This window comes from Megalops cyprinoides, chromosome 2 (genome assembly GCF_013368585.1).
Source record: "Megalops cyprinoides isolate fMegCyp1 chromosome 2, fMegCyp1.pri, whole genome shotgun sequence".
In the NCBI taxonomy this organism is placed as follows: Eukaryota; Metazoa; Chordata; class Actinopteri; order Elopiformes; family Megalopidae; genus Megalops; species Megalops cyprinoides.
Window position 1 is genome coordinate 40,086,829 of NC_050584.1, and position 102,738 is coordinate 40,189,566.

Genomic DNA, 102,738 nt, shown 5'->3' on the forward strand with positions numbered 1-102,738 from the left:
GCTTCTGCAATGCCTGCTGTCATGGGAGGTCTACAGCTGGAACTGTAGACTTCATGCTCTGTATATGACACCCAAAGTCCACCTGATGTCAATTGAGCTTCTCAGTCTAAAGAGAATGTCCAGGCACCCATTAGCTTTTGTATGTTTCTTTAAATCGTACCTGTTCTGATCCACAGAGATGTGTTGCTTGCGTTCGCTCAGTGAAGCTCATGAATAGATGGCCAACTCACTCGAGAGCATTAGTCATCCACCCTTAAAAGTTTACCTGACACTGTCCAGGGGTTTTAAGTCATCGATCGATCAGCCTCATTGTAAAGCACAGAGAGAGACAGAGAGAGAGCGAGAGAGAGAGAGAGAGAGAGAGAGAGACAGACGAGTCGAGTCGAGGGCCAGCAAAGAACAGGCGCATTACCACTGCAGGCACGCAGGGGGAGCAAGAGAACCAGGTTTGAGTGTTGCCTTTACTGCTGGGTGAACTCTCCTTGGGGTTGGAGGCGATGCCTTGGCTGCTTTAGCTGTCCCCAGCAGAACGCTGCGCCGCTTTCTTATCTGCCCAAACCTGCTGCTGAAGTCAACCTGCAGTGTATTAAACAGCCAGAGCCCACCACTGCACACCGCCGGCTGGAAATTACTGCTCCCATTCGAATGGAGTGAATAATGAAAAGAGAGAGAGGGAAAGAGAGAGGGTAGGGGGAGAGCAAACTGCTTGTCATGTGGCCAAGCTTTGTGTGACAGTTTCAAAATTGTGTTGCTTTTGTTGTTGTTTCTAAGCCCTCCACATTGTTTGCTTTCATTATAAAACATGCCCCATTTGTTCACTTTGAAATTGTTTTGATTTTTCAGTCACTGCAGAGGAAGGTGGCCTGCAAAAAGTGTCCATTGATAAAACGCAACAAGACCAATTTTTCAAACAAAGCCTTTAATATGCGGTCTGGCCTGAACTGAGGGCATCACAGATCTCATTGCACTGTCTGGGTGAACTAGAAGACTAATTTAATAGGGTATAGCCATATGTGGCACTGCCAGTAAAGGAGACATGGCCTCCTTGTGAGAAAGACAATATCTCATAAGTCCTGTACCTGTGGAGGCTGAGATCTGTCTCTATCGTATGTAAATACAGTGCTCCCAAACGGATGTCTCCTAGCCCAAGCTCTTGTGATCCTCGTGTCCCCTCTTCCAAGGTGGACGAAGCAGGAGGCGATATGGAGGCAGGGCCGCACAGGCATGTGAGGGAGGTTTCGAGGAGGTGACTGTGGATGCTCACGGAAGTTTCTGAAGGGATGGGTTATTGGCCTGCTGGAAACACAACAACACAAGAAAGTAGCTTAGTTTCTAGAAGAACAACAACCAGACAAGTTCAATGAAGGAGCAATCTGAGAACCGACAGTTTAGGGCAAAGATGATCCTCCTGCAATTTAACCTTAGATATTTTACTGTTGAATGGGCACACACATGCACCCAAATTCCAAATGAAGCATTGAATTTAAACCGGTGGAGGAACTGATGAATGAAAACTGATGAAAATGATACCAAAAACAACAACATGTGTGGTCTAATTAGTGTTTGACTGCCCCATTTTTGTATTGCAATGTTAATGTGTGTTGTATGACTCAACGTCTCCATTTCTATCTTGATAATTATCCATTAATCCATTAATAATGTATAATTGTTTGCCTGAGCAATGATAAAATATTCATAATATTCACTATTATTAACATTAGAAATTATTACTAAAAGATGACTTTATATTATGAGGGTATACACACAAGAACAGAAGGTGTACCACAGGTTTATGATAGACTAAACAATGGATTGTGGTACTCTGAGAGCATAAAATAGAAGTGCATATTTTTTGTTTGGATACCACATTACCTTGAAGTCTTACCTGTGGGGAAAGATGTCTCAGTCCTCAATCCCATCAATACTAAACTATTTACTAAGTATGGTTTCACAGATGACACAAAATCTAAGTCATTTATAAAATTGCTCTTCTGCATGCATTTCAATCGGACCCCGTGCAATTATAAAACTCCATGAGAATTACATATTAGGGGTAAAGATAATAGTTTGTAATCATACATTGATGTTCTCATTCAATTTAGTTTGTTAATATTTAGTATATTAAAATAGCTTTTGAATTCCCCTTTGATAAGAAACTGGCTAAATAGAGGAATTAAGAGTAATCTAATTAACACATCACGGGCGCTAAAGTTTATCAAATACATACAAATCCGCACCTACAATAAATGTGCCAGAAGACAAGTCAGTCAAACACATCTCTACACCTCTCATTAAGGTCTGCACATTTAATAGCATTGTGCAGATGGTATTTTTCAAACAGGCAGAATGCAGGGCCAAAGTGTATACATGTATATTACATATGGAAAAAAAATGTCTGCACTACAATTAAGAAAAGGAACCTGAATTCTGAATTCTATGTAGACAATTTTAGTTTTCAAGTTTAATTTTGGTTTAAGGCACCAGCACACTGGCAGTTTCTGGTATAATAAATGGTTTACACAGACCTGTACTAACAAACACTGGGTCCTTCAGAAAATAGGAAAATAAAGACTTCAAAGTTAATATTGAAGATGACATGGATCTAAAGCCAGTGGCTAAATAGCATTTCATGTGCCATTCAAGTATGTATACCGTTTTGTTGCAGCTCACGCCAACATTCCATACATAAAGAATGCTGCAACATTACAGGGGATTTCATTGCACTTTATATTTAAATACAATATAAAGTGCAATGAAAACAAAATAGTGAATATCCATGCACACGACACATCCTTTTCAGACATACAGTATATCATTCACCACGTGGGCTGATGCGTAAGACTATCGTTGCTTTTTAGTAGGTGATGTTCAAACTACAGCACTGGGGGCAAGTTTGTGCCTATCCCGAGCGGTTCTTTCCCGTAGATGTGTGTTAACACCTTGCAAATTAAGTACCTCAAGTATTTAAAAACTATTTAGTTATAATCCCAGATTGCGTTGCTTTCGAGAAAGTTGGCACTGTAATGAATAGACAACATGGGGTCATTTCTCTGTATTGTCAAGACAATGCCACTATCTCGTTAATTTATATAACACTCAGTCTGGCACAGGAAACCTTTCTTGTTAGCAACGCTTTCATAGTCTCACAACAGTGACTGAATTGTGAGGGAGATATTAATTCCTTAATACTGGGTTTGCGTTTAGATTCAGTGGAGTGCCATGTATACAAGGGAAGGCAATAGGTTCTATGTTGTATCACAAGTGACAAGTAAGACAATAACGGTGAACTGTCACAAGTAGAACCCACACACTGTGTCTTGGTTTAAACTTCGACCGACTCTGGAGTTGACTGAAACATGGTGCTAACTTTGGAAACGTTAGCCCGGTGTAGTAGTAGGCTACTGAACGTTTTGATCCAAATTAGGAAAAGTGAGGCTATCATTACCCCTTACCGCAGACATTTATTCGTTCGGTGTGCGGTACAGGGATAGATTGTTACGGATAGTTGCGCGTACATGTTTTCCTTTATACGCGTGTGCCAGTCTGGGCATTGTCTCAGTCATGCCCCGGCCACAGTTCACGTACTGGATGTATACTACAACAGGTCATGCCGACAGCTAACGTAATGCCTACGGAAAACAGACTCAGTGTGATTAGTGTAAAGGTATCCTAAATATCTAATTTAAAATATTGTATGAAATATGTATGAATTCATCACAGTTGCAGTCGTAAATCTGTTCATGTCAGTACTTTTGACAGCTTCTGTCTCCAAAAAAAAAAAAATTCAAAAACGCAGTTAAGTGAAAAGGGCCACATAAGACAGTCCCTATACTGACTATTTAAACCCAAACTGCCCAACACGCTACTCTCCAAACTCAGCGCACAAGCATGAGTTGACGGTTTCAAGTTACCCTCTCAGTGAATTGATTCTACTATGGGCTTGCTCGAATCAGTGTTTGTTGAAGCGGGGTGAATATACGGGTCCATAACATTATCTTGCTATTTACCACAGAGAGACGCCTACGAGAAACTATCAGATGTGTATATATTACGTATTTGTATTACGTCGTATTAAACTGAGAGTGTGTAATCTGTGACTGTAGCCGTACGCAGCGTTCCCTTCATTTTAGGTACCCTGCACTGAAAAATGGAACATTCCACAATTTATTCCAGGGAAAGACTGACAGTTTTTTGGGTCATGAAGCAGCTGTTCAAGTCAGCGTCTCGCCCTCCCTCCGCTAGAATAAGAAATTAGTCCATTTTAAAGTAAATAACTAAAGCCTTTAGCCTATAAGGGGAAAGATTATAAAATTTTATACAGCCTCGATTCTACAGAGGAACGGTACCAACTTTAGAGCCAATGAATTTGATTTCCCCCCCATGCACATTTTTTGAATAAATAGTGAATAGTTGCGTGCAGTCATCCTTAAAGTGCTGCTTTATCCTAAAAGAAGAACAAACAGTAAACTGTTAGGTCAACTATTGTATTCCACATGTCTTCTTTATGCAATATCTAAGATGTAACAGTAGGCGTAACGATTGTTTTCGGTTGCTGTTGCCATTTTACTTTCTCCTTTGTTAATTTTTGTTCTTTGTGACAATGAGAAAAATACGACGAAGATGTAAACTGGGAATGATACATGAACAAAATATTTCAAATTGATCTTTACATAATGTCACGCTACCAATTTCTTCCCTTCCTGTCGTGGTCAATGAGTGTCTTCATGCAGACATCATAGAGTAGAGTATAAGTAATGGCCATACGCTAGTACCGTAAAATCATGTTGGAAGACGGTGTTCACTGGTTTCTTGTCATTGTTTTTGTCTTCATAATTAATTTATTGTAGTAACATCGCCAGCGTGTCAGGTGTTTGCCAGTTGCTGTAGCCCTGGAAGTTTAGAATTTTAATAATGGAAGAAACTTAAACCATGGTTGAATAAATTCCAACAGACGTATGTAGTATATCTGGTGTGTTGAAATTAAAAGGCGATGTTGCCATGTTCATAGAATCAGTAGTTATCCCTCTGGTCTATTGCTAAGTAAATGATCAGTTCAGTCTGCTATAATTATGGTTGCAATAATGTGGATGTGGATACTGTGCAATGTAGGCAACCATTACTGTACTCTATACTGTATTATATGTGTTCAATTTTTAATCTCCGACTCGAAGTTGCTTCACCATGTTGCCCCACTTTCCAGTGTTTGCATTTTTACTCTTAGATAAAGAAGTCTGATTTTAGAGTGAGGTGACCCTAAGTAAGGGGAGCTGTCGGATTAAACCTTAACCTCAACAATAACAGTACTATCCCGGATAAAGGTCCTATTGTCAAATGGTTTGTGTTGTCTGTCCATGGAGACTAACTATTTACCAGTTGTCAACATCAGGAAACATTCCACAAAAGCTGCCCCTAGACAGAGCTGTAGACATTAACTCTGCATTTAACTGGATAAAAGCTATTATAATATAATGCTCATTGTTGATGATGAATAAAACAATTTAATTTTTTTGTCAGTTTATGAACCTGAAGCTGTTGTGAGTCATTTTCTGATATGCTATATTTCAGAAGAAGAGGAGTTACATGCTCAGTGTCCTTTCACCGATTTCCACCATGAAACATTTAACATAAAAGCTCAGGCCAGACTGTCTCAAGTATGTCAAGGCCTGAAAAGTGGATTATTATTATTATTATTATTATTATTATTATTATTATTTACAGATAAATCAGTTTCTGATCTCTTGTACTCTGTGGAACCATGCCATACCGAGGTCTGTTGAAACTTAACTAGTATCACTTGGTTTTCCATTGCAGTACCAGGGCTGTTATGCATTAAAGGAGGAAAAGAAAAATGCACTGTCTGAGACACCTAAGCAGGTGTAAAGATTTTTGTTTCGAAAGCATTTTTGCAGTGTGTTTGCTAGCTAGTATTAAAATTTGCAACTGTTAACTGTTTTTTTTGTCTTAATCCCTGTTAAGAGTAGCAATGCATACAGCTGCCCTTGCTTTCTGTGATACATGTTAAGTTAGCATAGCCATTGATAGCTGTAGCTATCTCACTAGCACCACCTGAGAGGAAAGGAATGCATGTTTGATAAGAACAAACACATATTAAAGGGAAATTTTAATATGCAATATTTCCATTGCTAAATAGTTAGCTGCTCTTCACAGCATGTCAGTCAAAATCATCTTCATAATATCACCTGGCAGTAACCTGCCCCACACACTCCCCCCACACTGTGGGGCTATAGTTTTATAGCTGGTTCTTGCTTAGTTGCCAACAAATAGTACAGTGGAAAGTGGAAAACAGGGTGGAGCCATACCTGGGGCAGTGAGCAGTGCACCACAGTGGAAAAGGGTATTGAACATGTAGTACCCGTCTACCCTGTACTGCAAAGTGAGCCTCCAGAGCAATCAGTATATAAGATGAACTTGCAGAGCCATATGTCCTCCTTTGGAAACAATTTTATTTTATAAGATCTGTTTTAGGCAGTAGTAGGAGTCAGGGTTGTTTGTCTCTTTAAGGGCTGGAGCATTCCTTCTGCTGTAACTACTAATCTGATGGAGGGAGCTCGGGCCTAGAGCTTCTCGAATGGTCTTTATTAACACTTACATCACCCTCTCCGTCCTGCCGCCAAGCGCCACAATTCGGCAACCGGCATGGGTTCCTGCTAGGCCTTAATGGGGATCATATGTTCAGCCAGCACTGAAACTGAATACAAGACCTCCACATCAAATAAAACCTGCTGTCAGCAACGGGGCCTGGCTGCTCAGGGGGAATGAAACCATATCTTTGCTGGGCTGAGGAACAGTCCATAAAATGGGAGTCCAAGACTCATTTCATTGTCTATGATTGCAACCCTGTCCTCAGCTCAAGGTTTCTCACTCCTTATTTGTCATACCTGTGACAGAGGCAGTCCAAGTTAAGGCCGCTCTCTGACTTTTCCACCCTCGCAATTGTAGTTGTTCGTCACTTGGGAAAGACGCCACTGCAGAACACAAATAACGACATGTGTTTCAGAGCTTTGTTAAGTCTCCTGGATCAGATAGGCACCTGCACATATAAAAGAAAGATGGAGGGCTTTGCTTTTTTTTTTTACGTCTCATGTGCTTTTGTTCTGCTCTTCACCATCAGACCCAGTGGATGTTCTCTATGGCCAGAGACAGTGTGTTGGATCTCACTGAGATGACAAGTCATTATGTTGGAAGCTGCAGATTTGATGGTGTTTTTCAGGGCTACCCAGTGAACACATGATAGGCAGCTCTCTGCTACCTGATGTGCTAAGAAAGTGTGGTGGGCTTGACTGATTTGGGAAACTAGCTGGACAAAGCCACATGAGCCAATTCATGGCAAACATAAATAACAAAAGAGTCCAAAGTTTCTATTGAAGCTTAATGGTGGTCAGCTGATCAGGTGAAATCGTATACATGCCCAAAAATAAATATCTGTTACTGCCTGGTCAGCCTGTAGTAACACAGCCTTGGTTTCAGACCAACAGCATTACCATGCTCTTGCTACTATTGCTATTATTTTGGCTTTCTTTGTTGTTTATTGGCTTCTCTGGCCCTTACGTGGGGGTTTGTGTCACATGTTGTGAACCTATTTACACAGCTGTATTTTTCCCGGAAGGGCTCAAAGGCACAGCTGCGTTGTCTCAGTCTGGGTCTGAAGCTGCTACCTTGTTGTAATGGCTGCAGTGCTCGGCTCAGTCCTCGATTGGCGGAGCGGCGCGGAACCTGGGCCCCATGGCTGTGGAGTTGTCGCTCCGGAAAGAGACTGAGCCCTGTTGTTCGTCAAGCCCCTCCGATCCGATGCTATCTTGTGAGGAGGTGTCTGCCTTGAGGCAGCCAGTTTACGTAAGGGATAAACAGTGTCCCGGGGTGTAATCCACTATCTGTAGTGCAGGAGGTGTGTGGATTACAGCCGACTGCTCTCACCTCTCCACTTGTTTTACACCTCAAGATGTTTCTAATTGAACTAAATCTCATTATTTATGCCTGGATATAGAGCTGGCAATCAGCGCAGCCAGTATGCCTTTAAAAAGATCTCCCAGATCTGCTGCTTAGCTCACACAGGTTCTCTAATGAAATGAAAGGGGATTGAGAGGGGAAGTCCCTCTTCAGCCATTGAGAAGATTCACTTTGCCTTGAATGGCACACGTTCTAGCTATGGGTTTTTAGGAATACATTTATGGAAAAACCAATAGCAAACATCCCAGTGTGTCTGTATATGTTTGAGTTTGTGTGGGTGGGCATGTGTGCACACACGTACTGGGTGTGCATATGGATGGGTGATTAGTTGGTCGTGTATGTGTGTGTTAGTGTGCGTGTGCTGGGTGTGTGTGTATATATGTATGCACATGCATGTCTGTTGGGTGTGTGCATCTGTTTGTGTTTGTACACTGTATGAAAGAGGAATGAATGTTTCAAAATAACCTTGGAGTCCTTGAATTGCACTCCTCTCTGTTGCTTCCTTTTTGCCCCTCTTTTGAGGAAATAAATTGAAATGGTGATAAATACAGGAGTCCTTCTATATTGGCGCCAGAGTTTATCTTTCTCTTTTAGGTTTTTACATAGCCAAGATCATAACTAGATATTAAGTTATGAAAATTATGAATGGCCGCAAAAAGCATGGAATGACCCCATTGGGAACTCAGCAGCAGAGACAGGCAGCTTTCATTAACAGCAAATGGGTTATTAAAACTTAAAAAGCGGTCCACATCAGCCTTCACAATCTCACACTTCAAAAACGGACCGCAGAAATTCTATAAAAGATACATGCAGTGAAAAAAGACGGGAAAAGAAAAAGCTTGAAAGATTATAGAGTTGTAAAGAAAGAAGTAATGAAACTTCTTTAGACTTTGTGGATTGTTTGACAGCGAGGGGTTTTGTGTGCAAATGGTGTGTTGTTGTGTACGTGCTTGTGTGCTGCCCATATGTATAGCTGCGTGTGAATGTTCGTGCCTGCATGTCTTAAGTTTCGGGGAAAAATGCTCGGGAAAAAAAAAAGTGATTTGCGTAGCATTGCAGAGCCCCGAGCTTTGGCACACACCTTCCCTGGAACACACCCAGGGCTGCAGCCTGCACAATGGCAGAATCACCAAATGTGATGTGGAGAGACAAAGGGGAGGAGAGGGAGAGAGAGGAGGCATGTGCAAGCGGCATTGCCAAGCGGAAGATGGGATTGGTTGTGGTTTTTCGGAGGCGTCCAGTTCCAGCGACTCGGCTGGAGGGGGGAAATCTGTCCCTGTGGTGTGTTACTGCCTGGGCTCAGCTCTGGGAAGCACATGGATAGCGATCCCAGAGAGAGGGGCATTTATTGGGAGACACAAATGCTTGGAAAGACATTTTACTGTTCATTTTACATCTGAGAAGCAATGTTCCAGAGCCGTCTCTCTCACTTCGCTGGCACCAGGTCCTCAGACAACAGTGAACACTGTTACAAACCACCAGTTTCATATGGGATTTTACTGTGTACTCTTCTACCACATGCCAACATACTTGAAATATGTGCACATGTAAATGAATGTGTGTGTGTCCATAGCTACTTGTGTATCAGAAAAAATAAATGCGTGTAAAGGTACTGCCTCTGTGTATAGTATTGAGTATGAGGGAGTGTATACGCTTCAGGAAGAGTGTCTAATTGTGTGGGAGTTTGTGGCTGTATGTGAGAGAGGTAGTGTGTGTGTGTGTTAAGATGTCTGAAAGTTTGTATGTGAGAGCAGTTGTGTTGGTTGAATGTGGGTGAGATGGTATATTCGTGACAGCAACCTCCTGGCATAGAATGTTCAAGGGTTGATGTATGAATGTGTATGCTACAGCATGTGGGCACCTTACGTGGCACTCCATGTTTGAACATGAGTGTATCCATGTGAGTGTGAGAGTGCAACTGTGTGAGTGTCTCTGTGAAAGCGTACATGTGTCGGGGTGAGTTTCTGCTAGTGTACATGTGTGAGGATGAGTGTGTTTGTGTGAGATTGTTCTTGAGTGTATTCACAGAGGGTAAGTGTGTTCATGTTCAGAGTGTATCTGCATCCAGGGTGAATTTGTCGGGGTGAATGAATTGTACAAGCATGAGGATATGTGTGTTGGTGTTAATTTGTGTGTATGCCTGAAAGTATAACATGTTTGATTGTATGTGTATGCATGTATATACATGAGGGTTAGAGTGTTGGTGTGATTGTACATATGGTAGGATATGCACATTGGTTTAATTGTACATGCATGAGGGCGAGTGTGTTCATGTGAGTGTACATGCCTGAGGGTGAGTTCGTAAGCGTGAGCGCAAATGCTTGAGGGTAAGCATGCTTGTGTTTGTATATGTCTGTGAGGGTGAGGGCATTCATGTGAGCATATATTCGAGAGAATGAGTGCGTCTGTGTGACATTGGGGTGAGGGTGAGTTTGTCTCCATGAGTGAGAATGTACACAATGTGAGGGTAAGTGTGCTGGTGTTAATTTCTTTGTGTGACTGAGAATGTGCATTCGTGATTGCTTTTTTCTCCATGTGTCTGAGAGGGTGTGAGCAGTGGCTCAGCAGTAGTGCAGGGGTGAAACGCTTGAGCGGTGAACATAGCTGGCAGAGGCATTTCTCCTGTAATAATCGGGGGGGGGGGCTGGCCTCTCTACCTCTCGTTGTCTGTGGTTAGTCCACACGCTGCTCCTCCTAAGGGGGAGGGCTACGTGTGTGGGGGGGGGGGGGGGTGGGGGTGGGGTGCTGAGGCCCTGAAAGGGAGCTGGGGACCCTGTGGTTAGTCTGCCTTGTGCAGGACTGTCAACAGGGCGAGATATGAAAAATAATCTTAAATGTCATACTTTCTTTCAAACACGTGATGAAAAGTTTGTGCCCTCATGGAGCAACATCTTGAGAAAAGCACACAAACATGGGCATCTCTCAGTTAGGTGTATGTATCCGCAGTGGTGTTCACAATGGTCATTTCTGAGCAGGATTCACCTGCACTCCAACAATACATTGCTGCATTCTGCAGCTGCTTTACAGTAATACATCTGATTCTGTGTTTTCTGACAATAACAAAAGACAGCTGTTCACAGGGGGACTCCAATCCACTGGCTAGAGTTTTGAGATAGCAGAAAACAGTAAGTAATCTGAAGGTGGTTTTGATACAGTGCACACAGCATCTTTGCCGTTGCCAGTAAGTCATGAAGAAAAACTATTCCAGTCCACCTTGTGTGCATGAGTAAAGCAGCAAAGATTTTAGGACAAAATGTGGAAAGAATTTTATTCACTTGGTTCCGATAACTAAATATTTTCAGAACACTATACCTCATTATCAATAAATACAAATGGCTGTGTATTGAATATGCATTATACTCTATCATTTTCAGCACTAAAGTAAAGCAGAACTTGATTAAGAGAGATGAAAGAGAATGAAGGACGGAGAGACACAAATTACCCTACAGCCAGGGAACTGAGGGAAAGAGGATGGAGACAGATTCGATGGAGAGCAACAGACAGAGAGTGGCACAAAGACAGCTAGCTTGCAAGCAGAGAAGAAGATGGGAAGGGAGGCAGGGAGCGGTCACAGAGCAGTGGAACAGTATTTTGAAGCTCCCTCTCTGGGTGTCCCCAGGGCCTGCTCAGGCGACTCAGATGACAGAATGGGTTTATAATTACCACCGTGCAGCCTGCCTGTATCACCTACCCCCCCCCCCCCTTCCCCAAACCCTCCATCTTGGCACACTAATAAATTGCTATTCCCAAACAACAAGACACAAGATTCAGGTGTTTTGTCAGGGGTCTGGCTGGATCTCTTTCAAACACAAAAAAATCCAAGCGCTCTGAATGCAGAGACCGTATGGGCATGTGACGAATGTGGCAATTTGAACACTGTGACCTCTGGACAATGAATCTTGCATTTTTAGGGTGTTGATGACGTTGAGAGTGACGTCATATTACATGTGTCATGAGGCATTGCGACGCATCAAATGATATGGTACGATAATCTGATTCGCCAAAGCAGGCTGCCATCTCACTCAGAGCACCAGTTGGACAGCATGTCTGTTTCCCTTCCCCATTGATGAAAATGTGCTGAGCCAGCTCTTGCCAGAACCTACCTGGGCCTGACTGGCAAGGCAGACTTGGTTTTCGACTAGGGTACGCATATAATAATATTAATTTAAAGATACAAAGTTCACTACCACAAATTCAAATCAGACCAGAGCAACTTGAATAATAGATACCCATGCACATCTTAACTCACTGAGGAGCAGAGATACCAAACAATCATATTCTGCTCACGGACTGAACACTGCAGTCTGAATGCTCATCTGAAAAAGTTTAGACTAGCACGCATATCCCTGCACCAAGAACCAAGAACATTTAGCACCAAAAGTACCCCTGCACGGAGAGCAGGAACAGGACCTAACAACACTGATCTAGCCATTCACTCTGTGGGGTAGTTGAGGATCTCAACCTTCACACCAAATCTGCACCAGCACTGGCCCTGGTGATCAAATGCACAGCTAATTAAAACCCACAGAAAAATAAGAATAGGAATGCAGTGTGTATGAACTATGGAGGCTGCAGAGAAGGCACACGCTTGTGTGTGTCACTGAGTAAAAGCCATGAGCAGTCAGCGTCTATAACAGCAGGAAATCTAAAAACCATCCCATCATTTCCATTCTAGCCATTTCTGAGCTAAATTGTTAAGATTCACCAAAGTTTTGGTACAACTTCATAAAATGCATAAGAAGTTGGTTTTATGATTTGACAGGAGTATCGGCATAATGGAACACATTGTGGCACACACCCACAGTATATGTACAAATAATAGAGTGTACTCCTTCCAGCCTCTAAATATTTACCACTATTTGACACTTGAATTATCAGGTCTTCTGTGTATTGACAGAACTCTTTCTACTTCACTGTCAGTCCTATATTTTCTAAACAGTACTAAACTAGGCAGTTTTTCATCAGTCTGGTTTCCGTAGACCTTATTCTTTCCATGTATAAATTTTAATTACACCTCCTCTTCGGTTCCTCTAGCCACTGCCAAGTGTAAATGGATAATGCTCGAATCTGTCCACCTGCCTCAGCTTCTCCTGAACTTTAATCCCATGTCCTCCACTCCACTTTACGCCATCGTGACCCCTGTCTTTCGTGCTTTCGCCTTCAAACCTTGTTCACACAACCTATTCTCTATTGCTTCACTGCTTGGACTCCTCCGCTGTTATGACCAGGTCATCTGCAAGAGGCTCAGCTGTTCCTTACGGGTATTTTTCATTCAATACACCAATCACCAGCTTAAATAAAAAAACAAGTCGTTAAGTAAATAGTTTTCCGTATCTACCGAGTCGGCTCTACCCGCCCTTTCAGTTGCCTTGGCCTTTTTCATAGTCCTTCAATGCTATGACCAAATCATGCAGCACACACTTACGTCGCAAACACTTTTATCTCAAAGGATTTTTGTCCCTTGCCTTCTCCTACTGGTAAATACAGCATAATCTTCTCTCTCTGCCATGCACATCTCCTGTGTCTATTACAGTGGCATCCTTTCCCCTTTCCGATTGCATATTGCACTGCTTATTCTGCATATGCACATGCATGATGACATGACTTCTTGTCTCCTGTGTGACTTCAGTTCCTGTAATTCCCTGGAGGAATCCTAATTGTATGTACTCACTAATAGATGTCCACCATCAATATTATATTGATGAATACAACATGAATACTCTAAAAGAGTGGTATTATCTTTGGACAGCGGGACATTTTATAAATCTCACCAGTCTTATTTTGATATCAGTGTGGTCTTCTGGTCTTAACTTTTAAAATGCCTGCAATGAACATTGATCAGTTTTGTAATTGTTCTTGGATTATAGGGTTTTGATTTAAATATTTTATAGCATCTAGAACTATTATGTAAAGGTTAAGACAGCTTCACAACTATCAGTGTACCTCGCAGACAAGTTTCTGCATGCTTCTGCCCGCTTACTTGTGCTAAGTGCTTCCTTTTTTAGAGCGAAGAACTGGTATCTACACAGTGACCTGAACAATAAATCAGTGCTTTCTTGATTCAGCTATGCAGTAACATGTATGAGCTTAGCATGAGACTGATAAACAGTGTCATAGCTTTGTAAAGGTATAATACTGCTGTTGATTGCCACCTAACAGGTGTTTCTGGATGAGGGTTTTGAAGACCCACAGGGTATGATGTTGCATGAATTTTAATGCTGCACTATTGGCAGTAGATTGAGGAGCACTAGGGCAGTGTCTCAGACCACTAACTCCCCCCATCCCCTTCATGGACTGTACTCTTTGCTTGTTATTTTGGTTTCTTTAATCAGTGGAAATTCCAGTTACCAAAGGGACTCAAAAGATGAAGTCTGGAGCAATTTTTGGTTCAGGACACATAGCCTCTGCAGTTGTACTCTTCCCTTGTTCACCTGACTACAGTCTTTCCCTCTGACTATCATTGTAACAGATGTGCCATACTTTGCAAAGAAATGAGTGGAGTGTTATTTCCCTACAATGTGCCACTTCAACAGCGCATGAATACACACACCCCATACTGAGATGTTTTTGTGCTGAAATAATAACTTTGCGTAAAATGTGAGACAAGTGACACCTTGTAATGTTGTGCTGCTACAATCTATGCCAAAACATTGACCATGGATCATTTCAATTTATTCATATGATGATACCAGGAATACCATTAAGGTAAGGTAAGATGATCCTGGATCAGAGGAGCTGAAGTGCAAGATGTGGAGCTCAGTCTTTACCTGGTATTAGTTAAAGTCAGTATAGTATCAAAATTTCATCCTTGCATTTCAAGTAAGTATTCTACATTCAGCCAGCCGAAATTTGTACAATACCAATTTCAAATAACAAATGTGTTTTGCATCGAGATTCTTAGTCAAATGCAAATAGATGTAATGCACTGAAAAGCTAACGTTAGTTAGCAACACCTCATAACATTAACTAGTAACATTAACATTAACATTAGCTACCTTGCTAATCAAGACATTGCTTAATAGGTGACGCATATGTGAACACAAGTTTTGTTTTGTGTTGGTTGCATCTCCAGCCGATATCTTTGTGAGAATTGCTGCAGCTACCTAACATCCCATAGGTATTCTGTTTTCCTGCTAAACTGGCTGCAGTTCTGACAGAAATGTATACTGAGCTGTGCACTGATCTTTACAGTTGTCTAGACCAGTAGATTTTCGTGCCTGGGTAAAAGGCAGTGACATTGTCAGTGATGCTGAAGAGCAGGTGGGTCCCAGCATGTTTTTCTCACTCCTCCCTTGTCTTAGTCTCCCACCAGCCAAGGAAACACCACCAGATAAACATCCCACAACGCACTCACCCTCTAGAAGATGGAGGGAGTGAGGCAGTGTTTGGGGTCACAGCCTCACAGTAATTCACCACCACGGCGGTGATGGTAATAGACTGGAAATGACTAGTGTAGCATTCTAGGTCTTTATATGTCAGAGCCTCTCTTACCATAGGGTGATACCAAGATCAAAAGGAATCTGGAGACTAAACCATCTTTGTCATATGCGCTTAAGCAGTCTATCAGTTATGCTCTTGGCCTGATTGGTCCACTGTGTCAGTATCTTAGCAAATTGCTCATTTTTTCTTTCCCTAGCCCAAAATACAGGAGGAATGCATTAAATATACATGTTTGCAAACTACAGTGAAAATAAAGCGATTTGTTCTGAACTTCCTGATCAAGAAAAAAATGAGGCTTTTGAGAAAGTTAAAAAATGGGAACACGTATCCATCTTTATTTAATAAAAATCATTCAGCATTACAGTTCTGCTGGCATTTGGAAATGAATTTAAGTGTTTCTTTGGAGAACTCACAAGCAGTTTTCTCACTGCTCTCTTCCCAAGCAGTCACTCATTCTAATTTCTGCCTGTGTTTTTCTGTGCTTGAAATAAATTAAGGCTGCAGAGTCATAACAAGGCCAGATTAGGTCAGAGTTAGTTTCATAACCACTGTGTGACCTCTTTACTTTCTCTCTCCCTCTCTCCTCTTTTTCTCTCTTCTCTCTCCTCTTTCCACCCTTTTCACCCTTTCTATAGCCTCCCTCAATATTTCTGCCCTCTAATGTCCCCCTCCCTCTCTCCTCTGTCTCTCCTTTTTTTTTCTCTTCACCAAGCCCATTCTTCCTCATTCTCTCTCTCTGTGGGGAGCACCAGTCCCACTACAGATTACAGGCAGAGTGTCAGAGAGCTGTTTCAGGGTTCTGTGAAATTGCAGTCCCAATTTGATGCTCCAAGTGCCGCAACTCTCCCAGTCGCCTCTGACCCAGAGGAACGAGTTCTAGCCTGGAGCTCCACTATAAGACATGAAAACAGCCCGAAAGCTTCATCCAGCCGAACCGGAGCCACAGAAGATTAGTTGTGTTTGGATCAGAAAATGGAACCCTGGAGCAGAATGCTGTTCCGCCATTACCTGTACACAACCTTCATACTCTGCTCACCCACGAGTTGTTTCCACACCAGCTGCAGCATCACTACTCAACCACCTATAAATATAATTATGATACACTTTATTACGGCTCCGGTCGCGTTCATTCAAAGCTGCTGGAATTAGTGTTGGGGTCAATTCCATTAATACTCAGTCAATTCAGGGTAGGAATTAAAATTTGATTCATTAATTGAAAAATCTTCATAGGAAATGATGAGCAATTTTCAATTTATTAATTGGATGTCGGTTCATTCCCTGAATTTGGTGAATTGAAATGGAATTGACCCCAGGTCTGGCTGGAATAGACCTCTTTATCAGTATGCAAGATGTGTTAAAACACAAAACAACTGAATAACGCATAGACATCCAGACACGAGTCAGAGGTTTATTCAAAAACTAAAATGTTTGGTGCTAAGAAAATGAGAAAGGAGAGAGAAAATTAAGCTGACACGGAGTCATCAGGGTGTGATCTATGTTACCTCCCCCCTCCCCACTATACCTAGGAGGTGTATATTATATTTGGTGTGTGCACGCATGTGTGTGTGCCTCTGTGTATGTGTGCCTGTGTGCTTGTGTTTGTGCATATGAGTGTTTGCATGGTTGTGCTGTGTGACTGTGTGTTCCCCTCTATACAAGCCATGTAAACAGCAGATTACAAACCAGCAGAGTGAAGCGGAGAGGAGAGGGGAGGGGGAGGGGAGAAGCTGGGAAAGGAGAAAGGAGCATTAGCATTTACAGGCTGTAATTATGTGTAATTTTCCAACAGCAGTGAAATTAGAACCCAAACAAAACAAGGGGCAAAATGACTGGCAGGATTTAGCTTTTCATTGGCACATGCGGTGTAAAGGAAGAAAAACCCCCCAGCAACATCACAAATGCAAATATTGACAAACAGAGGCGTCCGGAGCCCGTTTGTGTGGCAGGTGAAGTGCACCTTGGGAGATCTCTGCTGCTGTGCCTGTGAGGCTGTCACGGGGAGGTGCCCATGGTCACAGTCACCAAGAGAGCGCAGCCAAGGGATCTGGGACCAGTTTCTGAGAGCTAGCGTCTACCATGCAGATATGATCTGCCCCAAATACCGAGGCTCTGTCCCATCCTCCCGCAGTGCTCCGGGTTGTCCTTGGCGCCGCATCACAGCAGAGTCCACCTGACCCGGCCGATGTGAGTGAAGAGGGAAAACCGTCGATCGGATTTTCGCTTGAACAATCTAAGGAACTCAGTGGGATGTTTGCTGCTCTGTGCATCCCCGTTCCCAAAGCACTCTCAGCTCCGCAATGGCCAAACCTGCGAACGCGCAGCCCATCCCACTGAGGCTCCATGAGAGTACTCAGAGAGCAGTTCATAGATAAGCAAATTAGCATGCAAATGAGTCCATAAAAAAAAACAGGAAGGAGAAAAAAAAAAATCAAGTGAATTTCCAAAAAAAAGGCACTTTGAAACTGTGAATCCCACCAAATTAAAAGTGCAATGGTGGATAATTAACAGGGGCTTGGTCTGATAGGGGAGCACACTATAGTCCTCAGCCACTCAGATGTAGTTAGAGGTTATGTTTTCAATGACATCTGGGCTGGAGTCATTAAAGCAGCGCAGTGTAAATAATCCCATCAAAGGGGAACAACATATCAACCTCTGTTTAATCCCTAATTACCCTAGCTCCTCCCCTGAAATTCTGCCCCCCCTGAGTTGTGTTAATTAACAGACTGCTAACGAGTCGCCAGCGGTACACAGTCTCCTGTCGCAGTGAGGCTCCATCTGAAAGCGATGCTCCCATGTAGACGTCTACAGGGAGACCTGTCTTCACCTTCTCACCCTCACCACAGAAACCATTACACTTGTGTGCATTTTAAAACGATGATGTATTATATTAATTGTATTTTGTATTTTTGTATAACAAGAATGAAAGATCTTGTGGCTTTTGATGGAACACAATTTTGAGAAATTTCAAGAACATATATTATTCATAAAAATAGCTTTTACTTCTAATTAGAGAAGAAGAATGTTCTGTTAAAGAAATGGGGGTGGCATAATTTTCTTCTTATATTTAAAAAGCTATTGGAAATCAATCTTACATATTCATATTTGAAAGTAATCTTGTGGTTTTGGCTGTGTTGATGTTAACAAACCCCCACACAATGTACCACTGTCACGACTGCATTGTTTAATAATTATTCTGTATGTGCTTTACACATACTATTATCTCCATTCCCTCTCCTTATCCTGTGAACTAACCATCATTAATTCACATCTGATTCACAGACTGTCATACCGCTTTTCCATTGCATCTGTACTGCACTCTCACCATCCTCCGTTTCTTATCCCTCATAAAGTATTTGTGTGAATATTTAATTACACAACAAATTAGTATTATGCATTACCCGAAAAAGGTGATTGATGATGAAATAAATAAGATGATGATGAATAAATAAGAGGTAACTACCCAGGCTAGAAACACGGCAAAGTTATTCATCGTAGATGAACCCTCATCACTAAAATGGTAAGCATTAGGTGCAAGGCAGCAAAAGGTTAACTTTTCTCCAGGCTGGGATTAAACTATAGGCCCAGTAGTAAGGAGTCAGAGAGAAATCATGGGGTGCATTTTGCTGTGGGGCTTTATGTTTGTATAAATTGCCTAGGATGCAATTGTGGATTGTCATCTGTGAGTCTCCACTAATTGCAGGGCCACAGCCTGAGCTAGTGGACTGACTCTCAGCATAGGCCCCTTTGGGCAGATCTCCATGTGATCTGGTGAGCGTCTGCTTTGGTCTCTCATCACAGTCATAACAGGCTGTGAAACCTCAGTAAGATTCCATAACTGTTTACAACACTAAATAATTTCAGTCCGTGGCCCAGTGATAGCTGTAGTATTCACATTTGTTATTTGTTTTTTTTTTTTTGCATGAGAATTTGTTTAACTTCAAATGGCAGTTGATTTGATTTTAATATTCATAGACAGTTGCTTTCTTCATCAAATGATGTAATTCCCATTTCTGCTTTTAGACAAATCGCAACAACAACTATTCAGTAACACAAACACGCTTGTATGGATACGCATGCATTCATAATTTCTGCAGCTCAACTGACCTACAACCAATCAAATACTATCACATCTCACCTCTCCTAATCTCTACATTGGCTACCTGTTACGGCTGAAAAAAAAAAACTCTGGTTCTAGCCTACAGAGCAGTAACAAGAAAGGCACTTCATTACTTACATTATGAAAACCTATTACCATTCAATTATCAAACCCTGCACTCCTGCCAGACTACTACCACACCTTGCAACCTCTGGTGACACAGATGTCCCTTCCTGGAAGGGTCGCTTATGTTGATCACGACCCTTCTCTGCTCTGTTCCCCAAGTGGTAGAATGAGCTTCCCACAGCAGATAGGACAGCGGGGACACTGTCCATTTTCCTGTGGAGACGCAAAACACACCCATTCAAATTACACCCTGGCTCTCTGAAGTGGGAGTCCTCCCCCTCCTAATATTCTTGCGAAAGCTTAGCGGTAAAATCTGATGGTGGTATAAACATTGAAGGCAGAAGCCTGGTTGCAAAATCTCAGTGGTGAACAGTTCTGGCAATATGGGCTTGTGGTGATACGAGCTGGTATTGGTGTAAACCTGATGGCTGAAAACGGGCAGCAGAGTTGTGCAGCTTATGACAGCACTTAATGCCTTTGTGGCAACGTTTCCCACAAAGGCATCATATTTCATGTATGGCACTGATGATTCAGTATTCTATGGCTACTTGCCTAGCACTAGTGAATGCACTTTTGTAAGTCACTCTGGCTAAGAGCATCTACCAAATAAATAAATAGAAATTCATGCACACATACCCCCGCCCTCCTACACACACAATGCATTTCATGCATTTAACCCATGAGGCTTTTAAACTTGTTAAATGTTAAGTTTAAGGTAATAGGACAAATATTGAGATATTGCGATATTGAGATCTGCAAGTAACAAAGAAATGTCGTAAGTATTAGACGCTTTTTGGATACTCAAAATGTATTGTGCACTTTATTTAAGTTTAGATGGTTATTATGTAGTCCGGACATCTAAGGTATCTGTGAACATATTCATGTTTCTTAACAAAAGACAAGAAATTGCTTTCTGTGCCAGAAAGTTCACTTCAGATGGCGGCTGTGGCTAGTTTATTTATAATGATAGGATGGGTATTTCTCCATCAAACTTCCCCCCTGTTTTGCCGTACTTCAGCATCAAGGTCATTTAACATGATGAAGAACACTGAACCAAAGGGACTGAACCAAAATATGAAAGACCTCCAAGATAAAAGATTGGGAAGCTTAATCTGACAAAATTTGTATGTAGCTATGAGTAAAGTTGTATCTATTATTATCTTGTGTTTTGTATTTGCAATTGTATGGATTATCAGATGTGGCAAGATAATGTATGTTGTAAATTAAATTCCACAAGACAAGTGTCAATTGTCAAGACAAGTGACAATTTTCTGTCCTGTTTTATAGTTCATGTTTACACATGTCATCAAGTGCATGGGGTTTTGTCTACAAATGTGTATCATGCTTTTGAAAACTTTGCTTACTTTAGAGTTATCAATCTGCTATATAACTGTGAAACTGAAATGACAAACATTACATCCCCACAGCCCTACTATGTTACATGTACAGCACTTTGTTGATTGTAAAAATGAGCTATAGTAAGTAAAACTTGATTGACTGATTGATTGACCTGCATAATCTCAGTATTGGGTTTAAATGACAGAGGGCCTGACCTGGCCTCACATTCTCTCTGAATCAGGTCAGAAAGCACTCCTTTAGCTGATATATGTTGTCAGTCACCTGTCTTTATTTGCATAACAGTTGTGTTTTCATGCTATGGTGTCAGTTGTTGCTTTTTCTCTAGATGGCTCGTGACAAACCCAGTTGATTTACTGACTACAGTTCATTGACTGCAGTAATTAAAAGCATCATTTGCATTTCCATGCATGTATCCGGTTTGTCAGCAAAAAAAATGTACATCACAACATAATTTATGAGCTCAATCATGAAAGGGTTACCATCAACAGGCTCTACTCCCAGATATCTGCATTTATCACTCCATGGATAAGTCCCCTTAAGATTACTGTTGGTATCTGGAAAAAAGTGCACCCAAAGCAAGGACTAGTTTCACAATTTAAAACTCCCAATTGTTTTTTTTCTAAAGTAATCAGAGCAATGCATGTGTGAATTGTAAGGCCATCCGACTGGCTAGCAGGAGACTTAACTTGCAACTGTATTGAAACCACACCACAGGAAAGAACCCCAAGGGACCTAGAGGTCTCATAGTCGAGCCCGTATGGCTCTGATGATGGATCTGCAGCGGTGTGTGGGTTTGGGCTCTAAATGTGATTTTCCCATGTAAAAAGTGTAACGTTTCAATCTGAAGGGAGATCATTGACTTTATTAAAGACATGCTCAATACCACTCATCATTGCCTTGCTGAACCTGTGAAAGTGACAAGGTAGCAAAAAGGCACATCTAGGACCAACCCCCCCCAACCCCCGCCATCATTTTCATTCATCTCTTCATTTTGGCTTTCATTTTAGCTGTGTCCAAATTTGAGGTCAATGCCTTTACAAACGCTGATACTGTCTGCCACAATCAGGGCAAACTGAATTGTGTTATATATGCTTTACAGTGTCTTTCCACATACTCTACTCATGAAATTTTTGGGATATTTTTGTTTTCCTGAAATGATCAAAAAGGCGTAAAAAAAAAAAGAATCAGAGGGGCTGCATTGCACAATAAGAAATTATAGATAAAAGTGTTACCACCAGTCTGTGTCCACTTCACTGCCTGTTTAGACACAAAACTGAAATGAATGTTAAATTGATAACAATGTAAATAACACAGCAACGCAAGTAGGACAGATGATTTAATGTTTACTGTTGTATGCAGTGACCCATAAAGCTGAGAATCAATGATCAGTGCTGTGTGTTTTTTCTCTTTTGTGGATGACCACTATGAGATGTATAGAAAATATCTGCAATTATTTGAACGTGATTTATTCGCATAGTCATTTTACTGCATCCTGGTTTGATTTGGCCACTCATGCTACAGACCCTTCTATGAACCTTTGATCTAATTATTGACATGAGCCGATATACAAACTGTAACTTGGTTATCTAAATCAGCACAGTGAGTGCTGTGCTCACAGTTACAGTGATGGCCTAATGAAGACGTGAGCAGATAGTGGAGGGGACAGGTTTGGCCTCCCATTGTGAGAGAGGCAGTGCCGGCAGAGAGAGCCCAGGTCTAACAAAGGGAGTGGTGTATGGGCACTGTGCTGGCTGGGGCTGTTTCTCCATCAAGAGTTTAACTGGAGGGGAGACGGGGAGAGAGCGAGAGAGATCCCCCAGGACTGCCGCTCCCATTCACAGCCTCTCACTCCTAATCTACTGTGAGCCACCGGATCCGCGCAGGTCATAATCTCTGCTCCCCTCCTCCCCGGGCGCCCCTCCCCCCGACGCTGCCCCATCCCCCCACTCTCCCTCACTCCGCCTCCTGCCCGGTAATTGGACGCAGCACTGTCAGCACTGGGAGCATGTGTCATTTTTGTCCCGAGCGCTGGGAAACACATTCAATTAAAATGAAGACCGTCTCAGGAGAGGGGTGTCTGCCTCAAACGCAGCCACCTTGACTCTGGCGCTTTCTTTTGTTCCAGCTAATTCTTCATCACTCAGGCCGCCCTCAGCCAGCAAGGCAGTTCAGTGACTGAGGAGCAATTAAATCTCGAAAAGCGCTGGCCATATACAAGTCCAGCCCTTTGAGTGGACTGGAAGGGCCTGAGAGTGTTCGGTAATTACCGATGCGTCTGTACAATTCAGTGATGATTTAGTTTAGGGGCTACCAAAGCCACTTCATAAATGCATATTAAACAGAGCAACTCACACATTTACAAAGCATTTATGTATGCATATGTGTGCGATTATGGCTCTGAGGACAGCGCATTTAATCATTATTGGAAGAAGGGAAGTGCTAGGTTAATGACACTCTGTTCATATTCATGTTAATCTACTGGTCTTTTAAGATACTAAAACCTGCGGAAATGTCATTTACACACCCTGCACCAAAGAGTGACCAGTGTTTCTTTACAGCCTAATCAAAATGACCGTGAAGATGCAATAATGTACCATCATACCACAGTAATAACTATTCCATTTTATCCTGAGTATTGTGTGAAGGTAGATGCTATTTCCCATGAAAGCTGTGTGGAAATAGTGTGTGTGTGTGTGTGTGTGTGTCTTCCTTTAACCACAGCAAGTGATATATATGCATGCCGCATCCACTGTTTGTACTTAGGCAAAAGCGATGGTATTGCTTGTCTGCAGAACATCTATCATTTTAGCCTGTGATTAATAGCTGTCCTGCAGATGACTGTTGCTAACAAAAACTGCTGAAAGAGAAATAAATAAACAGCATACCTGAACTAGGGGGGCAGGCTTCAAAAACACAGAGCCTGGTTCAAACAACAAAGTATACTTCCTGGAGAGATGATGACAACATTAAGGAGACCAATCATTTTGTCAGCAATGTACACTCTTCAGATGCATATGTCCCTCTCCCATTCATTCCTGGCCAAGACTCATTCATGACCTTTAGTCCTCCCATCTCCAGCCTGATTAGAATTCTGGCCCTGCCTCTACCATGAGCTAATCTTAACTCTGAGATCCAGCGTCCTCCTAAAGTATTAGGCAGCTAAAAGAAGGTACTGAATTTGTCCTCACTGGAAACCTGAAATCCTGGAATAAATATTCAGGGGAGTCATTTATTTTAAAAAAATAATTATAGTTATTATTAACAGTGGTTTGGTAGATATAAAGTTTTGATAGTAGGACAAACTATCAGAGGTTTACTTTATGTACATTAGACAGAGAATATGTATATGTATATCACAATGTATTTGCATTTTTATGAATGCGTAAACCAATATAGATAGTCAGTTTCACTTCCATCATTTAAACTGAGGTCGCAGCAATGCATGTTTAAAGTGAGGAAGGATTTTTTTTTTTAAACACATGAAGCAACAGCAGCATTTCCACAGGAAATTTCTTGAGGCTGTGCTGTCAAGCTGACAAAACATAGTCTTACATTTTGTAAATAAAATATAAAAACCCAAACATGATTGTGCATCTGCATCCAGCCAAAAACCCTCCAATGGAAACTCATCTGTCTGAATGATATTTTTTGTCTTGTGGCTCCGACTCTGCAGTTAAGCATGCAGCCCTTCATTTGTCAATCAAATTTGTCACCATCTGAGACGTGTTTGTGTGTGGGCCATCTGGCCTGGAGGTGAGATGGGTAAAGGCAAAGAAAGGTCGTGATGTAAGCGCTCATCCTCTCTCCTCTGCTCCCTCTGTTCTCCTTTCACTCATCTCTCCCCCTTCCCTTCCCTAACTCCTCTCCCCTCTCCTTTCTCCCCTCCCCCCTCCCTCCCAGCTCTCCCTTCCTTTTCTCTCCCCTCTTGTCACTCTTCTTTCCTCTCGCTGTGGCACAAGTCCCTGTTTATTGTCTGGCACAGAATTATGTGTGTATGCTAATGAGCAGCCATGTGGATATGTAGGTCACATCAACCTATTTTCCACACGGCCTTAAACCCCATGCCCCCCCCCCCCCTCCCCCAACAATCACGCACACACATGCACACACACACACACACACACACACACAGTTTCTCTCCTCCTGCCACAGTGCCCCACACACCCACATCACACACACACACACACACACATTTCTTCTCCTCTCTCCCCACACACCCATCTCAACCACAGAGATCCCAGCAGAGAGGATTCCTCTCTGACTCTGGAAATAGGGAAGGAGGGGAAGAAACGCACACACACACTGACCTCAGACCTGTCGAAGCGACTTCCACAGGTACCACCTCAACAAGAATTCTCATATGAGATTAATGGGAATAGTGCCTATTCCTGGATACACTTATGACTCCTCGTTTAATAGCCATATTTTAGAAAGTCTTTTTAACCTGGGTTGTTAGTCACTTCAGTCTTTGTTGTTCAAATTCAAGTGTACATTTCTCAAGTTTTGTCTTAACCACTGGCCTGAGCACTGAGATAAAACTGGAAATAATAAATAAGTCTAATTTTAGCTAGTGAATATTTTGCCATTGGTGTCACAGAAACTGTAAACCTGGGGAACCTCACTTGGTGCCATTTTACTACTACATGCTCTACATAAGATTCAAGCCTAATCTCTGCTTTTACATAAATGGAGTTTAAAAAAAAAAAAAAACACCATCCACAGTGTATACGAGTGTTGCCTAATGTTTAAGATCACATTGCTCAACTGTCATCCCATGGTGTAAATGTTTGAGAAGAACAGGAAAATTATGCTGATGTTTATTTTATAGTACATTAGTCATTTTCAGCACTGAGGGGAGATAATGAAGTTGCTCTTTCCTTAGTCTTTTTGTGCTGTCCCTGTGTTGACCTTAGCTTTGCAGCACACACAGTTACACACGGCAAGCTGATATGAACAGTTGATGTGTGGGACAAAATGGTTGCTGAGATAACTGAGACCACAAGGGCAAGTCTCAGCACTTTCTGTCTTGTTTCAGAAATGGTATCATTCATTTTCCCTAACATGTTTTTTTTTTCTAGTATGATTGATTTCCACCACATTCAGGAGACTGGGAATAGAGTGTTCTGTGCAGCAAACTATGGGTGTAACATCACCAGAGATGTACTTGGGAAAGGGGGTGACAATGGCACAGTGAAATAATACAGAAGCAGAGTTACTGTGCCGACGGTAGTCTCTATCAGACCCCCTAATGTGAAAGCCCCTGTTCCTGCCTGCTAACACCCACCCAGCACCCCCCCCCCAAATACACACACAGTCACACACAACACACACACTCACGCATGCAGGCTTGCTCACACACACACACACACACACACACACACATACACCATGCTCGCTCAGACACACACACACTCACACACACACACACACACACACACACACACACACACACACACATACACCATGCTCGCTCAGACACACACACACACACACACACACACACCCCTCTGGGCACAAGGAGGTCACACGCAGCGCCATGCTGGCAGCCGCATGTTGAGCGCGTGGGAGACACACAGGGGAGACGGCGGCGGCGGGGAATGTATGCGCGCCTGTGTGGGCACGCGTGCTGGCGTGTGTGTTTGAGTGTGTGCGTGAGACAGAGACAGAGAGAGAAAGACTTGGCACCTTCCGAATCTTGTGGGGTCCTCGGTAACATTTGGGTACGGTCTATCTTCACGCCCATGATGCAATTCACCATACCTCTACACTGCGGCACATGTTGTACCACGATCCCTTATCAGGCCCGCTCTCGTGCTTCTGCTGTTCCCTCAGGCTCTGCTGCTTATCCCCTGTGCTCGTCTGTGCCTCAGTACCAGAATGCTGCTGCAAGACGAGTTATTACAGAGACAGACAGCACCAGAAATGACATTCACGCAGGGCAGCGTTTGAAGGCTGCTTTTATGTACAGATGGTAATTTGACTCTGTCTTGAAATAGACGTGCCCATAGATTTGGAGAAGCAGGCAGGGATTCTTGGTCATGGGTTGCATAGTTTTAGAGGGGGGCATGGGGGGCTGTGGAGGGCTAAGAGGCTGCAAGTGTCCCAAACAAACACAAACAATTCTTCCTCCACTCGAATTTTCATTTTGCATGTTGGTAGGGATTCTGTGGATTTTACTGCAGTGTTTTTCTGAGAAGGGATTCTTGACCATTCTTTGAGTGTCTCACTCTCCCTCTCTCTCTCCCTCTCTCTCTCTCTCTCACTAACTCTCACTCACTCTTGTCCACCCCCCCCCCCCATATGAAGCCCATTGGGAGACGCCTGTGGAATAAAGTCATCAACATGGATTTCTTTCCGCTCGCTGGAAGAAAGGCGAATCCTCACAAACACACAGTCAGCTGTGGCGGGGCTGCGCACTTCCCACAGAAAAAAAAACCAGCATGAAAACACTGCCACTGCTGCAGCCGCTGTGCTCCTGCCCCTGCTCTCTCTGCGCCTCTTAAAGCGACAGGCGTGCCTCTTCCGGAGCGGCGGCCGCATACATGCGCAGGGCTCTGTACCGCCGCCCGCCTGACCGCTGCGCTGAGCTGAGCCCTGACCCCACAGCCGCAGTCCGTGACTTCCTGCTGGGGAGGCTGCAGCACGACAGGAGGCGGCGGGGGGGGGGGGGGGGAGGCTCGCAGGGGGTCCACCCCGTTCAGAGTAGGAGGAGGAGGGTTTCCAGTAGTGGTCCTCTGCCTTAAACAGAGCACAATAACCGTGGTGGTCCAATCAAACCAGAACACTAATCCGCTGCCTCTGCTGCCTCTTGGGGCATATGCTCACTCCCTTTACACAGCGGTTTCATTTACTCCAGGGTTTACCATCTGCAGGATCTTATATAAGCCAGCAGCAGGAGTGGGATACTTTGAACTTGTGACCCGACGCTCGTAGACTTGTTTGTGTGGTTGAAATAATGTGAGCAAGATTTACAATCTATGTGGCTCCTTTGCGAGAAGAAGAACTGCAAGAGCGTACGGAGTGTAGTATGTTGGGAGTCTGATCAGTTTCTCAGTGGCCCTGCTGAGCTACTTATTCATCTAAAAAATGAATTTCTTCTACAACAGAGTAACCTCCACAAGTTAAAGCAGGTTAAGGTTTTTCAACTGCATGATTTACCCAGGCACTAAATTCACTATTTACTGTTTTCAGTTCATCAAAACCCCATTGGCCATGGAAAATAACTACAGTCACATGGCCGCATTGGCCAACCCTGCTGTGCCTGCTGTAGGCAACTTAAACAGGCTGTTGGGTGTGTTGGGACTGGTAAGACGCACACTGAACAGTATTCCTACATTCCCACCACTTTGTAAAGCCGGCATGACAGGTCCTCGGTGGCTGCCTCTCAGACATGCTGTGGTTTCGTCACCTAGGCATTAAACGTTGCATTGATGACACAAAGGGCTCCCATTAAATGAATCCTCTCTTCTAGATTGTCCAGTGGCCCGAAATGGAAGTCTGTCTTACCAAAAAAAAAAAAAAAAAACTGGCAGTGGAAGAGAGAAACCTTGGGGGGTGCACATGAGTCAGGGCTGAGTCACCGGAACGTGGGATAGGAGGTGCAGTTCTGTAGGTAACGCAGGTTGTGAGCTCCCTCTCCGCAGTCCCTGCCGGTACTGGCCTCGAACACGTCAAAGCAGCCCATAGGACCTCCCTGACTCAGCTGCTGAAACTGAGCAAACGCAATCAATGACCTCACGTTCAATTATTCAATTGCGGTGAATTATCATTTAGCATGTGCTACTGCAGGGGATATTCCTCAGTGGGGAGACCAACTATTTTTTCCCCATGTAAAGTGAGCAGAAACCGAACTACTTATTTCTGACAAAAAAAACCCCAAATGCACAAACCCAAATGAAAAACATTGAATTATGAAACACAACATAAGGAGACATAAAAACATAATATGTTTGGCTGGATTTGCTTATTTGACAAAGGAATTAAGTTAAAGATCCAGGTGAAATCACAAAGAGGCTGTCACCTATTAAAGTGAGAGTATAACAATGACTTGTGCATGTTTTCCTATCATTTTAATGGAGATAACACCAAATTTGTTAACTGCATGTCTCTCTGGCTATACCATTTAAACCAAAGGCTTGAATCACTGAAGTGCAGAATGAAGCCTCAGGACAGAGAGGGAGTGTGAGTGATGATGGGGTCTCAATGCACACCACAGAATATTAATTGGGCTTTGTATCCGATGTTGTTTAGACTTGTAGTCATTGTTCCCTTACATTTATATCCTCACAAGTGACAATGTGTGCATATTGAAAAAGTCATTGAAACAGGACATTTAAACAATGTGAATCAGACACGCTTTTCACAAAGACTTATGACTGCATTCCCTTGCAAGATTTTGGACACCTGAGCCTAACTGGAATTACAGCTCATTAGTTATTAGAGCCAGTAATACACAATACAGAAATGCATAAATAGGCAATGAAAGGAACATGAATATATAGGTGACTACTCACAAAAATAAGTATCATTGGCTTGCCTGATGTCTACAGTTTCTGCTTGGATAGAAGGAAAGGTTTCTGACACACTTGAGTTTTGAAATATGCTAAATGTATGTATGACAGGACATGACATATATTGTATATTTTATGCTGTTTAGTTAAAACCATTACATTGGAAAGATGAAATGTTGGTAATGTTGTTTCTGACCAACTCCCTCTTCTAAAACCCCTGCTTGCTACATTGGTGTGAAAGGTGGGATACATGCCTGGTGACATGTCGAGATGATGGCGAGGGTAGTGTAGCAACCATGCCTGTCAAGCAGGTACTAGGAATTGCTTGGTAGTGGTATAGCTCAGCCTTACCAAGGTGAGTCTTAGCAACATAGAAATTCTGCTGCACTGCAGAGTGGGAAACTGGGGTTTGGCTCCTGACTCTGCAAAGCATGTTCTTTCAAGTTCTAAAAAATCCCTGCTTGCCTCAAGATGAAATAGTTAAAACCATCAATAGGTGGAGCTGTTGTGGGTTGTTCAGAGTACCTCATCCCAGCCCCTCATAACCAAAGCACTTCATGAAAGTGGTTGTCTGCTGGTAACACTGGCTTGGACACATTATGTTATGCCATGAAATTTTTTTTTTTTTTCCTACTCCTTAAAAATGCTAGATGGTTGCCTATTCCCAAAAAGATCATGCTTACTTCATAGAAAAATCAAGCAAGTTTTACATTTTCTTATCTTACTACAATATTTATACACCCAAGCTGTCACAGCTATTCCTTGGACTAAACTCTTGTCTTGAGTAGATCTTGTTAGGTGAGTTTGTATACTGTGTTTTTGGTAACTTCTCCTCTGCCGTGTGCATCACTGCACAGTGTACATTACAGAGCAATTTACCAGAATGCACAGTACACCAAATCAAAAAATAATAAAAATCTTTTTAAAATGTGAGCAAGGTACCTAAGGCTTTTAGTGTAAGATGAAATAATGGATATTTTAGGAAGCGTTCCCTTAAAGCTTCCAATGTTTTCAATAAAATGGCTTTTTCACATGATGACTGTGTCATACTAAGAAAATGTGAACAGAAGACATATAGTTGTGGTAATAGGTGTTTTAACACTGCTGCTGTATTTTGTAGACACCCAGGTCAGTCAAATGCATCTAGATTTCCATTATTCCAAACAAAAGAGACTGAGAATTTTTGCCACAGATTCCCACAACGGTTGATATGTTCACTTCCATCTTGACATTTTATAAATCTAGAAATTAATATTGTGTGGATTATCTGTTTTAAACACTGGATTTAGAAAACTTGATATACTTTCTCATGGTTCCTACACCCGAAGGTCTGTTAAACTGAAAGGACTCTCATTCCCTGTATGAAAAACCCTGTAAGAGTCAGCCTGTCATCTGAAGGCCAATTTAATATGACAAAATAAAATATTTACTTTGAAAACTAGGACAATGCTGGCTATGCCTTGGAATAAGGTTACATTTCTCTTGTTAACCATGAACTCATCTCGTACCACCTTTTAAGAAAGTTTCACTATAAAAAGTATCTAAATGTAAAACCGACATACGTTTTATGATTTATAACGTGAGCAGCGTTGGATGTTACAAAGATACCGGTTATTCTCTATATTCGAACGACTGCAAACTTTTCCTTTACACTTTCAAAGCTAACAGGCCCAGAGCCCTGCAGCTCCACAACCCTGTTCAGCTTGGTTTTTCTCGATCTCAGAGTGTTTCAGAGGCCAGAAAACATGTACAGTGTGCGTTTTCCTTTAAGAAGCCCCCACCGTCTCCACGGCAGAGGGAGTGAGAACTGATTCCTGGAACAGTGGTTGAAAAAAAAAAAATCCACCAGCGGTCTGTTTCAAGTTCCCCCAATAGAAACTGTGCCTGATTTGTGGCCAATGTTGGAGATGTAAAAAAAAAGGAGGAAAAAAACAGTAAAGGGGTAGCTATGGAGATAGAACGTTTTCCTGGCTGCTTTCTTTGACAGGTGTTGAGTGGGGTAAAAGTCTTAAAACAGAATCCAGCATGTACGCCAAAGGTAAAGGAGCTGTCGTCCCCTCCGATAGCCAAGCGAGAGAAAAGTAAGTGAAATTGCGCACTGTTACAGAGTGCTATCTGGATATTACGGACTCTCACCAATACTTTCGAAACTAAAGCTAGCTACCATTATTTAAATGGGGGTGTGCAATACATGCGTGCCTTTCTTGTGTATAGTTTTCTCCTGCTGTGCCGGGTCGCTATGATAACTTTTTGATGTTGCTAGCTATAACTCTACTGATTTTTTTTTCCTTCAGTTTACGAGATTTTATGGTTATTTCTGTTGAAGAAGAATCTGTTACTACAGCCGTGTCCTGTGCTTCACATACTGCCGCACGAATTATTCCGCAAATAATTGCAAAGTGTAAGCGCGTGCGAAGATTATGCTCAAGTTAGAGAGTTTCTGCTACGAACTGGGCTTTTGTTTTGTGGTGGAGCAGACTGATTGCATGAGAAGTATTGTCTCTGTTGCCGTACCGCAAGTAGCTACCTAGCTAGCTACTTGGGTGGACGGGCTCTGGTTTGCTTATCCTCGGTGTCTCAGCGACACATGGGGGTTTAGGAGATGGCTGTGTTAGCTAGAGTGCAAGTGTGGGTTTTGGATCACACACTGTCTGTTAGCCTCAAAACCGCATCTAGATATTTTTTTAGAGTTATAATTTTCTGATGCAGGGGAACAGGTTTGATTGTTTTTGTCATGGTTTGGAGACAGTTGATTAGATGGCTAGTTTGCAAACTCTTCAGATACTGACCATAATGGCACTAAAAGTGTGCAAAACTGCTTTGCTGCTTAATTTATCACTTGCTAAACAAGTGTTTTAAGCGGTAAACTTTTCTGTGGTTCTGTAAAGTGCATAGGTAGTTAACTTACCTAACTGTGGGAATTAAGTGAACTTTTCATTCACTGAAGAGCATCGGATTCATGTTGGCTATTGAGCTATGTAACTTTGCCAGGCATATTGATACTCGGTTTGCGGTGACAAAACTAAGTACTGAAGCAAATACTTATCCAAATACAATAATGCATTGGTGTTGTCACGGTGTTTTAAATGGGTAGCATTTTATTTTTAGCGCCGAAGCTGGACTGAACGTGCAAACACATTAAAGCCACGTCGCTAGCAAGCTACCTAGAGGTGGAATATTTTAACTAGCGTGGTAGGTACTTTTTAGATTGGTAGCTATCACTCAAGACTGACGAGAGTTCGAAATCTCGAATACTGGTTACTGGTGCTTTTCAGTTGTTAGTTTGTACTACTTCAAATTTTAGCATGTCTTTCGGTTTGGTAGCTGTTTAGCTAACTTGGTTATCCAGTGTCAAAAACGCATGTATTAGGAGTTACATTTGTGTATAACGATCTTTTTCTTTGAATACAAGGGGATTTTCTAGGCTGGTGATTCAGATCTTAAAGTTGGCTAGGCCTATCTAGTTTGATACCGCTTTTGAAATCATTTTGTATACGCAAACACTGAATGAGCGGTATGTAGCCACCAAATACTTGTCGAACGGCACTTTTCGGTAATATTATCAGAAAAGTGATCGAGAAGGTGCGTGTGTTGTAGTTAACAATGGTAAACTGTCTAGCTAACACCAAATAACTACAAAGCAAACAAAACGGCTGTCGTTCGGGTAATTAGATTGCAAGCTGACTGAATTTTAACACAGAGAGTTCTACCTCTGACCGTTGAGTAAATATAATGCTTTAAACAACCTGTAGCGCGACCATAACGCATATTTTCTAGATAGGCTATTCTATAAAAGCAGTAGTAATCAAGCTCAGTGCTAGATGTCCATTGTACATGCTGGCCGCTAGGACCTTTATAACATGATAGTGGCCGACAGATGTACAAAATTCTATGTTGTGTATAACAAATAATAGTAGTATATAAATAATAGTACAAATAATAGTAATAAAAATCAGTGACGAACTTGTAGAAAAAAAATTGAATCTTTTTTTTTCTTTTTCAAATCCATCGATCCAGTATTTCGCACAAGTGATACCATTTTGAAACATATCATGTGTGAATGGGAAAGTTTTACAAGCGGCGTTTGTAACATTTCGGCGGAACAGAAAAAAACTACGCGTGTGCGCAGGCATTAAATGCTGAATGTGTCTCAGAATAAAGAACGACTTGAAATACTACCTCTGTATTAGTATGATGATGGAGATTTGTTATTGTTGTTGTTCACAGTAATGAAGAAACGGGACAGACTAACAGCAATAACAACGGTACATGTAGATAACGATACTCTTGAACTGCAACAATAACAACCAAAATAATAAAACATGCAGTTCTGTAAATTATACGACAGCGCTGTTTTTATTTACATGTGGAGGGCTTGGGACGGTTTGAATGGACTTATATAAAACACAGAGAAAAGGGTAGTATTGTACTCAGAATTTGCTGATATTTTTACAAGCTCATATCTGAGAGACACAGCAGTAATTGTGTGTGCAAAACGTGTGCTTGCTTATTGGAATGGGTTTAGTTCCTTCTTTTTGTGTTGTCATTTTTATATTATGTAGACTTTGTTTTCTGTAGCAGTCACAGAGTTGCGCAGTCACTCATGTCATTATTCAGTACATTATATGTATAAGAAATCTATTTTCTCTCCTTGTTTAAAGTTACCAGTGTTAGTGGTCTCGTAAGACTTTGTGCCATTGGTGGGATAGCAGGATCTAGCCCTGCAGTGTTTTAGGAAGAGGGCTTTGAGTCCTGGTAGAAATCATGCCCTTGTCCCTGTAATATGCAATGTCACAAGCATCATCAAATCTTACATGTTTTAATGGTATGATGATGCACCGGCGCACTGAGGAGTGGTGAAGAAAACTGACACTTTAACTTGGGAGTTCCTGTGCAGTGAAATGCCTTTCTTGTTTTTGTTTGTTTACATACAAAATATCCTTATGCCTGGACATTTTAACTGGATTAAAGTCTATAATACAGTGGAAGTGAAATGTTAATGTTGTGTTTTTTTTTTAAGTTATAGGTAGATAACAGTAAGAGCATGACAGTTTTTCCAGAGACATACTGGAAATGTTTATTGTGCCCAGCAGTTATCCTGTGCCTCCTTCCAAAACAGTTTATAGCATCAGACAGGTGATAACCAGAGGTGGGCAAATGCTGCTCCTGTCTTCATCTGCATTAGCAAAGTCAAACAGGTATTTCTTTACAAATTTATAAACATACATAGTATAAACAATTTCCGCTGACAGCTTCACAGTTTCTTTCACAGGTCTTTTATAATTTCCCCACACTTGAGCTTATAAGAAATTCAAATTGACCAAGGTGCATCGTTTTTATCTAACACCGTAGATCTTGATTTAGGCTGCCTGTCACAGTGGTAGTACAAAAAGACAACAGTTTTAGTTTTCCATGGAATTTTTCAGATGCTGCTCATTGTCTATGGAGAGCAAGCTGATACTGACACTGGAAGCATTTTACTGCATACAGGTGTAAATTTGAACCGTCTGAGAATAAACTGAAATGAGAATGGTGTACATAGGGATGGTATTCTGGCTTATTCAAATGTTTTGTGTTTAGAATTCAAAGTAAAAATTGAATCCAAGAATCTGATGCTTTGGTCTGTTCTGGCTGGTTCCCACTCTTTCAGAACAAGGTAAATGATTCCCCATAAGCTGGTCTGATTGAAGGAAATGCATGTGAGTACTGCTGGCATCTTTTTAATTGGAGCGAGAGGAGGACTGTGGGCATGTGAGTTACCATGACTCTCTGGAAGGAGGTAAAGCATGATGTCTGTTTATCCAAACATGTAGCTCCCACCGAAGGGGGCTAGTTTTATCAGGAATATTTACCAGGGTTCCATGAAACCATTGGCTGAGCAAGCAGACAGCAGATTTATTCAGTAAAGAATAATTGATGGATTAGAATGAGTGATTGGAAAGAAGTCCAAGACTGCCAGTTTACTTACCCCAGCCTCTCCCAGCCTTTCCCTTTTCTTAGGGTGTCGGAGAGGGAAAGGTGCAGCGCTGAAGCTCTGGGACAAAGATTCATCAGCAGCTACCAGAGCACACTGGGGTTCCAGATGCATGTTTGCAACAACAGTGGAAGGAAATGGGGAAGAATGCAGCAGAATTTTAAATTACTTTTGTACGAATGCAGAGACTGTAGACAGGTGGGGTGATCTAAATGTTTGTGTCGTGCAGAAAAGACCTTGGCCTTCGCAGTAGCAGTGGGCAGATGTAATTTTGCCAAGACAGGTGATAAAAGGAGCATTGTTAAAGTAGTATATTCTTTCCGCTCCTCTCAGAAAGGTAGCTTTTGAGGTTAAGATCTTCCTAACTGAACAAAATGACCCCAAACGCAGTATGACCACATTGAGTCTGATGCAAGGAAAGGTAGAACCGTTTTGAAATGGATGCACATGTCCATATGATTGCTTAATTATCACTCCATTGAAATGTCTCATGAGGAATGCTCTATCTGAGGTAAACAGACCAGCTGAATATGCCTGTGAATACCCTAAGGTCACTGTAAATCGCTATGAGTATCAGAAATAACTGGAATTCAAACCTGATATTCTTGTGTGTGAAGGTTAATCAGTTTTACATTCATGTAGTTAATTGTAGCGCTTCATTTCCTTGACTTTTTTTGCTGGAGGTGTACACAAACAGTGTTGCTGCTTTGACAAGCCAATGTGATGATTCTTCCATCCAGAGCTTTAAAAACAGTCACACTAAAACTTGCAGGTTCACAAACACACACCAGTTCCCTTCCTTTAGGTCAGTATTTTGTAGAATGATTAGAATGGCATAGATTATAAAGATCCTGGCCAATGGGATATTTGGTCTTCTAAGTGGCAGTGATTGGTGTGTGGAGGTGAATATATTGCCCTGCAACCAGAAAGCATGATGCTGGCGTCATTAGGCATGGCACTGGTGGTGGTGAGCCACAGTTGCAAATGCAGTTGCTTTCCCTGTCCTCTCCATGTGAGCTCTCAAACACATAAGCGTACTCTGTTAATGTCATGTGTATTGCCTGGTCAGACAAGCCATCTACCTAAAAGAATTGTGGGATAGGCAATTTTCAGGGAAAAAAAAATCCACCTGAGCTTTACGCATAGGGTGATAATTGATTCATTCCTTCACATATTTTTTAGGCTGCTGGCTCCCTCAGTGTTTTCAGCTTGAAATGTTTTTGTTCAGGCCCTGCATATTCATGTGACCCATATCTTTGTGAAATTTTGATTTGCTAGCCGTAGATATTTTTAAATATACGTGTATATTGTTGAATGTGTAGGATCTGGATTTTTCAAGGGGAAGGCCTCACAGGTTGGTGGGCTCTTCTGTTTTCTCATCAACAGAAAGCTGGGATCAGTAGATCCCAACCACCGGACAGGGCTGCTCTGGGAAAACACAAAGTAGTTCAGGCACAGACACCTCATGTGCCCCATGAGGGGAGCTTGCGCTAATATAGTAGGTGAAGAATTTAGCCAAGCAGCTGAGGAAAAGATTATTACCTGTGTTCTCATGTACTTGCGTCTGGAGACTGCTGGGAAGCCATGTCTGTAGATGCCAGTTACAGAATGCTCACTGCTTACATTTAAGTCCGCATCTTCACTTTCCAGTGAGTGCACTTTTTATCATAGTACTATTGCTCGAAGGACACTCTGGCCCAGTTTGGCCGGTGTACAGTGTTGGCGAGGCAGTTCTGCGGGAATGCGGCGTGCTGTGTGAGGGAGATGGGGATTAGGTAGGGTGGGGAAGAACAAAAGCCAACATGTAAAAGAGAATTGGACACTTCCAGGAAGCTCAGCACTCATCTTATTTCTATAGCTGTTCCCCTGCAGACAGTTTGGCAAACTACTGTCATCATGAGTAGCTTTCTGGAAATTTTTGTTTTCTGTCTGAAAAATTACGTAGTCTATCATGGTGACTTGTTGAAACAAAAGAGACATTGAAAACCATAGTACATCTGTGGCAATAGAGGCATTTTGAGACAGTGGCTATACTAAAGTAATTAAATTGGTTATTGTTGTTGCACGGTACTATATCATTTCTCATTCTCAACATCAGCATTTGAGCTGTTCTCTGTATTCATGAACCCTGTCCACGTCTATCTTGACATGGAAGAACTTGGAACTGGGGCCTGACCCAGAGTTTTGTGCAGGTTTTGGGTCTGGGTTAGTGTAGTCTTGGAATGCCATAGACCGCAGGTTTATCAAGGGGTCCTGTTACTGGACATCTTTAAACAGAATGGTTGTGTTGAGACTGGTTTCAAATCACTGCAGGGTATTAGAGGCTCTTGAAAATATGTATAAAACTTAAATCCCCTTCAGTGTGAACTAAAGAGGTTTTGTTCAAAATTTGTGTCATTTTTATGTGCATTACGCCTACTCTGTAATTTCATCACCTTAAGTATGTAATAATAATCTTTGACCCATGGCCTTGCCTACTACCTTTCCCCTCACTTATGATGCCTAGGTTACAGTTAAACCCTGCCCTAGCCCTGCTGCTGAATTATTAAAACAAAGACAGAAAAGTTAATTTGCTAAGTGTCTGTGCTTTAGATAGCTAAACTTGGCTCTGGCACTTTCATGTTTAAAGAGAACAGTGTCTGGGAGCCTCAGGCGAGATGTCAGGTGTGCTCACAGGATAAGGTAGGGGGGGAGCACTCCTTGATGTGCGGACTATGCGCGAAACCGTGACAGCAAAAGAGGGAGATGTTCTTCAGCTGCTTCTCACTGGTGAAAAAAAGAGAGAGAGGGAGAGAGAAGAGAGTGGAGAGGGGAGAAACAGCAGCATTCCAACAGCCATCTCTCCCCCACAGCCACTTGCAGTCTGAAATAAACTCAAGCCCACATCTTCTGATCCCATTGTCTCTCTTGATTTTGAGCGCAGTTCTGCCACTGCTTTGGCGTTTTGAGTCTGTGGAACCGGAGAGGGTTGTGTTGCTGACACACAGCCACCATCATTGCAGCGCTCCACCTGTGATCTCTGACAGCAGGGCAGATAGTGGTGGGGAGTACTGTTGCCTGCCAAGAGACTTCTTGGACTTTCTGAGTGACTGTAACCCCCCCCAAACAAAAACAACTAGTGACAACTCCAGTGATGTATCAGCATTGGGTTAGAGATTTCAAAAAAGTGAAAGTAGTGAAAATGGCAAGGATGTTCTTTTTTTTTGCCTTCACCCATACAGCTCTTTTGTTTTTGATGGACTGTGGTCCGTATACTTTATATACTGTTCACCAGACGTTGTAGCAGACCACTTATTGGGGTGGGTCCTGTTTCCATCACAGATCCAACTCATGGGTCATGCACATGGCTCACAGAGAAGAGACAGATGTATAGATGCAAGAGGTCTGCTCGTGTAATGACATCACAGGGTATGCACAATGATTAAAACCCAGATGCATCCAGCGGCAAATCAAGGAGGGACCTCTAGCGAGATTTGGTTAAAATAACAAGCGTATAAAACTGTTGGCAGCGTTGGCGGGGAGAGGGATGAGAGGGGTAGGGTTGTTGGGGGGTGCCTCCACCCAAGGCGTTCCCCCGAGCAAGCCGAGATGCTCTTTGAATGGGTAGAGAAGAGAGCTGGTCTGACAGGCAGCGAGCAGAGATGAGCGATGATGAGAGTGTATCAGCTTCCTGGGAATCTCATGGCAAGCCTGACGAGACTCCAGGGCTCCAGCTGCAGGTGCCATTTCTCACACCCAGGACGAACAAAATGTTTCATTTTGAGTTCATTTGCACACTGTCTGGTACCACTGAAGTGTGCTCAAAAAGGTTGGTTAATTGATCTACCATGCATTAGATCAGGGTGGAGTAAATTTGTCGGTAAGTATTTTGAATGTATTAGTGGATGATGATTCAGCTTGGAAGTAGGTAGAGGTGTCTTCTGCTTGGGTTGTGTGATGGTTCTGTGAGTGTTGAAGGCAGGGGGATGTTACGGCAATTTTCATTGGTATGGTCATGACCTGTTCCATCTGATGATTGGAATGGCATGCTATTCCAACAGCATGACTGGTATGGCATGTGTCCTCTTTGGCTCAGTATCGGAATTACCTGTAGCCCGTTCTCATGCACCCATACCTCTATGCACAGTGGGGCAGGATTTGGCATCCCTGCCTCTACGGAGTTACACTCAGGGCTTCTGACAGCACGACAAAAGGTGTCCCTTGAAGCTGGGATTGAATGAATGTTTTTAAATAATGCATTACGGCAGGTGCAGGTACCCAGCACCAGGGTGAGCAGCCCCTCAGATCACATCCGCCTCCCGATGAAAATTTCATCAGGCCGCTCCTGGGAATCTGCAGTTCCATCCAGTTCAGCCTGGACCAGCTTATATAAGCCGACACCAGCCGCTGGGTATTACAGACAGCCCAGAGGTCATCCTTTTACATTTTACACTAACTGCCAACCCTCCCTGCCATATAGTAAATGGCATACAAATCACTTAGAGCATGGAAACCATCATTAGTATGCTTTGGTTGAGAGAGACTGCCATCTCCTTTCAAGTGCAGGCTTGAAGAGGAGCCATTGTCGCCCTTTGCAGAAGGTGGTGCGTCGGACCAAAAAACCACCAACCTACATGAAGGCTGCTGTTAGGACAGACATTAATTAAACTTGGCGCTCTACTTTAATTATTCAGAGTATCCATGCTCACTGTTATAACTGCTGTTATTTCTCATTGGGCTGCAAGAGCCTGTTCACCCTGGCTCTTCTGCTGTCACCCTCTGTAGAAAGTAGCTTGTGTGGTCCCTCCTGTGCTTGGGTCAGCCTTCTCTTCTCTGGTCATGTGATTGAAGCTGCACCTTGCCAGGGTCTACCTGGGGTCTCATTCCACCCATCAGACTATCATCTGCTTTTCTGAGAGTCTCCAATGATGGATTGGTCTCAGCCCCACCCCCTCCACATGTCTCCTATCTCTGCATTTCTCATGAACACACCACTGAGACCAGCATACGCTGACAGCACTGGGAGAGACTGAAGGAGAGTGGTGTGGCCCCATTCTACTACATTAGTACAGAAATGGTTTACAGCAGGTGGCAGAACTTGGTTTCCTTCTGTTGGAATTCTCAGAAAGAATTTAGTATCCTGAAAGAACAACAGTAATGCTTGGAAATGACTCACTTTGAGAACTTGTTGATGTAAATGTAAGGCTAATGAAGTCGATTGCATTTTCCTCAGGTGTTTTTCAAATGATGCCACCGTGTCAAAGAATGATGATAGATTTGTTGCTGAGAATATGCGTGTACCACACTTTATTGGAATTTCACTATTTTTAAATCCCTTTCCAGTTGGTAGCAATTTAGTGGTGTTTCAGGTTTCAGTTTGTGTTCGTGAAAGGAGGACATGGTACCCTTAACCATACACTGGAGTGGTGCATGGCACTCCAAGCACTTGGTTGGAGACCCTACACTGTTTGGGTGATAGTGTAAATGATGGCTGGGGAGAATTAGCTACAGGTTTACACAGTTGTGACACAATGAGGCTCTTACTACTGTTTCAAATGTGAGGCAAAGATTAACTCGTATCATAAGATTAGGTGAATTTTCACTATATGTGAAATGTGAATTTGAAGATGTGTGACCCAGAACTTTAAAGTTACCAGTTTCCAGTTGAAATATATTAAGTGTGCTTACAACATTTACTTTGCATCCCGAGCAGTTTGACGAAAAGCAATCTTGCAGAAGCATTAAGCTTTTGAATCTTGACTCCACCATGCCAGTTATACAACCCATAGCAGCTATGTTGTATGATGATGGAATGTTCCCTCTGTTATTTCATTGGCTAGTTGCCTGTACACAAGGCACAGCAGGTTTGAGTAGTATGTGGCACTACATTATAGGAGATACATTGCCTGTAGCAGCCATATTTCATGACATAAGAACTTTGCAATAACTTTAAAGAGTAACAGATTCTTTATTGGTATAAGACAACATGAGGAAGCTTGGCAGGTGTGGGAGCTGGTCAGTTCTCCTCCTGAGTCAGGTGTGGACTGCATAGGTGTGTCCCATTGCCTTGCCTTTATGGAAGAACATTGTTTCTGCAGTAGGGGGCTGAGTGCAGCAGTGGGAGCCCCAATAGGCATGCTGCCAATGTCCCCCTCTGCCCCCTTCACACTGGCCTCAGGGAGGTTTTGGGGGCAAATACTGTTCTCTCACAGTTGTTGAAAGTGGAGGCCATTTTCTCCTGGCTGGCAGAGCGGGGGAAGCTGCAGCTATGCCTGCAGCGTAGGATCATGGGAGTCGGGTAATTGCCGAGGCGCCTAAACAAGCAGATGTAATGGAGACTAAAAATGACAAAAACACAAAAAACATGGTGGTGCCATCAGATCATGTGCGTGATCGTGGTGATGGGTCTGGCCATGCTTGAATGTCTTTATTTTCTGCTTTTTTCTCTCCAGTAAGCCCAGAGAGCATTTTGAAGAGAGAAAGCATTGTGGAGTGGAGCAGTGAGTTGGGTACCTGAGAATCGAACAGCTACGGGTTGTGTAACGCTGTCATATCACCCATATCTTGTGCAGCGACTGTAGACCCCCACAGATAAAGCGATTTAAAAAAAAAAAAACAAAAAAAAAAAAAAACTTTATCATACCAGAGGGGAGAAATTTGACATGCGGCCAGGTCTTGGAAAACAATACACCCACGGACTGGCAAGTTCATAAGACTTTAAAGTAGGTAGGATCCGGATTAAAAGAAGTCCTTTCCTAGTCACAAAAGTTGCAACTGTTTGGTCAACCCACAAAGAAATGTCTGAGCATAGAGTACAATTATTTGTACACCGCCATGCTGGTGAGACCACGTGTTACTGTGCTGCAGATTAACATACACTACAGATTTACCTTTACGTTATTTTCATGTGCACTGGATCGTGTTGATTATTCTAAACCCATTTTTTTCCCTTGCCTGCCACAGCAGTCTGTAATAAGAAATGCAGTGGAGCGTTTTTTCTTGAGTGAGTGGAGTGAGGCAGGGGAGCTGCTCCAGGGACAGTGGAGCTGTTCCTGTGCTTTTCCCAAGCTGTTCCTCAGCTCTGTGGGGAGGAGGGGGTGGAGGAGGGCAGACTCTAACCCTGGCCTTTTCTCTGTTTTTCAGGCTAGCTTTATATGTGTATGAGTACTTGCTGCATGTCGGAGCTCAGAAATCTGCACAGACCTTCCTGTCGGAGGTAAGTCACTTCTCGAGATCTGCTTCCCTGAAATAGACGGATGAATCTGATTGCGTTCCTATTATATGGACTGGAATGGAATTTGCATTATATAAAGGTTGATCTTGGGTCATGTGTCGTTGTGTAATTAGTGAGTGACGTCATCAATCAATTTCACGCTTTAAGATTTTCAATTTGGGTTAGCAACCGACCCCCCAAGGTAAATTTTCCAAAGTCGGTCTTTTGCTCTCAAATAGGTTTTTGTTCAATGACAACAACATTTTAGTTGATTGTAGAGTAAATCCTAATGAGACTTAGCTGCAGGTGCTTTCGTAGGACCTGAAAGACTGCCTGTAGGTTAGGTGAAGGCTGTGAAATATGTGGACTGCTTTCACCTCTGTGGGTGTTGTTCTGCCTCCACACTTAATTATGGAATTTAAGTCACTATTTGGATACATCAACTCAACTGGTGTTCAAGGTATAATAAGGTGCTGATTTAAGGGTGATTGTGAAAGCTGCAGAACTTCAGCCCTCAAGAAAGGGGAATTGCCTTCCCTGCCTGTAAGAAAGCACTTCCTTATCAAGGCCTGGAGTTTGCCAAAGGGCCTGTGCTGTACCCCTCAGCCCAGTATAGATCATGCTGCACAAAGTGCTGCACCTGTTGCCAGCAAAACTGTACCCCTTAGCTCAGTACAGATTACATTGCATGAAGCACTACACCTTTAGGCAGAAATTTGCTGCACCCCTCAGCCCAGCACAGATTATGCTTTGTAAAGAGCTGCACCTTTTGGCAGTAATTCAGTGTACCCCTCAGCTCGCCCTCAGTGATGCTCCCTACCCCTCCCCTGGGACTGCACCGTACACCTTGGGTGAGATGCACTGGATGGGAGTGGTGCTGCTGCTCCAGCTCATTTGTCTTATAAATGCTCATAAACACTGCCACATGTGAGAAGTCAGATTTAATCTCTGCTGCTAGGAAGGGTGAATAGGTGAAATTGGTTAATAATATGTTCTTAACCCCGAGACCTGCTAAAATAATCCCTTTCAACTGCAGTGAAAGAATCTCTGGGGTTTTATCCATTATTTGTTTCAAGTACATTTTCTGGCCTAACTATCCAGCACACAATTATTTTAATGGTATAATAGAGCTAGCTCAGATTCCTGTAATTCTCCCTCTGTACTGCGCTTTATGACGTGATTCATTTTTCCCCACCTGTGTGAAGGTGAATTAACGTGTGCTTCTGTACGCCTATGTGTTCTGGATGTTGGTATAAAACTGATCCAGAACTGTGTTTCCCTTATCCTTTCAAACTGGGGAGAGTGCAGTAAAACTAAGGGGACTGTTTCCCAAAGTCGGCCAATTTTCCACAAGGTAACTCTCAAAACCATAAATAAACTGTGTGTCAATAGAGAAAACACATTTTTAGATTTCCCACACCATAAACTGAGCACTTTGTTGTCTCTAAACATTTAGAGTAGCTATACAATGGACTAGATTCTGCTCTGGTCATTTCGTGGTTAGGCAGATGTGTAGCAGCTCTCTTTTGAAAAGATGAAATATATTTGCTGACATAGCCTGGTGTGTGGTACTTTTCTGCACTTAAAATAATTGTTTTTCTTTCCACTTGAGCTTAGGTGTGGAAGGTTTTGCTAATCAAACAGCATGAACGGTATAGCACACACTCTGTTTAAATGTTGTCACACTAGCAGAATGTGGATTTACAAGTTATCAGCATGGTTCTCCAAAAGACCATACCATATATACCCCCTTTCCACCAACGCGAACTAGGTGCTTGTTCTGGGCTGGTGCTAGTGCTGGTTCGGAATTGGTTCAACTTGCAAACCTTCTAAGAACGGATTTGCTTTTCCACAGGCTAGAGAGCCACCATAGAACCACGTCATTATGTCACTGTATCCATCTGTATACGTCTCCGCCTTCCCGCTAGCACCAAGCACAACATTAACAACAACAGTGGACTACATTATCTCTTTACAGGAGTTGCTCCTGGCTTTGGGAGCCTACATTGACATCCAAAAACACGTCGGCATCGACGTCATCGATGGCAGACAACTCTATAAATAATAATAAAAACAAGAGAACAGTGCTTTAAAAAATAAAGCTACTGTTATCAAGGTTACGGTAGCTGGCTAGCTCGCTGTTGGTCAGCTAATGTTACCCAAGCAAGCATAGCTACTAATTTCTTACATCAATGTTACGAACGTCGTGTGAGAAAATAGTAGCTATGCTTGCTTGGGTGATGTTAGCTGACCAACAGCTCCATCAATGTTACGTTCGTAACATTGATATGAGAAATTAGTAGCTATGCTTGCTTGGGTAATGTTAGCTGACCAACAGCCAGCTAGCTAGCCATCAATGTTACGCTCATAACATTGATGTTGAGAAATTAGTAGCTCTCTAAACAGCTAAGAAATACAGAGCAACAAGGCGAAACATTTGAAAAATAAAACTTACTAAATAAAACAGACTAGACGCTACACTAGCTCTGTGGTTTTTTTTTATTTTTTTTTTATGGCGGTCACAGTTGGTCTTGTTGGTCACAATAATCCCGCCCCCAGCCCCTGATGTAAGCGGTTCTTGGTTCTTGGTTCTAGACCAGCAAAGTGTTGGTGCCGCTCTTGAACCAGTTTTCCTGGCTGAGAGCCGGTTCTTTGGCCGTTGAAACACGAAGAACTGGTTCGAGATTAGGCACCGGCTCCGAACCGGCCCTCGAACTGCCTTGGTGGAAAAGGGGCAACAGATAACTCATGCTGAAGCCCCAGCAAGCCCTGGACACGGGGTACACTGGCTTACAGCCGCAGCAGTGAGGGCGTTTGACGTTTTGCGTTGTTTGTCAACAGGTGTAAAGGGCCCCCTTGGCATCACGTGTATAACCTGTACTTCCCTGCCATCTCCTGCCAGCAGGCTGTGTGCTGCTATTCAATTACTCAGTGTCAGTCTCAGGTGCTGCACACCCTCTTTCCCCCCTTCAGGTTCTTTATGGTTTCAGTCCCCACAGGTACATGCTGCAGGAAAACACACCTGTGCAGCAGCACCTAATGAGACAGCTGTCACCTGGGCTCCCCTGACTCAGCCCCTCAATTAACACCTCTAAGTCCCTTTCCGTGCATCGCTGTCCTCCAGGGACCCCACTCCCTCCCAGTCACTTGGACCATGGTTCCGCTAAATGAGCCTGTCCATTCATACAGCCACTCAACCACAGGACTGTGCTGTAGTGTATGGGCTGTTCTTGTCTTTTTGGGGTACTGGTAAAACTATCATCACTGCATTGTGGTACTGAAGGCATTGCATAATGGCTGTAAATGTGAGATGGACGTTATCTCAGAGCTGAGCAGAGATGAAGCGTAACCGGAATTGGAGAGCTGTTGTTAAGTGCAGCTTAGTGTCCATTCTCTTGCTACTGTCTTTACTTGCCGACGCACTTTGAACAGCAATACAGACTGCTTCTGGGTCTGTATGTTTGTGTGTGGCTGTGGGGTAGGCGTGGATACGGATTCGGGTGGTGATATTTGAGTTTGTGTGCGTTAGTGTCTGAGGTAGTAGCAGAGACTGATTGTGGGTCTTTGTGTTAGCGTGTGGGTGGCTGTGCAGCACGCTCGCTCTGACTCTTCCTGTTGTTCCCTCAGATCCGATGGGAGAAGAACATCACATTGGGGGAGCCCCCGGGATTCCTGCACTCCTGGTGGTGGTACGTATGTCCTGCCTGCTTGTTCTAACTAAACACTGCGCTCCAAAGAGGCGCTCGCAGATGCCAGTGAATCCTGGCCTGACTATTCGTGTCCTGTTGCAAATGACTTAAAGACGTATCATATCTGGATTTTTAAGTAACAGTCACTATAGCTGGGGCTGATCGTTGCTGTAGCAAAGCTGTGCTGTACGCACAAGCAATTCTTTTATTCCTTTTATATGGAATTACGTCAGAAGCATTGTTAAGATAGTATTCACTTTATTTAACATATTCACCGCATCCAGAAAGAGAAGAAATTTTTCAGAATGCTCCCCACAGCACACTCGTATGCGAACAGGAGGGCACATTTCAGTAGAGAAAGACATTTTAAGAGTCTCCACCAGATAGACAATGCACAACACACTAACAAATGCACTGCCATTGTCAAGAAGCAGGTTTTATTCAGTCCATGACGAGTGTTGCGGTATTATATCTGTACCTGTTAGTCCTTATCTTATTGCTGTTGTTCATCTACAATCTGATTATAGTTGTCTTTACTGTTACTTCACCCTGTGGAAGAAGACACTGTGTTGCCCACTTTTTGGCACTGAAGTTATCTGTCGGCCTTTTGAACGACAGAGATGAATTCCCATGAATTTCAGCATATTTGCTGTCTCATTGGAAAGAGCGGCCAAACTGACAGCCTGACTTTTTTTTTTCTCCTGTGTAACTTGATGTGAAGGGAACGCCCAGGCCTGGGTCTCTGTCCAGCAGGCAGGCTTGAGCTCACAGGCAGGCTTTGTTTGTCAGTTCAACACGGCTTGTCTTAAAATTCTCCCTCCTTAGCGCTGGATCGGGAGACTCCAAGGCGTACGGTGTCTGTTTAACAACGACCCCGTATCAAATGTGAGAGTAATGGTTTTTCATCACACCGTGGCTCCCCAGAAAGCATTTTTACCTGAGTTACATGGCTTCAGTAGTGTGGTATGGACAACCAAAATGAGAGGTGACTTTTAGTTTGTCTCAAAACTTAGAGAAGGGCTGAGGTTTTTTTCTAGTGGTCTTTCTTGGAGCAGCCGCCTCTTGTCGAATTAGCAGAGGAGGGCGGGGGAGAGCGGGGCCCCAGTGGGGTGTGTGACCCAGCAGAGGGGTGTCCGTCTGGGGCTGCAGCACGTGGATGGAGAGCCTCACAGGGGGCAGGACCCCCTCCCCCCTACACCCCCAACCCCCCCTTCCCAAAACAAAAGGTCCAGATGGTAAGGGAAAGCCTGCCCCTCCCCCTCTCTCACCCCCTCCCTCAACCTTTGTCTGCAGTCCCGTCCTTTGTTTGCGGAAGAGACCCCAAACGGATTAACTCCTTGCATTCCAGTCTCCTTTGTGTTAAACAACCAAATCCCCCTCCCTTGGTTTTCTGCCCCTCTTCTGTCTCCGGTTGTTTCCTGTTGGGAGGAGGCTGAATGGAAGGGCAGAGCAGAGGGGGGTCTGGGATGGGGGGTGGGGGTGGGGTCACTCATCCATGAGTGTCGAGAGGGGTCGTTGGGGGCAGAGGGGTTGAGGGAGTGGTACAGAGTGGGTGCAGGTGTTGATGGTGTCATTAGCCTTTTTAATTTCCTGCATAAAGAGATGTTTTACTAGTCTTGACTAAATGTCTACACGTATTAAGCCCAAAACCAGCCTTTACATTATGTACATAGAATGGGTATGTACTTAATGACTTAAATGACTTAAGCAGCAACAAAGCAAAGATGGAATTTCGCCTCATCCCTAGCTACTCTGTTCAGAATGTGTCATTTGTTATGTAAAAGCAAGTATGAGACGGGGGTCAGAAGCTTTGGAAATCTGAGTCAGTCTGTGCTGGTGGGTCTGTGGCCTGTCCTCTTGATCATCACATCTCTGCCATTGGAAGATCTAAATGATAGCATGTGAAGGAGAGCCCTGCTTAGATCTAAATATATAAATAACTATGAACGAAATAAATAAATGAAAATACATAATTCTCCTCCTCCTCCTCTCTCATCTTTGAGCAATATGCATACAACTTCAATTTCCTTTATTTTCTTCTTTGCTCCTTGTCAGATGTTGAATTTATTAGTTCAGCCTAAAGGGAGCGTTCCTGTGAAATTATAAAATAGCTGATTTGCTTTGTGCTGTTTAAGAGATTGCAAGTGGCGTTTTTCTCATGTCTTACAATGCAGCATTAATATCAAGAGAATAGGATGCTTACAGAAACTTCAGTGGGGTGATAAATCATTGCACTGTTTTGCTTCTCTGCTTTTATTCTTTGATTGCTGCATTTTGTCCTATTAAGAGCTCAGCTTGATTGTAATGAACAGCAGACACGGCGAACACGGTTTTTCCCCAGTAGTCCCTTATCCCTGGCAGAATAGTCAAGACTTTCAAGGGAGCTGATCCTTGTCACACCACATCTGGCTGAGTTTACGCTGCCTACCGTGTGGCTTCGCATGTGATACCCCAGATATTATGTTTTAACTAATTGCAGTGTTTATCTTGACTATCAGTATTTTGTGAAAGCGGCGGATTCCTAGTCTTGTGTCTGTGGGTGGGGGTGTGCGTGTGTGTACATGCGTGCATGCATATATGCATGGATGCATGCGTGTGGCTGTTGTATTGTCTTTTTTTTTTTTCCAAGCATTCTAATGAGGGAGCACACATGTGCTCTTAGCTTTTCTTCACACCCCAAGACTGCCTGTGCCTTGTCCTTCTCCCCTGTTAACATGTAGCACACCACACGTAAGAGAGAATGTATTCCAAGGATGTACAGGATAACAGCACATGTCAACAGAGCATGTTGTGCTATTCTGAATTCAGCATTATTTCCATTGGCCTTGCTCGGCTTTACCTGAGCTGAGCTGTGTCAGTTCAGTACATTTTTGAACTTCAGTCCAATCCTGCTTCCAGTTTACGTAGGTTAACAATCCTTTGCCCCTGGTCTTTGAATTAGCCTACTGTAAGAGAAGTGTCACTTCTTGATGAAGCATAGAAATGGTTATGTTGTCATGTTCTACATTTTACCAACAATGGTAGTCTAGTGCTGTATGTCATCCACTCCTGTAATTTTGTCTTGCTGAATTCACTGAATCATTTTCTGTAGTAAATGTCTGCATTGTGCACACCATTGTACACCAAAGTTTCAGTCGGTTTGCTAGTCAGCTAAATAAAAAGTAATTGATACGAATTGACAGAATACCAGTCAGCTGTCACAAGGCTGGCATGTTCTTTTTTGCCATAGTCAGGTGTGTCTCAAGTGTAAATGGAGGCAGCCAGGTACAGCTGAAAGTGGTCTCAGGTAGGCGAGTCACCCAGCAGTCGCTTCCTTCTCCCCAGCCTTTTCTCAGTCTGAAGTTAAAATAACAAAAACCTATTTAGCCTACTTCTCTGCCTCAGTATGGAGGCCTGTGTCTGAAAGAAGCTGAATGGATACACCAAGGAGGTCTTATGTCCCACCTCGTATGGAAAGGGACATGATGGTGAGATCACCCTCCTCCCCACCTTGATCCGCGCTCGGTTTGTTGCTTTTCAGTAACAAACTGCAACCTGCGTCTCATTTCATTTTCCAGCGAGCTGATTGGATTTGAGATGGTCCCGCCATCTCCCTCCGGCGCGGCCCCGACAAAGCTGCAATCTCTTTAACGGCAGCTGATAGATATGATAATGCAGCCCGGTTTTATTATACAGCAACTCAGAGGGGCACAGAGCCGACTCGATGTTCCTGTTTCACTCTCCCTCCCTGGTAATCTACCACCCGTTTCTTTTCTCTCTCTCTCTCTTTCTCCTGTCTTCAACACAGCCCCTCTCTCATTTGGCCCCCTTTTCCTTCCTCTGTTTTGCCTCCTCCTGTTCTGTACCTCTGTGGCTCCCTCTGTCTGTCTCTGTCCCCCCTCACATCCCTCAGAGCAGAGGCAGACTCCAGCCCTGTGCTCTGAGGAGCTTAAACCGTTGGAGGAGCCTTCTCCTTGCTGCGTTGAACTGAAAGGTTTTAGTTCTGAATGTGGCTGCTCCAGCCGACACTACAAAACAGATTGTAAGACTCACTGTAAGCTACAGAGATTTCCGTAAATATTCACGCGTCTTCGGCCCATCTTCAATGACAAGACAGGCCAGTGATTTCGGTACTTTTTGTCATCTGTTAAACTGAGTGCTAGCTGTTGGGCTCCTTGTTAGAAGTCACATTTAGTTGCATCAGCAAAAATAAATGTATAAAATTTAAAATGTGACTTTGGTTGGAGACTCACCCCAGTTCTGTCAAGCGTCAGTCAGCAGCTTTTATGGGGTATCCATTAAATCAATATCTGAACACTGGGAACTATTTAATTTGAACCAGTTAAACAGATACTTAATTTCAATGAAGTGATTAAGAGACCATGGAATAGAACCTTTTGCCCCCTACAGCCCTTGAGGACTAGATTTGCCTTAATTGAACAAATCTCTTACTTTGATCAGTAACCTACAGGTCTTGCCAAGTGGAATGGGAGGTGGAATGGAAAGTCACCCTTGATCCCTGCTGGATAAATTATAATTTTTTATTATTTATTGTTTTATTTATTATTATTTTTTGCTTGAATGACATTCTTCAGGGTGACATTTGTGTTATTCAAGTTAATTACCAGATTCCTGGGTGAAGTGGCAGTACCCAGTCTGTGAGTCACACCTGCAGCCTTAGGGTCACAGGGTTATAAGCCCTTTAAACACAAAATCACACTGGCATCTGGGACTGACCCAGCCAATTGGCCTTTATGGTTAGTTTGTAGAAGTACTTGGATTTTGGGGTGCATTTTTTATCATTGGTAATATTTGTCACTCTGTTCCAGCTTGTGTTCTGACATTAGAATGAATGAAAGTATGAGCATATATAAAGTAATGCGTATTTGCTTGTGTAAGTGATTTATTTTTTTATTTATTGATACCATATTGATAACTCTTCTTCTCTTCCTGCTGCAGTGTATTCTGGGATCTGTACTGTGCTGCTCCGGACAGGCGGGAGACATGCGAACATTCCAGCGAGGCCAAGGCTTTCCACGATTACGTGAGTGGCAGTCTTTACCATCAATTGCTGATGTTGGTAAAGCAAGTGAGCAAAGATGAGCCACAACTGTGGTCCAGCTGGAGTCTAAGTTTCACATTTCTCTGTAGGATTAGTGCTCTGCTGACTGCCCATTTCTCCTTTGACTTCATTTTTGAGAATTTTACCCCTATATGTTGCTAAACAAGCAAAATTGTGGTGTATTGTCATTTCTGTCTCAAAGCTCTCAGCTTACCCCCCTGGCTGTAGTGAGGTGGAGGTGTTTGCGTCATTTGCTCCATTAAGACTTCTTGCTGCTGTTTCTGTTTTGGCCTACCTCGGTCCTTTCCCTATGTTTTCCTGGGCGTGAACCAGTCCTTCCATTGTCTCCAGCTTAATGGATCCAACACCAGACAGAGGTCGCTTGGCTGCCGTGTTCACTTCCTCGCCGCAACCTTTGACCCCCGAGCCGTACCTAAACTGCCTGTTAGAGGTGAAATGTCAGAGTGCAGCATGGCGTTTTCATTTGCGCCCTCCTGGCCTCCACAAAAGCCTGCCTTCATAAAGCATCTGGATGAACAGTTGTGGGGGATTAGGAACAGTCCGGGGTTGTTGGGGGGTAGCCAGGGGTCATACCTGATCTTCTCTTCTGCAGAGAAACTGGGTGTCCACTGCTGATGGCATTGATATGCTTGCAGAGCTGCGATCCTTCAGGTGAACGGATGTCTGAATTAATATTCACACAACAGAAAGAGGTTACTTGCCTTTCATATGCACAAGAAGTCAAGAAATCCTCTTCTTTTGGACTTTGGCATATTCACAAACAACTGCCTCAGCATATTTGTTGAACCCATCTGACAGTTTCACTTCTGCCCAAATCTTCTGCTCTGTGGTCATGCAAAAGCTTCTGATTAGAGCTTTTCACATGTTTAAGGTGGTTAGGATATTTTAGCTAGTTTCTTGTTCCATAATGTCAAAATATTAAAATTGAGACTTAAACTTTGTCAAACAAAAGGACTGTGAAGATGTTTTAACGCGTTTTAATAAACAGAAGAATATGAAGCCAGTAAGATAGCAAAATTAAAATATCACATTGTCATCATAACATAAATGTGAGTGAATATTTAAATACAATATTAGTGTACATATAAACAGAGCTTCAAAAAGCTAAATGGTGCATGCTCCTGTTGTGAGGTTAAATTTATTAAGTCTGTCAACAGCCATGTTTTCTGCAACTCAACAGATGTACAGTAGTTTGAACTCAGTTTTTGTTTTGTTAGTTTATCTTATGATTTGTATTATTCTGTTCTATTCTGACAAGGTTCAGTCTGTGTAAAGGTTGCAAATACCAGTATAATCATACCTGAGATCTGAATCTGCAGCTTTGAAGTCTCTAACTTCTCCTCTATCCCATACGCCTGAGTTTCTAACGTCTCCTAACTGCTGGCCCATACACAGCCGCGGTGCTTTCACTCTGACTTCTGCTCAGTGTACAAGCCTTCAGGCCCCTAATGTGCATTCCCACCCACTATGTATTAAAAGGCACTCCCTTCATCTTTGGTGCTCTCTGAAGCTGGGAGATGGGCATGGCGTTTGGATATCCTTCCCCTTTAAGTTCTAGTCCAAGGATTAATGACCTGCTTCCCTTGACCTTTAACCTTGTTGGAGGTTCACAGGGTCATGGTGTACCCGGCGTCACCAGGTCGAGGCATTGATGTGCGCCTGTAGCTGAAAGCCAAAATCATTTGCAATGAATAAACTGTGAAGTGGTCATTTCACCAAGTAGAATCTGAGTAGCTCATCAGGCAGCACATTACTGGGTTGATGGATACTGTGACTGGAATATTTTGCATTTGTTCATGTGTTTCTTTGAGTACTCAAAACGGTAACCACCTGGGATGTTCAGTGGACAGTGTCATGTCTCTGTTTTTGCTGACACCTTAGATCCTCTTAGTTTTTGCTCCAGGAGTGCAAGGAGGCAATGAGTTTACACATTTGTTTTGGGTGGTGTACAGAGGACTCATGTTTGAATGCTCTCAGCTCGGGATGGTTGTGGATCACTGCAGGGGGAGGGTGGTTTGTGGAGTTCCCCTGGGCCGGTCCAGGCCCGTCTCACTCTGATTAACTTCAGCACTGGGATCCCTGTGGACCAGCAGCCTGATCAAGTCGCTGTCTTGGCTCTGCTGATAACAGGCCTATTCCCACGTGTCTCAGTGGCTCAGAAGGAGAAAACAATCAGAGTCCCTTGAGTTAGTGGCTCCTTAAATAGAGTGTAAGAGTTGGGTTTGTCCTCTTGGCTTCCAGCAGGTGGTTGGAGTACTTCCTGATTGTCCTGGTTCAGTATCAGATGGCAGCATTATTTCAGTGTGAGGTGATTATTCAGGGATCTGCAAAAACGGAATGGTCTGGCTCGAAGTGCTGGAATGTGAGTTTGTCTTGAACCCCCACCCCCCCCACCTTGCCCCTGTTGAACTGAGACACTGTAGGACCTCCAGTTTTGGGGAGATAATGGAATATAACGTGTTAATCCTCAAATCTGGGGAATGGTTCAGGGCTAATCCGTGGATTTTGTGGGATTGCAGCCCTGGCAAGACTCCCGGAACTGGAGGACTCCGCACCTCTGGATGTTCAGATGCTCCTCCCTCCTCGCTGTTGTTCCAACAGCAGTTAGTGAGCCGCAAGCACCAACCATCAAGTGCACAATCCACTGTATATCCACTGTATGAAACATTGTGATCAGCACTGTACGACTGACGACAACGCATCTCTTGATGCAGTTTACATTTACAGTTTAATTGTGTTGGCATCGTGTTGCAGCTTTGCCCTTTTTTTCTTGAATCCCTTTACTCTGATATTAATTTAAATAATAACTTTCAATGATTTCTTCATAAATAAGCATCAAAATTTATAACTAAATGGACAAAGGATAAAATTATGTTGTGATGCAGGACTGTTACAGATCTTAAGAAGGATGGGTGGCCATGCATGAATGTACACAGTCTCATATTACATATGCTGAGAACAATGTAATGTAAAGACAGGAAGAGAACAGCAAGCACAAAGGAGGCTGGGCAGCTGGCCATCCCCTGGCATCAGGCCTTTCTGTATAGGCCACAGGGCATGACCCCGTGCAGCTTCAGACCTCGTCACTGTGACATCATTGCCTGCTGTTTAAAGCAGTTAGCATCCTGCACTGGGCAGTGATACAGCTATGGGCTATCATGAAGGGGTCATCCAGGCTTCCAGCTATGCAGAGCTGCTTCTCTGTACAAAAAGTGATGGTGGGCTGTTCACCGCAATAGAAAGAATAACATTTTTTTTTTTTAACACTCATAGTGGAACACGGGAGCAATACAATTCACCACTTCGTTACAAGTCAGTATGGTGTTAGGAGCCTGTTGTCAATCAGATTTTGAAATTGAATCAGAAGATACTTAGACACAAATTACTCTAAGTAATTACTTACTATCTGTCTATCTATCTTGAAGATACTAAGTGTTTTTTAGGCTTTATTAGGCTTTATTAGCCTGTTCATTGGTTTAAGATGCCAGGTATATACTGAAGTTTTTTGAGACTCTGATTGGTAGCTCCATTGCTACCGTGAAGGGCATACGGTGAGGTGGAGAGAGGCCAGGGTCTGTAATGAGGGACAGGGCCACTAGCAGCGCAGTGTGTCCGTAGGAGCTACAGGAGTGTCCAGAGCACTGTGTGCAGGTGGATGAATGGGAGAGGCCATTGTCGTCATTGTTGAGGATGTTGTTCTTGTTCATCTGCAGAACGCCTTAGTTGGCAGGGGAGTATAGGATTTTGTGAAACACGGCCTTGGGCTTGTGGCTCCTCTTTTTGTGTCTCTCTCCATCTGCCATTTTTTTTCCCCCCTCAGACATCATTTACTACTCCTTTAGAGACTGAACCTTCCCTGCTTGGACCCCTCACTCTCCCTCTGTCCCTCTTTTTCTTTCTCTCTCTCTTGCTCTCATTTTCATAAACCCTCCCACTGTGCCTCTGCCTATCCTCTTCTCTCTCCCCCTCTCTTGCACCTGCCCTTTCTCTTCCTCTGTCTATTCTCCCTCCACTTGTGCTCTCTCTCTCTCTCACTCTCTCTCTCTCTCTCTCTTTTTCCCCCCCTCCCCTCCCTGTCTCTCTGTCCTCTTCCTCTCTCTCTCTCTCTCTCTTGCTCTCCCCCTCCCTTTCTCTGGAAGGAGATTGATTGGGTAATCTGGCTCTCTGCCAGTGGTGCCCGCTTGCTCCGGGGAAGGAGAGAAGCGGGGGCGGGATGACGACACGCAGGAATAATAATAATGAAGGGAGGAAAAAAATGGATGGATGGATGGAAGGAAAGAGAAGAGGAGATAGAGACAAGGCATTCTGAAAGCAAAACCTCAGAGCTGACACACACACACACACACGCGCATATGCACACAAACTATAGTTTGATGCTCTCCATTTCTTTCTCCCTCATTCTGTTCTATTCTGTCATTTTTGCACTTGCTGTGAAACAGTTATTTTCAAATGCAGAAAACACCACATAAGCTTCTTTGGTACACTTAATGTCCTTTTGATCCCTCTCCTTGGCAGGCTGATGTTCACATTTGAACAGACGTTCTCCATCTGTGACGGAGGAATGTGGAATCATTTCTGTGGAGGTGTATGTTGCGTGATCTGGAAGTGACAGGGTTAAGTTTCCCGTGTGCTTGTTATTTGCATCCATAGAGGCTTGTTCTGGGCATGCTCAGCAGTGGCAGACTTGGTAATATTTGATCCTGGTTCCTGTGAAGGAGCGCAGGGGTGGTAAGGGTTTCCAGATTGTTGGAGGTCAGAAGGGTGTTTGTAGCAGGCCTTCTGAGGTGTTACCTTGCATGTATGGGAGCTTTTGCCTGTGCCTGCTTGTACATTTGTGTTGGCCAGTTTCCAGTGAGGGCACACAACGTCTCCCCAGAAACACAAATTCCTGAGATTCCTAAAATGAAGTGGCTTTAAAAAATTGTAAAGGTGCATTTCTGAGAGGATCCTGTGACTCTGAGCAGAGCCTGCGTTTCTGGCAGACCGGTGGCAATGAGCGCTCTTTGTGAATGTTGTGAGGAGGACAGATGAGCCCTGACCCTTCTCTTCTTTTTCCCCACGGCTCCAACCTGGTCACATATGTACACATAGACACATAGTTCTCTTGTGGCTCTTAATGAGCTGCCAGCAGAGGAAGTTATTATTTATTAGCTGTTTATTAGGAGCTGTGATAAAAGCTTAAAATGAAACATTCTGTTTTGCTTCATCCTTTTAAACATTGTTTTTGCAGGCTTAGTTTTGACTCCTCTAGTGAGCCCCCTTTCAACAGGAAATCCATGTCAGATTTTATTAAAAAAAAGCACATTGTAACAGATGACAGTGAAAAGTATAATAATGAAGTGAAGCCCGTCACAGTCAGCGTGCAGTGCGAGGGAGAATGGAGGGGACAGGCTTGTCATACTGAGGGGTGTCCTTGTCCTGCAGTCTGTCAGGGGGGTAAGTGTAGCCTGCCCTCCTGTCTGGAGCCCACAATTACAAGCCTTCTCCCGCCAGCACTGTTTGATCTAAATTCGTGCACTACTTTGAAGTCCAGAGCTGGAGATGCTCCAACTACGTACAGAAATCATTGTGGAAAAAAATACCCTGCCTGCAGAAATTGGCATAAATTACTGCCATTACACACATAATGCTGCTGCATCTGCTTTTGGGAAACCTTAAACTTTCTGAATGCTCAGTACCGTCCCGCTACTCATTACAGTGCACTCCTCCCTTGTCTCAAGAACACAGAAATGAATGAAGTGAGTTGGAGGCATGTGGAGACTAGCTGCTGACTGTGATGAGGGTGTCCAGATACTGGGACACGCACACCCTAAAGCCCAGACAGCAGACCGAAGACCCACACCACACACACAAAGTTTTCCATGGACCTTAAAAGGAGAAGGTTTTTTTTTATATAATTGGAAATGAGAATGGAGAACTGTACTTTTTATCTTGCACAAAAAGAGCTGCAGTTGTCTACGCATATATCGTTCTGGAGTACTGAGTACTAAAATAATTTAATTTTGTATTTTGTCAGTCTGTCTAATGTATTAAAAATGATAATGCTAATGCAAAGATTTGCAGGTCCCAGTTGACTTTGGAGGGTTATACATCAAACCCCAAACAGGTGTGCAATGTAGGACTTTACACGTGTGCAGGTGTAGAGTAGAGGTGGTTTTGTGTGTGTGTGTGTGTGTGTGTGTGTGTGTGTGTGTGTGTGTGTGTGTGGAATGCAGAAGAGCATGGTGGCAATCGAGTGGTACGTGATCTAGGTGCTGTAAAGGGGGTTTCTGTTATTTTTATTTCCCTTCTGTCTTTTTGCCTGCATCTCTATCCCTCTCTCCCTCTGTCTTTCTCCTGCTTGCTTGCTCGCTCTCCCCCTCCTACACGGGAGCGGGGGCAGTGGGCCTGGGCACTGCTGGCAGGCAGTCCTGGCAGGCTGTGCTCTTGGCACTGAGCATGTCTGGTGCTGTAGTACTGCCTTGGCTGGGCTCCGTCAGGGAAGGGTTGCCAGTATACCGGTTTCAAGTACCAGCTGGGCACCCAAACCTGCAATGAAAATAAACCAGCTTGTGTGTGTGTGTGTGTGCGTGTGTGCGTGCGTGTGTCCATGCACGTGTGTGTGTGTGTGTTTGTGTGTGTGTGTGTGTGTGTGTGTGTTTTGAACATTCTGCTTATTAAATCTCATTGAATCAAGTGCTGAGACAAACATTGTCTGCAAATGAATGGCTGAGATGTTCTACAGTCCTCAGTTTCACATCACACTGATGTGCTGGCAGTCAGAGTGAAAGACGAGAACTGTTACTGAGTGGTATTTGCAAGTGGAGCGTACTAAAGTAAACTTTATCACTTTTCTAAAAGACAAAAAGTATGCTTGCAAGATTTTGCAAAATAAGTGTTTTTGTTAATCGGATTTGATTTGTGTTATTGATGGGTCATAATAAAAGACTTGATGCTATTTTTACTTACACTTTTTGAATTTCCATAGAAATTCTCTTTGTGTATAATGCTCATGGGAGAAATGATTGCAGTGAGAGCTTAGTTTGTGAATGACCACCAATTCAGGAAATTCAGGTGGATTAGGTTTCTCCCATGGGACCTGTGAGATTGACATGTCCTCATACCTTGTCTTGAATATCAAACCCACCACTGTGGTGGTTTTGCTTTTTGAACTAAAAGGAAAACAAAAACATCTCTGACCTCAGCTTGACCTGGGAATTTTTTTGGATATTGCAAACTACACCCTTGTTACAAGTCAGGAGTAGATTTGAATGCACTGTTCAGACTATTCTGTATCACAATTCCAGTACGGCACATGTACTGATGGATGCTGTCTGAATCAACTCGCATAAAATGGATGTAATCCAATTTAATATTTTCATTATGACTGTAAAAATATGTTATAATTATGATGTTCTACTGTTTCTTGTCATACCTGTTTTTATACTTATAATGAAATATATTTGATAAAAGGTATGTTGAGGAAAAAAAAATATTTCATGAGGTTTTCTACATTGTGGCCTAATCTATAGCATGTAGCTAGCTAATGCTGGCTAGCTACTAATAGTTGGCCAGATTGGTAACTTTAGCTCATTGGTTTTTTGCTAGCTACCTCGCCGTTGCATTAGACATTACGTCAACTACAGAGGCCATAATCGTTTTTGCATTTAGTCAAGCAATTACTTGATATTCTACAGTTCTTTTAAGGATGTTGGAGGAAAGCATGAAAATATGGAACACAAGGGGCTCATTTCTGTGTGCAGAGGCCTTGAATTAAAAGTGGTCATTTAAAACTCATAACTGATTAATATCGTTGAGAAGCTGAATAGTGGTATTTTACTGTTGATCAGATTACTCAGTATGCCAGTCTGGTCATTTAAGCATGAAAATCAGTTGCCCTTCAAAATTCCCATCCCTTTCACGAATGGCCACGAAAGTACCTTGACATGAAATTACACCAAATATCAAAGGTTACTCGTCAGACATTTTCTCAGATATACCCTTGGATTGTGGAGGGTGTTGGGGTAGACATTTTTGTGCATAGGGCTCAATGGCTCTCTGTGATTTATACCTCTATTTTTAAGATCTTACTTTTAAAAGAAAAGTCAAATATGTTTTCCCACTGTTCAGAAGTGCAGCCGGAAGACGTGACCAAAAATAAAGCAAAAGGATATACTTTATCAGTGTCCTCAGTCTTCTGTAAATGTAGCCACTTTTACAGCTACTGCATCTTTTCTGAAATTCCCAGTTTCAGACTGGAATCCTGTTGCGCTTTTATAATGATAAACAATGTCTTTGTGTCAGATAACAAGCCCCAGGCAAGATCGAAACGTCAGCAAAGCCCACAAAGCAGTGATTTCAAAGTTGGTCTTAGTATAGTGTGCAAGCCCTGTCATCTTTCCACGTAAAAGCTTTTGCTCCTACGGAAAAAGGGTCTTGTGGAGCCCTGCTGTATCATGTTATTAAGTAATTTTGAGGGACTAACAATTATATTTTAAAATAGCAGTACCCCCACGAATGCAATTTTGTATCGTCAGTATGGTGGGTACTCAATGAATGTGCGTAAATTGTATGCCACTGTTTGTGTAATCCGGTATTCTTGGTGGGCTTTGAATGTAAGAGCTTCTGTTTTCAATTCCAGTTAAAGTTGTATGTTCCATTTTAAAGCCAACAATCAATTTAAGAATATGACCAAGGAAATGGGAAAGGAGGGGTGGATTCCCCAGCAATACACAAAACGTGTGTGTTCAATACATATATATATATATATATATATATATATATATATAGTCAACGAGCTATAAAATGTGTGAATATGGCTTCTAAGCATAGTGACATACAGACCTCCAAGCTTTTTGTCGATTACTGAGTCCTTTGTAGATCTATATAATTATAAATGATGAATAATGAATAAATATTAATAAATAAAAATAAATATAATGTGATGTTTGGCCCTCCTTTGTATCTCAGCCAGCTAGGTTACATGTTCTATGCAGGAGACCTACCTGAGTCCTACCGCTCTGACCTAGCATTGTGTCTGAACTGTTTCCTCTCTTACAATGACCAGGAGCCAGTAGCAGCAGAGCACAGTTTGCTCTGTTCTGCTAAGATAGGGTAGCTTTTGGTAGGCTAGGTCTCCCTTTTTGTTCTCAACACTCTGCAACTCCTTCAAGTGCCTGTGAGTCGCTCAGATGACACCAGGGAGATGTGCCTGTCCTCTGTTGGGCACTTGCTCGTCTGGTGCACTGTGGGATTTGTAGTGTTAACGATAGTTATGTATATGGTAATGCGCAGTACCCGATTCTAAAAGTTAGTGAAGTGGGAGGTGGTGTCCATATTATGCATTTTAACATGGCTCACAATTTCAAATATATGATTTCAATAGTTGGTATTGATGGCACGGACATTTATGTCATTTTTAAGTTCAAGTCTATGCTGTGTCTTACCTTTAGGAGTTGAAGACAAATGTTGAGACTGCACTGTATCTAATTTTGAAAATATCCAAGGTTACATGTGTTGAGATAATTGAGGTCAGAAAAAGCATCTAATTGGTCCGCTATCTGTTCCAAACAGAAGGTGGTGTAGGGGGCTACAAGTGAGTCACCTTTGACCACCTGTATATTCCGAGTGGCTGGTCATTGAGCTCCAAAATGATTTACTAAAACCATTTGTCCCGTAGTCAGTAATTTGTGCGAATGTGCTATAAAATTGTTAGGGCAGAGATTGCCATGTTTTTTGATGGACCCCATATAGAATGATTGGGGGAAAAAAAGGTTTCTTTTTGTGGATCAAGTTTCTTTTTACTTTGTCAAAATGTTCAAAATATTTCCATTATACAATCTAGAATGATAGCAGAATGAAAATAAAAGAACTTGCAATCACAGAGGCTTTTTCTCCTTTCTGAACCCCCATTCACTTACACAAACACACACACACACACACACACACATGCGCGCGCGCGCATGCACGCAGAGGCAGTCTAGTTCACACACGGAGTCTGTCTGAGTGATGAGAGAAGCAGTGGTGATGAGATCCCTGCTCCGGTTCGCATGCGTCACTTTACTGCTATCTGGGGCATATTTACAGACAGTGAATTTAATGCACAGTAATTATTATTTTTATACCATATACTTCCACAGGCTTTCTTTTTCAAGTGAAATGGCTCCCCTCTGACCAAGTGATTACCTCTGTGGCTCTGCATGCACCTGGCTCCCTCAGTACCTTGGCAACCCTGTGCTCAGCTGCTGGAGAAGGGCATTGACTGTGCTGAGACTGCACTGAGGGCCTGCATTTCTGTTTCAAAGCTGACTGTGCCGGAGACTCTGCATGTTCTCAAGGCAAGGATAGCGGACATGATAGGCGTCTGAATGTGAATGCAGTGGTAACAGGCCTGCTCAGTTTCCCAGCAGAGAGAGGATTCTGTAGGGTCAGTTCTGCCTTGGAGAGAGAATAGAAAATGGAATCTGTACTTAATTGATGTCACAAAAGGAAAACTATGAGGTGTGAGGAAGTGGTTTTTTTTTTTTTTTTTTTTGTCCGGACAATGATCAGCTTCATTTTTTATGTATTATATGCTCCAAAAATGAAATGAAAACAACAAGTGTGCTATTATTAGTGTTCACGCCTCAATAAAAATTGGAAAACATTTTTCTCTCTGCACCCACCAGGTGACCCAACGAATCAGAAAAATGGGGAAAAATGTTTAGTCTTGTAATCTTAGGTAAAATACAGTAGTATGCAGTGGTTAACTCTAGCTGATTAAAAGGGAACACCCAGTAAAAGAGCAGTATTGTTCAACAAGTTTAGTTGGATAACAAGTGGGAATAGTCTTTTTAAGAGTTGTGAAATGGCATTCAGATGTCAACAAAGAAAAAGTCAAGGACTTGTTTTTACATGCGTAATTCATTAAACTGATTTCAAAGGTGTGTGTAACCACCATCCCAATAGTAAAAAAGGCAGTCTTATATCAGCGTTCTGAATCTTAAAATTTGTTTTCAGTTCATAACTCGCTGCCATCCAGTCTTTAATTCTTTTCAAAAATGCACATAACCATCACTTAAGATTTTTTGCTGTATATTTAGTGTGAGGGTGGGATGACTGTGTAATGTAATACATTATAAGTTCACAAAGCGACAGCTGTTGACTTGAGCTCTTATAAAATGATAGAAACTGCTTGACTCCGTACCTGTTATGTTCTAATTGCCCACTGTGTTCCAAGCACACTGTCTGTATCCTGGACTGAGACTTACAGAGAATAGCTGTTAGCTTGGTGACAAATGGTTGGAAGTAAAAGACACTATTCATACAGGGCTGAAAGCGTCTATTGACCAATGTAGATGTGTGTTAAAATGCAGGACTCCTATAAAATGAGCTGAACATTAAAACAGTGCAGGATATTTTTATGTGCTTCTATATTTTTGTGCACATCTGGGTTCTTTTGTGTTATGGTTGTCTGTTCAAATTGATACTTTTTATGTTTCGATATTGGAAAATTACCATGAGTGCATTTCAAAAGAGAAACGCATTTCCAGAACCATAAATTGCTCTCATTTACATCATTAAATATTCATTTACTGTGGTTGCACAGTATCATTCACTGTAAAATTATATCTCAATAATTGTGGAAATAGGAGGTGTTCAGAAATGCATAATTATGAATAGTTTATTTTGCTGGATGTTATAGGACTAGCTCATAAGCTTAGTTCTCTGATCAGTGCTCTACATTTTACAGTAAAGACTGACAGTTCTGCTCGCATTGTCCAGACAGGTTTGTTGTATCGGCTAAAAGGTGATCAAACAGAAATGTCAGTTGTCTCGGCAGTGGATGATGTGTCAGTAGTAAGCATTGACCAACTGCAGTTTTTCTGCAGAGGGGTAGGTCATGGGGGTGACCCAAATATCAAGGCTGTCCGCTCATTGATCCACATGTTCTGAACCCTGTTCTTTTTCAAATACTGAATGAAACATTCCTGGGGTAGTGTTCTCAACACCCCCCCCCCCCCCCGCCAAATTAAAAATGGTATGGTGCACCTGAACACGTTCTTTTATCGTTAGACACACATTTTTCTGCCTCATGTTCTCTGCTGCATCAAATAAGACAATCCCTGCTTGATTGACAGTAAAAATGGACAGGCAGAGAGAAAACCCACACATCTGTGAGTTTTTACCAACTGTCTGCCAAGTAATGTTTGTGTAAAAAGGGTGGGCTCTATAATGATAATGTTACAGGCCACCAAAAAGCTTAAATACACTGCTGTTATTCCCAATGGCCACATCCAGACATTTTGAATGATGAGTATGTAAAGCATTGATAATTGCAATTTGGGACATCTAGAGTATTACAGGTAGTGAGTGTTGGTTCATTTGTTGGCAGTTGAAAGGCATGAGGTTGAGATGGAAAGAGTGCACAGGGGGAGAGAGAGCGAGGGAACACAACCCCTCTGACAGGCTGACCTGGTTTGGGGGATGCTGTGCTTGTTGCTTTAATCCCTTCAGCGCACGGACAGATTACTGTCTGTTCCATATTGTCTGGGGGCGGGAGGAGGCCGTGCTAAAAGGCTCAGCACAGATCTGCTGCTGTTGGGGTGGATGGCTCTTCATTTATTTATCCATTTATTTATTTACTTATTTTCTTATGCGCAACTAGGTCCCGTGTGCAAAGAGAATTTAAGAGCGTATTCTCTGGACATTTTCTTCAGTCCTTTTCTGTGTATTATAAAATTAGAAGCCAAACAAAAAAATTGGATACATTTTTATGGAATTAAAAAGAACATGGGAAATGGAAATTAAGATGATGAAATTAACCTGCCTAACTGGCTGTAGGGCTGTGTATGAAAGTGTCTGATACATGTAGTAGCAAACACTCCTTAAGCACAACCACAAGAGTGACTAATAGGTCATTTCTATTAGCCACACTGACCTGTGGGTGGACGGCCACAGCGGACACAAGTCCATCTGAAAAATGAACTACATTTTATTACAATTTCTTGACGTACAAAAAGACGTCAGATTTCCATCCCTTTTCCACCCCACCTTTCTCATGGAGTTAAACTACTAACCAGTGCTGCTGCTAGCTACTTAAAAAGTAGCCCCTGACTACTTGCTAACAGCAAGCTGGCTATCGGGAAAAACAGTCAAAATTGATTTTAATACCGTCTTGCTTTCTCTGTTCTGTAACAGAAAATTGCCAGTTGTGTTTTCCATGTTTTGCCACTTTCACTCACATTGTAGCTTGGGTAGTGCATGAAAGACCCAAATTTGATTAAAACAAAGTCATACCCAGTGATGTCGCAACTTTCTGTAAATGCTCAGTGTTAACTATTTTGAATGCCATTTGCAGCCCTGGTTCAGAATCACCAATTAGGTGATGACATTAGGCTTGCCATTAGGCCATTATATGGCGATTGCATTAGTACGTTAAGCTCGCCACACCATAATCACCACTGGACAACAGTTGGAGAATAGGTGATCGCACTTGTTGCTCTATTGATTTTCATGGTAGGGTGAAATTAAAACTTTGAGAGAGTTCATCAAGCTCTTAGTATTATTTCTGTCCAGTGTCTTTCTTTTTAGGTTAGTGAGTCTTGTTGACATTGTATCTTCTTCCTGGCTTTCTCTCAGCTTCCTGCAGGAAGCAGCTGTTGGAACGTTACGTTGTTGAAAGGGCATTTTTCATTGGTTCTTGGCAGTCCATCTCATCACCTCATGTTGTGAAACCCGACACTGAACATGATTTTTGGAGGAAAATTTTATGACCTGCCAGAAATTGAATCACAGCTTGTATGTGCTGGCAAGAGCAATTACTTTTGCTTATAAGCACCAGAGATGCTGCAAAATATATGGAGTTGCTGATGTTTTTCAGCATGTGTGTGCTGAAATTTCTGCAATAATTATTGCACCATCATTGATGGTCTATGGTTGTGTGTTCAGGGCTTTACAAGGAATATAAACACAACAGTGGCAAAAACTAGGGATGATAAGATTCACCGATTCACATCGGTGCACCGGCATAAAATTCACAATGATATTGCCCCGATTAAAAAAGTGTGTGTGGGATGAACCCAAGATGCATCGTTTGTAACATCTTTGCATTGGTAAAATTCGATTTATTTATATATAATTATTAGTAGAGGGCCTATGCCTTTATTATTGAGAAATGTGACCAATAATTTGCAATGAATAATTTTATATTTAGATTGATTCCTCCTCTCTAAACTGTTTCTCAGACGCGCTCTCTCATCTCCACTGCTGTCAGTGGCCAATTCTCATCAAGTCTCTCGGCCAAGTCTCGTACGAGTTAGAGGTGTGTCCGGGAGAGTTAAAAAAAGATCATTTCTACATAGATTATTGAAAACATCGCAGAATAGTGAAAATTAGGTTATCAGCTGGTAGTTGTCTGTAGACCAGGCAGTCAGCTCAGAAAAGTAGAATGTGGTAAACTACCATTAAACAGTAACAGCCAGTGGAGGACTGATAGATTTTCTGTTAAACAATTTAACCTGTTTTTAGGGCTAGTTCAGAGTGTCCAATTCTGTACCTGTAGCCAAAAAGGGTTTCTTCCAACCCAGCACTTACTTGGTTCAACTATTTGCATGACCTCAACTGAACCAACTTTATTACTCTCAGTTCTCTTTGTCACTGAGAGAGCAGAAAACCTGATGGGCCATGTCCCTTACTACCCAGGATTCAGCAGGGCTGGTGCAGCTGAAGACACTTCTGATTATAATGCACGTTGCTTAGATGTTCTTGAGCATTGATTGCCAACTGAGCTGTTTGATAGGAAGAAAGGAAAACCAGTTAGAAAAAGAAAAAGAACCTGGTTTTTCTGAAAGAAAATTTTAAGCGCTGTATTTTTCTTGATGCACAGAATTGGCAAAGGCAACATGAAATGCTAATTTCCAAAAATGGAAACAGTCTTTGGATTTATTTGTATGCTTATTCTGCAAGCTAGCTATTATTTTTCTTGCTGTACAGATAGATATAGGTGTTTTGGATTGCGCCCCCCCCCCATCACTCCCTTTTGTTACCAGATATTCTGAGAGTTGACCATGTTATTTTTGACATGCCTGTTTTAGTTCAGCTGCCAGACTTTTAAATATACACACAGCGTGGCTGGTGACCTATTTGAAAATATGATTGAGTTAAAGGAGGTGTGTTTTTTTTTAGGCAGCTGCACCCATTCTTGAGAGCCTTGCCCATTATTTATAAATAGTACTCCTTAAAGAGTAGCCAGTCTCACTGCTGACCTGTATTGTCTGTTTCCCTGTCAGATTTATGTCTCCCACTGCAAAATCAGTAATGAAAGTAATTTGGGTGTTGTATTTCTGCAGTCAATATGACTCTCACGAAGATCTCACTGGATGTTATTATTGGGTTCGTTATGATTGTAACGAAACCTGCTCTATGTGTCCAATTGTTTGTGCTCTTAATATGGATATTAAGAGTTCATCTGTACATTTTTACTCATTCTAGACTCCAGTGTGAAGGTGTTTTAATGTGTGAAAATGCAGCGGTGTAGTGGGGAAACTGCATTCGTAGAGGCATTGAGTGCACTGTGAATGTCTGTCTCCTGGCAAAGCTGATATGGGTGCAGATACCTGAACAAAAGGAAAATTAAGACTTTATACACTATGTTTTGCATATCTGTTGGAATTTTGTCTCCTTTTGTAGTACATCATTAAAAGCTTAAGGTTAATTAAGAGTTTCATGCTAAAAACTGTGCGTTTGCTTAGATTATCTGAGTTATGCCACAGTTTGGGGTAAAGCTGTGTAGCCTAAGTCTGTTTAAAGATAGAACAAAAGCGGAGGAACCTGCACTGTGCAACACCATATTTGGAAAGAGGCTTCTTAAGGGAGGAAAAAAAACATTTATTTACTCTACCACGCATTTTTAAGCTAATACCTACACCTGAGTTTCAAACTGCTGTTTGGAATGGAAGGATCTGCTTTTTCTTAAACAAAGGGTTAACAGGAGAATGATACTTTATAAAATATATCGAATAGTTTTTTTTTTTTTTTTATCAAGAATGAAACTGCAAAAATCACTGGAGACCATTTTCACTAAGCAAAATAAGAAAAATAGAAAATTCCACCCTTTCCCTCTGCCGCTCTCTCTCTCTCCCTGTCTCTCTCTTGCGCGCTCCATGCATAAATGATTTCCATTTCTGAATTAATGAGGTTCTGCTGAACTGAGAAGCAGGCGCGCTTAGACACACACAGACTGACAAATGCACGTACACTCTGACTCACTCCCTCACACACGCACACACACTTGCACTGTAATTCAGCTACATCTCTAGGAGTGCAATTTCTGTATGTAGTGGTGTGCACACCTATATACACTAACACACTCTGGCACAGAGAGAAGCGCATTCTGTACCTGTGTACACACCAGCGCAGTTCATCCTTCAGATTCACATTCTAAGACTGGAGCATGTGGCACTGCTCTGTTCAAGCTGACAACAAGACAGGTTGGTGAACGTGTGAATTTCTTAACAAACGTAGCAGCACAAACTTCCAAACAAAGGATGAATTTCACATCGCAGATTCTTATATTTTCTGTTGGTGAGAGGCGCGACACACATGCCCACAAACGCTCGCAATCTGCCTCTCGGGTCAGCCCTGAGAGTTAGGCGTGGTCACCATGGTAACACTGTGCTGTATATGTAAAACACGGCCGTGGTTAGGGACCTTTGGGACCATCAGGGTGTTATGTACCCCACACCCCTTCCTCTTCTCACTCCTCTCTCTGTGCCTGTTCATCCCTGCAGTTCCCTCATTGTTATTGTGAAAAGCATGTGCAGTGCCGTCAGACCAGACAATCATTACCCAGTCCAGCACCAAATACTACCGTACGTCTATCGTCTGTTGGACTATAGATATTCAGCACTAGCCAGATTGATTGTGCTTTCGGGCAGAGCAGTGAGAGATATGGGCTGGTGAGTCTGGGAGAGGACCTATCACAAGGCACGTATCCGAGATGCACCCGTCACTGCTGGGGTGCCCTGGCTGTCTGTCTCCACTGAAATGTGGTTAGCATCTGTTTGCAGTTTGGAATCCATATATCCAAATGCAGAATTATATGTATGTATTGAGGCCAGGGTGTAGGGAGACCCACTCCTTAATCCAGTTGATGTTTCACTGCCTGGTTCAGATTGCCACCTGCTAGTAGCCTACGTGCAGTGTAGCCTACGAGTCTAAAAGTGGTTCTGCTCTCCAGCCTCTGTTTGGAATACTAGGCAGTGGGTGTTTGTTTGTGTCCCTGAGCCTACAGGCCAGAATGTCTGCAATGGATTAGACTGTATATCAGACCAACTTTGATATTACATAAAGCAGTCAGCTCCACCTCCATTCTGTCCTCCCCCCTATTTCTTTTTCTTTCCAATTTATCCTACAGTGAATCAAATGAACAGATTCAGACAGCGTCATTTGTTTTCCTTCCATTATTTTATTTATTTTTGTATTCCATTTTATTTCGTTCTTGGAGGAACCAGTCAACGGTCAATAATCCGTTAAGTAGCATTGATCGAAACCATTTAGTTTCCTGGCCGGCTACTTAGGTTGTAAAGCTGATCAATGCTATTGAATGGGAACCACCAAGATAGGGCATTGACTGCTGTGCACGCCGTGCAATCATATCATTTGTCTTCATTTGGCATTCAATTATTCATTGTAATAGCCTCCGTCAGAGGGGTTCACACCGGCAGCCTTACCCAGCCAGGCTGCTGGCCTGCGGCAGACCCCGCATGTGCAGAGCCACCCTCTCCATCCTGGCAGCTCTGTGTCGTCTGGCTGGTGAAAGTATCGACCGGCAGGGCCAGACCGATACCTGCTTACCTGGGGAGATGGGCATTGTGAGTAGCAGGGTGTGTGTATGCCCTACGAGGTGCGAATGCATGCGTCTCTCCCTAATGTCTTTGCACTTACTGTGGCCAGATGTGATACGTTATTAGAGTCGTCTTATCGCAGATACGCATCACAATGAGAAAGCCACTTGCTCATAAGGGTACTGATACTTTAATGTTTTTGTATATATTTGTTTATTGATGACCAGCGGACAGTGGTGCAGTCTGCACTGATTAAAGAGAAAGCAAAACGTTCAGCAATTTTTAGGACATTGTCAGAAACAGGAAACGACAGGTGGTTCAGTGCTTTGAAGTCTCCCTTTAAAGCGAGGTTTTTGTGTGGTAGGTGGAGGCCTTTCGATTTGGCAGAAATGGAGGTCTGGCTGCTCAGGCCTGTGCACTGTGTTTGACCCAGACTGGACACTTCCTGAGCAGAAGAGCTGCTTCCTTCAGCCATCAGTCACGCGTTTGTGTAATGGAGCAGAGCTGTGGCCAGGCAGCACAGAGCATTTGCTGAGACGCAGCTCTCCACTGCTGCTCTTTTTACTGGCACTGCATATACAGAAATACGCATCTGCACGCAGCCCTGTGTGTGACTGAGCCGCCCAGTCCTACTGCTTCTCTTGCATTCGGTTCAGTCATGGGTTGGTGTGGTGTGCTCTAGGAACCTTCTCAAGAACGGCCAATGTTAATATCCTCTGCCTTTTAGGAGACAAAATGGTACCACATTGGCTCGCACAAACTACCTTTCTTTAAGTATGATCTTTTCTCTGTGTTTTGGGGGGAAATGGCTCGTCTTTGGCATAGCTCTGGTCATGGTATTTACACTTCCCAAAGACATTAAAACTTTTATTCCCCAATACTACACTTCCCCGCCCTGCCCCCTCTCCACCTCCGCCACCCCTGGTTTTATTGGTGTTGGGTGCATCCCCCTCCCCCTGCCTTTTTGAAGTTGCCTGCTCATATATCACAGTCTTTCTCACAGGATATCCTCCCACTTCCTGTCTGCTGCTCCAAGGGCTCTTTCTCCAGGGAGGGTGAATGGGGGGGGGGTGTTAACTCTTTGTGTGCTGGCGCTATTCTGCATACTCTCAGATGCCCCTGATGAACACATCTGAACACTGGAGAGAGGTGCCCTGGAGTCAGAAAAGATTTGAGCTTTGCTATCACAAACCACTCATATCTGCTGAAGAGACGGCATGGAATGCTGGGCAGGGAATGGATTTTCCCATTGAAACGTGGTGATGAAACAGCTTTCATGTCATACCTGTGTGAGAGCTGCTGGCTTGTGTAAAGCCGTATCATGAGGCAGTCACGACCAGTGCTGCCAGCATTAAAGCCATTGCTCTCTGACACACCTGTTCTGTATATGCCTGGCAGTATTCGTTGTGCTGTTGAAAGGTTATTCTTCAAGTTGTATAAATACTCCATTCTGCAGACCATATGGACATCTTATGGCCCTTGACGTGTTGTTATCCAGAGAGGACACACTCTACTGAAGCTGAAGAGTGCTTCTCCAGAGTGAGCTCACTCCAGTGACACATGAGTTGAGGGGAGGACACTGTGGGAAACATCACTCGCAGCTTTGCTTTTTTTTTTTTTGAGTGCATAAATGAATGAATCCCACCGGCCTCGACCTATCCTTGTTTTAGTCGTTAGTGACGAGACCTCACGTTCTGCACAGGAAGCGTGTCTGAACAGGTCCTGCTGTTGTGGGTCTCCCCTTCCCTCTGCATTTCCGTCCTCCGCTTTCTCTCCACACCATCACCTTCCTACAGCCTCCTTCTTCATCCCTCTCCCTCCATTTTCCGTTCCTCTTTCTCCTGTCCTTTAAGTTAATGTCTCATCAGCCCTTCCTTCCACCATTTCATGCATGTTACCTACTTTTCCACCCCTTCTCTTCTCTCCCTACTCTCCCTCCACTAATTCCCTTTATTGCTCTATTTCTGTCTTTTTATTCCCATTTACTGTTTTTCCCCCCACCCATTTCTTCCTCCGTTCCCTCTGCCCTTGTTGTCACTTCCCTCTCTCTCTCTCTTCTTCTCTCCATCTCTCTCTCTCTCTCCCTCTCATCTTCTCTCCGTCTCTCCCTCTCTCTCTCGCCGTTGAGGACGAGGAGGTGAAAGCCAAGCGGATTACAGAGGCAGTTTAATCTGGCCGACCCACCAAGGGATTTTTCTCTACTTTCCTGCGAGGCTGCTGGGGTGACGGGGGAGGGGGTGTGTTTGGAGAATTGTTCCCGTTTGGTCCAGATGCGGCCGAGGCGTAGACTGGAACAGTTTGGCGGAGGGGGAGGGGAGGTGGGCAGTGTTTAGGGGGATGCTTATTATTTCTTATATTTTAATTTATTTGCATCAGCTATGAAAGAGTCTTGTGCCTGTGGTAGTGGCATCTTCCCTGTGTTTCAGACAGGCTTATTTAATTAAATAGAGCACTAGAAATGGCAAACACTCCTGCGTGCTCAACATGTAGGTGTCTTTTCAGAGAGAAAATCCCAAAAATGAGCTGGTAGTAGTATGTGTTGCAGCATGTCCAAATTGTTGATTTGAACACTGTCAAAGACAAAAACACATACGCACACAGAAACACACGCACAGACAGAGCTGTTAACAACAGCGTAATTCAAGGGTCAGGCAGTCTGCGATCCTTCACTCCAGCTCAACATATGCTCCTCAGTGTTAGTGGTCCTTTTCAGTGGAATGAATGGAGGTGTGTTTAAGCCTAGCTCAATTCTGTTAGGGCTCCCTCCAGCTTTGTCTCTGCTTTCCAGCACTGGGTGCTGCGTTCTCTCACTCCTCCACAGTCGCCCGATCTTACATCTCACATGACCAGAAAGTGAACTCTGCTCACATGGGTCCCCTGCAAGTTAATGCTGCCCACAGCTTTTGCACACAGCAATCAGTATGGAGGCTGCTCTGAAGAACAGCTGTCAAGAGTCGAGTGTACCATGAAAAACAGGACTTTGATTCAGTCCGGGATGTTGGCTCACATGTGCATATAAACTGTGATTTTCTTCTTCAGTATATCCCTAGCATTTCATGCAGGTAGAATTATCACTGTGAAGCTGTACTGGTAGTTTATCGTATCCTCCTGCTCAGTGTTAAGTATATCTGTAGTCTTATGCGGCTGTCGTTTTCTTGCAGGGAACTTAGGTCTGCTGGTACATGCATATACCCTGTTTTCAGTGTCTGTGTGGTGCTGGCTGTAACGTGCTGAACTGGGAGGCTTGGCAGAATATCTTGGAGTCACTCTGCACAGCGGCTCCCAGCCTCAGCACCATGTTGTGGAAATTGGCATGTCCTTCCCTCCCTCAGGCTGGGAGCCCTGAGCCATCCCTGTCACAAGTTCGCCCATTTCTTACGTAAGGTGACAGTGTCACACTGTCGTCTGTGACATTGTGCTTTAGCTACAGTGTGTAATTATTTGTAGTGCAGTTCAGAGATGAGTGCTGGAGAAATGGCAGGCAGCGCTGCTTTGTGGGTCATAAGCCATGTGGAATGCTGCCTCTCTGGTTTGCAGTTTGGCTAATGTTACACGTTGCAGCATGGTTTCCTCTCTGACCTGTGGTAATGTACTTAATGCTACTTGGATGTCACTATAGGGGAGTGAGCCAGGATTCAGCTGTTTGTTAACATTGCCAGTGTTTGTCATGTTGCATACACTGTGCACTCCAGGTATACCTCCGACTGGAGACCAGTCTCTCTCAGCAACCTTTGTGAGATACTGAATGTGGCTGAAGAGGGCTAAAAGAAGTAGTCTGTGTATACTGTAGTGCTGTTGAATGACAAAATCTGGATGTTTTCGTTCTTGCACATAGTCTATAAAATATGTAGCAAGGAAAGGACTCATTCTGTTAATGCAAGAAGCATTTAAGTCTGAGGAGAAGGATTTAGAAAGTGAGTTATTTAATAACTATTTTTGTTATTCCAAAGTGGTATTGATATAGCCAATTAACCTAACATTAGGCATTTGATTTTGTCAAACAAGCAGATTTAAATACATTTCAACCAAACTTACTCGACACATTATTGGCAAACAACACTTAAATGCTAATTATGTGTAGTTTAATTACTGCCAATTTATCTAGACATCACTATAATTTGAATCTAGCTAGCAAGAACTGACTAGTTAGAAGCAGTCACCTGTTAAGACAAAACACTTGTCAGAAGTGTACACAGAATGATAGTAATGATTTCGCTTCATCCATTTTCCGTGTTTTATTTAACAAGATGGCATCCACACGGGCAACTGTAATCCAATGCTACACACTCATAAGAATACTCGCAAACTCAAAATTCACAAATGCTGCAATTTCACACGCCGTTGAAAGTTGTCATGTATGGGTGTCTTTAAGTACAGGTGACCTGATATTTCTGGAATGTGTGCGGGTTCAGGTATAACTCAGGAAATTCAAGGAAAGCTTAAACGGCTGTCTTTGGCCTCACGTGTCCCACGTCCACCTGCGTATGGCCAGTGAGAGTGAAGCATGAGCCGTGAAGCACCTCAGAATGAGTGTGATGGTCCTGTGTAAACTGCAGTGCTACTGTTTGACTTGGATGAGAGCATAAGGCCCTGACACTAGTGTCTTCCCCTGGTGTGGCCTGTAGTTGGGAGAGTCTTGCGCATGGAGACCGACGGAGCAGCACATCCAAACGCCATGGTTCTGCAGCACGTCTCACAGTCAGCTCCCACGAGCCGGGGACCTCTTATTTTAACCAGCACCAGGTGCAGGATGTTTGGAACTCGTTACATGATCTTCAGCAAATAGGCTGGGATCCATGTGCAGCCCTGGAATAGCTTAGAATGGGATGCTCCGTCCTTTGGGTTAGGGGTGTCTGGCTCGGTGGTGGAAAGGTCAGAAATGGGGTGGAGGTGCCAGAAATAGGAGTGTGAGATGCCTGCATGTCTGGTCCACATGGGAGACCCGTGACGGTGAAGCCTGCTGCCGGGCCACCTCACACCCCCTCCATCTCCAGAGCATCTGAACAATGGCTGGTCAAAGTAGGGCAGTCCCCCCCCCCCCCCACTCCCCCCACCCCCTTCACTCTCTTGGTCTCTCTCTTTCGTAAACACGATGCCTTCTCGATCTGGGATGCCTGAGGGACAGAGCGCAGACAGGACCTGTCACCATGACAACGGCTTCTGCGAGCTGCCTGATGCCCAGCCTCTATTGGTTGAGGGGTGTGGAAGGTGGGGAGGGGGGGAGTGAGAGAGAGAAAAAGAAGAGTAGAGGCAGACGACCCCATTTCTCCTCCAGGGACTCTGCGGCCTGCTCATGTTCACATGCAGAATTAGCATAAAGGAGGGTGAGAGGGTGGGAAGTGTGTGTGTGCGCGCACGCGTGCATGCTCCCTGTGTGTGTGTGTGTGTGTGTGTGTGTGTGTGTGTGTGTGTGTTGAGGGATGTGGGGGGAGGCATCTCCCCTGGGTCCTAGTATCTCCCTGTTCTAGGTCAACCTACAGCCTGAAGGTCTGCACTTTCATTATTGTCTGGTGTCTGATATTTTTCATTTCTAATTGATTGTTGTTGATTAGTATTAGTATTATATCACAGCAGGGCTAGCAAAAAAACAGAAATCCCTTCACACTACCATTGCTGTTTAGTGGTTTAGTGAACACTGAGGGAAATATGCTGATCATATGACACAGAACACAGCGTGGAGCACAGAGTCACTGCAGGACTCAGTTTGTGTCAGACTGTAAACAGACACAGATTCCAGGGTCTGTGTACAAACTGACCCCTGCGGACCACAGCAGGCATGGGGAGAGGAAAGTGTTAAGTGCAGCATGTCTCAGCGGCTGTTTGTGAATGGGGAAATCCCACTGTTGCCCTCAGACAAGCCCGCCGTGTCTGCTGTGCTTATTTGGGGAGGCTTCTGGGCCTGAGTGTAAACTCAGTGGATGTTTTGTGCTTCTGACTCCTCTGTGATGGAAGCGGTGCTGTTTCAGTTGCAGCCGCACTGCCAAAGGGGCAGACAGGCAGGCATGCGTGGTTAAACTGTGTCTGTCAGTCAAATATCGGATTTGTCCCTGTGAATTGGGCTGAAGAGCTGAAAGATGTTACACTCCCTTAAAGGGAGGAGATGTGAGCCAAGTCTCTTTGTCCAGCAGTGTAACAGTCTGAAGGGTTTGCATATGTGTTTGTTTGGGACAGTTGGGTCTAGCGGTTTTCAGGGTGATATTTAGAAGGGAGAAAGTCAGGGAAGGAGAGGATGTGTCTGAATGTAAATGTTACATCCCTGCGTGAGTGAGCGTAATGTGTGAGTTTTAACAGATATTGGTGATCGCGTGTTGCGCAGTAGGAGACAATGGCCAGTGTTGGAGAGAGGGAGGGAGAATGGGGAGAGATGGGGGGAGGGAGAAGGGGTGGTTGAGATCCCAAATCAAAACCAGAAGTTAAAAACAAGGCGTGGTGGCGGCGGAGGCACAGCGAGGGGGCCGAGGGGATGGGGGATTGGAGGGGGTGGGGTGGGGGGGGGGGGTTGGTTCAACAGAAAGGAAAGAGCTTAAACAGAATGCGCAGAGATAAAAATACAGAAAGCAATGGGAAACCACATGTGCAAATGTTGCCCACATGTGGTCCACACGTAGGTCATGTTTTTTTTCGCTGTAGCTATTTCTCAAGTGTCACTCTGCCATTAGTACTGGAGAGTTGCAGAATACACAATAAGTGGCAAATGCCTGTTCTTGTTTGAGATTTTTTTTACTTCACATGCGACATGGAAGTGGTGCGCATTGCCGGGTGAGGCTTGCGGAGATATTTCTGGAGGGTTTATTTATTTATTGATGGAGAAGCTGGTGCGGGTTAGTGCGCTGACATACGCGCTCATGTTTAGAGTTAGCGAGGCGCTCTGAGGAGACACACTCCTCCTTTATCTTTTTTCCTGCATCTCCTCTGACCTGCCTTTAGCTTCATGTGTGACAATTCAGTGCAGTGCAGTGTGAGAATTTATATCTCACCTGATCAAGTTTGGCCCTGGAACGTCTTCAGGATGTACTTTTTGGGTGCCACCCACACTCCCTATATCGCATTTGTTTGTGAATCGGTAAGCAAGGTCACTCATCAAGTTTGTGCAATTATGATCCCTTAACTGGGGTGTTTTGATGTTCCTTTATTGGGTAAACCTCATTTTGTGGTTTTATTATGTCTGTTGTTTGCCAACATATGGTTTTACAGGGCTAATTTGCTGTAGAAACATCTCAGGTATAGCTGACCTGTGGCTAGAGCAGTGGAAATATGTAGTATTTCCAAGAGACTGGTATCGAAGAGTAATGTTTGGATGTGCTGTGTATTGGCCAGAGTAACCAGTGTGTTCTCTCTCGAAAGAAAAGACGGTGTCTCTCACACAATGACATTGAATTCCATTTGTGCCTGCTGATCAAATATCTGCCGTCATCTACAGGTCAAGTTGCCCACTTTGTACATATGGGATTGCATTCGTAACTAGCAGCTTGTTGTTGCTTCTTCTTGTCATACGTGACAGTATCACCCATTTATAACACACCGCATCTGTCATGAATCTGCTGTGCTTAAGGTAAGGGCATTGGTGGCGGTGTGCGTGGGCCCTGCATCTTCCTGTCCTCCCTGCCACACTCTCGACCTTTATCCCAATGTCATCCCTGCCACTTTCATGCCATGGCTAAGCTGATTCGCCCCTTTCCGTCACTCTTTCTTTGTCCAAACCCGTAACCACTTTCCTCAAATGTCCTGTCCCCCTCCCTCTCTAGTCTTCTCCCTCGATGCCCTGCACAGCTCCACAGACCCTCCATTGTCTTGGGACTGCGGTTGCTGCCTCCCTCCTCCTCCCTCTCTGGCAGAAAGGGGCTCCCCGCTGCGCTCCAGGGTCCCGCTGGCCCACCTGCTTACGGACCCTGTCCAGTGGGGGGGACCCGAGGGAAGGGGAACTGTAGCCTGATATTAGGGAAGGGGTGAAAGGAAAGGATCTTGCTGTAAGGTAGATACGTATAAAATTCACCCTACACTGTTGGGTGAATTCCTTCCTAGAGGTTATCCTTTCTCCCTCTTTCACTCCTTCATTCCACTCCTTCATTCCACTACATTCCTTTTTTTCTCTCACTGGGTGACTGTTTCTGTCCTTTCCCTCCTTCCATCTTCCCGCCTCCTCTCATATCCCCTGTCTCCTCACCCTCTGTCTCTTTTCTGACCCCCTGTTCCCTCTCTCTGTCCCCTCTTCCCAGTGTGCAGAGTGGTGCACCTTGTCGATCCATAGCTGCAGTGTTCACTGAGGTCGCAGACCCATGCAGCTCCTGTCCGTATTCAGGGTGGAGGACAGGTGAATGTAGGTGAATGGCATCTGTTTTAACACTCGGTGGAGTGGCAGGAGTTGTCATTAAGGTGGCGTGAGAAGTCGTGGAGTCAGACCACTATTGAACTGGTCACGTTACCCTCTCAGGGTCGTCAGTGTCAGTCCTTAGGTACCAAGGCCAAGGTTTTTTCCACGTCTGAAAAGAGAAGTGTGCATGTGTGTACATGCATGTTTGTGTGTGTGTGTGTGTGTGTGTGTGTGTGTGTGTGTGTGTGTTCCAGATTCTCACCCAACATCACTCCATTTGGACCAGTAGTATTCTGTGTTTAAAATGTATTTAGATATTGTTTCTGTTGTATTATGGTTTCTCTGATTAGTGGGGCAAACATATTTGCTGAAAATACCAACAATATGGACGCACGTTTCTGAAAATAATCTCCACATGCAAGTGATACTGCTCCTCCACCTGAAGCAGCCCTCTCAGAAACCGCACTCCGAGGCTCAGAGCATGGTGGCTCCATCCCTTTTGCCCTCTTCATTCTCTTTCCCTCATTCTCTCACTCTGTCTTGCTCACTCTGTTTTCTCTCCCTCTCTCCCCTTCATTCTCCCTCATTCTGTCTTGATGTTCAAAAATAAAATCCAGTTGTGCAAAACAGAGAGAGAGAGAGAGAGAGAGAGAGAGAGAGAGAGAGAGAGAGAGAGAGAGGAGGGGCAGAGAGAGAGGGGGAAGATATTGGTAACAAGCCTGCCAGAAACTCTTTTCATTTTTAATAAGTCCTGCAGGTGGTCTTACCCATAAAGTGCATAATATTATATAAACCTCCTGGCCAAGTTGGGGAACAGGGAGCCCAATTCTCAGCAGCTGTGCCCTTTTAGGCTTGGGGAGGCAAAATTAGCAAGGCCTCTAAATGAACTGTTTGATCATTCAGCCTCTGGATATTGCATTGCCCTCCATAAGAAACACAACATAATTATTGCTATTACAATTTCTCAAGTCATACAGTATTCACATCTAAGGTGACTGCACAGTTAACACAGATTTTGCTGTACCCATTATGTATATATAGAGAGTGACAGGGAGACTGTATAAATGTACCAATACACAAGTGTGTAGAGCATTATCAGAACAAGAAGACTCCATTATGCAATTATCCAGTGTAATTTGCATTGTACATAAACCAAGGCTGAGGAATAGAATAGCTTAATGCATTTAACAATATTGCAGTTGTAGACCATAAGTAATCAAAGAAAGAATGCATTTCAGAATGGGACCAGGTTCATGCTGCACAGTGTAACTAAATACAATTATCAGTTATACAGTCATAGTAATGTGCTATATGCAGTCAAGAACATTCTTGTTTTTTGCTTCTAAAGAAATACTCCTCTAATTGAGAGACATTTTGAAAGAGTAAATATTTTATAAATTGTAATCCCTCATTTAGAGGGTTGTGTGTTTGTGAGAGGGCGCGAGAGCGAGAGTGAATCTGTGAGAGCGTGTGCCATGTGCGTGTGTGTGGAATGAAGGGAACAGTGGAGGGTTATTTCCCATATTGTGAATGATGTGAAATTCTTGGTACTTCTGTAGCTGGCTGCAAGGCCAAGTACTTTAGAGAGCCAATTTCTTGTTTAAACTATAATTATATATTATTAACGGTTTCTGAAAAGAGTTAAGTATTTCTTTGTTCTATTTAAACGTGTATTGAGGGGCATTTCCTCCTCTGTGATTTTTGAGACAGACGGAGACATACTTAGACACTGTTGTGTGTCTGTGCTGGTGGCTCTCTTGTTTAACCTGAAATGGCTTCCCAGGCAGACCCAGAATTTTCAGCCTTGGACTTCAGAGGTGTTGTTTTGATTTTTTTTTTTTTGTTTGCTATGATTGTCAGAAAGTGCAGTGCCAGAATTGGCCCATGAGGAGAAATTTTGTTAAACAATCATCACTTTCCCGTTAATAGTTTCGAAAATGTGCCCATAATTCTGCATGCTGAGGCATTGAGTTGTCCTCAAGTTAAGTAAGCCGCCTGAACATTTCATTCAGAAACAGAAACCTAAATCTAATAGAGTGATATTGAACTGTACTTTTGTCCCTGAGGGGGACAGGGTGATGATGGTCTTTGGTTTAAACCAGGTTCAGGAGTACTATGATCTACTTCCGGGCTTACAGCCGAACAGAAACAGCCTCTGTCTTTGTAAACACAATATTGACATGGTGTTGAATGTGTCATGTCACTTGGTAATGGAGGAAAGAGTGATGTGAAGCCTTAGACCATGGAGATCATGTTTGGAGCTCCGGGGATGGAGAGAGGGTGATGGTGTTTTGGGATGGGAGTTTGATGGGAGTTTGTTGGGTCTGTTGGAGGGGAGTGGGGGGGGGGTTGTTAAAGCTGAGGCTGATGAAGAGATATTATTAAGCAGTCAGTTTTGCTGTCTGCAGCAGAGTTTGGTTTTGTACTGAATCTTGAGCTTCGGGCTCATTTTTGGCACCGTGGGAAGCGGGGGGGGGGGGGGGGGTTCAGTGTGGAACTCCCTGTTTCCTGCGTCTATGTGGTCAGAGATCCCATTCCCTCCCACTGTCCCGCTCTCGGCTCGGCCCGCCTCCTCTCCACAATGCTGCCATCTCTCCTTTTACCTAATTAACGGCATTAATTATGCTCAATTAGCGGAGTGACTGTGGCTGCGCTGCCTTCCCCCTTCCTCCTGCCTCGCGTTCTCATGTTGAGGGCTCGAACACAGCACTCTCCTGGTGTGGCTGTCACTGCCCTAATGAGGTAGAGCGAGACCTCAGGTATGCGAGGGGGCACTCACCTCTGTGCGTGTGTGCGCGTGTGTGTCTGTCTGTGTGTGTGTGTGTGTGTGTGTGTGTGTGTCTGTGTTTGTGTGCGCACATGAGCAGGTCTCATGGCCCCTCGCTCTGTAATTAGAGAGCAGGGAATATAGAGCAACCTGTGGAAGGGGGTGGGGGGTGGGGGGGTGGTTCAGTGAAATTAGCATGCTGTTGGAGGTAGCCGGGGATCCCGGCTGGCGGTCATTAACAGCTGACACGGCCAATGAAGGCAGCTGTGGGTGTGGAGAGGCCAGGAGCAGAATTACCTCTCAGGATGTTTGTAACATCTTGCTCGGGCTTGTTTGTGTCAGTCTCGCTAAAGTGTGTGCTAACACCAATACGGGCTTCAGGAAGCAGCTGTTCTTGGGTCTGTGCAGATAATGCCCACAGATAAGACTGGAGGATGGCTAAACCCCCTGTGATGTGCTGTGTGGAACAGTGACACTTGTACCTGAGGCGCACTCTTAAGTATGTGTCACTCCCTAATCAGCCCGGAGAAGGTGGCTGTCTCTCTCAGCTTAAGCGGTGGGCTTTGTTTTATCCCCCGGGGGCACGTCACATCTTTATGTGCTCAGATGTTATAGACTGACGCAGAGGTTGTCTCTGGCGTCAACAGCAAGCAGCCCTCAGAGACGCGCCTGCTTTCCCAGCCGTGTGCAGACTTTCGTCCAGATGCAGCGCTGATTCACCACTGTCGCGGGTCTCCCTTCACTTGGGAGGGTCGTGGCCTGGTGTCCGGCGCAGGGCAGAGGAGCGTGAGGCGATGCGGGGCCGATTTCTTTCCCTCCGCCGCTGTGGGGGAAAAGAGCTCATCGGCAGGTGTTAACGGGACGCCCGGAGCACGTGCTTCTCCGCCTCATTTCATCACCGCAGATCCTATAGAGGGCCGTTGTTTTGAATGGATGGATGTACGTCGATCAGCCGGCTCATGCTTCAGTGGCAGCTGGCTGCATGAAAAGAGCGCAGGAGCTCCGTAACCCTATACCTGCGCCGTTTCCTCCAGGATGCCTTAAGTTTACACGATGGGGAGGATGTTAATCTGCCTGGTGGCGGCTTGTTGCGCCTCCGGCCGGGAGCGGATCAGTCGCCTGTGCTGCGGTGGTCTCCCCCTCACTGTGGAGGCGTGACCTCACGGAGCAGGGCTCCTCGGCACCTCCTGCCTCTCCTCACTGATACCCCAGCTCCTCTCCCCTGGTGCCAGCTCTCAGAGCAGGCATTGCGCCTGCGCCTGGGGCCCCCAATGTGGGATGCTGATGAACAGAGGAGGGGGTTGTTGTTGGTGGTGGTGCTGAGAGGGGAGGGAGGGGAGAGGGGGGTGTTCCCAGCAGTTTTGTTTACTGGTAATTAATTTACCTGATTGACACAACAGCTGCTGGAGCGGAGAGGGGGGAAAAAAAGCCCTGCCCAAACGCTCTTGTCGTGGAGGGCTTCCCCGTGTTGCCATGTTTGGAGTCGAGTTCCTGCGCCACGCCACTCTCCCATTGATTAAAAGGCACATCTGTCAGCCAGCAGCCCTGATTACGCATTCCAGGCTCTCAAGCTAATCTTTATAGAGTCGACTTCAGTGACAGAATTATTGGAGCAGTTGGAGCGGAGGCTTTTGGGAGAGTGAGCAGAGAAAAGGAGAGAGGGATGAAGGTGGGGGGGGGGGGGGGGGGGGCTGACAGGCAGCAGTCGCGTGGCGAGGAATGCAGTCGTCGGTCACGGAGATAGACTGAGGCTTTCCAGTCTCGGCCAGACACACAGCCAAGCGGCCTGCATGCCAGCAGCTCTCCGAATGGGCCTCCGTCTCCCTACTGCCCTGCTCACTGCATCCTGACCTGGATACAGTGTGCGCTCACTGCCTGCTGCTCCAAAACCACGTCTGTGTGTGTGCGTGCGTGTGTGTGGGCCAAAAATGTGCCTTACATAATCAGGCCCAGTTAGGAAAATAATAAAACCCCATTATTACTGTAATTATTTTTCTTTCTGGTTTGCAGTTTTAACTAAGCCGACCTAAAATTTTCAAACACCCTTTCATCCGTCAGCTTTTTTATTTCCAGGGCTGTCTGGGGGGGATGCCAAGCTTACGGGCACAGCCGCATGACGGCAGGGGTTTGAACCCGCAGCTGCACCGTCTCAGCGCTGTCGGTGCACCGAGGGGCGCAGTCTCGGCCTTTAGCTAAGAAGCGCGCAGCGCCAGGCAGGCCAGACAGACACGACAGCGCACAGGACAGGTGTGCACAGACCCTTTCAACATGTGCCAACTTTTTTTTTTTTTCTTTTCTGAAGATTCGCCCTATCTGCAGAAAGATTTGTGAGGGAGTTTGCCCTGTCATCCGTCGGATGGAACGCAGGACCTGCGCGTGTGTGAACGCTGCAGATGTTTTTGAAGACACCTGTGCTGTGGGCACTTGTTGCGGTCTGCCTCCACACTGTGGGTGCTGTGGCCAGGAGGCCGCGTTGCCCTGCTTGTTGGAGTGCAGATAAGACCCAGATCCATTACCCCCGTGGAACCCGGGTCCAGATCAGCGAGCTGATTAAGGTGCTCACTCACTGTCTCATGTCAAGCCGGAGGATTGATACTGACAACAGTTACAATTACAACAGTAATTACTTCAGAGCGCAGGCGGTACGTTCATAGGTTCTGAGAAGATATGAATATATATCCATCAGGGACTGGAAAAATAATCGGTTTTCCTTATTTAAAGGGAAGAGTATGGATGTGGTGTGGTATGGAGAGGTGTTAAATACAGCTGGAGAGGAGATGAAGGACTGGTGTTTTATTTAAAAAAGGCGCATGAAGGCGTTTAAACAGTTAAAGAATGTGAGGCCGAGAATGCCTGAATGTGTGTGTGTGTGTGTGTGTGTGTGTGTGTGTGTGTGTGTGTGTGTGTGTGTGAGAGAGAGAGAGGGAGAGCGGGAGAGCAAACAGGCAAGCTATCAAAAGCCACAGGCTTCTTTAAAGTCTCTCTCCATTCCTCTCTCTCTTTCTCCCTCTCCATCGCACTCCCTCCCTCTCTCTCTCCCTCTCTCTCTCTCTTTCCCCGGCCGGCGGATGATTGACGGCCTGAGGGTTTTAATGGGCACTGGAGAGGGAGAGCTGAGGTCGGGGTTGTCATGGCAACAAGGAGAACGGGCCTTTCGCTGCTTTACCTGAGTGGAGTGGAGTCTAACAGGCTGACGGCCACAGTGGCCCTCCCCCATTCAGCGGCACTGCTGTCCAAAGCACAGCTTTTACTGATCCCCCAGCTTGTGTCTCGTTGCCCCGCCGGACGCACCGATGATCCCTGGGCGAAGTGTCCTTCAGACAGCCTGCGCTTTTGTCAGTCTGTCTGTCCTTCTGCGCTCGACGGGTGTTTTTCCAGTTCCTAAATGTGATACCCCATGGCCCCCCCCCCCCCCCCCCCCCGAAGTCTCTCAACTGCTATTTAATGACCTACTTATAATGGTCTCGATTTGGAATTTCCCACGCTGGGATGTGCAGGAGGGCAGCGGCGACTCGGGTCCTTCTGTCTTGCGTGGAAGAGCAGGGCCGAGATAGAGGCACGCGTGTGAGACTGCCACCAAACCCGCGGCCTGTGCCCCTCGCCCTCCCCTCCCTCCGCTCCTAGCCCAGCCCAGCCCACAGTCTCCAAGGCTCAGTGCACTCGTGCATTTTTAATGGCTTGATAACCTAAATACAATGGCAGAGAAACAGCAGGCTGGGCTGTGCGATCTCTCCACCAGGCTGAGCTAACAGCGGCAGCCATTGAGTAAATAAGTGCTGACAAAACCCATTTACCACCCTGCTCCCTTCCCCTCTCCCTGACCAAACAATCGCACTCGTGTTTCCAACACATGCAGATACGAGGGCTGCTGGGAAGAAAATAGTTTGCAGCTGTCTCTGTATGATCCCTGATTAAGACAGGTATTAAACGCGGTAGCTGGATATTTTTAAACCAGCATCTTTTTGCAATAACCTTCCTTTGTTTAGTGAGTGGACCAAAACGGATTAATTGTGGACTTTGGTTTTTGAAGATCAAGCTGTGAATATTGGAATCCTTAGATAGCAACCGTCTTTCCGTGAATTCAGTATATCCCATGATTCCAGAGCTGCTGTTAAGATTCCAGCAGAATTACTCCCCTCTCAGTGCCACCTCCCGCTGTCTCCCAGTATGATGGTATTCTCCTTTCCTTTAGCTATTGATTTGTTTCATGCTAATAGCGATGCTGTGGGTGTGCGTTGGTTGCTTTGCCAGTCACACACTAAGTTTATTGGTGACCAGGAATAGTGTGGGATTGGGCTGCATTGTGGCCAAAGTGAGAGAGCAGCACCATGCTTGTGCCCCTTTCTGGACTGTCTGTGCACCATTGTTGTACTAAAAACATAAACAGTTAACATAAACAATTAACCAAGTAATTGAACAACCTGGACCAGAACAACCATGGCAGGCCTTGGAGAATCCAGGTGTGTTTGATGCTGGTTCTGTGGTGTGTAGTGGAGGTTCACACAGTGGACAGTCGTGGTTCTCATGGTTGGGCCTGGTGTGGAGAGTGGCTCTCCTTTCCTCCCTCGCAGGGCCAGCCTGCTGTCCTCCTCACAGGAGTGACAGCAGCTGTGAACTGGACACAGGCCCCATCCTCCCTCATCTGTGTGTGTGTGTGTGTGTGTGTGTGTGTGTGTGTGTGTGTGTGTGTGTGTGTGTGTGTGTGTGAGTGTGTGAGTGTGTGAGTGTGTGTGAGAGAGAGAGAGAGAGCGAGAGAGAGAGGCTCTGTATGTGACTGTGTGTGTGTCTGTGTGTGTGCACGCCCAGCCCTGGCCCCTCAGAGTGTGTGTCTGGGCTGGCGGGGTCAGGGGTGGCGGGGCTGTTTGCGCTGTGGCTGTGGAGAGGATTGGGTTACAGGGAGGGGGCTGGGGGCTGCTGGGTAATCCCTTCCTAGGGTGCTGGTGAATAGACAGCCTGGGAAACACACAACAGACCCAGAGTCGGGCGGGGAGGGGGGTGGGGGCCCCACAGTTACAACCGTTTTATTGCTTCAAAGGAGATCTCACAAACTTATCTTCACTCGTCATCTTCTTTACACAAATGTCCATCAGCTCGTTCCTTACTGTCCCAGCTCACCACAGAGACAGAACAGAAGGAACCTGAGAAGTGTTTGACTTTTGTGGTTGTGAAACAAGGGACCCAGCTGGAAGAGAGATGTTCAGGTTCATGTGGTTGTGCAGTGGTTTGTGTCACACTCACATGGGAGCGCATCAGTGCCTCAGGCTCCACATGCACTGCACAACGCTCCACCCCAGGTTTTCATGAGCCCGCTCTCTTGGACGGGCTCCTGCATGAATCCACTGGCCTGCTGAGGGTGTCCCAGTGAGTGAGGCCGCGTGTGCTGACGTGTTTTTTCCTCTGTTCCAGAGTGCGGCCGCCGCCCCCAGCCCGGTCATGGGCAACATGCCCCCTAACGACGGCATGCCCGGCGGACCCATGCCCCCCGGCTTCTTTCAAGTAAGAGCTGCAGCTTCTCCTCAACCTCTATCCCCTCCTTGCGCCCAGTCCGCCCCCCTCCCCCCGTCCCCCTTCCCTCCTGCTCCTCCCCATGCCTCATGTCTCCTCCCTGACCTCAAGTTTCTTCCTGCTCTCCTCTCATGTGACCCTCTGTCCTCTCCCCGCATCGGCAGCGCTCGCCCGGGAGCCGAACAGGGTGAGCGTTGGCGGGGTGCCGTCAGGGGAGGGTGATGGAGAGAGAGACGGTCTCTGAGGTGTGCCATTCAAGACCCACTACCATGGGAAGACCCCGTGTTTTTTTTCCCCCCAATCTCTCACACCCATACCTGCTCCAGACGAAGACACAAGAGTCATGTTTTCCTATTGATATTCATTATTGTTTCTCTTAATATTGACTCCATTGTAGTGTAAACAGAGACGCACGAGCCCCCGGATCTCGCTGCGAGTTGAGTGGCAGTGCGCCGGGGTCGTGGAGAATGTTAATGATGGATGAGCTGTGATCAGTGCAGGGAGCTATGTGATGGTGTTGCGTGAGTGACATTGCTTTCCATAAATAGAGCCAGTGTGCATAGGAGAGGGAGACAGAGATGGAGAGGGGAGGAGAGGGGAGGGGAGGAGAGGGAGGGAGGGGAAGTCTTGCTGTAGTGTTCTCTGCTGCAGTATTTCCCTCCGAGCTCAGCCTCCAGCAGGGCAGGGTAAATGGAGGGAGTGTGGGAAAAAGGGGGGTCCGCATCACCTGAATCTCACCGTCCGTGTGAACGCCACGGTATCAGGCGTGGCGGCTGGGGACCGGGGTGACGGCTTCGGAAGTGAACGGAACGACGCCGCGCAGCCTTGACGAGCCATTGTGCTCGCATGTTGCTTGCGTGTGTTGGTATATTCAGATCCACTGACACGACTGAACACCGAGAGCGCGCCTCACCTCCTCGCATTGGTCAGATGTATGAAGCTTAGATAACACCAGTGCCCACGGCCTAGTTTTACCATGGCAAGTATAGAATTACACACACATGCGCGCGCGCACACACACACACACACACACACACTGATGCACGCACACACCTCTCTCCCTCTCTCTGTCTCTCTCTTCCTTGGCTGGCTGCCCCTCCCTTCCTCTCTGTTCCTCAGTGCAGTCTCGCTGGATTTTCAGGCAAACAACTGGAGTGGCTCCTACCGGCAGTCCAGTCCTCAGCACAGTCCAGTACAGCAGTCCCGTTAACGGAAGCTGGGATCCCAACTGGACTTTCTTTTCATTAAAAAAAAAAAAAACCACTAACCTTCCTCTGTTCTGGACAGGCACTGTCTTCTTTCCACTAATGACCTTCCTTTCCCCCTCCTCCCACTGCTCTCCTTGTCCTGCTCTGTGCCTGGCATACCTGTCTCTCCCACCTCTTCTTATTCTCTCTCTCTCTGCCAGTGTCTCCCTCCTTTTTCTCCCACTGCTCTCCCCTCATTCCTCCACAGACTCACTTCCCTCTGCCCCCCCCCGCCTTTTTTTGCTCCCTTACATAAACATGGCCTGTTTGCCCATGTTGTATGGGCATGTATCCGTTTTGACTGGGGTGAGCTCTGTCCATCCAACTTTAGAAACCCTGTCACAGGTCCCTGGTGTTCACCTTTTAGGTGTAGAGGCAGTGAGTAAGGTGAGAAAGTGTTCTTCTGTCTCTTCCCTTGTTTTAGGACCAGCAGGAAAATTGTATAGCGTTAATGCACAATTGTTATTAGTTTGTGAAATATTATTTTAAGGCTTCTGCCCAAAGCCAGTGTCCATTATGTTTAGGGCAACTTATTCTAGTGATCAAGCATTCAGCTGTTTGTCCATTAGTTGTTGTCAGTTTTGCTGTGAAGGCTCAGTGGGCCACTGGTATCCCAACTCTCACACACGGTCACGCACACGCACACAACAGCCTGCTCTGTGCCTCGTGAGTCACTCACCTGTCACATCTCAGGAAGACTGTGAGACTGTGTCCTGTTCCAGTGAAACACCCACCAGTCCCATGATACATTGGAGCACACTGTAACGTCGGGGGGGGGGGGGGGGGGGGATCTCTGCAGAGATTCCAGCCACATGACACTTCGCCTTTGGTCCACGCAGCAGATACTGGCTGCAGAACCAATGAGCAAGAGCACGTGTAAAGGAGAGGTGAAAGTATTTGTTTGCTGCGTGCCAGCTGTCTCAGTGTGATAGACAGGACAGTTTTTGAGCAGTGGATTTGTTATTTTTGAGGCTGTGTGGAATGTGTTAGTCTTTTGTATGTATGTGTGCGTGCGGGTGCGTGTGTCTGTGTGTGTGTTTGTGTGTGTATGTATGTGCATTTCTGCAGTGTCTATTATGAGCAAGTAGAGACCTAACTATAAGTAAAGGTCTTAGTAGCTGAATTTTAATTAATGTGCTAACCAAAGTGTTAACTTATGTTTGTGAATTGTGGTGTGTGTATGTCTGCGAATTTGTGAGTGAGAATTCAAAGTTTTAGCACCTTTTCTCTGGATGTGAGCAAGTAATTACATGTCTGTGTGTTAGGGAGTGACTGAGTATGTTTCTCCTTGTAAAATTTTTCCTAAATGTATGTGTGTGCATTCAGGGATGTCTGTGTGTGTGCATGTGCTATAGAGTATTTATGTTTCTGTGTATAAGTGTGTGTGCGTGTGTGTGTGCGCGCGCGTGCGTATGTGTGTGTACGCGTGTGCGTGTGTGCGTGTGTGTGTGTGTCTGTGTGTGTGTGTGTGTGTGTGTGTGTGTGTGTGTGTGTGTGTGTGTGTGTGTGTGTGTGTGTGTGTGTGTACGCATGCACTGCTATATGTGTTGCACTGTGTGAGTAATGGAGCAGTGTGTTCTCCAGCAGGGTTCACAGATGCAGGAGCTGTAATTAACAGCAGTGACCCCAGTGCTGCCGTGTGAGTACTGCAGCCCCGTGAGGCGGGGGGAGGCGGGGGGAGTGTGGGGGGTGCAGAAAGAGGGCTCGCATCCCCAGACTCCCCTAATCTTAACCTCACAGGCCAGGACTCACATCGGACTCCTGCAGCGAGAGAGAGCAAAAGAAAGAGAGGGAGGGAGAGACGGGGAAAGAGGCCCATAAAGCCCGTGTTCTGGCGTCTGGCCCGGATCTGCGATTCTCTCCGGTAGAGCAGCGCGACTGGCCTGCTTAATAATCCTCACACCAAAACCCCACTGCTTCACCCCCCTCTGGGGAGAGCAGGGCCAGTGCGGGGATGGATGGGGATGGCAGGGGAAGGAGGAATGAACTGCCCGGTTCAGCCAGATCTGGCCGGGTAGAGGCATGAGGTGTCACCTCAGTTGCGCAGGGCAAGGGAAACAGTGTGGCTTATACACATAAAATTAGTACGCAATTAGAGCGAGATCTGCTTTGTTGGGTCTACATTGAATCAGACGGGAAACTGAAATCCCGCTTTTGGTTTTTTTCTCTTCCACAAAACTCTTTACACATGAACTGTTGTAGGATGTGTTATTTAATTCCTGCCGACCTGTGGGATTAGCGCTCCCGGGCCATGGTTCCCCCTGCCTGTCCATTCCATTGAGCCATGAACAGGCTCTTCGCAATGAACTGCTATCAGACCGCCATGGAGAATGGTCAGACAGAGAGAGAGTGCAGTACAATAATCACCTGAAACACAACCCAGTGGTTATTACATCTCAGCTGCTATGAGTACAGACTGGAAAGTGTGCTGATGACCAGCCTTGCGCCTGTGGGCACAGAGCCTTCTCCCACCGCCCAGCAGCGTGGCCCAGCTGAGGTTTTCTCAGCCGCAGATCGGGGCGCCAACTGCAGTCGTTGACAGACGTTTGCTGTGCGTCGGCACCGTTTTCTGCAGAAGGGCTTAAAATGAACTAAAAAGGGTTTCGGTGATCTCGTCTATCAGAGTCTAACCAAACCAGTGGGAAGTACTGCTATTCGGAGGAGAGGGAGAAAGCTTAAAAGAGACAGACAAAGTGCTTGGAAATGTCTACTGGGTGCCCAGGGAAGGTCCAGATCTCCCTCTCCCCTCTCTCTGAAGTGTGTTAGGTATAACACTTATGTGTTTCCTTTTTCAATTGTACTTACCCTGATTAGTTTTTTGTTTTAAAAACATGTTAAGTAGGATTTTGTAGCTGGATTGTGGTGCACAGAAATGGTGAAAAGATTTAACCAAACTGTAGATGCCTTGGCAGGAAAACAGTTGTATGCTCCAGTGTCTTTGAGAAGCGTTTCAAAATTGAATAAACTAATCTGCACCGCTGTGAATTATATGCCCACACTGCTTCATATCGCATAATAAATAATAATAATAAGGGACCCTGCCTAGTTACACGGCAAAGGGATTTTTCATACTCCATAAGCATGAATGTGGATTTCTGTATGTATTTGCATGTAATTTTTATATAAGTAGTTCATACTCTCCTTTTGGAGATTACACACTGGCCATTTCATACCACTGGTTGTACAGTTGTTACCATTGTTGGCATGTTGTGGTAGGACTAACAATGAGTATGCATTGTGCTGGTCTGTACCACAGTAGCTTTAGGTTTTGTTGCTTTTGGCTCTGTCAGTCCATCAGCAGTGACACACTGCCCTCCTGTGGCGGATGAACAGCACTACATCTGTGCAGGGCGTTCAGTAGCCTCCCCTCCTTATCTCCCTTACTGCCCTATCAGGAATATTAAGCGGTGCTCCTTTGCAACGCTGAGATGAGGAGGGGGGGGGGGGGGGTGGAGGGGTTGTTGTTGATGAGTTTGTGGTGCAGTGCCAAGCTGTTATCTCCTTAGTTGGGTAGAAAATGATTTTATTAATTGCTTCATTTAACTCCCCCCCCCCCCCACTCTGCCCCCCACCCAGCCGTGTTGTTCTTCAGAAGCGATTGGCCAAGCCCTTTTCCCTCTCTACAGGGACACTCTGGCGAAACGGCAAACCTATAAATGCCATATGCTTCCCCATTCAGTCATGATACCGCGCAGCCAGAGGGAGGCCGAAGTAGTAGTGTGCCATTATGAAACATAGTGAAAATGTTGAGGAGCAGGGACTGCAGCAGCTGGGCTTGTGTTGAGAGGCACTGCAGGGGTGGCTTGTTAGACACGCTGCCGTACAGGCTGGCATACAATAACACGGGGGACTGGTGCTGCTGTCGCAGTGTTAGACCCGGCTCAGAGGCTGCTGTGGGCCCGAGCAGCGCAGCTGTAGGGACGCCCCTCCCCACCCCCCACCCAGCGCCGCTGCTGTTGCCACAGACGCTACACCATTAATAACCTCTGCTAGCACTGGTGATGGACTACGGCAGGACCGCATGCAGAATTACACAACCAGCATTACACAGCCCAGGTCATGTTAACCGTGGCGGCTGATGGTGCAGAGTAGCGCGTTTTTGCCCACAAGCCGTCTGCAGTCGCGGCGCCGAAACGCTGGCCCGTCCCCTCCATTACCCGCCCAAGCCTTGTGCGCTCCTCAGGGAGCCGGTGTGTGCAGTTTGCTCATGGACGCGCCCTCTTCCCGCTTCTGCAGTGAGGACACTTAAACGAGGTCGTGAGGCAGCGGAATGTTGTAAGAATAAAGTTCTTAAAGTCACGTGCTTGTTTACTGATGTCGGCATGCGGAGATTCCTTCAGAGAGCCGAGATTCGCGGGGGCGCAGTCGCACACTGTCCCAAGGCTGGAGCTGGTTAAATTTTCGAGAAGAAGGATGCGGAATTCAAAGTAAAGTTGTGTGTGGCCAATGTGATCAGTTGGACGTGCATGCAGGAGTGTGCAGTGCTGAGTGGAGGGCAGATACGGGTCTCTGGAGACTTGTGGGCAGGTTCTTTTGTGGTCAGGTATGTGGGGCCTGTTACCCGAGCCGGTGTATCGGACGGTGTGACGATGCTATCACTAGAAAGTCCAGGATTCTGTCAGGATTACTGGGCGCTAACATTACCTGAACACCTCAGTGTTGTCAGTGAGTACAAAGGAAAGTGCGTGTTTTGTCATTTACATGGTACCTTCTCTCAAAGTGTGGGACAGTGACAGGGCTACTTTGTTGATTTTGAGACTTATTCATATGATAGGGTACATACCTAGCATTGAAGTTGAAGATATCCCTTTTTTGTTTCTTGAATTCTTTTTAGTCAGACATCAAAAGTCATACAACAAGTATTGTAAAGCCAACAACCCAGCTTTGACTGGATTGACATTTTGTTTACTTTTTCATTATTTTACATTTATTTCCTTTTTGTTTGTTTTTCAAGCCTCGAATCAACATGTACATTTAATGGTCAGCTTTAGGTTACAGTTTTATTCATTGTCAACAGCAACTAGAAGAAGCACCTAAAGTAGAGAACCAGCGTTCATTTAGTCCGCTGAATGACAACCTGTTGAGCTGCTGAGCTGTGTGGAGAGCACAGCTTCCGTGTGTGAGCGTTGCTGCCTGTCCGCCTGTGTCAGTGGTATTCCCTGCGGTGTATGCGAGGAGTGTTGTACCTGCCCAGGTGAGGCAGCTCAGGCGGCTCGGAGCACCTCTGTATCTCTCATTTCCCTCTTCTCTCTTAAAGGGACCTCCCGGCTCCCAGCCGTCACCTCACGCACAGCCACCCCCACACAACCCCAGCAACCCCATGATGGGACCCCACGGCCAGGTAAGACCAGTTAGCCTGTAGACACACACGGCAACACACGTGGGTGAACTGCACACGCACCTGTGAGGGCATTAAATGCACGTTGAAAGGCACGCTGTATGGGGAAGAACCTCCCGTGACGTGGGCCGCAGTCATAAGTATTCAGATTGCTGGCCTGAGCTTTCACACGTTCATGGACTGAGCTGTAGTCAGGTCACAGAAGTGCGTCTTTTGAGATGTTTTTTTTTTTTTCTTTTTTTTTTTTTTATTCAGGGCTGGGGCGTACACCCCACCCATCATGTTGGCTTCTGCTCACTCAGACAGGTCCAGTGATCCAGTCTCCACACACTGGCAGGTTCTAGGTCCTGTCTCTTCTGGTTATACACAAACATCTCAGCCTCTGTACTTACTTAGAGAGCTCCACAGCAGCAACAGTGCGCTGAGCCAGGCTTTCCTACAGGTCTGATGTCTCCGTTCACTTTCACGTCTGGTGAGGAGCCCACAGGAGCAGGAACAGTGTGTGCTGGATCCACACACACACACACACACACACACACACACACACTCACAAGCGCGCGCACACACACACACACACACACACACACATTCCTGCTCCCCTCGCAGCAGACATCAGCCTTGATGGTGGATAAATAATTCAGTCTCTCAGCCTGGTTGCATCTGGACGGCTCTCGCGCAGCCTTCCCCATTCCCTAAAACCAGCACTCACTGTCCCATATCCCATCAATATCCCATTAATATTGCAGGGCCTGACACTGTGGAGCGCTCCCACACAAACTCACCACAACTTGTATAAGACAAAGACCGACGGTGAAGAAAACAACAACAGCACCCCCACCCCCCCCTTACAAAGGCTCAGTCATTATGTAACTGTTTTTGTTTCTGCTGGCATTTTCCTCACCCCCCAAAACACTGCTTGTCTAATTAGTTCTCAAATTCAGTCCAATGGCTCTTGCAGTTTCATGTTTCCCAGACTGGTACACTTCCTCCTCAGTGCGTCTGTGTATGTGTTTCTGAACAGCGGTAGCACAGTGGTTGGTTTTAAAGGCCTTCAGCTGAACTGCCATCTTCAGTGCACGGTTGGGTTGTAGCTGTTTTTAAAGCAAGAGTACAGGACTCCATCCTTGAGCAGTGGCTCATTTCACAGAAATGTGGTATTTTCCAGTTTACCTTACAAGGAGAAATATTACACAGTACTACACAGTAGTAGGAGAAAGAAGACATCCTGAATAACCATTTTGCGGTATCTCTGTTAAAGTGGTAAAGTGGACTCCAGTCCTTAGCATTCCTGAAGACCACCTCGGTGTTCCATTTAAATGGCAACTGGTTTGTCCTCCTCCAACTCATTGGTCATTTAGAGCCACTTTGTTCCCTTGGATGAGTCCTTTTTTGACTTTGGTCAACATTGTCTGCAAGGAGGATTGGAGATGCAGAAAGTACCATTTTCTTATTTCATATTCTCAGTCATATTTTCTAGCGGCAGCCCCCCAGTGAATGCTGGGCACAGTGAGTCACATGATTAAACGGTGTTTAGAGAGCATGTGTCTCGAGATGGGCAGAGGGAGGTGTGTGTTCAGTGCCAGCAAACCTAGCATCGTTCATCCTATCTGTATCTCCATCCGCTTCTCCCTGTGTCCTCTGCTGCTGTCTGACTAGACACGCTGACGTCATCCTCTCACCCCCCCCCCCCCCGGGTCATTTCTCAGTTTTCCTCCAGAGTGACACAACACAGTGTTGTTTCCGTGTTGTTTCAGGACTTCCTGTACCTGTTTTATTGTCTTTGGAACTTTTTGCCCCATACGCAGGGACAATTATCTCGTTTTACGGGAGCACACCTGTGCTAAGTGTGAAAGTTGGCACAGGCTGAGAAAGCAGTCTCAAACTTTCTTTCCAGCACTCTGGCTCCCCCTACTGGCACTTGTGACTACTGTTTTATCTGCATCAGCACAGTGACCCCAGCAGTACATGTGGTCTTTCTGGCTTTTTGTCCATACAGGAACACAGCTGTGCAGTTGAGCATCTCTACCTTTTTGTATGGCTTTTTTTTCAGTGCTCCAGAGTGTCGGGAACAGTGACTTCTCTGATCACCAGCCGCCTGCTGTCTAACATAACTCTTTCTTTCTCTCTCTCTCTCTGTCTCCTCACAGCCATTCATGTCTCCACGGTACCCAGGTGGACCACGCCCCTCACTCCGCATGCCAAATCAGGTATATCAGCCTAACCCCAACACAATTCTCACATTTTTTCTGCCATTTGGGAGGTCACAGTACTTGGTGATTTCTGGAGTGGCTTCATCAGTAGGCTTTACAAGTACAGCACAGTTGTTAGTCACTGTGGACCCTTCTAACTTGTATTAAATTGTTATTTATCACATTTTAATGCATGCATTTTTTCCACTTTTACATGCAGTGTCATATGATGTGGTGGAGTGGGATAAATGTTAGAGAGAAGCTGTGTGATATATCTACTGCAGGGTGCTGTAGTCTGCTGCAGATGCTTGTCTGTTATGTGTTTGGCAATGACAACGAGTGCCCTCTGCTAACAATCCTCTCTTGCCCCCAGCCCCCTGTGGGAGTCCCAGGGTCACAGCCACTCCTGCCAAACAGCCTGGACCCAACCAGACCACAGGGTAGGACTCTGTTCTGGAGTCAGAGAGAGGGCAGGGGACGGCTTCTGGAGGGTTCAGTTTTCAGCATAATGCCCGGGCATAAATATACTGGTTAAAAAAGTAGGAAAAAAACTGACAGTGGGTGCATGGGGTTTGAGATTATTGAGGTAGTCTTGGCCTTTTAGAGTTTTGTGCTTTATTTCCATAAAGTTAATCTTCCTCTTCTGTTGCCTGTTTTTTTTCAAAGTCAGAGTAAATCTCTTTGGCCAATCTCTTGTTCAAAGGAATGTTGTGGAAGTGTAGTCTCAGTGATTGCGCTGTACTGACGATATGTGTTTGATTCTTCCTCCAGGACACCCAAACATGGGCGGTCCCATGCGAATGAACCCCCCCAGAGGCATGGGGGGAATGGGCCCACAGGTAAGCACACCCCACACCCTGTTGTTACATTACTGCCCCATCCCATACCCCACTGTTACATTACTGCCCCCTCCCACACCCTGCTGTTACATTACTGAGCCACACACATCCTGCTGTTACATTACAGAGCCACACACATCCTGCTGTTACATTACTGCCCTCTCCCACACCCTGCTGTTTCATTACTGCCCCTCCCACACCCAGCTGTTACATTACTGCCCTCTCCCACACGTCCTGCTGTTACATTACTGCCCCCTCCCACACCCAGCTGTTACATTACCGCCCCCTTCTTCACCCTGCTGTTACATTACTGCCCCCTCCCACACCCTGCTGTTACATTACAGAGCCACACACATCCTGCTGTTACATTACTGCCCCCTCCCACATCCTGCTGTTACATTACAGAGCCACACACGTCCTCCTGTTACATTAGAGCCACACACAATCCGCTGTTACATTACTGAGTCACACACATCCTGCTGTTACATTATTGCCCCCTCCCACACCCTGCTGTTACATTACTGCCCCCTCCCACACCCTGCTGTTACATTACTGAGCCACACACATCCTGCTGTTACATTACTGCCCCCTCCCACACCCTGCTGTTACATTACTGAGTCACACACATCCTTCTGTTACATTACTGCCCCCTCCCACACCCTGCTATTACATTACTGCCCCCCCACACCCTGCTGTTACATTACTGCCCTCTCCCACACCCTGCTCTTACATTACTGAGCCACACACGTCCTGCTGTTACATTGTTGCCGCCTCCCACACCTCGCTGTTGCAGTGCTGTCCCCTCCCACACTGTTACATCACTCTCCCTCCCCACATCTTGCTGTTACGTTACCCCCCCCCCCCCCCCCCACACCCAGCTGTTACATTACTGCAGCCTCCTCAGCGCAGACACTGGAATTCAGTACAATAGGGCACCATTGCATGCTCACAGTAAACAGTATAGAAATTTACATCCCTCCTCAGTTATGAGCAGTTCAAAGAATCTTCGGTTCAGCTTTATTCTCTGTAATTAACTGTTGAGTGTGTAAAGGGGTGTTGCACTCTTCCCGCGTGACATGAGTTATCATTACACTTTAATGACTTGATGATATTTTGTGTCAATTTAGAACCCCCCAAGTAGCACCTATCATCCTCCAGATGAATTGAATGACATACCCTCAGTGATACCCAGTAATGCACCTCCTGGTCCCCCTTTGCCCCCCCTTCTCCCTCTCACTCTGTGAGTTTGGCAGCTTACAAATCAGCAGCTGGTGCAGCATCTGCTAGACAAGTGTAATCGTCTCCTGAACAAAACTCTTCCTGTGAGCCGGGCTGCTCCACAGCCTGCCCTGCACAGCCCTCCTGTTCTCACTGCCAGCCAGCCATACACATGTAAACACACACATTCAGCACGCATGCACATACACCAAACACGTACGCATGCGTACACACACACACACACACACACACACACACACACAGACACTCTGCATGCATGCATGTATGCCGCATGGGTTTGCATGCATTTACGCGCACACACACACACACACACACACACACGCATGCATGCACACACACATGCAGCCACATACAAACATACATGCACAGACAGGCGTACATACATGCATACACCCACACCCACATATTTCACTGAGACACAAAGCACAGTGCTCTTCAGCAAATAGTGAAACTGCAGCAGACATCCTTGATACCCAGAATTCACTGCCACTTGATTGGAATATGGATGTGTTTAGTCACGCTTGTATTGAGCCTGTGTCTGTGTGTCTCCTGTCTCTCTGTAGAACTATGGCGGTGGCATGAGGCCTCCACCTAACTCGCTGGGCGGCCCTGGCATGCCAGGGATGAACATGTGAGTGCAGAGATCCACAGCTTGTGCTCAGCCGCCTCCTTTGAAGAGCCGCTGCATCCACACTACCTGGAACTTAATCAGGAAGAAAATCAGACATATTTATGTGATTATTGTTGAACAGAACTTTATATGGGAGAGAAACTGACGTAAATTTGTGATGTTTAAATAGGTATTACACGCCACTCCGTATACATTTAACATGTGCATAACTTGTTTAACCATTAGTGCTCACATGAGCAACAAGTGAGGAGGATGTAAGTTACTCTCCAACTTACTTACTCTTCTTTCTCTTTCTCTTTTTCTCTGTCTGTCTCAGGGGTCCTGGAGGGCGAGGTCCCTGGCCTAATCCTAACGCTAACTCAGTAAGTCCACAGCCGTAACTGTATTTGTATTAGCTGCATATCCCACTGCGGTTGTGACTGGTCCTTGAGAAGTTGACCATGCCCGCTGTTCCTCTCTCTACAGATAGCGTACTCCTCCTCATCTCCAGGCAACTACGTGGTGAGTGTCCAACCTCTGAAAAGTTGGCTCTAGCTCATGAGAGACTCTTGAATGAACAGCAATCATTTTTAACAGGATGTTGCTCAGAATCTGCTCAGATTGCATCGGTTGGAATAGTAAAATAATTCAAATTCACAGTGCCCAGAGAGTTAGCCTGTTTAGAACTTAAGGACGCCAAGTTCTCTGTTAGACCCTAGTTTTAGGAGAGTCTGGGGGTTGGCCATTTGTAGAGCTTGAACAAATGTACCCTTTGTCTGTCTCTGTTCTTGTCAGGGTCCTCCGGGGGGCGGCGGTCCTCCAGGAACTCCCATCATGCCGAGCCCAGGAGGTGCGTCACCCAACATTGTTCCCACATAACTCCTCAGCTCATGCAGAGAACTGCTTAAACTGATGATAATGATGCTGATAAGTGATGCCATTACTTTTAATGACACTGAAAGAAGATGGAATTCACCCTGGGGTGACTGTCTTATACATCAGAATCTTGATAATGTCATTACAACTGATCCATTTGACCTCAGGTTTTTGTGTAATATTGTGCCACAAAGCCTTTTGTAGTGTGTACATGGCTGACACTCCCTGTGGAAATTAAGGTGATGCATGTGGAATGTAATTAAACGAATATTTAGCCATCTTTGTTGGCATGTGAGGAGTTTCTTAGTTTAGTAATAGTTGCTTTCTCACTGTGTTAAAGTGTCAAGGTTTCAACCAGACTGGTTGTGTTTCTATAGATGCTTCAAAAAGTCAAATTGCTAGCATATTAATATTTGTCTGCCAGTGTGCATTCATCCAAGGTCTGTCTATTACTGAGGTAGAAACCTATTAAGTATAGGACTATTAGAAAGAGTTCATATTGGTTGAGGTGTTTGTCTGGTTGCATGGCAGTTGGGGGGGATCAGTGAGAGACCTCAGTTTTGTCAGCAGTGGTAGACAATGGATGGAGTTCAGCCAAGACAGTGTAGGCGGGTTTGAGGTTCTGTGGTGTATTTGCGGGGGTGTAGAGAGGAAGTCTCATTCTGTCCAGTACTTCTTATTTTTTACATAGTTATATACTCTTTTTTCCTTATTTCACTGATGCCTCTATTGTGATCTGTTGCCTGGGCAACCTGCACTCACTGCTCTTCACACGTAAAACAGGAACACAGCATTTTTTTTTTTTTCCACTGCGGCCGCCAAGACTGTCGCTGCAGCCAGGCACGACAGCACAAGTCAGATGCAGGGACATAAAGAGGCAGCAATCCCCACAGCCAGTGCCCCCCCCCCCCTCCCCCCTCCTTTCTCCATAGTGCAATGTCAGTACAAGGTCACCTCTGTCCACTTTGCACTGTATAGGGGATAACAACAGGAAAGCAGTGATACATTTAAAAGCACACCCCCTTCCCCCCACTCATTAACCTTCTGTTCACTCGTGAGTCCTGTTGGAATCCCACCCCCAAACTAAATAAATTCTTCACACAGATTGAGTCATTTAGATCCAGCCTTGAAAACTCCGACAGCAGAAATGCTGGCTTTGCTAAAATGCAGCCCAAAATATCATGAATGTATGTAACATGCCAGGTGTATGGTCAGATGGACTTAACGCTGTCATCATGCTTTTGAAAGAATGTGTTTAACTTGCAAGTGTACGTGTAGAAGCATGTCAGAAATACCCGATGAAGTGAAGATGGCAAAAACCCGCTAATAAAAGGGGTGAATATTTTCATGAGCATCCCTCATGTTTGTGTTTTGGTGGTGATAGAATGAATGTTGTGCTTGCATATGTGTAAATTGTGAGAATGCTGTGCTTCTGTCTGTGCACATGGGATGCACCACAGCCTCACTTTATTGTTGGCATTGGTAGTTTCCACAGGGAGGCTAACTGAGGCTAACTCGGCTGTTTTAGCCGGACGCAGTGTGTGTTCTCTTGTGCATTCTGTTGTCTGGGCCGCACATGATCAGAATTCAGTCTTGATGAAGCTTTGAAAGAAGAGATGGCATTGGCTGTCCCTTGCATGACTCTACCTTGACTGGTAGTGGAGTGGAAGTGTGTTGTGCCAGTGCTGGTTGCAGACCTGGAGCTGTATAGGCCTGTTCTGCTGTTAACCCTTTCTCTTGTGTCTCTCTACAGACTCCACAAACTCCAGTGAGAACATTTACACGATGATGAACCCCATCGGTCCTGGGGGCAACAGACCTAATGTGAGTTCAGTGTTTAACCGCCGCATACTGTGGTACTGATGTAGTAAACTGTGACAAGTGAACCTCCGTGTCATTCTGAGGGTTCCCTTGCCATTAGAATACTTAACCCTTTCGCTCGTACGGTCACACTGGCGTGATAAGAACACTAGATTGGAAACATTCTAGCTAACGTTAGCTTTGAGAAAACAGTGATTTAACGGTTACAAAGAATAGTAAATGCGGCGGTGAAAGCTATAACGAACCAAGTCCCATACAAAAGGGTTAAATCCAGGTCGCACTGTTTCTAACCCGCTCTGAGTAACATGTAACTCCAGTATAACTCCAGAGCAGCTGGATGGGGGACCCTGCATTACCAGTACTGTACTCAAAGTGCTGTTACCTTGTCTGTCTTGCAGTTCCCAATGGGGCCTGGCCCTGACGGGCCAATGGGTGGAATGGGAGCCATGGAGCCACACCATATGAACGGATCGCTAGGTGAGCTCATCGAGCTCAGGGACACGTCACAACCTTAAGAGTGAACATCTTTTCATCACTGTAACTGCACAAGAAAGGAGACCAGTGCATGCATTCAGCAAATTGATACTCTCCTGTCTCAGCAAATACAGTTTTGGAGCTCAATTTTAAGTGCAAACTGTGTTTTTCCCATTGAGCACCTAATAAACAAATTTCAGTGTGTTCACCAGGAAGCAGTGTAATAATGTATCATTGCTTTCTGGATTTGAATTAATCTCTTTTGGATTCCTGTCTTTTTTGCAGGCTCTGGTGACATGGATGGGTTGCCAAAGGTAGGTCTGGAAATCCTTGTTTTACATTAATTTAATCACGCGCCTGTCAGCTGAAGTCATGGGCACACTCTGGTACTCCTTTGTACTGTTGTGTTACAACTGTATCAGCATATGTAGTCACTGTCTACACATATGTAGTTTCCCTCATTTTGCCCTTTTGGTCATCCACATCCTGGGTGGGCAGATAGCTGTAAAAACCTGTTTTACACTCAGGAAGTGGATGAGGTCTAGCTTGTGATGGGTAGGTGATTTGGCCAGGTTGCTTTGGTAGTGTGACTCTGTGCTTGTGTCTCTGTGCAGAACTCTCCCAACAACATGGCAGGCATGAATAACCCACCAGGGACTCCGCGGGACGACGGGGACATGGCAGGCAACTTCCTAAACCCATTCCAAAGTGAAAGTGTGAGTACCCCGCCCCGCATGTCCCGCCCTAACCCCCCCCCCCCCTTTCCCTGACCCTGCAGTCACATGACTCATCCCAGTAGCCGCCAGGAGGAGGCGCCCCCCCTCACCCCTCTGCACCTCACGGCTGAAGAGCATCTTCCTTAGCTGCAGTATCACCATGCCCTCAGCCAAAGCCACACATGCCAGACTCAGCATACTCAGTTGTGGCCACATGAGGGCCACCTCCAAAATATACATATATATCAAACTTTATTCCTTTCTCCTGATGTTAAATTCACATTCGTGCCCCTGAAGGAAGTCTGTGCTGAAAAGTTGCTCTTCAGTGTTTGTTCAACCTTCATTTGGACTGACCTCCCCATATTGTCATTTCTGTTATGACAAAATAACTGCCCAATCTTCACATAAATGTGGCATGCATTTGTGTCATACATTTGGCTGCCTTCTGACTCAGTAGGAAGAGAACATTAAATGAAGTGCATCTTGCATTGTGTAGCATTTTCACAGTTGAGGAATATAATAAAGAGTATCCGCTCTCATCTGTCTCCCCCCTACCCTTCTTCTCTCTTTGCAGTATTCACCCAACATGACGATGAGTGTGTGATTTCTTTTTTATTTTATCTTTTATTTTATTTGATTTCTTTTTTTTTTACCCCACCCCCCACCCTCCTCCAATCCTGCTCCACCTTGGGTTGCCCCCACCCCCCCAAACCCTCACCCTCCCCTCCCCCACCCTTGGATGGCGTGCTGTGCTGCACAGCCCCCTGGGATGCCCCTGGAGCGGAGGACTCAAATCAAGACCACCCATCCCAGGGTGTGCAAAGTGAGCGGCAACAGGAAACAGTCACAGAGCCAGAGGAAGAGCCTCCTCACTGACTCTCCCTGCCTCCCTGGCTTCCTCACTGGCCCAGGACAATGAGGGCTGAGAGAGAGTGAGGGACAGGCCAGGAACCCTCCCACAGCAAGGCGCTCATCAGCATCAGGCTGGTGGCTTCATTTTCCTTCATTCTATGGCGATTTTAAATGCTCATGTCCAGTAGTTGTATGAGGTCCATATCCACCTCTTTCAATTGCTGTTTACTTTTTAAGTGACAAACAGAACTCTTGTGTTGGGCAAGGACGGTTCTTATTATTCTATGTATTTTATTAATGTTATTATTGTCATTGTTATAATTTTTATCATTGATGTTGTTAAGATGATTATTTAGTTAAAATTTCTTGCATTTTCCTGTAAAGGGCACATTTTATCTCAACAACATGGACGACAGAATAAGCACACACTCACAATGCACAATGACACTTCGGTTTACATAATTTTAGGTTTGTTGTTGTTTTTTGTTTGTTTTGTAAAATGTCTCCGCTCCCTTCTGTTCATTTACCCCTCCACAGATGACTCACGGATGACACAGTGGGTCCTCCGTAGTGTTTGACTGTAAATCCACAGTGTAACTCAAACTGTACTCTTTCCCTCCGGTTCTGTACCCAGTGAAACTGTTTCTCAACGTGCAGAAAGTGCCGCTAAGCGCACAGCAGTGTCAGCATTCATGTTAAGAGATAAAGTCCTTTAAAGCCAGTTCCAGATGAAC

General features: G+C 44.8%; 1 protein-coding gene across 4 annotated transcripts; it reads left to right on the forward strand.

Moving 5' to 3' along the window:
* Window positions 1–31,378: 31,378 nt before the first annotated feature.
* ssbp4 (single stranded DNA binding protein 4) lies at window positions 31,379–102,162 on the forward strand. 4 transcript variants are annotated; one of them, XM_036520940.1, is made up of 18 exons: window positions 31,525–31,580; window positions 42,596–42,668; window positions 46,293–46,354; window positions 51,293–51,377; window positions 85,705–85,794; window positions 92,308–92,391; window positions 94,536–94,595; window positions 94,951–95,017; window positions 95,349–95,416; window positions 97,219–97,286; window positions 97,603–97,648; window positions 97,752–97,787; window positions 98,061–98,115; window positions 99,895–99,965; window positions 100,361–100,439; window positions 100,722–100,750; window positions 101,051–101,152; window positions 101,913–102,162. In XM_036520940.1, exons 1-18 carry the CDS (start codon window positions 31,525–31,527, stop codon window positions 102,069–102,071), a joined length of 1,290 nt encoding a protein of 429 aa, XP_036376833.1. In that variant the 3' UTR covers window positions 102,072–102,162. The 4 variants fall into 4 exon arrangements, with proteins under 4 accessions (XP_036376834.1, XP_036376833.1, XP_036376835.1 ...); XM_036520942.1 differs by lacking the exon at window positions 101,913–102,162 and adding an exon at window positions 101,727–101,846; XM_036520941.1 differs by lacking the exon at window positions 92,308–92,391 and having other exon boundaries at window positions 31,379–31,580.
* Window positions 102,163–102,738: the final 576 nt, after the last annotated feature.

Coding starts and splice junctions, on each gene's coding strand:
- ssbp4 (XM_036520940.1), top strand. CDS start 31,525: ATGTACGCCAAAGGTAAAGGAGCTGTCGTCCCCTCCGATAGCCAAGCG. Junction 51,378..85,704: donor CCAAGGCTTTCCACGATTAC/GTGAGTGGCAGT, acceptor CCTCTGTTCCAG/AGTGCGGCCGCCGCCCCCAG. Junction 101,153..101,912: donor ACCCATTCCAAAGTGAAAGT/GTGAGTACCCCG, acceptor TGTGCTGCACAG/CCCCCTGGGATGCCCCTGGA.